This window comes from Salmo salar, chromosome 02 (genome assembly GCF_965601325.2).
Source record: "Salmo salar chromosome 02, fSalSal1, whole genome shotgun sequence".
In the NCBI taxonomy this organism is placed as follows: Eukaryota; Metazoa; Chordata; class Actinopteri; order Salmoniformes; family Salmonidae; genus Salmo; species Salmo salar.
In genome coordinates this window covers 73323776-73467408 of record NC_138292.1, presented here as the reverse complement: position 1 = coordinate 73467408, position 143633 = coordinate 73323776, and the positions used below count along the sequence as shown (strand labels likewise).

The following is a 143633-nucleotide window of genomic DNA, read 5'->3' as shown; positions in this document are numbered from 1 at the left end:
CAACAGTAACAATGGAGAGAAGTAGAAGGTGCTCAACCAACAGTAACAATGGAGAGAAGTGGAAGGGCCTCAACCAACAGTAACAATGGAGAGAAGTGGAAGGTCCTCATCCAACAGTAACAATGGAGAAAAGTAGAAGGTCCTCAACCAACAGTAACAATGGAGAAAGGTTGAAGGTCCTCAACCAACAGTAACAATGAAGAGAAGTGGAAGGTCCTCAACCAACAGTAGCAATGGAGAGAAGTGGAAGGGCCTCAACCCACAGTAACAATGGAGAGAAGTGGAAGGTCCTCAACCAACAGTGACAATGGAGAGAAGTGGAAGGTCCTCAACCAACAGTAACAATGGAGAGAAGTGGAAGGTCCTCAACCAACAGTAACAATGGAGAGAGGTGGAAGGTCCTCAACCAACAGTAACAATGGAGAGAGATGGAAGGTCCTCAACCAACAGTAACAATGAAGAGAAGTGGAAGGTCCTCAACCAACAGTAACAATGGAGAGAAGTGGAAGGTCCTCAACCAACAGTAACAATGAAGAGAAGTGGAAGGTCCACCACCAACAGTAACAATGGAGAGAAGTGGAAGGGCCTCAACCAACAGTAACAGTGGAGAGAAATGGAAGGTCCTCCACCAACAGTAACAATGGAGAGAAGTGGAAGGTCCTCAACCAACAGTAACAATGGAGAGAAGTGGAAGGTCCTCAACCAACAGTAACAATGGAGAGAAGTGGAAGGTCCTCAACCAACAGTAACAATGGAGAGAAGTGGAAGGTCCTCAACCAACAGTAACAATGGAGAGAAGTGGAAGGGCCTCAACCAACAGTAACAGTGGAGAGAAGTGGAAGGTCCACCACCAACAGTAACAATGGAGAGAAGTGGAAGGGCCTCAACCAACAGTAGCAATGGAGAGAAGTGGAAGGGCCTTAACCCACAGTAACAATGGAGAGAAGTGGAAGGTCCTCCACCAACAGTAACAATGGAGAGAAGTGGAAGGTCCTCCACCAACAGTAACAATGGAGAGAAGTGGAAGGTCCTCAACCAACAGTAACAATGGTGAGAAGTGGAAGGGCCTCAACCAACAGTAGCAATGGAGAGAAGTGGAAGGGCCTCAACCCACAGTAACAATGGAGAGAAGTGGAAGGGCCTCAACCAACAGTGGCAATGGAGAGAAATGGAAGGTCCTCCACCAACAGTAACAATGGAGAGAAGTGGAAGGGCCTCAACCAACAGTAACAGTGGAGAGAAGTGGAAGGTCCACCACCAACAGTAACAATGGAGAGAAGTGGAAGGTCCTCAACCAACAGTGACAATGGAGAGAAGTGGAAGGTCCTCAACCAACAGTAACAATGGAGAGAGGTGGAAGGTCCTCAACCAACAGCAACATTGGAGAGAAGTAGAACGTCCTCAAACAACAGTAACAATGGAGAAAGGTGGAAGGTCCTCAACCAACAGTAACAATGAAGAGAAGTGGAAGGTCCTCAACCAACAGTAACAATGAAGAGAAGTGGAAGGTCCTCAACCAACAGTAGCAATGGAGAGAAGTGGAAGGGCCTCAACACACAGTAACAATGGAGAGAAGTGGAAGGTCCTCTACCATCAGTAACAATGGAGAGAAGTGGAAGGTCCTCAACCAGCAGTAACAATGGAGAGAAGTGGAAGGTCCTCAACCAACAGTAACAATGGAGAGAAGTGGAAGGTCCTCTACCATCAGTAACAATGGAGAGAGGTGGAAGGTCCTCAACCAACAGCAACAATGGAGAGAAGTGGAAGGTCCTCAACCAACAGTAACAATGGAGAGAAGTGGAAGAGCCTCAACCAACAGTAACAATGGAGAGAAGTGAAAGGTCCTCAACCAACAGTAACAATGGAGAGAAGTGGAAGGTCCTCAACCAACAGTAACAATGGAGAGAGGTGGAAGGTCCTCAACCAACAGCAACAATGGAGAGAAGTGGAAGGTCCTCAACCAACAGTAACAATGGAGAGAAGTGGAAGTTCCTCATCCAACAGTAACAATGGAGAGAAGTGGAAGGTCCTCAAACAACAGTAACAATGGAGAGAAGTAGAAGGTCCTCAAACAACAGTAACAATGGAGAAAGGTGGAAGGTCCTCAACCAACAGTAACAATGAAGAGAAGTGGAAGGTCCTCAACCAACAGTAACAATGAAGAGAAGTGGAAGGTCCTCAACCAACAGTATCAATGGAGAGAAGTGGAAGAGCCTCAACCCACAGTAACAATGGAGAGAAGTGGAAGGTCCTCAACCAACAGTAACAATGGAGAGAAGTGGAAGGTCCTCTACCATCAGTAACAATGGAGAGAGGTGGAAGGTCCTCAACCAACAGCAACAATGGAGAGAAGTGGAAGGTCCTCAACCAACAGTAACAATGGAGAGAGGTGGAAGGTCCTCAACCAACAGCAACAATGGAGAGAAGTGGAAGGTCCTCAACCAACAGTAACAGTGGAGAGAAGTGGAAGGTCCTCCACCAACAGTAACAATGGAGAGAAGTGGAAGGTCCTCAACCAACAGTAACAATGGAGAGAAGTGGAAGGTCCTCAAACAACAGTAACAATGGAGAGAAGTGGAAGGGCCTCAACCAACAGTAACAGTGGAGAGAAGTGGAAGGTCCTCCACCAACAGTAACAATGGAGAGAAGTGGAAGGTCCTCTACCAACAGTAACAATGGAGAGAGGTGGAAGGTCCTCAACCAACAGTAACAATGGAGAGAAGTGGAAGGTCCTCAACCAACAGTAACAATGGAGAGAGGTGGAAGGTCCTCAACCAACAGTAACAATGGAGAGAGGTGGAAGGTCCTCAACCAACAGTAACAATGGAGAGAAGTGGAAGGTCCTCAACCAACAGTAACAATGGAGCGAGAGTGGAAGGTCCTCAACCAACAGTAACAATGAAGAGAAGTGGAAGGTCCTCAACCAACAGTAACAATGGAGAGAAGTGGAAGGTCCTCAACCAACAGTAACAATGAAGAGAAGTGGAAGGTCCTCAACCAACAGTAACAATGGAGAGAAGTGGAAGTGCCTCAACCAACAGTAACAGTGGAGAGAGGTGGAAGGTCCTCAACCAGCAGTAACAATGGAGAGAAGTGGAAGGTCCTCAACCAACAGTAACAATGGAGAGAAGTGGAAGGTCCTCAACCAACAGTAACAATGGAGAGAAGTGGAAGGTCCTCAACCAACAGTAACAATGGAGAGAGGTGGAAGGTCCTCAACCAACAGTAACAATGAAAAGAAGTGGAAGGTCCTCAACCAACAGTAACAATGGAGAGAAGTGGAAGGTCCTCAACCAACAGTAACAATGGAGAGAGATGGAAGGTCCTCAAACAACAGTAACAATGGAGAGAAGTGGAAGGGCCTCAACCAACAGTAACAATGGAGAGAAGTGGAAGGTCCTCAACCAACAGTAACAATGGAGAGAAGTGGAAGGTCCTCAACCAACAGTAACAATGGAGAGAGGTGGAAGGTCCTCAACCAACAGCAACAATGGAGAGAAGTGGAAGGTCCTCAACCAACAGTAACAGTGGAGAGAAGTGGAATTCCTCCACCAACAGTAACAATGGAGAGAAGTGGAAGGGACTCAACCAACATTAACAATGGAGAGAAGTGGAAGGTGCTCAACCAACAGTTACAATGGAGAGAAGTGGAAGGTACACAACCAACAGTAACAATGGAGAGAAGTGGAAGGTGCTCAACCAACAGTTACAATGGAGAGAAGTGGAAGGTACACAACCAACAGTAACAATGGAGAGAAGTGGAAGGGCCTCAACCAACAGTAACAATGGAGAGAGGTGGAAGGTCCTCAACCAACAGTGACAATGGAGAGATGTGGAAGGGCCTCAACCAACAGTAACAGTGGAGAGAAGTGGAAGGTCCTCAACCAACAGTAACAATGGAGAGAGATGGAAGGTCCTCAACCAACAGTAACAATGAAGAGAAGTGGAAGGTCCTCAACCAACAGTAACAATGGAGAGAAGTGGAAGGTCCTCAACCAACAGTAACAATGAAGAGAAGTGGAAGGTCCTCAACCAACAGTAACAATGGAGAGAAGTGGAAGTGCCTCAACCAACAGTAACAGTGGAGAGAGGTGGAAGGTCCTCAACCAGCAGTAACAATGGTGAGAAGTGGAAGGTCCTCAACCAACAGTAACAATGGAGAGAAGTGGAAGGTCCTCAACCAACAGTAACAATGGAGAGAGGTGGAAGGTCCTCAACCAACAGTAACAATGGAGAGAGGTGGAAGGTCCTCAACCAACAGTAACAATGGCGAGAGGTGGAAGGTCCTCAACCAGCAGTAACAATGGAGAGAAGTGGAAGGTCCTCAACCAACAGTAACAATGGAGAGAAGTGGAAGGTCCTCAACCAACAGTAACAATGGAGAGAAGTGGAAGGTCCTCAACCAACAGTAACAATGGAGAGAGGTGGAAGGTCCTCAACCAACAGTAACAATGAAAACAAGTGGAAGGTCCTCAACCAACAGTAACAATGGAGAGAGGTGGAAGGTCCTCAACCAGCAGTAACAATGGAGAGAAGTGGAAGGTCCTCAACCAACAGTAACAATGGAGAGAAGTGGAAGGTCCTCAACCAACAGTAACAATGGAGAGAAGTGGAAGGTCCTCAACCAACAGTAACAATGGAGAGAAGTGGAAGGTCCTCAACCAACAGCAACAATGGAGAGAAGTGGAAGGTCCTCAACCAACAGTAACAGTGGAGAGAAGTGGAATTCCTCCACCAACAGTAACAATGGAGAGAAGTAGAAGGGCCTCAACCAACAGAAACAATGGAGAGAAGTGGAAGGGCCTCAACCAACAGTAACAGTGGAGAGAAGTGGAAGGTCCTCCACCAACAGTAACAATGGAGAGAAGTGGAAGGGACTCAACCAACATTAACAATGGAGAGAAGTGGAAGGTCCTCAACCAACAGTAACAATAGAGAGAAGTGGAAGGTCCTCAAACAACAGTAACAATGGAGAGAAGTGGAAGGTCCTCAACCAACAGTAGCAATGGAGAGAAGTGGAAGGGCCTCAACCCACAGTAACAATGGAGAGAAGTGGAAGGTCCTCAACCAACAGTAACAATAGAGAGAAGTGGAAGGTCCTCAAACAACAGTAACAATGGAGAGAAGTGGAAGGTCCTCAACCAACAGTAACAATGGAGAGAGGTGGAAGGTCCTCAACCAACAGCAACAAAGGAGAGAGGTGGAAGGTCCTCAACCAACAGTAACAATGGAGAGAGGTGGAAGGTCCTCAACCAACAGTAACAATGGAGAGAGGTGGAAGGTCCTCAACCAACAGTAACAATGGCGAGAGGTGGAAGGTCCTCAACCAGCAGTAACAATGGAGAGAAGTGGAAGGTCCTCAACCAACAGTAACAATGGAGAGAAGTGGAAGGTCCTCAACCAACAGTAACAATGGAGAGAAGTGGAAGGTCCTCAACCAACAGTAACAATGGAGAGAGGTGGAAGGTCCTCAACCAACAGTAACAATGAAAACAAGTGGAAGGTCCTCAAACAACAGTAACAATGGAGAGAGGTGGAAGGTCCTCAACCAGCAGTAACAATGGAGAGAAGTGGAAGGTCCTCAACCAACAGTAACAATGGAGAGAAGTGGAAGGTCCTCAACCAACAGTAACAATGGAGAGAAGTGGAAGGTCCTCAACCAACAGTAACAGTGGAGAGAAGTGGAATTCCTCCACCAACAGTAACAATGGAGAGAAGTAGAAGGGCCTCAACCAACAGAAACAATGGAGAGAAGTGGAAGGGCCTCAACCAACAGTAACAATGGAGAGAAGTGGAAGGTCCTCCACCAACAGTAACAATGGAGAAAGGTTGAAGGTCCTCAACCAACAGTAACAATAGAGAGAAGTGGAAGGTCCTCAAACAACAGTAACAATGGAGAGAAGTGGAAGGTCCTCAACCAACAGTAGCAATGGAGAGAAGTGGAAGGGCCTCAACCCACAGTAACAATGGAGAGATGTGGAAGGTCCTCAACCAACAGTAACAATAGAGAGAAGTGGAAGGTCCTCAAACAACAGTAACAATGGAGAGAAGTGGAAGGTCCTCAACCAACAGTAACAATGGAGAGAGGTGGAAGGTCCTCAACCAACAGCAACAAAGGAGAGAGGTGGAAGGTCCTCAACCAACAGTAACAATGGAGAGAGGTGGAAGGTCCTCAACCAACAGTAACAATGGAGAGAGGTGGAAGGTCCTCAACCAACAGCAACAAAGGAGAGAGGTGGAAGGTCCTCAACCAACAGTAACAATGGAGAGAGGTGGAAGGTCCTCAACCAACAGTAACAATGGAGAGAGGTGGAAGGTCCTCAACCAACAGCAACAAAGGAGAGAGGTGGAAGGTCCTCAACCAACAGTAACAATGGAGAGAGGTGGAAGGTCCTCAACCAACAGTAACAAAGGAGAGAGGTGGAAGGTCCTCAACCAACAGTAACAAAGGAGAGAGGTGGAAGGTCCTCAACCAACAGCAACAATGGAGAGAAGTGGATGGTCCTCAACCAACAGTAACAATGGAGAGAAGTGGAAGGTCCTCAACCAACAGTAACAATGGAGAGAAGTGGAAGGTCCTCAACCAACAGCAACAATGGAGAGAAGTGGATGGTCCTCAACCAACAGTAACAATGGAGAGAAGTGGAAGGTCCTCAACCAACAGTAACAATGGAGAGAAGTGGAAGGTCCTCAACCAACAGTAACAGTGGAGAGAAGTGGAAGGTCCTCAACCCTCAACCAACAGTAACAATGGAGAGAAGTGGAAGGTCCTCAACCAACAGTGACAATGGAGAGGTGGAAGGTCCTCAACCAACAGTAACAATGGAGAGAAGTGGAAGGTCCTCAACCAACAGTGACAATGGAGAGAAGTGGAAGGTCCTCAACCAACAGTAACAATGGAGAGAAGTGGAAGGTCCTCAACCAACAGTAACAGTGGAGAGAAGTGGAAGGTCCTCAACCCTCAACCAACAGTAACAATGGAGAGAAGTGGAAGGTCCTCCACCAACAGTAACAGTGGAGAGAAGTGGAAGGTCCTCAACCAACAGTAACAGTGGAGAGAAGTGGAAGGTCCTCCACCAACAGTAACAATGGATAGAAGTGGAAGGGACTCAACCAACATTAACAATGGAGAGAAGTGGAAGGTCCTCAACCAACAGTAACAATGGAGAGAAGTGGAAGGTCCTCAACCAACAGTAACAATGGAGAGAAGTGGAAGGTCCTCAACCAACAGTAACAATGGAGAAAGATGGAAGGTCCTCAACCAACAGTAACAATGAAGAGAAGTGGAAGGGCCTCAACCTACACTAACAGTGGAGAGAGGTGGAAGGTCCTCAACCAACAGTAACAATGGAGAGAAGTGGAAGGTCCTCAACCAGCAGTAACAATGGAGAGAAGTGGAAGGTCCTCCACCAACAGTAACAATGGAGAGAAGTGGAAGGTCCTCAACCAACAGTGACAATGTAGAGAAGTGGAAGGGCCTCAACCAACAGTAACAGTGGAGAGAAGTGGAAGGTCCTCAACCAACAGTAACAATGAAGAGAAGTGGAAGGTCCTCAACCAACAGTAACAATGGAGAGAAGTGGAAGGTCCTCAACCAACAGTAACAATGGAGAGAAGTGGAAGGTCCTCAACCAACAGTAACAATGGAGAGAAGTGGAAGGTCCTCAACCAACAGCAACAATGGAGAGAAGTGGAAGGTCCTCAACCAACAGTAACAATGGAGAGAGGTGGAAGGTCCTCAACCAACAGTAATAATGGAGGGAAGTGGAAGGTCCTCAACCAACAGTAACATTGGAGAGAAGTGGAAGGTCCTCAACCAACAGTAATAATGGAGAGAAGTGGAAGGTCCTCAACCAACAGTAACAATGGAGAGAAGTGGAAGGTCCTCAACCAACAGTAACACTGGAGAGAAGTGGAAGGTCCTCAACCAACAGTAATAATGGAGAGAAGTAGAAGGTCCTCAACCAACAGTAGCAATGGAGAGAAGTGGAAGGTCCTCAACCAACAGTAACAATGGAGAGAAGTGGAAGGTCCTCAACCAACAGTGACAATGGAGAGAAGTGGAAGGTCCTCAACCAACAGTGACAATGGAGAGAAGTGGAAGGTCCTCAACCAACAGTAACAATGGAGAGAAGTGGAAGGTCCTCAACCAACAGTAACAATGGAGAAGTGGAAGGTCCTCAACCAACAGTAACAATGGAGAAGTGGAAGGTCCTCAACCAATAGTAACAATGGAGAGAAGTGGAAGGTCCTCTACCAACAGTAACAATGAAGAGAAGTGGAAGGTCCTCAACCAACAGTGACAATGGAGAGAAGTGGAAGGTCCTCAACCAACAGTAACAATGGAGAGGTGGAAGGTCCTCAACCAACAGTAACAATGGAGAGAAGTGGAAGGTCCTCAACCAACAGTAACAATGGAGAGAAGTGGAAGGTCCTCAACCAACAGTAACAATGAAGAGAAGTGGAAGGTCCTCAACCAACAGTAACAATGAAGAGAAGTGGAAGGTCCTCAACCAACAGTAACAATGGAGATGTGGAAGGTCCTCAACCAACAGTAACAATGGAGAGAAGTGGAAGGTCCTCAACCAACAGTAACAATGGAGAGAAGTGGAAGGTCCTCAACCAACAGTAACAATTGAGACAGGTGGAAGGTCCTCAACCAACAGTAACAATGGAGAGAAGTGGAAGGTCCTCAACCAACAGTAACAATGGAGAGAAGTGGAAGGTCCTCAACCAACAGTAACAATTGAGAGAGGTGGAAGGTCCTCAACCAACAGTAACAATGGAGAGAAGTGGAAGGTCCTCAACCAACAGTAACAATGGAGGGAAGTGGAAGGTCCTCAACCAACAGTAACATTGGAGAGAAGTGGAAGGTCCTCAACCAACAGTAACAATGGAGAGAAGTGGAAGGTCCTCAACCAACAGTAACAATGGAGAGAAGTGGAAGGTCCTCAACCAACAGTAACAATGGAGAAGTGGAAGGTCCTCAACCAACAGTAACAATGGAGAAGTGGAAGGTCCTCAACCAATAGTAACAATGGAGAGAAGTGGAAGGTCCTCTACCAACAGTAACAATGAAGAGAAGTGGAAGGTCCTCAACCAACAGTGACAATGAAGAGAAGTGGAAGGTCCTCAACCAACAGTGACAATGGAGAGAAGTGGAAGGTCCTCAACCAACAGTGACAATGGAGAGAAGTGGAAGGTCCTCTACCAACAGTAACAATGGAGAGAAGTGGAAGGTCCTCAACCAACAGTAACAATGGAGATGTGGAAGGTCCTCAACCAACAGTAACAATGGAGAGAAGTGGAAGGTCCTCAACCAACAGTAACAATGGTGAGAAGTGGAAGATCCTCAACCAACAGTAACAATGGAGAGAAGTGGAAGGTCCTCAACCAAAATGTGTGTGTATGAAAGTGTGTAGATATATGTGAATGCATTCCTTAGTGCCCCCACCCCTCTCCCCCCGCACAGTTGTGAGCTATAATTTTAATAAAGCTTATTTTAAACACAACAAACTCATGTCGGGAAAAGAAAAAAGGTGAAACTAATCTATGCCTGTTCTGATAAAAACCTTAGGGCATTTAGCCTCGGGGGATGCCTTGCTTGACCACACCCTCCTTCCTTGCTCCTGGCCTGCCCTGCCTCTTCCACCAATCCATATGTTTTTATGGACAGAAAAGAGCAGAAGCTCTGAGCTGTCCGATCAGGTCCATTGTCTATTGTCGGCTCTGACACACTGGCTTCTGTGACAGCATAGGCAACACCATTAAGGGCCATCTCCATTTTACTTCTATGAGTTAGTAATTAAACTGAAAGTGTGCCTACCTTCATGTTCAACTCCAACCAAAAGTGCACATGGTCGTCCATACGGGAGAGAAACATTGGAAATGCACAAAGTGAGAAAGGCTCTAGTGGGTCTTTTTTTGCACTTCATTTCCAAATCATCCTAAAGGATATAAAAATGTATTGTGTAGCTCAATGAAGTTACTTATATGTGAACTGGACATGAAGTGTGAAAATGCTTAGGTACCATTGACGTGCATTGGATGTGCGCCGTAAATCTTAAAAAGTTAGATTTGCAAACATTGGCCAGGTAAACAAAACCAAAGCATCTGTTGCTGTAATAGCTTGTCCATAGTCCATGGTCTAAAGAGGAAGAGAATTGTTGGTTTTTTATCCTAGGACTAGCTAGGTTGAATCTGTGTCCAGGAAGACATCCCTCACTGTTGTGAATCAAACCCCTCCACAGTGTCAGTGTTGAGTCTGGTCCTGATTGGTAACACTGGCCAGGGTCGGGGTGCAGCAGGAAACGCCATCCTGGTCAGAGAGGCGTTCTGAGGCGTTCTTCTCTCTGGTTGCCGTGACCACAGAGTGCCAGTGTTGGACCGGGCCAGCTGCTGCTACCACTACCGGACCGACCGGAACCGACCCCCCCCGCCGCTGCCGTCATGTCCCCGTCATCGACACACCGGGCAGAGTGTGTTGTTCACGCCGCCCCGGGCCCCCACGCGTTCCTGCTGGTGATCAGGTTGGGTGTGAGGTTCACAGAGGAGGAAGAGGGATACGCCGTCGTGAGGTGGATCCAGGAGAACTTTAGAGAAGAGTCTTTAATGTTCACCATGGTGCTGTTCACTGGGGGAGACCAGCTAGAGGGGAAACCAGTGGAGGACCTACTGAAGGACAACAGTCAACTGCTACAACTAATCAGTACCTGCAGGGACAGATATCATGTCTTCAACAACAAGGAGAAAGATGACCACACTCAGGTCACTGAGCTGCTGGAGAAGATAGAGGAGATGGTGGAGAGCAATGGTGGAAACCACTTCAATGTCAACACACACCCAGTAAGGGAGAAAGAAGGGTCTGGTGTGGTGGTCACCCTGGTGATGTTAGTGGCAGTTGGAGCTGTGTTCAAATTGATGGTTGATGACTTACTGTATGGAGCAAAATACAAGATGGTGGGAACTTGGAGAGAAACAGACAATGAAAGGTTGACTACTGAGAAAATGATTATCAATGTATTGTTATTAAATTACAGAGCTTTGATCTCAGCTTTGGTAAGACTCATTCCTGTAATTTATGTGAGTGTGAACGATAGTCATATATCATTCAAGGTGAAAATATTAAGCAATACTGTATCATGCATTGTTTTATCTAACACATTTGTATGCTGATAGAAAATTACGTAAAAAATAATTACATGAAATGTTGGAGAAAAAACGAAATACATTCTTTTAAATAAACGAAATAGAATTAGCGTATCATTTTATGACCAAATAAAATGATTTAACAAATGAATGAAAAGCATATCTATACTCTCTTCAAACAGTAGATAAGTGTTTTACCATGTGGTTATGTTTATAGTTTTACGAACAGATAATTAATTCACTGACAGTACCCATACAGAATAATATGGGAAACTCATAAGAATTAGGGGGTAGGTCTATAAGAAACTTTATCTCTTATAGAACATACTTGGAATTGGGACGAAATGTCTGATTCATCCGATCCGCTAGGTGGCAGCACTGAGAATGTGGACGTCGAAACAAAATCAGCAGAACCAGTCAGTACTTCCCTTGCTCTGTGGCTGCATGTGCGTTATTGTTTATCTTTGAATGCAAACGTGTTTATTGCAAACGGGGATTGCAATTATGTCATGATATAACTGTACTGGCTTCTCAGTAAATTGATTCTGAACACCCATACCGCCTCAGATTGTTGCCTTCGTCTCTGCAGGTAGGCTATTTGATGTCTCTTGCAGTAGTAACTAGCTAGCTGATGGTTAGCTAGCTCTGGTCCAGTACGTGTTATTCTATTTAGGAGCAACTCGTTGTTTTCGCGCGATTAGACCAGAGCAAGCTGACCTAGCGTCATAAATCAGCCAATCAACTGAATAACTACAGGAGCTATAGCGTTCCACAATACAAGCTATCAGATAAACTTCGCTGCAAGTATCTAACTGTCGACTTAATTGCCTATGTAATCAATGCATTATTTATCCAAAAGTAACTTAGGTACTGCTTCGTTTTGCACCAACAATACATTTGGTATACTTTTTTTTTTTTTTTTTTATCCTTAAAAAAAGAGACCTCTCTTTGCAGCAACATGTAGTGTTGAATTTCACAATGAAGATCTATTGTGGCTCAGTTGGTAGAGCATGGTGTTTGCAACGCCAGGGCTGTGGGTTCGATTCCCACGGGGGACCAGTACGGAGAAAAAAATGTATGAAATGTATGCATTCACTACTGTAAGTCGCTCTGGATAAGAGCGTCTGCTAAATGACTAAAATGTAAATGTTTTTATCCTATAATGATTTCATGGATTTTTAGGTTAGGGATGTGAAAGGTTTAAAAACCAGTCAGGGGGGTCTTTCTCACCAATAATAGTTTATTTAATATATCTACTTTGGAGAGAGAGAGTGCTGTTGGTTTCTTTATTCTTCTTTGGTCCATTTGATTCTAATTTAGATTCTTCAATCTTACGTCGTACGCTTAATTTTCTCATTTCTAATATTCTTATTTATTTAATCTCCATTGAATCTGTTTCTTACAGATGATGACCAGCTCTTTCTTTAAAGGAGAGGACAAGACATCCCCCACAGGGTTCCAGCCTAGAGCTACAAGACCCTGAGACATTAGTTTAACAGAACAAGTTTCTCTGCCCAGATTGAGACTAGGGGCAATGTTCCCCTGCTCAGACGTTGCATTCATCAACCAATGGTTGCCTGCCACGCCATCAACTGTGTCATCGACTGACAGATTGCTATAACATGATCTGGTTAGTTGAAACTTAAAATACATATCCAGGCGCTGTGAGATCAGGTCAGACGTCAGCAACTTCTGAGCAGAGGAACGCGCCTTACATTAACTCAAAGTGGAGGGAGGAGATTCACTGCATAGCGTTAACCTGAATCAAATCAAAATGGCTGCTGTCGTTTCTTTACCTATCGTGAGACTCCACAGACTAACGAAGGATCAACTGTCTCTCGCTGCTCAGAAGAACAATAACAAACCAGGGAGAAAACCAACAAATAAGAAAAACTTCACCACCACCAGAGGAAAGAAACAATCCACAGGAAAAGGAAACGACTCTGCTGACAGCAAAAGTGTTTCTAGCCAGGAATCGCCGGCCCCTAAGTGGTGGGGTCGCCCCAAGGGAAGCAAAAACAAACCCAAAATAACTCTCAAACTTTCCAATGCCATCTTAAGGCCTGATGAGATAAAACAAGAGGTAGGTTTAAACTTGTGGCTTTTAAATGAACATTTAATTGAGATCTTGTATAGCATTTGTATCTGTCTGTGTGAATGTTACAGCTATATGTTTACTAGATATATCTGTGGGAATGTTGCAGCTATATGTTTACTAGACAGCTGTCTGTGTGAATGTTGCAGCTATATGTTTACTAGATATCTGTCTGTGTGAATGTTACAGCTATGTTTACTTGATATCTGTCTGTGTGAACGTTAGTTATATGTTAACTAGATATCTGTCTGTGTGAATGTTACAGCTATGTTTACTAGATATCTGTCTGTGTGAATGTTACAGCTATGTTGACTAGATATCTGTGTGTGTGAATGTTACAGCTATACACTACTAGTTAAAAGCTTTAGAACACCTACTCATTCAAGGTTTTTCTTTATTTTTACTATTTTCTACATTGTAGAATAATAGTGAAGACATCAAAACTATGAAATAACACATATGGGAATCAAGAAGTAACCAAAAGTGTTAAACAAATCAAAATATATTTGAGATTCTTCAAATAGCCACCCTTTGCCTTGATGACAGCTTTGCACACTCTTGGCATTCTCTCAGCTTCATGAAGTAGTCACCTGGAGTGCATTTTAATTAACAGGTGTGCCCTGTTAAGTTAATTTGTGGAATTTCTTTCCTCAATGTGTTTGAGCCAATCAGTTTAGTTGTGAGAAGGGGGGGGGGGTATACAGAAGATAGCCCTATTTGGTAAAAGACCAAGTCCATATTATGGCAAGAACAGCTCAAATAAGCAAAGAGAAACGACAGTCCATCATTACTTGAAGACATGATGGTCAGTCAACACAGAAAATTAAGAACTTTGAAAGTTTCTTCAAGTGCAGTCGCAAAACCTATCTAGCGCTATGATGAAACTGGCTCTCATGAGGACCGCCACAGGAATGCAAGACCCAGAGTTACCTCTGCTGCAGCGGATAAGTTCATAAGAGTTACCAGCCTCAAATTGCAGCCCAAATAAATGCTTCAGAGTTCAAGTAACAGACACATCTCAACATCAACTGTTCAGAGGAGACTGTGTGAATCAGGCCTTCATCGTCGAATTGTTGCAAAGAAACCACTACTAAAGGACACCAACAAGAAGAAGAGATTTGCTTGGACCAAGAAACACGAGCAATGGACATTAGACCGGTGGAAATGTGTCCTTTGGTCTGGAGTCCAAATTGGAGATTTTTGGTTCTAACCTCTGTGTCTTTGTGAGATGCGGTGTGGGTGAACAGATCTCCGCATGTGTATTTCCCACCGTAAAGCATGGAGAAGAAGGTGTTATGGTGTGGGGGTGCTTTGCTGGTGACACTGTCTGTGATTTATGTAGAATTCAAGGCACACTTGACCAACATGGCTACCACAGCATTCTGCAGCGATACGCCATCACATCTGGTTTGCACTTAGTCCCACTATCATTTGTTTTTGAACAGGACAATGACCCAACACACCTCCAGGCTGTGTAAGGGCTATTTTACCAAGAAGGAGAGCGATGGAGTGCTGCATCAGATGACCTGGCCTCCACAATCCCCCGACCTCAACCAAATTGAGATGGTTTGGGATGAGTCGGACCGCATAGTGAGGGAAAAGCAGCCAACAAGTTCCCAGCATATGTGGGAACTCCTTCTAGACTGTTGGAAAAGCATTCCAGGTGAAGCTGGTTGAGTGAATGCCAATAGTGTGCAAAGCTGTCAAGGCAAAGGGTGGCTATTTGAAGAATCTCAAATATTTGGAATTGTTTAAAACTTTTTTACTACATGATTCCATATGTGTCATTTCATAGTTTTGATGTCTTCTACAATGTAGAAAATAGTAAAAAATAAAGAAAAACCCTTCAATGAGCAGGTGTTCTAAAGCTTTTGACCGGCGGTGTATGTTTACTATATATCTGTGTGTGTGTGTGAATGCTGCTGGTATATGTTTTACTAGATATCTTGACGTATCATACAACCAGCACTGAAGTCTCCTCTTGGAAAATAAAGCTATTCTATTCTAAACCAGGTGAAACAAGAGATGGACGAGCTGCCTATCGAAATGAGAAGTGATGAACACTGGTTGAACGCTGTGAAGCCAGAGAGCTACGACCCAGAGATGGGTAACACCAGGGGACCTACAGAGAGCGACCCCAGGACAGATGCACATCACTTGGGTATCAAGACGGAGGATGCCCCCCTGTACCACCAGGATGGAGGGAGGCAGCTGCGGTCGTCTACCGTTCAGCTGTTCAATCTGGCTGCGTTGCGGTCCGAGCCGGAATGGTGGCCTCGCAACCAGAAGGTCCGCCGGTTCCCGTGTCCAGATTGCGGCCAGAAGTTCTTCTCCAAAACCACACTGGAGTTACATTCCCGGATCCACACCCAGTACCAGCCGTACTCCTGTGAGGTGTGCCATAAAACGTTCTCCCGGAAAGGCGGTCTGGTCGAGCACCGACCAATCCATGCAGCGGAACGCCCCTTTGCCTGCCTCCAATGCGGCAGGACCTTCACGTTCAAATCTAACCTGACCCGGCACATGCGGTTCCACAGTGATGCACGGCCCTACGTCTGCCCACAGTGCGGCCAAGGCTTCAAGATCTCCGCCCAACTCAAGAGCCACATGATTTCCCACAGCGGGTATAAACCGTACGTGTGCCCGGAGTGCGGCCAGAGTTTCGTCCGTTACATGAGTCTGAAGTATCATCGGCTGAGCCACACCGGCGAGCGCCCGCTGTCCTGCCCAGAGTGTCCCATGACCTTTGCCCGGCCGCACACCCTTATGATCCACCGGCGACAGCACACCGGGGAGACACCATTTTCTTGCCAGGACTGTGGGAAGAGGTTCAAACAGGGGTGCCAACTGAAAGACCACGTTAGAAGGAAACACACAGGGGAGAAACCATACAAATGCTCCGAGTGTGACAAGTGCTTTGTCACTTCGGCGTCCCGTAAAGTGCACATGGTTGTCCACACAGGAGAGAAGCCTTACAAATGCACAGAGTGCTGTAGGAGCTACAGTCAGAGTGGGGGCCTGAAGAGGCACAGGTGTGAGCAGCAAACCAGGTGAGAGGAACCTTGGGGTATGCCCCAAATGGCACCCTATTCTCTAAGTAGTGCACTAGGGACCATAGGGCTCTGGTCAAAAGTAGTGCACTATATAGGGTTCTGGTCAAAAGTAGTGCACTGTATAGGGAATAGGGTGCCATTTGGGACATAGACCCAGTGTTCTGAGTGTAGAAACTGGAGAGTGGATCCTTGAAGCAGCACAGGTGTAAGCAGCCACGTAGGTGACAGAAGCCAGGTGAGCGGATTCTCAGGTGTCCTGAGTTGGGAAACTGGCCTTTGTTTATACCGGATTTAAAGGAGCAATCTGGGATTGGTACATCCATTTTTTAAAACTTTGATTCTTGAGGAATATAACTTAGAAATGCCTCTTGAATTTAGTTATTGTTTTACCCCATCAGAACTCTAAATACACTGCTCAAAAAAATAAAGGGAACACTTAAACAACACATCCTAGATCTGAATGAAAGAAATAATCTTATTAAATACTTTTTTCTTTACATAGTTGAATGTGCTGACAACAAAATCACACACAAATAATCAATGGAAATCCAATTTATCAACCCATGGAGGTCTGGATTTGGAGTCACACTGAAAATTAAAGTGGAAAACCACACTACAGGCTGATCCAACTGATGTAATGTTCTTAAAACAAGTCAAAATGAGGCTCAGTAGTGTGTGTGGCCTCCACGTGCATGTATGACCTCCCTACAACGCCTGGGCATGCTCCTGATGAGGTGGCGGATGGTCTCCTGAGGGACCTCCTCCCAGACCTGGACTAAAGCATCCGCCAACTCCTGGACAGTCTGTGGTGCAACATGGCGTTGGTGGATGGAGCGAGACATGATGTCCCAGATGTGCTCAATTGGATTCAGGTCTGGGGAACGGGCGGGCCAGTCCATAGCATCAATGCCTTCCTCTTGCAGGAACTGCTGACACACTCCAGCCACATGAGGTCTAGTATTGTCTTGCATTAGGAGGAACCCAGGGCCAACCGCACCAGCATATGGTCTCACAAGGGGTCTGAGGATCTCATCTCGGTACCTAATGGCAGTCAGGCTACCTCTGGCGAGCACATGGAGGGCTGTGCGACCCCCCCCCCCCCCCCCCCCCCAAAGAAATGCCACCCCACACCATGACTGACCCACCGCCAAACCGGTCATGCTGGAGGATGTTGCAGGCAGCAGAACATTCTCCTCGGCGTCTCCAGACTCTGTCACGTCTGTCACGTGCTCAGTGTGAACCTGTTTTCATCTGTGAAGAGCACAGGGTGCCAGTGGCGAATTTGCCAATCTTGGTGTTCTCTGGCAAATGCCAAACATCCTGCACGGTGTTGGGCTGTAAGCACAACCCCCACCTGTGGACGTCGGGCCTTCATACCACCCTCATGGAGTCTGTTTCTGACCGTTTGAGCAGACACATGCACATTTGTGGCCTGCTGGAGGTCATTTTGCAGGGCTCTGGCAGTGCTCCTTTTGCTCCTCCTTGCACAAAGGCGGAGGTAGCGGTCCTGCTGCTGGGTTGTTGCCCACCTACGGCCTCCTCCACGTCTCCTGATGTACTGGCCTGTCTCCTGGTAGCGCCTCCATGCTCTGGACACTACGCTGACAGACACAGCAAATCTTCTTGCCACAGCTCGCATTGATGTGCCATCCTGGATGAGCTGCACTACCTGAGCCACTTGTGTGGGTTGTAGACTCCGTCTCATGCTACCACTAGAGTGAAAGCACCACCAGCATTCAAAAGTGACCAAAACATCAGCCAGGAAGCATAGGAACTGAGAAGTGGTCTGTGGTCTCCACCTGCAGAACCACTCCTTTATTGGGGGTGTCTTGCTTATAATTTCCACCTGTTGTCTATTCCATTTGCACAACAGCATGTGAAATTTATTGTCAATCAGTGTTGCTTCCTAAGTGGACAGTTTGATTTCACAGAAGTGTGATTGACTTGGAGTTACATTGTGTTGTTTAAGTGTTCCCTTTATTTTTTTGAGCAGTGTATATGATCGCCTCACCAGGGAAAACAATAGGCTGTTCCATTGACTGTTATATCAGTTATTGAACCCTCAATAAAATGATCTGTTTTCATTGTGATGCAGTCCCACTCTCACCTGATGTGTGATGTGAACGTACAGGGCCGGTTTCCCCAGACGCAGATTACGCCAAATCCTGGAATTAAAAGCAGGAGAATCTCCAGTGAAATAGGTTTTTATCCTAGCACTAGGCTTAATCTGTGTCCAGGAAACCGGCCCGCGATGTTGTAAAACAGTCTTTGTTTAGAAAACAATCATCTACTATTAATGGCATGGTTAGTAGAGACTGAAAGCCTTTTGTTGGAGAGGATTATTAGGATGTCTAGAACAGGTATGTACCATGGTGATGGGTGGAACGGAGCAAATGGAATGGCTTCAAACACATGGGAACCATATGTTTGATGTATTTGATGCCGATCCAGTTATTCACCACAAGCCCGTCCTCCCCAATTAAGGTGCCACCAACCTCCTGTGGTGCCATGCTTGTCATTTTTGCCCAACTGATTAATCGAACTGATCAATAACCGTGTGTGTGTGTGTGTATGAGAGAGATGAGGGTTAGTCAGAAAGAGAAGAGCGTAAAAGTGATGGTTTAAACAACACTGACAGGTTCAGGGACGCTCACTAAGGAATGATGGAGAAGATTACAATATAACTGAAGATTCACACTGCTTAAAGGTGAGATCCCTTTCGGCTACTAAACCAGAGCCATGTCTTATGTATCCAGCAGGTTAGCGTGATTAACAGGGTTGGCTGTAGGAATGATCTATGTGACATTTTGGTTTGACCTTTGACCTTGTAGCCTAACGGGGCAGTTGAAGGGCACTACGAAACACGCCAGCACTGCATGAACTTGAAACTTGATAGTTGACTAAAAGTAGATGTATGAATCTGCTATATTCTGAGCTAACTAAATGGACATATAGTTTTTACTTATACGGATTGAGGTATATTAACGACTTAAACATTTTAAAATAATCTGAAATGTAACAGGAATCAAATTCAAATTGCTGCAATATTGCTTTGCAATAAGTTACATTGGGACAAGATGTCCCATAACATCTGTTCAGTCATTTGGTGACGTGTTTTTCTTGAAGCGACTTTTAGTTTTTTTTAATTAACTGTCTCAGTAGACAACGTATCAAAGGAAACCACACCTGTTTGATTAAGGTCATTCCATGGCACTTCCTGTAACCCCCTACTGCTCCAGGGACAGCGTTGATAAAGGCTGACCTTGGCTTTGACCTCAGTTCTTCAGGCTGTCTCAGGGATATACAAGCATTTGCAATTCACACAAGTACACACTTGTACAAGTGTGAAATAGGACAAATATAAGCACCTGCGTACCATACTGTCGAGGTAAATGTTATTCAATGTTTTCTTAAGTCAGGGGGGAAGGAATTACCGGGAAGATAAACATAAAACTAAGTAATGCTGTAACACCTGGGCTGTCAGGAGGATTAATAGTTGATTACCAGAATTTTGTCAAATATTCAGACTTAAAAAAAAAAAATGCTATGAATCAATATATATAGTAGTGTTAGATTGTATTTCTAATGTTTTGATTTCACATCTGTTACACTAAACAATAAAGAAGACCACCACAGCTGTGACAGTATGGCTGAGGTAATTAGAGGAGAACAGACTGTGACTCAGGCAAGAAGCCCCTCAGAATGAGCTTTTCATTTTGTTTTTGGTGTCTTGACTTTTACTGGTTTCAGGTTCTGGAATGTAGTAATTTATAGGACTCATTTCGATTGTATCTGATTTTCTCTAGGCAGAAAGCCACTGGCGTTATCATCAAGAGTCTTATCGCTGTGGTCCCGTGTGCACTTACATGTCAGTATCTCAGAGAGAGCCTTACTCACACTCATTTTTACTGTGTTTTGCATTTGATGTGATTCATGCTTTTCACTCTGTTGTTAATGCAGATAAATTATGATTTAAACTAATGTGAAATCAACCAAATATTTCACCCTGTCATTGAATTTAAGTTAAAAGTTGGAAGGCAATTCCCTTAAGTTGATGACTTTTGGCAAATCCAATCAGTTTTCCACGTTGATTCAACATCACATTGAATATTTTGGTTTAAATGATGTGGAAACAACATTGATTCAACCAATTTTTTTTGCCCAGTGGGACTGTGAGCTTAGAATAGTTCTGCTGGGTATGCCTGTAGGAGGAAAGAGTGCAACAGGAAACACCAAACTGGGGAGAAATGTCTTCACAGTAGAGGCTTCCTCTGTGTCTGTGACCAGTGTCAGTCAGAATATAGAGTTCTGGATGGGACCAACATCACCGTCATGGAAACCCCAGGAGTATTCAGTGAGATGAAGGTTAGGACAGTGAAATGCCTGGATCTCTCTCGTCCTCATGTTCTACTGCTGGGGAGATTCACCGACGAGGAGAAGGAACGCTGTTAAGTGAATCCAGGAGAGCTTTGGATCACGGGCCCCCAAAGTTCACCAGTGTGCTGTTCACACATAAAGACCAGTTGAAGGGTAAAGCTATAATGACCTTTCTGAAGAGCAGTCAAGACCTTCAGGTGCTCAATGCTAACTGGTGGTGGATCCAATGTCTTCAACATTGAAGTCAAAGGCAACATTGGAGAAGTTAAATGACAGCTTGAAAATATTGATACAGTATTATACCAGAACTGGGGATACTACTACATGGAAGAGGCAGAAAGAAAGAGCAACGGAAGAGGCTGAGAAACATAGGTGAAGAGCAAAGAAAGACAGTATTTTACAACATCCATTTTCTGCCTTCCAGGAGGCAAAACATTTGACATAAAATATCTAGCACAACTAGCTACATGAATTTGTCACTTCAAACAGTAGCGGGGTGATTATGCAGCTACGGGCACTTCCATGTCCTCGGGTCAATTTTGGGGATTTTATCAAAAATGAAACAAATACACATATTTGTATGTTAAGTTCACACTGGAATCACCCCATCATTTTTTAAACGCCTCTATCAAGTATTTTAGCTACTTTTCAGATGCATTTTATACCTCAATTTCACTATTTTGCCCTTGTCCCTGACCCAGACTTTTAAGCTTCTACTATGTTTTTCTATGAGAAAACAATAATTACACATTATATAATGTTATGTACTACAGAAAGAGTCAATTAAATCAAATCTATAACAATATTGTGAGTATGCCCTTTATATTGTTTATTACACAAAATATATGTCCTTTGGGAGTGGTGTCATTTCCACCACTGAGGACAAATTCCTCATTAACGTTTTTTCAAGAGAATGTTAATTTAGTTACCATGGAAACATTGTGACACTGAAGCACATGGCTGCAGTGGACAGTTGTTCCAGATGTGCTGTCCAGAAGTTGAAGAAAAATCGAGGTAAATATTGCTTGTGTAGAGAATATTTTATTTCCAAACAGGCTCTAATTTCTTTATGTATTTAGTGTAAACGATATGCTAGCTGTAATACTAATCAAAGCATGCTAAGATGTCTGTCAATTTTCTCCAGAAACTGTAGAAATGTAATTTCCATCACAGTCATTTCCATCACAAACTTAAGTGTGGTGGAAATGACACAAAAAATCCATTATCTTATTTGTTTTTACTTTACTTTTTTTATACTTTAGGCTTATTAACCATTTTTAAATTAATTGAATCTAGAAAATGCTCAAAGGTGTGCACAAGTTGAAAACTAAGTAGCATTTGACTTTATTTTTAGAAGACGCCACATAAAACAGCACAGAGGTCACAGACATATAGAAACAAAATTTTAAAAATTATCCTATACGATACCAGGAACATCTGCAAAAAGACAGGGAGAGATACTGGAAGAAAAAAGAGAAGGGAGAAGTGAAATCTATCTCTGAGCTTACAAAGCGAGAACAAAGAAATTAGATGGCAATGAAAATGTAACCAACGGAATAGAAGACAGACTTTAAAGAGAACAGTTGCAATGGAGACCTACCTATCAGGCAACACACCACCTCAGTCACCAGATGACTTGCAGCCAGAACACGAGGCTAACATACCTGCCCCTAACTTACCTGCCCCTGATTCACACCCTGATACCCCTTCCTCATCGTCAGCAACATGAATGAGAAGTCGAATACTTGCTGGAAAGAAAAAGGTTGGAAGAGGTCACTCAAAAGCATACAAAGATCTTAGTATGACAAATGTCAAACTTAATAAGGCTTTACGGAAAGCTGAGAAATACAAAAAAAGGTATGATCGACTGATGAACAAAATGAAGAGACAAGATTCCCCAAAGACAAAACAGCAAATGAAGGGAACTCCGAAGAACTTGAGAAGGATTTTATTGTTTCAAAATGCCATCAATGTAGAGGCAACATCCTGAGAAAGTATGGCCTGGTCAAACCGAGAATTTGGATTTTCAGCAAAAGCAATAAGGGCAAATGAAAACAGGCCATCAAGTCTTCAATACTCCAGGAAAAATCAGTGTAACAGAATTAGCACTGCCACAGAAGAGAAAAATCACTATATTCTATGAATGTGATGACAAGAGCAGAGCAACAACAGGGAAAAAGGACACACTTTTTTATTTATTTATTTATTTTACCTTTATTTAACCAGGTAGGCTAGTTGAGAACAAGTTCTCATTTGCAACTGCGACCTGGCCAAGATAAAGCATAGCAATTCGACACATACAACAACACAGAGTTACACATGGAATAAACAAAACATTGTCAATAATACAGTAGGAAAAAATTAAACAAAAAGTCTATACAGTGAGTGCAGATGAGGTAAGATAAGGGAGTTAAGGCAATAAATAGGCCATGTTGGCGAAGTAATTACAATATGGCAATTAAACACGAATGGTAGATGTGCAGAAGATGAATGTGCAAGTAGATCTACTGGGGTGCAAAGGAGCAAGATAAATAAATAAATACAGTATGGGGATGAGGTAGATAGATGGGCGGTTAACAGATGGGCTATGTACAGGTGCAGTGATCTGTGAGCTGCTCTGACAGCTGGTGCTTAAAGCTAGTGAGGGAGATATGAGTCTCCAGCTTCAGTGATTTTTGCAGTTCGTTCCAGTCATTGGCAGCAGAGAACTGGAAGGAAAGGCGACCAAAGGAGGAATTGGCTTTGGGAGTGACCAGTGAGATATACCTGCTGGAGCGCGTGCTACGAGTGGGTGCTGCTATGGTGACCAGTGAGCTGAGATAAGGCAGGGCTTTACCTAGCAGAGACTTGTAGATAACCTGTAGCCAGTGGGTTTGGTGACGAGTATGAAGCGAGGGCCAACCAACGAGAGCATACAGGTCGCAGTGGTGGGTAGTATATGGGGCTTTGGTGACAAAACAGATGGCACTGTGATAAACTGCATCCAATTTGTTGAGTAGAATGTTGGAGGCTATTTTATAGATGACATCGCCGAAGTCGAGGATCGGTAAGATGGTCAGTTTTACGAGGGTATGTTTGGCAGCATGAGTGAAGGATGCTTTGTTGCGATATAGGAAGCCGATTCTAGATTTAATTTTGGATTGGAGATGCTTAATGTGAGTCTGGAAGGAGAGTTTACAGTCTAACCAGACACCCAGGTATTTGTAGTTGTGCACATATTCTAAGTCAGAACCGTCCAGAGTAGTGATGCTGGACGGGCGGGCAGGAGCGGGCAGCGATCGATTGAAGAGCATGCATTTAGTTTTACTTGCATTTAAGAGCAGTTGGAGGCCACGGAAGGAGAGTTGTATGGCATTGAAGCTCGTTTGGAGGTTAGTTAACACAGTGTCCAAAGAGTGGCCAGAAGTATACAGAATGGTGTCGTCTGCGTAGAGGTGGATCAGAGAATCACCAGCAGCAAGAGCGACATCATTGATGTATACAGAGAAGAGAGTCGGCCCGAGAATTGAACCCTGTGGCACCCCCATAGAGACTGCCAGAGGTCCGGACAACAGGCCCTCCGATTTGACACACTGAACTGTATCAGAGAAGTAGTTGGTAAACCAGGCGAAACAATCATTTAAGAAACCAAGGCTGTTGAGTCTGCCAATAAGAATGTGGTGATTGACAGAGTCGAAAGCCTTGGCCAGGTCAGTGAATATGGCTGCACAGTAATGTCTCTTATCGATGGCGGTTATGATATCGTTTAGGACCTTGAGCGTGGCTGAGGTGCACCCATGACCAGCTCTGAAACCAGATTGCATAGCGGAGAAGGTAAGTTGGGATTCGAAATGGTCGGTGATCTGTTTGTTAACTTGGCTTTCGAAGACCTTAGAAAGACAGGGTAGGATAGATATAGGTCTGTAGCAGTTTGGGTCTAGTGTCACCCCCTTTGAAGAGGGGGATGACCGCGGCAGCTTTCCAATCTTTGGGAATCTCAGACGATACAAAAGAGGTTGAACAGGCTAGTAATAGCGGTTGCAACAATTTCGGCAGATAATTTTAGAGAGGGTCCAGATTGTCTAGCCCGGATGATTTGTAGGGGTCCAGATTTTGCATCTCTTTCAGAACATCAGCTATCTGGATTTGGGTGATGGAGAAATGGTGGGGGCTTGGGCGGGTTGCTGTGGAGGGTGCCGGACAGTTGACCGGGGTAAAGGTAGCCAGGTGGAAAGCATGGCCAGCCGTATAGGAATGCTTTTTGAAATTCTCAATTATAGTGGATTTATCGGTGGTAACAGTGTTTCCTAGCCTCAGAGCAGTGGGCAGCTGGGATGAGGTGCTCTTATTCTCCATGGACTTTACAGTGTCCCAGAACTTTTTTGAGTTTGTACTACAGGATGCAAATTTTTGTTTGAAAAAGCTAGCCTTAGCTTTCCTAACTGCCTGTGTATATTTGTTCCTAACTTCCCTGAAAAGTTGCATATCACAGGGGCTATTTGATGCTAATGCAGAACGCCATAGGATGTTTTTGTGTTGGTCAAGGGCAGACAGGTCTGGAGTGAACCATGGACTATATCTATTCCTAGTTCTACATTTTTTGAATGGGGCATGCTTATTTAAGATGGTGAGGAAGGCACTTTTAAAGAATAACCAGGCATCCTCTACTGACGGGATGAGGTCTATGTCATTCCAGGATACCCCGGCCAGGTCGATTAGAAAGGCCTGCTCGCAGAAGTGTTTTAGGGAGCGTTTGACAGTGATGAGGGGTGGTTGTTTGATCGCAGACCCATTACGGATGCAGGCAATGAGGCAGTGATCGCTGAGATCTTGATTGAAAACAGCAGAGGTGTATTTAGAGTGCAGGTTGGTCAGGATGATATCTATGAGGGTGCCCGTGTTTACGGATTTGGGGTTGTTGTACGTGGTAGGTTCATTGATAATTTGTGTGACTAACCAGGACAGTAATGGATGAGGCATATTGATATTAGAGAGAAGCATGCATAGCCAAGTGATCATATGGGTCCAGTGAGTGTTTGGGCTGGCTGGGGACATGGCGATTCAGACAGTTAGCAGTCCGGGGCTAATAAGCAACCATTAGTAGGCCGGGGCTAACAAGCTAGCAGTTAGCAGACTGGTGCTAGCAAGCTAGCAGTTAGCAGACCGGGGTTAGCAAGCAAGCTAGCAGTTAGCAGACCGGGGTTAGCAAGCAAGCTAGCAGTTAGCAGATCGGGGCTAGCAAGCTAGCAGTTAGCAGACCGGGTCTAACAAGTTAGCAGAAGGGCCTTTGGGGGACGTCGCGATGGAGGTAAGTCTGTTTTTGCCTCTTCGTGCGGTGACGTCGATAGACCAGTCGTGGATTTGTAGGGTTCCAAGTAGCTCTAGGTAGCTAGCAGGCCGCGGTGCAGAATGGGCCTTCAGCGGACGTCACGCCTGAGGGGCCTGTTGGAATCCTTGGGCAGATTATGTCGGTATTCCAGTCGTAGAGGATCGGCGGGGTTCCGTGCCCCGTACCGGCAGTAGAAGGGGTCCGGATATTGTAGTCCAGGAGTGGGCTTCGGTGGTAGCCCAGGAGCCCTAGCCGGGCTAGCTTCAGGCTAATTGGTGCTTGCTCCGGGATGGTAACGCTAGCCAGGAGTAGTCACCCGGGATTGCGGTTAGTTAGTTGCGAAGATCCAGATGAAAATGTTCAGAGTTTGTGGTAGGAATCCGGGGATATGAACAGATTTTTTTTTTGAAAAATAGGTCCGTTATGCTCTGGTTTGAGTCACGTTGTACGAACTGGTGAGAGCTTTCCAAGCTGAAGGTTAGCTGATGACCGCTAGCAGTGGTTTGCTGACTGATAGCTGGTAGGTAGTTAGCTGGCTAGCTTCAGTTGAGGGATTCCAGATCTGAAGTAAATAGAAATACTTTACAAAAAAACAGATCCACGCCACATTGAGTGAGGCGGGTTGCAAGAGAGTATTTAGAAGTTGAGGTTTAGGAAAATATTTTAAAAGTTATGCGAAGAGAAATATATACAAGGGACACGACAGGACAAAGACGTCTGACTGCTACGCCATCTTGGATAACGAGGAACAAGAAGAAAAAGCAGAAGCACTTCTTGAATGGCACAATTCAGAACCTTTATCAGAAGTTTAAGAGGGAATATTCAGAAATTCAAATTTCCTACTGTGAATTCTGCATAAGATGTCCTTTTTGGGTTGTCAAGCCAACAGTCCAGGATAGGGACACATGTCTCTACAAAACCCACGCCAACCTCCAGTTTATGGTGGACAAACTACAGCATCACAAAGTGATCAGCTGCAGCAACATTGAGAACGTTTTTGAGTCTTTGTGCTGTGAGAACCTGGAGAAAGAGTGCATGTATAGAGAGTGCTCCCTTCGCCAAGCAAAAGAGCTTAAAACATCTGACTTTGATGCTGGTGAGCAGACATGGTGGTTTGAGTGGAAAAACAAAGCTGAAGAGAGAGAGAAGAAAAACAAAGAGGGAAACATGGAGAAGTTCACTGTACATTTGACAGTAAAAGAAAAGGTATGTGGCACACTGCAGATTCTATTGGAGAAGTTCTCCAAAGGATTGAAAGAGAAGTTGGGGAAACATGTGTACAACATTCAACACCAATACTCAACTGAGAGAATTAAGAGAATCTGGGGAAAGAGGAGATCATCGTGCATATTGACTTTGCAGAGAACTACCTGTGTAAATACACCAGTGAAATCCAGGCAGTTCACTTTGGTGATTCTCACAAGCAGGTGACCCTCCACACCTGTGTTGGATATACCACAAACGATACGGTTTCACTTTGCTCACTGAGCTCTTCTATGCAGCATACCCCTCTGCTATCTGGGCCCATCTCTCAAAACACTGGCCTACTTCCTTGAGCTCTGCCCATCGGCTACTGCTGTACACTTTGTGAGTGATGGGCCTACAAACCAGTATAGGTCTGAAATGTTTAACAATGGTTGTTGTTCAAAATGTTTGCAATAAAATAGTTTTCATACGTTTTTTTGTTTGTTTTTTTTTACATGTAATTTCCATCACAACCCATATTTTGAGGTAAATGAGTATATTATGTATAGTTTACTTACATTTATTTGTTTTAAATATGGAATTCATATGGTTGTTATCATAATCTGACAAAAAGGTTGGGTGGAAATATGTTATTTTTCATGATAAATAAATGTTTTCAGCTGTCACCAAGGTAAGTTTATACATTCAGTCGTCGTGTTGAATTATTAATATTAGGAAAACCTTAAAAATCACTTTAAATAATATTCAATACAAATGTATAAGAAATCCGTTATAAATCAATTGTATGATATTTCATTTTCAACTAAAATGTATGTTTAATGACGTGATGGAAATGACATTTGTCAATGGCTGTCTGGGAAAAATGACAAAAATATATAAATTCCTGAATAGTACGATCGCAGCCATTATCAGATATAGTTTCTAGACAAATCAAAGACAAGTACAATACTGGTAAAATGGTGTTTGAATAAGTTTTCATTTCTGAAAGTTTGCACGGCCAAAGTGCCCGAAGTTGCATAATCACCCAGCAACGTGTATTACTATGTGGTTATGTTTATGGTGCAGATAATTCATTTACAGACAGTACACGCACAGATCAAAATTGAATATCTTTATCTCTTACAGAACACGTAGTATGGAAATGGAACGAAATGTCTTCATCCGCTCTGCTAGGTGGCAGCACTGAGAACGTGGAGGTCTTGGAACAAAATCAGCAACAGTAGTCACTACTTCCCTTGCGCTGTGGATACATGTGGTATTATTTATCTTGGAATGCAACAGTGTTTCTTGCAAACGGGGATTGCAATTATTTCTCTGAAATGAAATGTACTGGCTTCTCAGTAAACCGACTCGTACCAGCCATGACCGCTGCAGATTGTTGTCTCCGTCCCTACAGGTAGGCCATTAGATGTCTCTTGCAGTAGTAGACCAGAGCTAGCTGACCAAGCATCGACTAGCTAGCTACTGAATAACTACAGTAGCTATCGCTTTCCACAATGCAAGCTATCAAATAAACTTCGCTGCAAATATCCAACGGTGGAGTTGATTATCAATATATAATCAATACGGTATTCATCCAAAAGTAACTTTAGATACGGATTCGTTTTGCACCAACAGAATGCATTTGGCAGACTGTTTTATCCTTTAAAAAAACTCTTACGGCAACATGTAATTAGTGTTGTATTTCGCCATGAAGTTCTATTTAACCTAGAGTTATCTTGTGGATTTTAAGATTTTTAGACCCCAATAATTGTTTATTTAAAGCTGCAATATGTAACTTTCAGGGCTATCGGACCAAATTCACATAGAAATGTAAGTTATAGATCTGTCATTCTCATTGAAAGCAAGTCTCAGAAGCGGTAGATCTGTTCTATGTGTACTATTTCTATGCTTCCCGTTCATAAGATTTGTTTTATGCTTCTTTTACTTTCAGTTTTGTACACCAGCTTCAAACAGCTGAAAATACTATCTTGGTTATGGAAAAGATACTTCACAGCGGTTTAGGGTACAATGATTCTCAACACTATGCATGCATGTTTTGTCACAAACTGAAAGTAGGTGAACTATTTGAATTTTATCAACCAGGAAATGGCGGAGGGATTTCTGCGTAGGGCATCTTTACTATATTAATATATCTACTTTGGAGAGATGATACTATTCGTTTCCCTTATTCTTATTTTGGTCAATTCTATTTTTTTCTAGTTGATATGCTTCTTTTCTTACTTTGTAGGCTTAATTTTCTCAATTCTTATTTACTTTCTCTCCATTGTTTCTTACAGATGATGACCAGCTCTGTCTTTAAAGGAGAGGACAAGGCATCCCCCACAGGGTTCCAGCCTAGAGCTACAAGACCCTGAGACATTAGTTTAACAGAACAAGTTTCTCTGCCCAGATTGAGACTAGGGGTAATGTTCCCCTGCTCAGACGTTGCATTCATTAACCAGTGGTTGCGTGCCACACCTTCGACTGTGTCATCGACTGACAGATTGCTGTAACATGATTTGGTTAGTTAATACAATGCCTGGATAGGTATATTAAGTAAGATCTGTCAGGCGTCAGCAACTTTTGAGCAGAGAAACTCGCCTTACATCACCTCAAAATGGAGGGAGATAAACTCATTTCTTTACCTATCGTGAGACTCCACAGACTAACGAAGGATCAACTGTCTCTCGCTGCTCAGAAGAACAATAACAAACCAGGGAGAAAACCAACAAATAAGAAAAACTTCACCACCACCAGAGGAAAGAAACAATCCACAGGAAAAGGAAACGACTCTGCTGACAGCAAAAGTGTTTCTAGCCAGGAATCGCCGGCCCCTAAGTGGTGGGGTCGCCCCAAGGGAAGCAAAAACAAACCCAAAATAACTCTCAAACTTTCCAATGCCATCTTAAGGCCTGATGAGATAAAACAAGAGGTAGGTTTAAACTTGTGGCTTTTAAATGAACATTTAATTGAGATCGTGTATAGCATTTGTAACACTTTGTGAATGTTACAGCTATATGTTTACTAGATATCTTGACTGGTTGTAAGTTTCCTCAGATAAAAATAAAGGTATTCTAATTTAAACCAGGTAAAACAAGAGATGGACGAGCTGCCTATCGAAATGAGAAGTGATGAACACTGGTTGAACGCTGTGAAGCCAGAAAGCTACGACCCAGAGATGGGTAACACCAAGGGACCTCCTACAGAGAGCGACCCCAGGACAGATGCACATCACCTGGGTATCAAGACAGAGGATGCCCCCCTGTACCACCAGGATGGAGGGAGACGTCTACGGTCGGCTACCAGCCAGCCGTTCAATCTGACTGCATTCCGGTCCGACCCAGAATGGCGGCCTCGCAACCAGAAGGTCCGCCGGTTTCCGTGCCCAGATTGTGGACGGAAGTTCTTCTCCAAAACCACACTGGAGTTACATTCCCGGATCCACACCCAGTACCGGCCGTACTCCTGTGAGGTGTGCCATAAAACGTTCTCCCGGAAAGCCGGCTTGGACGAGCACCGGCCAATCCACGATGCGGAACGTCCTTTCACCTGCCTCCAATGCGGCAGGACCTTCACGTTCAAATCCAACCTGACCCGGCACATGCGGTTCCACAGCGATGCACGGCCCTACGTCTGCCCCCAGTGCGGCCAAAGCTTCAAGATCTCCGCCCACCTGAAGCGCCACATGACGGCCCACAGCGGGTATAAACCGTACGTGTGCCCGGAGTGCGGCCAGAGTTACATGAGTTACATGAGTCTGAAGTATCACCGACTGAGCCACACCGGCGAGCGCCCGCTGTCCTGCCCAGAGTGTCCCATGACCTTTGCCCGACCGCACATCCTTATGATCCACCGGCGACAGCACACCGGGGAGACGCCTTTCTCTTGCCAGTACTGTGGGAACCAGTTCAAACAGCGGTGCAAGCTGAAAGAACACATTAGAAGGAAACACACAGGGGAGAAACCTTATAAATGCTCCGATTGCGACAAGTGCTTTGTCACTTCTACTTTGCGTAAAGTGCACATGGTTGTTCACACAGGGGAGAAGCCGTACAAATGCATGGAGTGCTGTAGGAGCTACAGTCAGAGTGGGTCCCTGAAGAGGCCCAGGTGTAAGAAGAAACCCAGGTGAGAGGGACCTCCGGGGTACATCCCAAATGCCACCCTATTCCCTAGAAAGTGCACTAGGGCCCACAGGGCTCTGGTCAAAAGTAGTGCACTATATGGAATAGGATGCCATTTGGGACACAGTCCCGGTGTTCTCAGTGTCGGAACTGGAGCGCAATGGAGTCGATCCTTAAAAAGTAGCACAGGTGAAAGGAACCAGGTTATAGGGTTCTCCGGTGTTCTGAGTAGGGAAACTGGACTTTGTTTATACAGGACTTAAAAAGGGACAATCTGTGATCCATTTTTGGACATATAGCCATTGATTCTTGAAAAATATAATGTATAACTGCCTCATGAACTTACTGCAGTTAAACTGTCTTACCCCAGTAGAACTCAAAATATAAGATCACCTGCCCATGGAAATCTCTAGGCCTATTCACTATCAATTATTGAACCCTCAATGAAATCAACCACTTTCACTGTGATGCAGTTTAACTTACCTGATGTGTATTGTAAATGTTCAGGGAAGGTTTCCCAGACACAGATGAAGCCAAATCCTGGACTAAAAAGCAAGAGAATCTCCATTGAAATAAGTTTTCATCCTGGGACTAGGCCCTCCTTGTAAACATTGTTTTTTTAAAAGTTGTATTGAAACGGCCCTGCACAACTGGTTAACTGATGAATTGAACAGATCAATAAACGGACTTGTTTTACTGTATCGTGTGTATGTGTCTCCATAGTGGCAGCGTTGAGGCAACACTGGGCAGGGTCAGAGTTCAGCAGGAAACACCATCATTGGCAGAGAGGCCTTCTGAGTGGACTTCTCTATGGTTGCCATGACCACAGATTGTGAGAGTTGGACCAGGCCAGCTGCTACTACCGCTAGAGGGTCAACCGGACGGGCCTCCCGCTGCTCCCGCCACGTGGTCGACACCCTGGGCCTTTCCGCCGCACCAGGACCCCACGCGTTCCTGCTGGTGATCAGGGGGTGAGGTTCACAGAGGAGGAAAGGGATACCCTCATGAGGTGGATCCAGGAGAACTTTAGAGAAGAGTCTTTAATGTACACCATGGTGCTGTTCACTGGGGGAGACCAGCTAGAGGGGAAACCAGTGGAGGACCTACTGAAGGACAACAGTCAACTGCTACAACTAATCAGTACCTGCAGGGACAGATATCATGTCTTCAACAACAAGGAGAAAGGTGACCACACTCAGGTCACTGAGCTGCTGGAGAAGATAGAGGAGATGGTGGAGAGCAATGGTGGAAACCACTTCAATGTCAACACACACCCAGTAAGGGAGAAAGAAGCGTCTGGTGTGGTGGTCACCATGCTGATGTTAGTGGCAGTTGGAGCTGTGTTCAAATTGATGGTTGATGACTTACTGTATGGAGCAAAATACAAGATGGTGGGAACTTGGAGAGAAAAGAAAGTGAAAATGAAAGGTTGACTCCTGAAAAATTGTGAAAATCAATGTATTCTTATGACTACATTGAATTACAGAGCTTTGATCTAAGTTTTGGTTAGACTCATTGTTGACATTTATTTACTCCCATTTTATGAGTGTGAATGATGGTCATATGTCATTAAGGAGAGATATAATTGTCAAAACATATTGTATCTCTATCATACATTGTTGTCCAACACAATTTGTATGCTGAAATCAAAATCAGTAACAAATCATGAAATAAATTGAGATTTTTATGAAAACAAATTATTTAACAAATGAATGAAAAGATCTACACTGAGTGTACAAAACATTAACAACACCTACTCTTTCCATGACAGACTGACCAGGTGAATCCAGGTGAAAGATATGATCCCTTATTGATGTCACTTGTTAAATCCACTTCAATCAGTGTAGATGAGACAGGTTAAATATATATATATTTTTTTAAGCTTTGCGACAATTGAGACATGGATTGTGTATGTGTGCCATTCAGAGGGTGAATGCGCAAGACAACATATTTAAGTGGTTTGAACGGGGTATGGTAGTAGGTGCCAGGCACACCGGTTTGTGTCAAGAACTGCAACACTGCTGGGTTTTTCCACATTCAACAGTTTCCCGTGTGTATCAAGAATGTTCCACCACCCAAAGGACATCCAGCCAACTTGACACAACAGTAGGAAGCATTGGAGTCAACATGGACCAGCGTCCCTGTGGATTCCGTGCCCAGATGAATTGTGGCTGTTCTGAGGGCAAAAGTGGTGGGTGGCTCAACTCAATATTAGGAAGGTGTCCTTGATGTACACTCAGTTTATACTGTCTCTTTAAACAGTAAGTGTATTACTATGTTATTTTTATGGTTTAGGTAGAGGTCATGATTGTAGATAGTACACGCATAGATGAATAGGGGAAACCCATAAGAATCTATCTAGTGGTATTATACATGCATGGAAATGGAAGGAAATGTCTAATTTCTCCACTCCGCTAGGTGGCAGAAATGATCATGTGGACGTCTTGAACAAGAGCAGCAGAAGCAGTCACAACTTCCTTTGATCTGTCTGTGCAGGGTTGCCATGTTTACAGTTTTGACATTTGGGCAACTTTGAAAACGATGTCACGGGTGAAAATGTATTGGTTGCGGGTTTTTGGGCTACTTCTAAGTTGCACTGCGGTCACCATGGCATTTCTCTTAAATAATAAACACTGGCTGTTGACAAACATTCAGTTGATATACATATTATTCATATTTTATCCAATGATTGAAATTAAGACCGATCCTCAGTAGCCCATCCCAGCAGGTTATTGGGAAACAAGCACTTCTTACCTCAAATCACCAAACTATTCATGTAGAATAAATGAGTCTGTTAATTTGAACTAAGCAATACACTAAATCGTTCAGTTTACATTTTGCCTAGTCTACTGTAGACTATCTGAAATTAGATGTAGGCCTATAGGCTACCTGCATCTATCTAAGCAAAGCATGGCAAAGTTGAATTACAATCATAATCCCAGATTTTAGTCTGTAGCCTATGCCTATTAAAATGACAAGGCAATCTCGCAAATGGTCAATTTATAACGGTTTGTCATCTTAACATCTGGCTTCATAATAACAGCACAATTGCCAGAAAATAGTGTTTCTTCCTCAGAGATTTGTAGATCCTCCGTCCCTGCACATTGTCCAACATTCATCACTCAAACTGTGGATTTATCTATAGTTATGCACAAAAGTGATTTATTTACAATTATAAACCAAGTTCAGGCCCTGAATGCTGATTGGCTGAAAGCTGTGGTATATCAGACCATATGACATATGGGTATGAGAAAAACTTTTACATTGGTAACCAGTTTATAATTGCAATAAGGCACCCTGGAGGTTTGTGGTATATGGCCAATAAGGCTTTATCCAGGCACTCTACGTTGCGTCATGCGTAAGAACATATTTAGCATGTAGTTACGTCTATGTTCCTTGTTAATAGGCTAATAACGTTATGGGGAAATGGTTTATCCTATAAACGTGGCAACTCAACTCTTGATGTGAAGAAAAAAAAATTGGCCTCGTTTTCAGGCCTTTTGTGTTGTTTTTCGGTCTTGGGCTAGACATTTCCATGACCTGGCAACCCTGTGTATGGCTAACAGTGTTCATTACAAACAGGGAGATCTCAGAGATAAATGTACTAGCTTGTAGGACCAACTCGGATCACTCATAACCGCTGAAGATTGTTGCCTCCGTCTCTGCAGGTAGGCTGGCCGTTTCTAGACTTGACAGTTAATGCAGTTGTTGTCTATCCAGGCTGTATCACATCCGGCCGTGGTTGGGAGTCCCATAGGGCGGCGTACAATTTACCCAGCTTCGTCCGGGTTTAGCCGGGGTAGGCCGTCATTGTAAATAAGAATTTGTTCTTAACTGACTTGCCTAGTTAGAAGAATGTAATATTTTAGGGCTTCCCTCGTGCCCCTTTTCACATAACGTTAGCAGCTAGCTCCTGTAGCTAGCTTCCGACCGGAACATAACCAAACCACGACCAACAACACAAACACATAGACTATACAGATACAAGTAGCGAGTGGAGTTACAAATGAACTATACTAAACAAGTTAAATGTATTGCCTGTGATCAAATATTTTTCCACACACATAGCTCCGTGTAGCCTACTGTACTTGGACACCTGCTCCCTACATTTCCCACTCCAATGGCGAATAGACTGAAGCCACACAGGCTTTATTTCCTTATTTGCGATCCCCAGGTCGGGATTTTTTATCTGGTTATATGTACATTGAACATGTTTTGTTATTTCTATAAAAGCGACAACTAAGATGGCTGTTTTACGATGGTGGTGAATGGGAAAGAATGATTGTTTTCCACAATTTATGGGCGTGGTCGATGGTAATTTCTTATTATTACTTGAATATAGACTCGGACAGTTCTGCTCATACACACAAAAATATAAACGCAACAAACTGTTGGGACCATGTTTCATTAGCTGAACTATTGTTTACATCACTGTTAGTGAGCATTTCTCCTTAGCCAATATAATCCATCCATTGGACAGGTGTGGCATATCAACAAGCTTATTATGATCATTACACAGGTGCACCTTGTGCTGGGGACAATAAAAGGCCACTCGAAAACATGCACTTCTGTCACAACACCACAGATGTCTCAAGTTTTGAGGGTACGTGCAATTGGCATGCTGACTGCAGGAATGTCCACCAGAGCTGTTGCCAGAGAAGTTAATGTTCATTTATCTACCGTAAGCCACCTCCAACTTCATTTTAGAGAATTTGGCAGTGGGTCCAACCGGCCTCACTACCACAGACCACATGTATGGCGTTTGAGTGGGCGAGCGGTTTGCTGACGTCAAAGTGGTGAACAGTGCCCCATGGTGGTGTTGGGGTTATGGTATGGGCAGGCATAAACTACGGACAACAAAATCAAATCAAATTTTATTTGTCACATACACATGGTTAGCAGATGGTAATGCGAGTGTAGCGAAATGCTTGTGCTTCTAGTTCCGACCATGCAGTAATATCTAGCAATATCTTACAAGTAATATAACCTAACAATTTCACAACAACTACCTTATACACACAAGTGTAAAGGAATGAATATGAATATGTACATAAAAATATATGAATGTGTGATGGCCGAACGCCATAGGCAAGATGCACTAGATGGTATAGAGTACAGTATATACATATGAGATGAGTAATGTAGGGTATGTAAACATTATATAAAGTGCCATTGTTTAAAGTGGCTAGTGATACGAACAAATTGTATTTTATCGATGGCGATTTGATTGCACAAAAATACTGTGAGAGACCCTGAGGCCCATTGTCATGCCCATTTTTTTTTTTTTAAGGTAATGTTACCAACAGATGCATATCTGCTTTCCCAGTCATGTGAAATCCATAGATTAGGGCCTAATGAAATTATTTCAACTGACTGATTTCCTCATATTAACTGTAATTCTGTATTTGGTTGTGAGTGGAAACACCAAGCAGGTGCTTCACATTTATACATCCACTGAAATATCTGTCTCATTGTTCTTTCTGTGATATGAGTCATAAAACCCGGAAATGGTTCCAATTGTTTTTTCACAATTCATTTCTCCATCTGGGATTTTAGAACTACTTCATATAAGGTCTGTGTTTCGTGTAGACTTACCCTGGCGTGACATTGTGATAACAACTGTCTCTCGGACAAGATAACTTTTATCAATAATTAGCATAGCATATTTTGGGGAGTAAATTGAGGTGAATATATTGATAAAACTCCCCTTGTCCAAGAGAGAATTACAAGGCTATCAAAATGTAAGGCCAAGGTAAGCGTACACCAAACACACAATTCATTTGAATGTGAGAAATTAATGGCGGAAAAACCATTGGAACCATTTCTGTGTTTTTATGGCTATTATGACACATCCACTGTGGAGGACTATTCCGAACACATCATGTGTGGAGTCGCAGTGCGTGGGTAAAATCACTGGGGAAGCCAAGCCCAACAAAAACATATTACAACCTATGTGTTGTGATGATTGCATTGTTTGCTCTAGAACCTGTTAGTTCATATGCCTTGCCTCTGTGGTCTTAAGGCCAAGACAATAAGAAGACAGTGGCAGAATATTCAACCACGCCTTTGTTTCATCACAAAACCAGAAAGCAAGTCCACAAAGCATATTGATTCTAACAAACCCTTACTTGACCTACAGCATGGTCAAGCAAATTAATGTTTCCCACATTTTCAAACTACTAAACAACTACTGTTTTAGAACCACAGAGAGTTACCGCAAGTCGCAAAGAAAACAGGAGCTGCCTCCACTATTCCAGCACCATGTCAACATCATCAAATCACCTGTGCTTAGTCTAAGACGGTGACAATAAAAGGTATTGGGGAAAATATTTAGTCCAATCAACGTAAGCTAAATATGATGTGGCAGTCCATGGTTCTGCTTTGTGTGTGCGTTCATGCAAGTAGAAAAAAACACGTTGACTCTCCCTACTTCTAGAGAACAATGCCTTCCTCTTCTTTTTCCATGTTGATGCAATGGTCTATGACTGTCATACAGTAAACACTTATATTTTTGTTGCCCTGTGCTACCTGGCTAAAATGCTTGCTCGTTAGCCTAACTTCCTTTCATGGGCAATGTTAGCTAGTTAACATTAGTCTTCTACATCTAGCTACATATTGAACTTCCATCCTCTCAGTCCAGGGGCACAATGTATGAATTTATGGTTGAATCAGAATCGTCATTATAATCATTGGCCAGTATGGAGCATTAAGTAAAACCACAAGTCCAAATCCCTATCTCCATCCATGTCTAATTTAGTAAAGGGCCAATTTTATCTAGATACCGGAGGACAACAACACAATGAGATGCAACATTTCATGTTGTTTCTGTCAATGACGTATTTCTCTTGATGTGATAGGAGTGAAGCCAAATCAAAACTGGCTTCACTTGACCCTTTTTTTTTGGTGTGCCAGGACCATTCACAGCTGAACTCACTCAGTTTAGCTCAATGCTGATTGGCTACTATTTTATACTTTTTTTTTATCACGGGAGGCCAAATGCTTGCTGGCTTCCCTTGCATTCAGCGACAGCTAGCAACAATGTCATAGTCTTTCTGACCAGACAGCATCAGATAGATGGCCTACACATACAGAGACAGAGGGGCGCTGTTTCGCTTGCTCGGATGCTTTCTCGGGTGCGATACATTCAGCCTCTTGCAAATTGAAGGAGAATTCTGAAAAGACAAAAGCTAAATCATTTTTAAAAGTTTTTCTTGGTCAATTTTTTTAGGCTGGCTTCCCTTGGCATCCAGAATACACACCACTGCATGTGTCTATAGTTAGATTTAAATGTGTCCACATTGTGTCCAGATTTTCTTTTCCCAAGTTGTATTCAAATGCCAGCATGCATTCTGCAAACAGTGGACTTGGCAAAATATGATAATTACACAACAACAAAACATGTTGGCAGTAGCTAAATACTATAGCTAACCTCTGGCGCTAACCATCAAGCTAGCAAGTGTAACCGATGTAAAATGGCTAGTTGGGGCGAGGAGAGAAACGGAAGCTATACTGTTACATTGGTGCCGTGACCCGGATCACTAGTTGCAGCGGAAGGAGGAGGTCAAAAGGCGGGTGAGTGTAACCGATGTGAAATGGCTAGTTAGTTAGCGGTGGTGCGCGCTAATAGCGTTTCAATCGGGTGACGTCACTCGCTCTGAGACCTGAAGTAGTTGTTCCCCTTGCTCTGCAAGGCCGTGGCTTTTGTGGCGCGATGGGTAACGATGCTTCGTGGGGTGTCAGTTGTTGATGTGTGCAGAGGGTCCCTGGTTCAAGCCCAGGTTGGGGCGAGGAGAGGGACGGAAGCTATACTGTTACACAAGCAAAGCTAAAGCGTTTGCAAATGGTTACCATAACTGTAGCCAAACATTTTTCATTTTAAGTATTAGCTAGCTGGCTAGCATTTGGCAAGCAAACATTTCTCATACACTAGGAATGTATTCCACAGATAAATAAGAAGAGGCGGGGGTGACAAAAGTAGCTAGCTAGCCAGTGTCAATTCACCCCCCCCCCCTGTTGGGCAATCTTTTCCCGCAGTTCTGTTAACGACGGTGAAGGCTAGTGTTAGCGAAGGATAATGTAGAGTGTTCAACCATTATTTCATTCAATCTTTATGACAAAATGTTCAATAGAGAATTGCATCAGAAAAACGATAGTCCAAATTCTATGTCTCTACCATATACAGTGCCTTCGGAAAGTATTCAGACCCCTTGACTTTTTACAAATGTTGTTAGGTTTCAGCCTTGTTCTAAAATTGATTCAATCATTTTCAAATCTACACACAATACCCCATTAATGACTAAGCAAAAACCGTTTTTTAGAAATGTATGTTAGTTTATAAAAAATTAAACAAATATCACATTTACATAAGTATTCAGACCCTTTACTCAGTACTTTGTTGAAGAACCTTTGGCAGCAATTACAGCCTCGAGTCTTCTTGGGTATGATGCTACAAGCTTGGCACACCTGTATTTGGGGAGTTTCTCCCATTCTTCCCTGCAGAACCTCTTAAGCTCTGAAAGGTTGGATGGGGAGTGTTGCTTCATAGCTATTTTCAGGTCTCTCCAGAGATGTTTCATTGGGTTCAAGTCCGGGCTCTGGATGGGCCACTCAAGGTCATTCAGAAACTTGTCCTGAAGCCACTCCTGTGTTGTCTTGGCTGTGTGCTTAGGGTGATTGTCCTGTTGGAAGGTTAACCTTCACCCCAGTCTGAGGTCCTGAATGCTCTGGAGCAGGTTTTCATCAAGGATCTCTCTGTACTTTGCTCTGTTAATCTTTGCCTCGATCCTGACTTGTCTCCCAGTCCCTGCCGCTGAAAAACATCCCCACAGCATGATGCTTCCACCACCATGGTTCACAGTAGGGATGGTGCCAGGTTTCCTCCAGGTGTGACGCTTGGCATTCAGGCCAAATAGTTGAATCTTGGTTTCATCAGACCAGAGAATCTTGTTTCTCATGGTCCGTGAGTCCTTTAGGTGCTTTTTGGCAAACTCCAAGCAGGCTGTCATGTGCCTTTTACTGAGGAGTGGCTTCCATCTGGCCACTCTACCATAAAGGCCTTATTGGTGGAGTGCTGCAGAGATGGTTGTCCTTCTGGAAGGTTCTCCCATCTCCACAGAGGAACTCTAAAGCTCTGTCAGAGTGACCATCCCTGACCAAGGCCCTTCTCCCCCGATTGCTCAGTTTGGCCGGGCGGCCAGCTCTAGGAAGAACCTTGGCAGTTCCAAACTTGTTCCATTTTAAAAATGATGGAGGCCACTGTGTTCTTGGGGACCTTCAATGCTGCAAAAATGTTTTGGTACCCTTCCCCAGATCTGTGCCTCGACACAATCCTGTCTCGGAGCTCTAAGGACAATTCATTCAACCTCAGGGCTTGGTTTTTGCTCTGACATGCACTGTCAACTGTGGGACCTTATATAGACAGGGGTGTGTGTGCCTTTACAAATCATGTCCAATCAATTGAATTTACCACAGGTGGACTCCAATCAAGTTGTAGAAACATCAAGGATCATCAATGGAAACAGGATGCACCTGAGCTCAATTTCGAGTCTCATAGCAAAGGGACTGAATACTTATGTAAATAAGGTATTGCTGTTTTTTTATTTTTTTATTTGCAAACATTTCTAAAAACCTGTTTTTGTTTTGTCATTATTGGGTATTGTGTGTAGATGGCTGAGGATTTTCGTATTTTATTTTATTTTTCATTTTAGAATAAGGCTTTAACGTAACAAAAGGTGGACAGTTCAAGGGGTCTGAACACTTTCTTAAGGCACTGTATGTACAGCAATAGTTGAATAAGATGTACTTGACTAGAATATACTGTACTTATGAAATGGGTAAAACAGTATGTAAACATTATTGAAGTGACCAGTGTTCCATGTCTATGTACTTAGGGCAGCAGCCTCTAAGGTGCAGGGATGAGTAATTGGGTGATAGTCAGCTAGTGACAGTGACTTAAGTTCAGGGCAGGATACTGGATAGAGGCCTGCTAGAGATGGCTATTTAACAGTCTGATGGCCATGAGATAGAAGCTGTTTTTCAATCTTTCGGTCCCAGCTTTGATGCACCTGTATGGACCTCACCTTCTGGATAATAGTGGGGTGAACAAGCCGTGGATTCCCTTATTCTGATCTGGTCAATTTGTCTAGTTGATATTCTTCTTTATTCTTACATGTCTCTCCATTACTTCTTACAGATGATGACCAGCTCTGTCTTATAAGAAGACAAGCCATCACAATCACCCACATGGCACCAGCCTAGAGCTGTCTTATAAGGAGAAGACAAGCAACACAATCACCCACATGGCACCAGCCTAGAGCTATAAGACCCTGGAAGTTTGAAACATTTACTGATATGAAGGCCGTTAGTTTAACAGAACAAGTTTCTCTGCCCAGGTTAAAACTACATCACCTCAAAATGGTGGAAGGCGATTCTCTGCATAGCGTTAACCTGAATCAATTCAAAATGGAGGAAGGAGATTCTCTACACAGCGTTAACCTGAATCAACTCAAGATGGAGGAAGGAGATTCTCTGCACAGCGTTAACCTGAATCAACTCAAAATGGAGGAAGGAGATTCTCTGCATAGCGTTAACCTGAATCAACTCAAAATGGAGGAAGGAGATTCTCTGCATAGCGTTAACCTGAATCAACTCAAAATGGAGGAAGGCGCTTCTCTGCATAGCGTTAACCTGAATCAACTCAAAATGGAGGAAGGAGATTCTCTGCATAGCGTTAACCTGAATCAACTCAAGATGGAGGAAGGAGATTCTCTGCATAGTGTTAACCTGAATCAACTCAAAATGGAGGAAGGCGATTCTCTGCATAGCGTTAACTTGAATCAACTCAAAATGTCCGCTGCTGTTTCTTTACCCATCTTGAGACTCTACAGACTGACAAAGGATCAACTGTCTCTTTGTGATCCTAGACTTGACCAGAACAACCAGAAGAACAACAACAAACCAGGCAGAAAACCAACGAAGAAGAAAAACACCACCACCAGCAGAGGAAAGAAAAAATCCACAAGAAATGGACACAACTCCGCTGACAACAAAAACATTTTTAGCCAGGTATCACTAGTGTCTAGACATCAGCACTGCCCGAAGGGAAGCAAAAATAAACCCAGGATAATTCTCAAACTCTCCCGCTCCATCTTGAGGCCTGACGCAGCAAAAAAAGAGGTAGGTTTAAACTTGTGGCTTTTAAATGAAAATGTAATTGAGATCTTTTATAGCATTTGTATCTGTCTGTGTGAATGTTGCAGCTACAGTTCATTCGGAAAGTATTCAGACCCCTTGACTTTTTCCACATTTTGTGACGTTACAGCCTCATTCTAAAGTGTATTAAATAAAAAAAATTCATCAATCTACACACAATACCCCATAATGACAAAGCAAAACTGGTTTTTAGAAATGTTTACAAAATTATTCAGAACCTTTGCTACGAGACTCAAAATTGTGCTCAGTTCCATTCTGTTTCCATTGATCATCCTTGATATGTTTACTACAACTTGATTGGTGTCCACCTATGGTAAATTCAATTGATTGGACATGATTTGGAAAGGCACACACCTGTCTATATAATGTCCCACAATTGACATTGCATGTCAGAGATAAAACCAAGCCATGAGGTCAAAGGAATTGTCCGTAGAGCTCCGAGAGGATTGTGTCGAGGCACAGATCTGAGGAAAGGTACCAAAGAATGTCTGCAGCATTGAAGGTCCCCAAGAACACAGTTGCCTCCATCATTTTAAAATGAAAGAAGTTTAGAACCACTAAGAGTCCTGACCAAGAACCCGATGGTCACTCTGACAGAGCTCCAGAGTTCCTCTGTGGAGATGGAAGAACCTTCCAGATGGACAACCGTCTCTGCAGCACTCCACCAACCAGGCCTTTATGGTAGAGTGGTCAGATGGAAGCCACTCCTCAGTAAAAGGCACATGACAGGCCGCTTGGAGTTTGCCAAAAGGCACCTAAAGGACTCTGACCATGAGAAACAAGATTCTCTGGTCTGATGAAACCAAGATTCAACTATTTTGGCCTGAATGCCAAGCGTCACACCTGGATGAAACCTGGCACCATCCCTACTGTGAAGCATGGTGGTGGCAGCATCATACTGTGGGGATGTTTTTCAACGGCAGGGACTGGGAGACTAGATTAACAGAGCAAAGTACAGAGAGATCCTTGATGAAAACCTGCTCCAGAGCACTCAGGACCTCAGACTGGGGTGAAGGTTAACCTTCCAACAGGACAACAACCCCTGAACACACAGCCAAGACAACACAGGAGTGGCTTCGGGACAAGTTTCTGAATGACCTTGAGTGGCCCATCCAGAGCCCAGACTTGAACCCGATTGAACATCTCTGGAGAGACCTGGAAATAACTGTGAAGCAACACTCCCCATCCAACCTGACAGAGCTCAAGAGGTTCTGCAGAGAAGAATGGGAGAAACTCCCCAAATACAGGTGTGCCAAGCTTGTAGCATCATACCCAAGAAGACTCAAGGCTTTAATCACTGCCAAAGGTTCCAAAGGTGCTTCAATAAAGTACTGAGTAAAGAATCTGAATACTTACGTAAATGTGATATTTCAGTTTATTTTTTAATACATTTGCAAACATTTAAAAATGTCATTATGGGGTATTGTGTGTAGATTGAGGGGTGAAAAAATCTATTTAATCAATTTTAGAATAAGGCTAATGTAACTGTGGAAAAAGTCTGGGGGTCTGAATATGTCCGAGTGCACTGTATATATTTACTAGATATCTTGACGTATCTTACTATCGCATAAGTTTCCTCTGGAAAAATAAAGCTCTTATTCTAAACCAGGTGAAACAAGAGATGGATGAGCTGCCTATCGGTACAAGAAGTGATGAACACTGGTTGAACTCTGTGAAGCCAGAGAGCTACGACCCAGAGATGGGTAACACCAGCGGACCTACAGAGAGCAACCCCAGGACAGATGCACATCACTTTGGTATCAAGACGAAGGATGCCCCCCTGTACCGCCAGGATGATGGGAGGCAGCTGCAGTCTACCATTCAGCCATTCAATCCGGCTGCGTTGCGGTCTGACCTGGAATGTTGGCCTCATAACCAGAAGGTCCCCAGGTTCCCGTGTCCGGACTGCGGCCAGAAGTTCTTCTCCAAAATTCAGTTTAAGTTTCATTCCCGGAGCCACACACAGTACCGGCCGTACTCCTGTGAGGTGTGCCATAAAACGTTCTCCCGGAAAGGCAGTCTAGACGAGCACCGACCAATCCACGAGTTGGAGCGCCCCTTCGCCTGCCTCCAATGCGGCAGGACCTTCACGTTCAAATCTAACCTGACCCGGCACATGCGGTTCCACAGCGATGCACGGCCCTACATCTGCCCCCAGTGCGGCCAAAGCTTCAAGATCTCCGACCACCTGAAGAGCCACATGACGGCCCACAGCGGGAATAAACCGTACGTGTGCCCAGAGTGCGGCCAGAGTTTTGTCCGTTACATTAGTCTGAAGTATCATCGACTGAGCCACACCGGCGAGCGCCCGCTGTCCTGCCCAGAGTGTCCCATGACCTTTGCCCGGCCGCACACCCTTATGATCCACCGGCGACAACACAGCAGGAAAACACTGTTCTCTTGCCAGGACTGTGGGAAGCAGTTCAAACAGGGGTACCAATTGAAAGACCACGTTACAATGAAACACACAGGGGAGAAACCATACAAATGCTCCGAGTGTGACAAGTGCTTCATCACTTCGGCGTCTCGTAAAGTGCACATGGTTGTCCACACAGGAGAGAAGCCTTACAAATGCACAGAGTGCTGTAGGAGATACAGTCAGAGTGGGCATCTAGCGCAGCACATGAGGAGACACACTGGGGAGAAACCTTATAAATGCTCCGAGTGTGACAAGTGCTTCATCACTTCGGCGTCCCGTAAAGTGCACATGGTTGTCCACACAGGAGAGAAGCCGTACAAATGCACGGAGTGCTGTAGGAGCTACAGTCAGAGTGGGTCCCTGAAGAGGCACAGGTGTGAGCAGCAAACCAAGTGAGAGGAACCTCGGGGCTACGCCCCAAATGGCACCCTTTTCTCTAAATTGTGCACTAGGGCCCATAGGATTCTGGTCAAAAGTAGAGCACTGAATAGGGTGCCATTTGGCACACAGCCCCAGTGTTCTGAGTGTAGGAACTGGAGAGAACTGGAGAGTGGGTCCTTAAAGCAGTACAGCTGTAAGCAGCCACGTAGGTGAGAGGGTTCTCAGGTGTTTTGACTAGGGGAACTGGACTATACAGACACTGAGCTGCGTTCCCTATTCCCTAATATAGTGCACTACTTTATGACCAAATAAACCTACAGCTCTGATCAAAAGTAGTGTCGCTTCCCCCTCTCCGTGTTACTGTTTCCCTTCCTCTCCGTGTTACTGTTTCCCTTCCTCTCTTTGCAGAACAAAAATGTAGTGCACTACAGGAAATAGGATGCCATTTCAAAACACACCCCTCTGTTTTGTAAAAGCTACCAAGCATTCATTGTTCCTCTGAAGTGTTTCTAAAAGAGAATCAACTTGTCCCTTATTTGTAACACTTCCACTTGATATTGTTGTGTTGTGACGAAAAGCCCACTAGTCTTAGAGCCTGCCTTCTGCGAGTCTCCCTATAAATTAGAGGACGTACTAAACATAAATGAGATCAAGTTCTACAAGGCGAGGCCACGCCCGTTGGACGAATGATCTAATCTCCTTGGAAACCAAAAGACCGATCAAGGAAGCCTTATCCTACTCAGACAGAAGAGTTTCCAGAGAGGACCCTGCGGAGCGCGCTGTTGCTCATTCAAGACCACGGACTGAGTTCGCAATACATCCTGCGGGGTCAGAGAAATAATTACATTAACTCTAATAGACTTTAGGCCTACTTCCCTGGACTGATAATACACTGAACAAAAATATAAATGCAACATGTAATGTTTCATGAGCTGAAATAAAAGATCCCAATTTTTCATATGCGCAGAAAGCTTATTTCTCTCAAATGTTGTGCACAGATTTGTTACATCCCTGTTAGTGAGCATTTCTCCTTTGCCAAGATAATCCATGCACCTGACAGATGTGGCCTATCAAGAAGCTGATGAAACAGCATGATCATTACACAGGTGCACCTTATGCTGGGGACAATAAAAGGCCACTCTAAAATGTGCACTTTTGTCCCACAACACAGATGTCTCAAGTTTTGAGGGCTTGTGCAATCGACATGCTGACTGCAGGAATGTCCATCAGAGCTGTTGCCAGATAATTGAATGTTAAATTCTCTACCATAAGCCGCCTCCAACGTCGTTTTAGAGAATTTTACAGTACGCGCAACCAGCCTCACAACCGCAGACCACGTGTATGGCATCATGTGGGTGAGCGGTTTGCTGATGTCAACGTTGTGAACAGAGTGACCTGTGGTGGCGGTAGGGTTATGATAAGGGCAGGCAAGCTATGGACAACGAACACACTTGCATTTATCTTAATGCACAGATATACCGTGATGAGATCCTGATGCCCATTGTCATTCCATTCATCTGTCACCATCACCTCCTGTTTTAGCATGTTAATGCACAGCCTTATGTCGCAAGGATCTGTACACAATTCCTCGAAGCTGAACATTTCCCAGTTCTTCCATAGCCTGCATACTCACCAGACATGTCACCCATTGAGCATGTTTGGGATGCTCTGGATCGATGTGTCCGACAGCATGTTTCAGTTTCCGCCAATATCAAGCAACTTCGCAGAGCCATTGAAGAGTAGTGGGACAACATTCCACAGGCCACAATCAACAACCTGATGAACTCTATGTGAAGGAGATGTGTCACGCTGCAGGAGGCAAATGGTGGTCACACCAGATACTGTTTCTCATCCATCCAGGCCCCTACCTTTTTTTTAAAGGTATCTCTATTCCCAGTCATGTGAAATCCATAGATTAGGGCCCAATTAATTTATTTCAATGGACTGATTTCCTTATATGAACTGTAACTCAGTAAAATATTTGAAATTGTTGCATGTTGCGTTTTATATTTTTGTTCAGTAAAAGAACCAAGAGAGGAAGACGTGGGTATCACTCCTTTGGCTGTGAGCTATTTCCGGCCCCCTGGCCTCAGCTCTACGAGAGGGAGAGAGAGACCACCATCCTCCAAGCACTTATCCCATCCTGACGGAATCCCACTGAGAGGCAACATCGACATACAATGAATTTCCCTGTTGCATTATAACTATTCTATGAAAGTGGCGTTGTGTGTGTGTAAGACGGCAGGTCTAATTTACCAACCCATGATCCATACCGTCTCTGCATTGTCCACATTAGCCTGGTAGCCTGGGCCCACTGCCGATTTCTGGGTGACAAAACTATCATTTCACGGTTGTGAAAGCATGTGTTGGTGGAGCCTCTCATATTTCCCTCTCAATTGATAATACTCATCTCGTCCTCAAAGGTCTTGTGAATGTATGTACTGTTGTATTTGCTGAGTTGGGTACGGAAGTTAATTTATATTGACCTGTGGAGATTCTCCCCTAGACAACTGTGCTGTATCTTGTACACTCTGCCTCTATATTGTATCTGTTAATTACTGAATTTTCCAACTTATTTAGTCTAGTAAATAAAACCTTGAATTAATTATTTGTGGCATTGAGTTAATTTGCAAGACATTGGGTTCTTGGAAGTTTCAGAGCTCGACAACCGTTCAGAATGAGAACATAGTCAATTGACTGTTGATTAACACTATTGTTGATAGAGGATTAGATGGTATACCGGTTAATGATAACTACTGATCGAGTTAATTCAGTCTCTATATTAAAACCCTTAAATTGTGCCCCTCTTAGATTAATTTGGATAGGACTACCTAATTAAATAAATTAGATCAAATAATATTGAATATCTATAGCCAGAAGTCACAACAGTTGCAATATGTACACATGGAAAAGTGATTTATTGAAGCTAAGTATTCCAATCCAATGCATTAACCAAAACATTAGTTTCACTTATTTTACCTCTCCTTTCTCCACCTCCCTTACTCAGAGAGCAGACATGAATTAGCTGTTGGCAGCACTGTCAACTGGGTGGCACACTTATTACTGCATGTAATAATAAATTGCAACAATGTTGTCGAGGTTGGAGGGGCAGACAGCAAGATGTATGCAAACCCCCACTGTTGCAAACCAAATGCTGGGCTAGAAGCAATGGGAAATAATGTCTAGGTGCTTTTTCCCCAAGTGGAGATAAAGTTCATGAATTGCCTGGCTGGACTGATGGGAGGGGACAGTGGATACATGTGTTCCATACTCTTATCACCTTTGAACACTTAATCAATAGTCTTGTTGTGATGATAAGGACCAATGAATAACAAATGGTTCATCTGCACTTATGACACCTGAAGGAGCGTCCGTATATTATTCGATTGGAGAGATTCTACATTAAATCGAAGAAACCCTCAGATAAAAGGTCAGAAAATAGCTTGAAACTAAACAGGAAGTTACCAACGTATACTATGCCACAGGAGGTTGGTGGCACCTTAATTGGGGAGGACGGGCTCGTGGTAATGGCTGGAGCTGAATCAATGGAATGGTATCCAATACATAAAACACATGGTTTGATGCCGTTCCATTTACTCCGTTCCAGACATAATGAGCCATCCTCCCCTCAGCAGCCTCCACTGTGCTCTGTGTATTGATTGACAGGGTTACATGTAATACAAATCAAATTTTATGCACCCGTGTTGAGGGCCACCGTGGCAGATGTGTTGTTGCCTACCCTCACCACCTGGGGACATCCCATCAGGAAGTCCAGTTGTTGAGGGAGGTTTTCAGTCCCAGGGTCCTTAGCTTAGTGATGAGCTTGGAGGGCACTATGGTGTTGAACGCTGAGCTGTGGACAATGAACAACATTCTCATGTAGGTGTTCCTTTTGTCCAAGTGGAAAGGACAGTGTGGCGTGCAGTAGAGATTGAGTCATTTGTGGATCTGTTGAGGTCCTACACCCAAACAAATGTTGTTCTCATGCATGGTTCAGTGTTGCTTGCCTTGAAGTGAGCATAGAAGGCATTTTGCTCGTCTGGTCGTCACTGGGCAGCTCGCGGCTGGGTTTCCCTTTATAATGTGACAGTGATAGTTTGCAAGCCCTGCCACATCCGACGAGCATCAAAGCTGGTGTAGCAGGATTCGATCTTAATCCTGCATTGACGTATGTCTGTTTGATGGTTTGTCGGAGGACATAGCAGATTTTCTTATAATCGTCTGGGTTAGTGTCCCACTTCTTGAAAGCGGGAGCTCTGGTTTTTAGCTCAGGGCTTCTGGTTGAAATATGTACCCGTATGGTCACTGTGAGGACAACGTTGTCGATTCACTTGTTAATGAAGTCGGTGACTGATGTGGTTATCTCCTCAATGCCATCGGATGAGACCCGGAACATATTCCAGTCTGTGCTAGTGAAACAGTCCTGTAGCTTATCATCTGCTTGATCGGACCACTTCCGTATTGAGCGCATCACTGGTACTTCCTGTTTGAGTTTTTGCCTGTAAGCAGGATTCAGGAGGATAGAGTTATGGTCATATTTGCCAAATGGAGGGCGAGGGAGAGCTTGTATGCGTCTCTGTGTGTGGAGTAAAGGTGGTCTAGAGTTTTTTTCGCTTCTATTTGAACACGTGACATGCTGTTAGAAATTAGGTAAACTAATTTCAGTTTTCCTGCATTAATAACAAAGTAATATGACTTGTTTGACTTGAGGTACTGGGCCTAGCCTGACAAGACACCTTGAGACCCTCCCACATATGTAGTTAGGGGTGAGAATGGTACGGCTGTATGAAAGTAATGGATTACATCAGAATGGTACGGCTGTATGAAAGTAATGGATTACATCAGAATGGTACGGCTGTATGAAAGTAGTGGATTACATCAGAATGGTATGGCTGTATGAAAGTAGTGGATTACATCAGAATGGTACGGCTGCATGAGAGTAGTGGATTACATCAGGAAGTATGATTTTGTTGACTTTGTTGCATCAATCCCTAGTGTTGTGGAAAATTACAGAATTAGTCAATCTATCCCATGTTTTACTGCGTCTCGTTATATGCTAGTGTTTTTCTAACCTGATACAAACTTGTCTTTGTGTGACTTAGGCATAAGACTGGGTGTCTTCCCTGTGGCTCAGTTGGTAGAGCATGGTGTTTGCAACGCCAGCATAGTGTGTGCAACGCCAGGGTTGTGGGTTCGATTCCCACGGGGGGCCAGTACAAATAATTTTTTTATGAAATGTATGCATTCACTACTGTAAGTCGCTCTGGATAAGAGCGTCTGCTAAATGACTAAAATGTAATGTAAAAATGTATAGCTAAGATCTGTTAGGTGCGACCGCAGCATGTGAGACATCCCGTGAGTTTACTATCTGCAGGAAGTCAGCTGTGTGGAACCTTGCAAGAAGGAGGAGCACATTATAGTGTGAACTGTGACAAAACACAGTTATACAGTTGAGCCCTCGGGCTATCTTAATATGCACAGACAAACCAATCGCCTTTTACACTATGTTCCGCCCCTGTTTCCACACATCTGCTAAGTTGCCACGTAGACAAGAGGTTGTACTTTTCTATAAAAAAAAAAAAAAGACCCGACTATGTTTGTTAAGCTTTCAACTCTAAACCGTTCTTGGTAATGGTTGGTTGCTTCATTTGTAAAACCAAAGTTGCAATAGTGTAAGTATCTCCCCAGTCTATGAATATTTGATACGTCATATACCAGATAGAGCCCTAACGCCTATGTAAATCAAATCAAAACATTAGATAGGTATTAGACATACAGTAATACCTCTTTGGACAGGCTAAGTGCTATTTCCTCCATATTGCTTACACCTATCCACACACACTGACTCAGGTGACTAGGGTTTCCCAATCCTGGTCCAGGGGACCCAAGGCGGTACACATGTTTTGTTTTTAGCTTAATTCAACTTATCAAGCATTTGGTTGAATCAGGTTTGTGAGTGCAAAAACAAAAACGTGCCCCCTTAGGGTCCGCAGGACCAGGATTGGGACACACTGGGGTAGGGGCCTGGAAAGGATTTGGAATTTTGATTTGGAACACAAACAGGAAGTTAAGTGCTGAGGGGGTGGGGCTTCTTTCCTTACATTACTTCCTGAGAAGTGATTTCCCCTCCTCCAGTTCCTCTGTGTACGTTGGCTCTGAAGGGGTTAACACACAGAGCAAACGTGTTAAAATAGACCCAGGATAAAGGTAGTGTGTGTGTGTGTGTGTTCTAGCTGTTCCTGTAAACTTCCAGTCATTGTGCTAACGCTAGTTAGCAATGGGCTAGAAACTACCTTCAACTAACTTCAAACTGCACACAGAGACATTCAAATGTCCATTAGTGAAAGAAACCCCAAAACCTACTCTAGACTTGATCAGTGTCTACAGATAACTTCAACAACATAAAAGTCATTATAAAAGCTACAAGATGAAACCGATCACACAGCAGCATCTTTAAAGTGGAAAAGCATAAGAGATTGGTTCTCATACTTGGTTAAAAAAAAGGGGGTTGACAACCTGTCAACTGCTTGACAGCCAATCAATGGGTGAGGGGGAGGGACATTCATGGCCACCGCTGTACCCTGATTGGTCCAGATCCATACCAATCATTCTGATTTCAGTGTCAGGGTCCGTTGATTCAGTGTCAGGGTCCGTTGACTCGAGTGTAATTGGTGCACTCAGCAGGGATTGGTTCAGGACAGCATAAAAAAAAAATATCACTGTTCTAGTCCGTGATTTGTTGGTTGTGGTGTCAGTCACTGAGCGTTACCCGATAGGATGGTTAGTGCCGCCTCCACACTGGCGGTGTGTCTAAGATCCGGCAGATCTGCTGCCAACAGGACCTCCAAGACCGAATACTGAGAGAGAGAGTGAAGAGAAGAGAGAGAGAGAGAGAGAGAGAGAAGAGACAGAGAAGAGAAGAGAGAGACAGATGCAATCAGTCTGATTATACTTCATCATTGGTAGTCAACCAATGTACCTGCAGGCCAGAACACACCCAGTCAGTCAGTCAGTACCTGCAGGCCAGAACACACCCAGTCAGTCAGTCAGTACCTGCAGGCCAGAACACACCCAGTCAGTCAGTCAGTACCTGCAGGCCAGAACACACCCAGTCAGTCAGTCAATACCTGCAGGCCAGAACACACCCAGTCAGTCAGTCAGTACCTGCAGGCCAGAACACACCCAGTCAGTCAGTCAGTACCTGCAGGCCAGAACACACCCAGTCAGTCAGTCAGTACCTGCAGGCCAGAACACACCCAGTCAGTCAGTCAGTACCTGCAGGCCAGAACACACCCAGTCAGTCAGTCAATACCTGCAGGCCAGAACACACCCAGTCAGTCAGTCAATACCTGCAGGCCAGAACACACCCAGTCAGTCAGTACCTGCAGGCCAGAACACACCCAGTCAGTCAGTCAATACCTGCAGGCCAGAACACACCCAGTCAGTCAGTACCTGCAGGCCAGAACACACCCAGTCAGTCAGTCAATACCTGCAGGCCAGAACACACCCAGTCAGTCAATACCTGCAGGCCAGAACACACCCAGTCAGTCAGTCAGTCAATACCTGCAGGCCAGAACACACCCAGTCAGTCAGTCAGTCAGTCCCTACAGGCCAGAACACAGTCAGTCAGTCAGTCCCTGCAGGCCAGAACACACCCAGTCAGTCAGTCAGTCAGTCAGTACCTGCAGGCCAGAACACAGTCAGTCAGTACCTGCAGGCCAGAACACACCCAGTCAGTCAGTCAGTCCCTGCAGGCCAGAACACACCCAGTCAGTCAGTCAGTACCTGCAGGCCAGAACACACCCAGTCAGTCAGTCAGTCCCTGCAGGCCAGAACACACCCAGTCAGTCAGTCAGTACCTGCAGGCCAGAACACACCCAGTCAGTCAGTCAATACCTGCAGGCCAGAACACACCCAGTCAGTCAGTCAGTACCTGCAGGCCAGAACACACCCAGTCAGTCAGTCAGTCAGTCAGTCAGTCAGTCAGTCAGTCCCTGCAGGCCAGAACACAGTCAGTCAGTCAGTCAGTCAGTCAGTACCTGCAGGCCAGAACACAGTCAGTCAGTACCTGCAGGCCAGAACACACCCAGTCAGTCAGTCAGTACCTGCAGGCCAGAACACACCCAGTCAGTCAGTCAGTACCTGCAGGCCAGAACACACCCAGTCAGTCAGTCAGTACCTGCAGGCCAGAACACACCCAGTCAGTCAGTCAGTACCTGCAGGCCAGAACACACCCAGTCAGTCAGTCAATACCTGCAGGCCAGAACACACCCAGTCAGTCAGTCAATACCTGCAGGCCAGAACACACCCAGTCAGTCAGTACCTGCAGGCCAGAACACACCCAGTCAGTCAGTCAATACCTGCAGGCCAGAACACACCCAGTCAGTCAATACCTGCAGGCCAGAACACACCCAGTCAGTCAGTCAGTCAATACCTGCAGGCCAGAACACACCCAGTCAGTCAGTCAGTCAGTCCCTGCAGGCCAGAACACAGTCAGTCAGTCAGTCCCTGCAGGCCAGAACACAGTCAGTCAGTCAGTCAGTCAGTCAGTACCTGCAGGTCAGAACACAGTCAGTCAGTCAGTACCTGCAGGCCAGAACACACCCAGTCAGTCAGTCAATACCTGCAGGCCAGAACACACCCAGTCAGTCAGTCAATACCTGCAGGCCAGAACACACCCAGTCAGTCAGTACCTGCAGGCCAGAACACACCCAGTCAGTCAGTCAATACCTGCAGGCCAGAACACACCCAGTCAGTCAGTACCTGCAGGCCAGAACACACCCAGTCAGTCAGTCAATACCTGCAGGCCAGAACACACCCAGTCAGTCAATACCTGCAGGCCAGAACACACCCAGTCAGTCAGTCAGTCAATACCTGCAGGCCAGAACACACCCAGTCAGTCAGTCAGTCAGTCCCTGCAGGCCAGAACACAGTCAGTCAGTCAGTCCCTGCAGGCCAGAACACAGTCAGTCAGTCAGTCAGTCAGTCAGTACCTGCAGGTCAGAACACAGTCAGTCAGTCAGTACCTGCAGGCCAGAACACACCCAGTCAGTCAGTCAGTCCCTGCAGGCCAGAACACAGTCAGTCAGTCAGTCAGTACCTGCAGGCCAGAACACAGTCAGTCAGTCAGTCAGTCAGTCCCTGCAGGCCAGAACACACCCAGTCAGTCAGTCAGTCCCTGCAGGCCAGAACACACCCAGTCAGTCAGTCAGTCAGTCAGTCAGTACCTGCAGGTCAGAACACAGTCAGTCAGTCAGTACCTGCAGGCCAGAACACACCCAGTCAGTCAGTCAGTCCCTGCAGGCCAGAACACAGTCAGTCAGTCAGTCAGTCAGTACCTGCAGGCCAGAACACACCCAGTCAGTACCTGCAGGCCAGAGGTCAGTCAGTCAGTCAGTCAGTACCTGCAGGCCAGAACACACCCAGTCAGTCAGTCAGTCAGTCAGTACCTGCAGGCCAGAACACAGTCAGTCAGTCAGTACCTGCAGGCCAGAACACACCCAGTCAGTCAGTCAGTCAGTACCTGCAGGCCAGAACACACCCAGTCAGTCAGTCAGTACCTGCAGGCCAGAACACACCCAGTCAGTCAGTCAATACCTGCAGGCCAGAACACACCCAGTCAGTCAGTCAGTACCTGCAGGCCAGAACACACCCAGTCAGTCAGTCAGTACCTGCAGGCCAGAACACAGTCAGTCAGTCAGTCAGTACCTGCAGGCCAGAACACACCCAGTCAGTCAGTCAGTCAGTACCTGCAGGCCAGAACACAGTCAGTCAGTCAGTACCTGCAGGCCAGAACACACCCAGTCAGTCAGTCAGTCAGTCAGTACCTGCAGGCCAGAACACAGTCAGTCAGTCAGTACCTGCAGGCCAGAACACAGTCAGTCAGTCAGTCAGTCAGTCCCTGCAGGCCAGAACACAGTCAGTCAGTCAGTCAGTCCCTGCAGGCCAGAACACACCCAGTCAGTCAGTAAGTCCCTGCAGGCCAGAACACACCCAGTCAGTCAGTAAGTCCCTGCAGGCCAGAACACACCCAGTCAGTCAGTAAGTCCCTGCAGGCCAGAACACACCCAGTCAGTCAGTAAGTCCCTGCAGGCCAGAACACACCCAGTCAGTCAGTAAGTCCCTGCAGGCCAGAACACACCCAGTCAGTCAGTCAGTACCTGCAGGCCAGAACACACCCAGTCAGTCAGTAAGTCCCTGTAGGCCAGAACACACCCAGTCAGTCAGTAAGTCCCTGTAGGCCAGAACACACCCAGTCAGTCAGTAAGTCCCTGCAGGCCAGAACACACCCAGTCAGTCAGTCAGTACCTGCAGGCCAGAACACACCCAGTCAGTCAGTAAGTCCCTGCAGGCCAGAACACACCCAGTCAGTCAGTACCTGCAGGCCAGAGAAGATGAGTCCAACCCCTCGTAGTTTGAACTGTCGTAGCAGGTCCCTGAGCTCGTTGACAACTGTATAGTCTACAGTATTGACATGATGACAGTCCAGGACCACTGACCTAGGAGGAGAGGCTGAGGGGGGAGAGGAGAGAATTGGGGGGGGGGAGGCAAGCACAAGAGGAGGACAGATTAGTTTCCCTAGGCAGACGGATTGCCTCCCACATTAACAATGTTCCAGCATACACACTCTCTTACCCTGTAGTGCCTGAGTGTATAGGACAGTGTTGAGGTACTCTGTCGAGGGGAAACTGAGTCCACTATCTAACTCCATCACCAGAACACCATGATCACACAGAGAGAACACACACCTGTTACACACACACACACGAAGAGAACACACACCTGCCTGTTACACACACACAGACCTGTTACACCTGCTACACACACACAGACCTGTTACACACACACTGAGAAACTGAGTCCACTATCTAACTCCATCACCAGAACACCATGATCACACACCTGTACACACACACCTGTACACACACACACACACACACACACACTTTATGCTGGGCCTGGCTACATTGTAGAGCAGCATGAGTCCAGAAACAACTACACCTCCCACAATGCCGTACTGCACCTCCCAGAAACTCAACAGGAAGGTGGTCAGGAACGGCACCAGGTCAAGCTCAGAGACACACACACAGATTTGAAAACACACACATAGATTTGAAACACACACCAACACACAAATATGTAAAAACTGTGAGACAAACACATACACACAGATTTAAAACACACACATACACACTACTTACTGCGTATCCTCCAGAACTGTATGACGACACGGTAGTCGACCATGGGAGCCACAGCACAGATGATGACTGCTGCCAGAGAGGCTTTAGGGATGTAGTAGAATGCTGGCATCAGAAAGGCCAGGGACAACAGCACTACCACACCTCAACACCAGACAGATACCACACATTAATTACAATATACTAACGACTACACAATACACTACCACAACACCAGACAGGGTATCATCAAACACTGCGAGATGAGTCATTTATATAGTGTCAAGAGACACACAGGTGTTTGTAATCATGGCCAAGTATGGCCTAATATCATTGGTTAACTCAAATATTTTAAAAAATGGCATACAAAGAACATACAAAAAGACAAACAAATGGATAGCATACGATCATAGCATTTGTAGTCTAAAATGTATCTAACAAACAATTACAATGGCAAAATCACAATTATCACAAGAATGGCTTCAGATCAAAGTCTATGTTGAGACCGAAGGGAGCAAGGGTCTTTAAATTAAAGATCCAGGCAGCCTCTCGTTTTAACAATAAATTATCAAGGTCACCCCCTCTCCTCGGGAGGGTGACATGTTCGATACCAATATAACGCAGAGACGAAATCGGATGGTTTGCTTCCAAAAAGTGGGCCGCTTAAAATCAAGAAATTCAACCAAGACAAAAAAGATAAGGCCGAGGATAAAGTCTACTTTTGGAGAAACCCTGACAAAGGAGGTCCTGCTCCTCTCCATGGCAGACGCAGGAGGGATGACACTTACTTTGATCCAAATTTGATGCAAATATTTGCATCTGAGCTGTTAGAGTGTGCGGCTTTCCTTTATTTTCTAGTGTTTCAAACATTAAGACTGTTTCAAGAGCTTCAGTCCGCTTCATGTTGTGTTTCCTTACTTCCTAGTATCGCCATACTGGTGTCATGGCAACACTAATGCACACACACCTTCCGAAGCTTCCTGTGACCGGATAGGCTGAGACGAAGGATCCCATGATGTTGGTTAGACCAATAGCAAACAGTTCCTGGTTGGCATCGATCCTATAGTCATTCTGACTGGCTGGGGATTCAAATCAAATCAAACTTTATTCAAAGTGCATTTAAACTCACTTAACAGCAAAGAAGATAGAGAAACAGAATAATTATGCAAGATTTTTGAGATATTCCATCCTCAATGTGACTTCTTTGGTCAAATAAATAACAAATAAACATTTAACAACACAAGTTGGTACAGAAAGAGCACACCAGTAACATGGCAGAAAGACACACACACACACACACACACACACACACACACACACACACACACACACACACACAGAAGGCTCTCACCAAAGGCTTTAGCGATGGCAATAGTCTCCAGTACTTCCATGAAGGGGATGACAGCCAGCCCTCCTCCAAAATCCTGCCACGAGATTGGTCAGAAGGGGTTTTCTATCACTCATATCTGAGATGTGATTGGACAACAGGGTTCTAATGACTAATTACTGTTCCCTGATTGGCTTAGCATACTGACCAAGAGCAACTGGGGACCTTTGCTGTAATAGCTACCTGTTACTTTTCACTGTAACCTAATTGGAAAACCCAATACTGTGACAACTCAACACTAACAACTCAATACTGTAATATCATGGGTTCAGCTCACTCTCCCCAACGGTAATAACTAAATTCCGTAATATAATTGGTTGACACCCACTCTCCAGTGTCAACTCTGTATCCAAATTGGTCCATCCCCCTGTCACTCCCCCACTCTGTATCCCTAGTGGTCTGTCCCTGTCACTCCCCCACTCTGTATCCCTAGTGGTCTGTCCCTGTCACTCCCCCACTCTGTATCCCTATTGGTCTGTCCCTGTCACTCCCCCCACTCTGTATCCCTATTGGTCTGTCTCCCCCGTCACTCACCTCTACGATCTCTCCGAAGCTGATGCTGGTACCGTTGGGCGTGGTCTCGGAGAGGGGAGGGGCTCTGAATGGCGGCAGGCCCTGGGACGTTTTCCCGGTAATGGTGAAGACCGGTGAGCCAAACGGAGGACGCCGCCACTACGACCAACGCATTACGCACTGAGGTGGTGAGACACACACATTATACTCTCTCTCACCCCCCCAGGTACTGACCGGTAGCGATGCCCCAGACCAGACTGTGAGCACCCCTGGTGAGGGGGGTGTCTTGTTCTGACGGGGGTTCTAGGGTACTCTTCATCCACTGCAACATCACCAGCAGATACAGACACAGCAGACCTAGAACCACATCTCCTATCCTACACACACACACACACACTACGATATCACACACACTCTACAACGATATTACACACACCTACGTTACAACGCTGTTACACACACACACGTTACAACGATGTTACACAAACACACGTTACAACGATATTACACACATCTACGTTACAACGCTGTTACACACACACACGTTACAACGATGTTACACAAACACACGTTACAACGCTGTTACACACATCTACGTTACAACGCTGTTACACACACACACATTACAACGATGTTACACAAACACACCGTTACAACATTACACACACACACACACACACACACACACACACACACACACACACACACACACACACTACAACAATATTACACACACACACACGTTACAACGATGTTACACAAACAGACAACTGTACAACATTACACACACACGTTACAACAATATTACACACACACAAAAGTGTAGCCTACTGTAGGCCTACTCTACCTGGTCTCCGGTTTCCTGTAGAAGGTGTAGACCAGTCCTCTACTCTACCTGGTCTCAGGTTTCCTGTAGAAGGTGTAGACCAGTCCTCTACTCTACCTGGTCTCAGGTTTCCTGTAGAAGGTGTAGACCTGTCCTCTACTCTACCTGGTCTCAGGTTTCCTGTAGAAGGTGTAGACCAGTCCTCTACTCTACCTGGTCTCAGGTTTCCTGTAGAAGGTGTAGACCTGTCCTCTACTCTACCTGGTCTCAGGTTTCCTGTAGAAGGTGTAGACCAGTCCTCTACTCTACCTGGTCTCAGGTTTCCTGTAGAAGGTGTAGACCTGTCCTCTACTCTACCTGGTCTCAGGTTTCCTGTAGAAGGTGTAGACCTGTCCTCTACTCTACCTGGTCTCAGGTTTCCTGTAGAAGGTGTAGACCTGTCCTCTACTCTACCTGGTCTCAGGTATCCTGTAGAAGGTGTAGACCTGTCCTCTACTCTACCTGGTCTCAGGTTGATCTAGAACCAGAACTATGAGGGTGATCTAGAACCAGAACTATGAGGGTGATCTAGAACCAGAACTATGAGGGTGATCTAGAAGCAGAAGTGATCTAGAACCAGAACTATGAAGACATTCTCCCCTACCCAGACGCAGTAGAGCCATGGCGGTCTGTATGGTTCCACAGAGCAGGGTGAGGAGGACGGCTCGGACCGGGTCTCCCCCCACGTAGGAGGCACACAGCAGGGACATGATGGCAGTAGGACCCAGGGTTACATCCTTGGAGGTCCCCAGAAACGTATAGCTGAACCCACCCATGAAGGCTGAGTACCAAGCCATACTGTAGAGAGGGGGATAATTTGACTTAAAGGAAGTAGAGAGAGTGAGCACTTCCTAACCTCCTGCCAAATGTATAACCATATGAGAGACACATATTTCCTTCAGATTACACAGACCCACAAAGAATGTGAAAACAAATCCAATTTTGATTAACTCCCATATCTATTGGGTGAAATACCACAGTGGGCCATCACAGCAGCAAGATTTGATTCTTTGATTCCACAAGAAAAGGGCAACCAGTGAAGAACAAACATCATTGTAAATACAACCCATATTTATTTATTTTCGATTTTGTACTTGAACTATTTGCACATCGCTTCAACACTGAAAATAGACATAACATGACATTTGAAATGTCTTTATTATTTTGGAAAATGTGTGAGTGTAATGTTTACTGTTAGTTTTTAGTGTTTATTTCACGTATGTTTATCCATTTCACTTGCTTCGGCAATGTAAACATATGATTCCCATGCCAATAAAACCAATTGAATTGAGGACAGAGAGACAGAGAGAGTGAGAGACAGAGAGAGACAGAGGGAGACAGAGAGAGAGCTGGGTAGGAAACAAAAAGAAAGAGTAGAGGAGAAGTGAGGGGGATTGTAGGAGAAAATGGAGGGAGAAGAGTGCCATGTCAGGTAACAGGTAAAAGAATCCCCAAGGTAAAGCTGTTCTGTGCTAAAACATGAGAGGACTTGATGACTATGGTCTATAGACACTCAGGCCTATGAACTATGTCCCAACTGTGTCCCTATTCATTCCCCCATAGGGCTCCGGTCAAAAGTAGTGCACTATATAGGGAATAGGGTGCCATTTGGGATGCAAACTGAGGTCTATAAAGCTATATGATCCAATAACATGTTCAACATTACACTCAACTATGCTTACAGTGAGGGGTTGGAAAATGTAACAACACAGGTGTGCCAAACGTTTAGCAATACAACACTAGAAACAGCATGTGATCCTTCTGGCGTGAGAGGCCTTGTCCCAGAGATATAGCAAGTACTTCTACTACCACTCACCAGTACAGGTAGGCCTAACTATTTAACCCTGGCTCCTCCCTCTCACCTGTACAGATAAACCCTGCCCCTGGCTCCTCCCTCTCACCTGTACAGATAAACCCTGCCCCCAGCCCCTCCCTCTCACCTGTACAGATAAACCCTGCCCCCAGCCCCTCCCTCTCACCTGTACAGATAAACCCTGCCCCCAGCCCCTCCCTCTCACCTGTACAGATAAACCCTGCCCCCAGCCCCTCCCTCTCAACTGTACAGATAAACCCTGCCCCCAGCCCCTCCCTCTCACCTGTACAGATAAACCCTGCCACCAGCCCCTCCCTCTCAACTGTACAGATAAATCCCGCCCCTGGCCCCTCCCTCTCAAATGTACAGATAAACCCCGCCCCTGGCCCCTCCCTCTCAACTGTATAGACTATGGTCTATAGACACTCAGGCCTATGAACTGTGATTTATCGGATCTCTCACCTGTACAGGTAGGCCGGCCACCTCAGCATAAGCCAGGGCCTGTGGTACGGTGGTTACACCCACGGTGAGACCTGCTATCAGGTCCATCTGGAGCCAGCTCAGCCTGTACCTGGAAGTGGAGAAAACACAGAAAGACTTGTGTTAGCATCCCAAGGATTTAGATTGAAAGAGAGAGAGAGACAGAGACCAAGACATATTTGAAAGTAAATAACGTTCGGAGAACATGCTTCAATAAGACTTTTAATAACCCTGCTAGCTTAGTTTGGGTTAACTGTTCTGAACTCCCAGCACAGATAAGCATATGAATTTCCATGTGTCCTAAGTATCAATTATGCAAATACATTTATTTTTTATGGTGGCAAGGCGTCAGTGAGATTCAAATCTATGATCTTCTGTTCTCTATCCATGGAATTAGTCCACTGCACCACCAGGATGCAGCTAGCATGCCATGTTTTATTAACCCTTACAAAGCTGTTCATTTAGACCCCATATCAAAGTAATCAACCACTCATTAAGATCAGGTTTGGCCAATTAGTGGGCGTGGCCAACAACTGAACATACGTAAAAAGATAAAGGAGAGAGTTTTGTTGACGCTGAGAACGGAATGTATATGTTTTTAAAAAACATTCTTAAAAGGTTCTTGGAACTTTACTAATGTTTTCTTGTGGTTTTTATGGAAGGTTTTCTTAATGTTCTGAGAACATGACTTTAAATAGAACCATGAGGAAACCTGTAGAAAACGTAATGCTGAAGTACTGACGTTTCCACCTAAGAAACACATGGTTCTCAGAACATTATGTGCTAGCTGGGCAGCCTTTGTCTCTCATCGCCAGAGAAAGAGATGAGGGTGGGACACCTACTTGGGTAACCAGGTGAGGATGGGGAGCCAGGCCTGGAGGGTTCTGTAGGAGCAGCAGGAAGCCATTCTCTCCCCCAGAGAGGACCTTCCAATCTGAGGCCCGGGCCGGTCCACCAGGGGCTCCATCATGTTGCCTGGAACCAGAACGGAACAGGACAGAGGAGGGTCTGTAGTTGGTGAAGCGGCGAACATGAGATGGAGAGGAGGCGGAGAGATGTTAATGCAGACAGAGAGCAGAGTCACAGACAGGCAGACACACACAAAGTGCTGACAAGCAGACTTTGAGACTACAGTACACACACACACACACACACACACACACACACACACACACACCACACACACACACGAAAACCAATCCAATGTCACCATTCCATAGACACACAAACAGGCAAAACCAGGAAGGTACTGTAGGTGGCAGCAGTAGGCCAGGTAGGTTGTGTTTGCTTACCTCAGTCCTCAGGGTGGGTGAGGTTCAAACTAGACTATAATATGACATCCACGTCTTCACACTCCAACTAGGCAGGTAAAAGACAAAACACCAAGAGAGCAGAGAATCACCAACGTTCCCAGAACCGTCAGATCTCAAATCATTCTAGGATCCAGAAAGGCAAGATCCTCCCAGTGTGTCTTCCATTCCATTTTTGGAATTACTGGTGTACTCACTGTGATTAAAGAACAGAAAGAAAGTAGAAAAGTGGTCAATTAAATCCAGCAATAAAAGCCCATAAAGAACGAAGACAAAGATGGTAAAATAGAGGACATACTGTAGACTTTAATCTCCTGACAGACTTAAAGGAAAATGGTTTTGCTTGTCAGCAATCGAGTTTTCAAGATAAGCAACTTTCAAAATACAGAAATCATCCCCATATGACGTATTCGGCATCATATGGTGATGTCTGTATTTTGAAAGTTGCTTATCTTAAAAATTGGATTGCTGACTAGCAAAACATGTTGGGACTACGTCAACAATGGACTAATGAAACAAATACTGTGCCAAAGGGTAGTTTTTGGGTGGAGTTTTCCTTTAACTATTAAAATCCTACCCACAAGTGTGAGATTTATATCAGGGCGCCAACCAAGATGAACTAGACTGTAGGCTACGTGCATTTATCAGTCAGTATACTGTACTCTACTTTCATGAGTTCTACTGTACTGCCAACAGAGCATGAGCAAAATATTTTTGGCTCACTTATTTATTGAATATATAGTTTCTAAATTCAGTGGAGGCAAAAGAACATACACAGCCTAACATACGCAGATTGATTTAACTATCACCATGCCAACCAACTCCATTTAAAATCTATGGCTATGGTATCACCAACCCACCCCATCCCATTTAGAATATATGGCTATGGTATCACCATGCCAACCCACCCCATCCCATTTAGAATATATGGCTATGCCAACCCACCCCATCCCATTTAGAATATATGGCTATGGTATCACCATGCCAACCCACCCCATCCCATTTAGAATATATGGTTATGGTATCACCATGCCAACCCACCCCATCCCATTTATAATATATGGTTATGGTATCACCATGCCAACCCACCCCATCCCATTTAGAATATATGGCTATGGTATCACCATGCCAACCCACCCCATTTAGAATATATGGCTATGGTATCACCATGCCAACCCACCCCATTTAGAATATATGGTTATGTTATCACCATGCCAGCCCACCACATCCCATTTAGAATGTATGGCTATGGCGCTGGCTGGCAAATTTAACTTGACACTGGCTAGCCACAATCACATGACAATTTGGTTGATCTACTTTACAATTTGCATTCTGGTTTCATACAGTTTAAAATTTTTCACTGGGTCCACAGTCATTTTCATAGCTGCTCAGGCCTCAGGCACACACACACACACACACACACACACACACACACACACACACACACACACACAAAATGGTATGTACGGCCTGCACCAGGAAGTCCATCACTTCAACTCGTTTGACAGAGTACAAAGCCTACCTCTACTGCTGGGCCAAGCTAACATACGCACAGGTAGGTAACACACATTCACCCTTCACACTCATCATCATATGCACACACACATACCCTTAGCATTGCCAAGACCTTACACACACACACACACACACACACACACACACACACACACACACACACACACACACACACACACACACACACACACACACACACACACACACACACACACACACACAGACTGGACAGGCAAATACTGACTGGCAATAAAATTATCCAGTGGAATGGACACAGAATGAATGAGCAAGAAAAAAAAGCGACTTCTGTTGCGTCCACTCTTCTCCGGCAAAACTTAAACACTCCGCCTCATGTGACCACGATCATGTGACCAAAGTGGGCGGGGTTTGAAAAGCTGTGTTCCGGGAGAAAATCAAATTGATTTTCATACTGCAGTTTCTTTGATCAAGAGAAAACAAAATATAGATTTTTGCGAGAGTAATCAGTATGTAGAGGATAGGCTTACTTCAATGTAGAATATGTCAATAATGTCAAACAAACACTTTGACAGGAGTGTGAGATAAGCTTTATAGAGCTGATGCTATATTTTCTTAAAAAGTGGACTGCAATTTACTGCAACTGAAAAGATTGTGTTTATGATTTGGAACTTTATGAGACGGATATGGCCGTTGGTCATAAGGTGTTAGTTTTGTTACTGACGGTAATATGCTGTGTTGGAGAGTGCAAGAAGAGAAATGTTCTTCTTATTATCGGTAAGTCTCTTTATGCTTTGGGTTATATTAACTGCAGTTGCTTTCATCAAATATCCGTGTTGTCACTGCGTGTCACTTATCAATGAGTTCGATCAGATATATTTGTGAGTTTTTGACTTCAGTTGATCTACTTAGCTACTAGGTCTACACACTTCATCTCTCCCCCCTTCACTCTCTCTCCACTCCCCCACTCCCTTCCTCCCTCGCTCTCTCAGCGGACGACGCAGGCTTCGAGACGTCGGTCTATAACAACACCGTGGTCCGTACGCCTCACCTAGCCGCCCTGGGTCGACGTAGCCTGGTGTTCCAGAATGCCTTCACCTCCGTTAGTAGCTGTTCTCCCAGCCGATCCACCATACTGACAGGCCTGCCGCAGGTAGGTGTGTGTGTGTTTCCTGTGTGTGTATAGAGAGAGAACGCAAGAGCGAGAGTGGTGTGTGTTCACCTCCTCCTTATGGGTCCTGGTCAAAAGTAGTGTACTAAATAACAGGGTGCCCTTTGGTACACACTCCTATTGTAATTTTTCTTCATGATGCATACAGCAACATAAAGTGCGTACATCCCAGATGGAACACTATACCCTATACAGTGCACTACTTTTGACCAGAGCCATATAGGGAATAGGTTGCCTTCCAGGGCAGGTCTAATATTCATCCATTTTGTTTTCCCGTGTTCCTCTGTCCTCAGCATCAGAATGGTATGTACGGCCTGCACCAGGGAGTCCATCACTTCAACTCGTTTGACGGAGTACAAAGCCTACCTCTACTGCTGGGCCAAGCTAACATACGCACAGGTAGGTAACACACATTCACCCGTCACACTCATCATCACACGAACACACACATACCCTTAGCATTGTCAAGACCTTACACACACACACACACACACACACACACAGGTAGATAACACATACTCATCATCACACGTACGCACACACACGCATGACACGTGCGTGCGTACATGTGTGTTTTGATGGAGTGTACCAGAGTAGCAGTTTCTCTATTCCTCCTCCATACAGGGATAATTGGGAAGAAACACGTAGGCCCTGGCCCTGTCTATCCCTTTGACTTCGCCTACACAGAGGAAAACAACTCTGTACTTCAGGTAGAATTATTAAAGCATTATTTTATATATTGTTTGTTTAGCGTTATTATGCTATTTTAGGATCTTATTATTTTATGACAATCTATGATTGTAAATTGGTGTATAATTAATAAACAGTTAATCAGCTAAAACAAATTGTACTACTGCTACTTCTACTACTACTGCTGCTACTACTACTACTATTACTACTACTAATACTGCTACTACTGCTGCTACTACTACTATTACTACTACTGCTACTACTACTACTACTGCTGCTACTACTACTACTATTACTACTACTAATACTTCTACTACTACTGCTGCTACTACTACTACTATTACTACTACTAATACTTCTACTACTACTGCTGCTACTACTACTACTATTACTACTACTAATACTGCTACTACTGCTGCTACTACTACTATTACTACTACTGCTACTACTACTACTACTGCTGCTACTACTACTACTATTACTACTACTGCTACTTCTACTACTACTGCTGCTACTACTACTACTATTACTACTACTAATACTGCTACTACTGCTGCTACTACTACTATTACTACTACTGCTACTACTACTACTACTGCTGCTACTACTACTATTACTACTACTAATACTGCTACTACTACTATTACTACTACTGCTACTTCTACTACTACTGCTGCTACTACTACTACTATTACTACTACTAATACTGCTACTACTACTATTACTACTACTGCTACTTCTACTACTACTGCTGCTACTACTACTACTACTACTACTACTACTACTGCTGCTACTACTACTACTACTACTACTACTGCTACTTCTACTACTACTGCTGCTACTACTACTACTACTACTGCTACTTCTACTACTACTGCTGCTACTACTACTACTACTACTACTACTGCTACTTCTACTACTACTGCTGCTACTACTACTACTACTACTACTACTGCTACTTCTACTACTACTGCTGCTACTACTACTACTACTACTACTACTACTGCTACTTCTACTACTACTGCTGCTACTACTACTACTACTACTACTACTACTGCTACTTCTACTACTACTGCTGCTACTACTACTATTACTACTAATAATACTGCTACTACTGCTGCTGCTACTACTACTACTATTACTACTACTAATACTGCTACTACTGCTGCTGCTACTACTACTACTATTACTACTACTAATACTGCTACTACTGCTGCTGCTACTACTACTACTATTACTACTACTAATACTGCTACTACTGCTGCTGCTACTACTACTACTATTACTACTGCTACTTCTACTACTACTGCTGCTACTACTACTATTACTACTACTAATACTGCTACTACTACTGCTGCTACTACTACTATTACTACTACTAATACTGCTACTACTGCTGCTGCTACTACTACTATTACTACTACTGCTACTGCTGCTACTACTACTACTATTACTACTACTAATACTGCTACTACTGCTGCTGCTACTACTACTACTATTACTACTACTAATACTGCTACTACTGCTGCTGCTACTACTACTACTATTACTACTGCTACTTCTACTACTACTGCTGCTACTACTACTACTATTACTACTACTAATACTGCTACTACTGCTGCTGCTACTACTACTACTATTACTACTACTAATACTGCTACTACTGCTGCTGCTACTACTACTACTATTACTACTGCTACTTCTACTACTACTGCTGCTACTACTACTACTATTACTACTACTAATACTGCTACTACTGCTGCTGCTACTACTACTACTATTACTACTACTAATACTGCTACTACTGCTGCTGCTACTACTACTACTATTACTACTGCTACTTCTACTACTACTGCTGCTACTACTACTACTATTACTACTACTAATACTGCTACTACTGCTGCTGCTACTACTACTACTATTACTACTACTAATACTGCTACTACTGCTGCTGCTACTACTACTACTATTACTACTACTAATACTGCTACTACTGCTGCTGCTACTACTACTACTATTACTACTACTAATACTGCTACTACTGCTGCTGCTACTACTACTATTACTACTACTGCTACTACTACTACTACTACTACTACTATTACTACTACTGCTGCTACTACTACTACTACTACTGCTGATACTACTACTACTACTACTAGGTGGGTCGGAATATCACCCGGATCAAACTACTGGTCAGGAAGTTCTTCCAGACCCAGAGAAAGGAAGAGGAAGAGAGACCGTTCTTCTTGTATGTAGCGTTCCATGACACCCACCGCTGTGGACATTCCCAACCGCAGTACGGATCATTCTGTGAGAAGTTTGGGAACGGCCAGAGTGGAATGGGGAGGATTCCAGATTGGAAGCCAGAATACTACACCCCAGACCAAGTCAAGGTAAGGATTTGGTGCTGGTTCTGTTGTACTCTGTTCTACTCAAATCTATTCTAAGACAGTATATCACTTTCCACCTGCTATTTGAGAGTACTATCATTAATTATTTCATTGAATATAATATCATATGTAATATAACACTTACCCAGGTGCCCCACTTCATCCCAGACACCCCTGTAGCGAGAGCTGATTTGGCTGCCCAGTACACTACAGTTAGCAGACTGGACCAGGGTAAGAGGAGGAAGAACACACACACCGACATGAATAGAGAGAGGAACACACACACACACACACACACCGATATGAATAGAGAGAGGAACACACACCGACATGAATAGAGAGAGGAACACACACACACACACACACACACACACACACACACACACACACCCGATATGAATAGAGAGAGGAACACACACACACACACACACCGACATGAATAGAGAGAGGAACACACACACACACACACACACACACACCGATATGAATAGAGAGAGGAACACACACACACACACACACCGATATGAATAGAGAGATGAACACACACACACACACACACACACACACACACACCGATATGAATAGAGAGAGGAACACACACACACACACACACACACACCGATATGAATAGAGAGAGGAACACACACACACACACACACACCGATATGAATAGAGAGAGGAACACACACCGACACACACATGCATGCAAGAACACACACACACACCGACATGAATAGAGAGGAACAAACACACACACCGACATGAATAGAGAGAGGAACACACACATGCATGCTAGAACACACACAGACGTATATTAGATATCTATTTATTACATAGCTAATACATGACAAGTAAACTTCTCCGCTGTAGGTATTAGTCTGGTTCTACACCATTAATCCATCCATGGCTATGTCCGAATACCCACACTAGCGTACTACATACTTAAACTGCATACTCATTTCGGCGTTTGATCTAGTAGAATTCACTCGTCTTTTCCCGACTCACGTGTTTGACAACAGCTGATAATCAGATAAATTGACACACTGTACCAAAATGATCTAATGGCGGGAGTCAACGCAATCGCTCATCACATGACCCATTCAGAGTTCTGTTTTCTACATTTCACAAACTATACTGAACAAATGATATAAACGCAACATGCAACAATTTCAACGATTTTGTCTGAGTTACAGTTCATATAAGGAAACCAGTCGGTTGATATAAATTCATGAGGCCCTAATCTATGGAATACACATGACTGGGAATACAGATATGCATCTGTTGGTCACATTACCTTAAAAAAATGGGCCTCACAATGGGCCTCAGGATCTTGTCACAGTATCTCTGTGCATTCAAATTGCCATCGATAAAATACAATTGTGTTCGCTGTCCGTAGCTTATCCCTGCCCATACCATAACCCCACCGCCACCATGGGGCACTCTGTTCACCACATATCCTCTACTGTCTTCCATAGGTATTGGTCTGGTGCTGGCTGAGTTGAGGGAGGCTGGTTATGAGAACGACACCTTGGTGATCTACAGCTCTGATAACGGTATCCCTTTCCCCAACGGACGCACCAACCTGTACGGATCAGGCACCGCAGAACCCATGTTGGTGTCATCACCTGAACACAGGGAGAGATGGGGAGGGACCAGCCAGGCCTACGTCAGTCTACTGGGTGAGAGGGAGGGAGAGAGGGGGAGCAAGAGGGAGGGACCAGCCAGGCCTACGTCAGTCTACTGGGTGAGAGGGAGGGAGAGAGAATGATGGTTGGAGGGAGGAAGGGAGAGAGAATGATGGTTGGAGGGAGGGAGAGAGAGAGAATGATGGTTGGAGGGAGGGAGAGAGAGAATGATGGTTGGAGGGAGGGAGAGAGAGAATGATGGTTGGAGGGAGGGAGAGAGAGAGAATGATGGTTGGAGGGAGAGAGAGAGAATGATGGTTGGGAGGGAGGGAGAGAGAGAATGATGGTTGGAGGGAGGGAGAGAGAGAATGATGGTTGGAGGGAGGGAGAGAGAGAATGATGGTTGGAGGGAGGGAGAGAGAGAGAATGATGGTTGGAGGGAGGGAGAGAGAGAGAATGATGGTTGGAGGGAGGGAGAGAGAGAATGATGGTTGGAGGGAGGGAGAGAGAGAGAGAATGATGGTTGGAGGGAGGGAGAGAGAGAATGATGGTTGGAGGGAGGGAGAGAGAGAATGATGGTTGGAGGGAGGGAGAGAGAGAATGATGGTTGGAGGGAGGGAGAGAGAGAATGATGGTTGGAGGGAGGGAGAGAGAAGAAAAGGGAGGAGGGAAGGAGGTATTGGTGGATTGACTGATAATAGCTGGGGAGAATGAATTAATGGATGTGTGGATGTATTTCTTGATGCATGTGTGTAATTCCACTATGTTACCATTAAGGGGAGACATAACTACCCTTCTACAGTATATGTTAGGGAGTCACCAAGGAAAGGAGGAAGGAAGGATTTTAAAAGTAATTTAACCACTATGTTTAAATCTCAATTTGCCTTTCCACGATTCCTCACATCCTCTCTCTCCTCGCCTCTTTCTCAAAGCCCATTGGTGGAGAAGGTCAGAGGGGGAAAATCTTGGATGTTCTCCTCCAATGTGCTTTAAGGAGGCAAGGATATTGGATATGAGGAGTTACAGGAAGACAAATTGTGATAGAACCTAACCATCGCTCTCCCTCCCTCCCTCCAGACATCACCCCCACCTTACTGGACTGGTTCTCCATACCGTACCCCTCATACTGCCTCCCGGGCACCCCTACCACCCCTGTCAGCCTCACAGGCCGCTCCCTCCTCCCTGCCCTCATCGCTGAACCCTCACCCGCCGCCTGGCACACCGTCTACGCCAGGTAAAACCCACCCCCTCCGCCAAGCACACCGTCTACGCCAGGTACAAAGGAAGGAAGGCACGGTGTGTTAGATGTTGGTGTTATAACCAGTAAACCACTGAGACTATATATTGGGTGGTTTCCCAGACACTGTGATTATACCTACTGTTGTCCTGGACTGAACAGCATGTTCCATGCAGATTCTCCATTGAGAATGATTTTTAGTTCAGGACTAGTTAGAATCTGTGTCTGGGAAACTGGCCCATAGTGTGACTTTCTTTATTTGTGTGTATTAGGTAACACTTTACATTACAGGGTCCTTATTACTGTTTAATTATTATTTCAGTCTAACAAGTATTGTAATTACTCATTACTACACTGTACTTTGGATTATTGCTTTATTTATGTCTTCTTTGTTCTTCCACACTGTCTACGGCAGCCAGTCCCTCCATGAGGTGACCATGTACTACCCTATCCGCTCCATCCACCAGGGAGCGTACCGCCTGCTCCACAACCTCCACTACCGCATGCCCTTCCCCATAGACCAGGACTTCTATGTCTCTCCCACCTTCCAGGACCTGCTGAATAACACCCTGGCCGGACGGCCCACAGGCTGGTTCAAGACCCTGCAACAATACTACTACAGGTACTGTTATAATACACTATTATATACTATATTATACACTATTATATTATACACTATTATACGCTATTATATTATACACTATTATACGCTATTATATTATACACTATTACACGCTATATTATACACTATTACACACTATTATATTATACACTATTATACGCTATTATATTATACACTATTACGCACTATTATATTATACGCTATTATATTATACACTATTATACGCTATTATATTATACACTATTACACACTATTATATTATACACTATTACACACTATTATATTATACACTATTATACGCTATTATATTATACACTATTATATTATACACTATACGCTATTATATTATACACTATTACACACTATTATACGCTATTATATTATACACTATTACACACTATTATATTATACACTATTATACGCTATTATATTATACACTATTACACACTATTATATTATACACTATTACACACTATTATATTATACACTATTATACGCTATTATATTATACACTATTATACGCTATTATATTATACACTATTATACTATACACTATTATATTATACACTATTATATTATATTTTACACTATTATATTATACACTATTATACTATATTTTACACTAGTATATATCTGATTAACACCCTGGCCGGGCGGCCCTCACGCTGGTTTAAGGCTCTGCGACAATACTACTACAGGTACTGTTATAATACTATTATATACACTATTATACACTACTACACACTTATATTATACACTATTATACACTATTACACACTTATATTACACACTAGTATACTATATTATATTATACACTTATATTACACTATATTATACACTATTATATTATACACTATTATACTATATTATTCACTATTACATTAAACACTATTATACTATATTATACACTATTTTACTATATTACACACTTGTTTTTTTATTATTTTTAACCTTTATTTAACTAGGCAAGTCAGTTAATAACAAATTCTTATTTACAATGACGGCCTACCAAAAGGCTTCCTGCGGGGACGGGTGCCTGTGATTACAAGAGAGACAACACTACTACATAAAGAGAGACCTAAGACAACAACATAACAAGGCAGCAACTCATGACAACACAGCATGATAGTTATATTATACATTAGTATATATCTGAATAACACCCTGGCCAGGCGGCCCACAGGCTGGTTCAAGACCCTGCAACAATACTACTACAGGTACTGTTATAATATTATTATATACACTATTATACTATATATCTGAATAACACCCTGGCCAGGCGGCCCACAGGCTGGTTCAAGACCCTGCAACAATACTACTACAGGTACTTTTTGAAGGAGATCCCTTTATGTATCTGAGTTGAGAGGACAGATGTAATTACAGATAGGGAGATAGACATAGAGAGGTGTGTAGAAACCCCAGAGAACCCCCGTCGCTGAGGTGGCGTGTGTGGTTCGGAGTCAGGAGCTTAGACCGATACAACGAACACTATAATACTAGACTAGAAACCAGGAACTTTGGGTCCTGGATGCTGATTGGCTGAAACAACATTTCAGCCGTATGTAGTGCATTTGGAAAGTATTCAGATCCCTTGACTTTTTCCACATTTTGTTACGTTACAGCCTTATTCTAACATTTATGAAATTGTTGTTTTTTTCTCATCAATCTACACACAATATCATAATGATAAAGCAAAAACAGGTTTTTAGAAATGTTTGTGAATAAAAAAAACTGAAATATTACATATATAGAAGTATTCAGACCTTTTACTCATAAAGGCCTGATTGGTGGAGTGCTGCAGAGATGGTTGTCCTTCTGGAAGTTTCTCCCATCTCCACAGAGGAACTCTGAAGCTCTGTCAGAGTGACCATTGGGTTCTTGGTCACCTCCCTAACTTAGCTCTAGGAAGAGTCTTGGTGGTTCCAAACTTCTTCCATTTAAGAATGATGGATGCCACTGTTCTTGGGGACCATCAATGCTGAAAAAATGTTTTGGTACCCTTCCCCAGATCTGTGCCCTGACACAATCCTGTCTTGAAACTCTACGGACAATTCCTTCAACCTCATGGCTTGGTTTTTGCTATGACATGCACTGTCAACTGTTGGACCTTATATAGACAGGGGTGTGTGTGCCTTTCCAAATCATGTCCAATCAATTTAATTTACCACAGGTGGACACCAATCAAGTTGTAGAAACATCTCAAGGATGATCAATGGAAACAGAATGGACTGGAGCTCAATTTTGAGTCTCATAGCAAAGGTTCTGAATAATTATGTAAGTAAGGTGTCTGTTTTTTATTTGTAATAAATTTGCAAACATTTCTAAAAACCTGTTTTTGCTTTGTCATTACGGGTATTGTGTGTAGATTGATGATTTTTATTTATGCGTCGTGCATAAGAACAGCCGTTAGCCGTGGTATATTGGCCATATACCACACCTCCTCGTGCCTTATTGCTTAAATATACCACGGTTGGGCAAAAATACTTGTTTACTTTTCTATTTATGTTGGTAACCAGTTTATAATAGCAATAAGGCACCTCAAGGGGGTTGTGGGATATGTCAATAGACAACACACCTTTGGGCCTTTTATAGTATTTGCTTAATTATTCTCTTATGTAGCGGTACTACTGTTGTTATACTATCTTCATTACCATAGAAATTAAACTATACAATATAAAAACTATACAATATAAAGCATCGGAGTCTATAAACAATATAAAAGCTATACAATATAAAATAAAGGGTTCTATATCTATGATACTACCATAGATATATAATTGATAGAATAGGCTTGGAACCTCTAACCCTGGGAAAACATCTTTCTATGACTACTACAGGGACCGCTGGGAGCTTTTTGACTTGCGGTCGGACCCAGAGGAGACTGTGAACCTGGCTGGGGACCCGGCTCTCGCCCCGGTCCTGGAGAGCCTCAGACACAGGTTAGTATTACTGTTCTTTATATTATGGATCGATTATTGTATATCGATATGGATATTATGCAGGGTTGCAAAATTCCGGTAACTTTCCCAAAATTCCCAGGTTTTCCAGAAATCGGGGTTGGAAGATTCCCAAAATCAGGATGGAATAAGCAAGAAATATGGAATCCTTCAAACATTTCAGGAAAACCTGGGAATTTCGAGAAAGCCAAACCATTTTCCCCTTGGGGGAATTTCTTATGTTATATCTTATGTTATTTGTTATCTTATTTATTTCCTAATGTTATGTTGGCAGGCTGCTGAAGTGGCAGTGGGAAACTGGGGATCCTTGGGTCTGTGGACCAGACGCTGTGCTGGAGGACAAACTGGAACCACACTGTCGACCACTCTACAACGGAGTCTGACCGCAACTAGACCACAACTGGACCATGATTGATCCACAATCAATCATATTTATTTTATAAAGCCCTTTTAACATCAGCAGTAGTCACAATGTGCTTCACAGTTAGCTGGCCTGAACCTCCACAGAGCAATCAATGCAGAAGAAGAATCACAGTGTCCAGGAACATCTCCCTAGAAAGAAGGAATCTAGGAAGTAAGATGGAGAGGAATCCGGCTCCTGCGATGGCCCATCCTTTTGTGGCTGTAACAGGTAGAGGTTAAGAGTACATGTGGCCATTAAGAGTACATGTGGCCATTAAAGAGGTACTTGGGGATTTTGTGTAGCCACAACTGTCTTTATTTTAATGTGAGTTATAACCCATGAGTTATGACTATAGGGCCAGGAGTTTTGACCAGAAACCACCTCGTGACCTGAACAGGAAGAACTATGGGTTATGATTATGATGACCATTTATGGCTGAAAAACAAAAAACAAATGTGGTATAGCTTCAGTGCAAATGTACTGGGTTTCATACAATGTATGTTTTGTATGATTTCAGTTTGACAACATCTAGATGTTGAGATTTTATGTATTTTGTAAAATAAAGTATTTTCTTGCTTCTCCTGTTTATAATTTTTTTCATAATAATGTCATCAGTATTTAAGTTCTTAAAAGCTGATATAGTTATATGAACTAGTTGGAGCATCACAGTTTAAAGTCTATTTCTCTTTGGTGTCAAACTTATATTTGGGGATGGGATGAACGGAAATGTAAGAAGGAAACAGAAATGTTCTGTTTTATTTACAGACCTTTTTATTCCAAGCAGCTGGCTTGCTAGGATTGTTTCTAGACTATATTATATCAGCCTGTTGCATGTAGAGCACACAACAAGTCGACTACCATCAGATCTGGCTGAATCACAAGAACCACAGACAATTTGATTCATCGATTCGTTTTAAATCATAGACTACTCAGTTCCATTAGCGTTATATAGTCAGATTATTGATGATCTGCTCTCCGATATTGGAGATGGCCTTTGATCAGCACTTTTAAGTTAACTTTTTTTATCTAGGTTAATGGAGCCTATGCGTAATTATTATTTTCCCATTTGGTCATGTATGGGCGGGCGACAAGGTGATATTTGGTATTTTATTAGGATCCCCATTAGCTGTTGCGATAGCTTCAGCTACTCTTCCTGGGGTCCACACAGAACATGAAACATGACATAATACAGAACAGTAATAGACAAGAACAGAACTACATCAATTAAAAAGAAAATGGCACATGTAGCCTACATATCAATACATACACCCAAACTATCAAATAGGGGAGAGGCGTTGTGCCTTGTGTTGCTTTATCTGGTTTTTGAAACCAGGTTTACTGTTCATTTAAGCAATAAGAGATGGGAGTTCCATTCAATAATGGCTCTATATAATACTGAACGCTTTCTTGAATTTGTTCTGGATTTGGGGACTGTAAAACCAAAGACCCCTGGTGACATGTCTAGTGGGTTAAGTGTGTGTGTAAATTGAGGCCCCCTGATTACAATGAAGAGCAAGACCTGCCGCTCTGTTCTGGGCCAGCTGCAGCTTGACCACAGGACTGGGCAATAATCAAGACTAAACTAGAGCCTACACTTGCTTTTTGAGTGAGGTGTCATAAAAGCAGAGCATTCTTTATTACGGCCAGACCTCTCCCCATCTTTACAACCATTGAATCTATATGTTTTGACCATGACAGTTTAGAATCAAAGGTAACACCAAGTCATTTAGTCTCCTCAACTTGTTCAGCAGCCACACCATTCATTGGTTATATAGGCTGTTATCTAAACATGGGGATCTTATTTACACTGTTGTGGAGGTATGGAGTTCTACCGAAGGATAAACTAACAAGCTAACTGAAAACGTGTGCTTTTTAGGATAGCCTATAATTTACGAGCATTTGAACACATTCACTAATCCACTCAGTGGACTGTCTCTCTCTTTCTCTCCCAGTTCTGTAAAGTTAAAGCATCTGAAGTTGGACCATTTATGACGAAATTCCAGCCATATGCCAATAAACGTAATTTACTTTGTAGTTTTCTCAAGAAACAGATTATGAGGATCGGTGTGATGTCACTATGTCAACCTCCCCCTACCTCACCAAACACAGGGGGAAAGAGAAAACGCATAAATCCGGATTGGATTGTTCATCTGCGTGCGTAAAGATGAATCATTCAATCTTTCTGATCCAGTCGACAGGTCACGATCGTGCCGCGCGCCTATATAAACGGCCACAACATTCGAGAACACACAACCAACGGAAGAACCTGCCAACAAGAACGTCAGTTGATATTGGTAACCTAGGCTACAGCTCACCAGAGAAGAAGACAAGAACAGAAGAACCAAAAACATCCCGACGAAAACCGAACCACAACCAACCGTCAAACCAACATTCCATCCAGCTGCGTAAAAAAGCGTCCCGAGATGGATAGGTCTGTTAGATTCGCCGTGGTGTGCGTCGGTATCTCCATGCTTATCTCGTGCCATCCTATCGAGGCGTGGTACAAGCAGTCCACCGGACCGAGCTACCACTCGGTCGGCCGAGCCTCGGGTCTGCTGTCCGGGATCCGGAGGTCCCCGTACATCCGGAGGTCTGAGTCAGAAGAAACGGTGATGGACAGCGGGGAGAACACCGGCACCGAGAACAACTTGGTGACTGACGGTAACCGACAGACCCCCGTGCTCAAAAACATGGTAAGTGTGATTTGGGAGGTAAAATCGTTGAATTAAAAAGTCTAAGGTAGATGGTACCCAAAGAGAATATGTTAGGCCCATATATGGTAAAATACAGTACATTTCTTCCTAGATTCTACCTGCACGCAAATTAATGAAGTGAATTGATTGCCATTGTCAAATTTTGCCATTGTTATAATGTATATATTTTTTTTGGGGGGGGGGGAGTGCCGTAGTCACATTTAAAAGTTTAAACATCTTTTAAAAGTGAGATTATATAAATTGGAATCGACTAGGAAGTAGCGCGCCAGATAGACTACTGCGTAAAAGGCGCTGTCCTTTTAGCATCAAAGAGACGCGCAACTTGCCTACTGTCACAAAGAAATTAAAACGTTTTAGCAGTATTTATGCACGATAAAAATACATTGTAGACTATAGGCTAGACCTACTTGAATAATAGCCTATAAATAGCAACCTGGATGTGACAAAAACAAAACTGAACTAAAACCAACCTTTGACAAGACAACATGTCTCAGTAGTCGGTCTATATTTCAATGTGACAATAAGCATAAATTATTTTCATTTCTTGAAAATTTGTATCCATTTTTCTACATTTCAGCACATTTCCCCCAAACAGGCCTACTTTAATTTGCCACAATTAATGACTGAACATCATTTAACTCGCCGTTTCTCTCGCTCTCAGGCCATCTGTGTGACAGACATCTCTCCCAACCTGAAGAGCTGCGAGCTGCTGCGGGACGGGACGAGTACGTTCCAGTGCAAGGCTGACGTGTTCCTCTCGCTCGACTCGCTGGACTGCCTGGCCGCGTGAGACCAACAAATCTCCCGCCGGCGCCAACAACAACAGTTGACTTTCCGCGAGGCAGATGGGCAAGGACGCAGGCAGCGTGAGCGAAAAAGAAGGACCGTTGATTGATGATGACATTGAATGTTTTCTCATCATTTATATATATACAAAAACGGATATGAATAATGTTTGTTTAATACTAGCGGTGTAAAACAAAACAAAAAAGACAAAACGAAAAACCCAAAGTGCAATGTGTGTTTGTGTGTGAGAGAAAGTTGTTACTAGGCTACAAAGCTATCTTTTGTCAACCCCCCCACACTCCCCTATATTCCTATGCCAACCCTCACCCTTGTAGGTTACCTGCGTTGCCTAATGTAGGCCATTATTAAATGTTCATAAATCGTTGCCTGCTGAGCAGAACCTGTCAAAGTACTTTTATTTATTTTATTAAAATGAACAAATATTGCTAATTTGATTGGTGTACATTTGTATTTATGCTTGACTGATAGTAGCCTAGGCTACATATTCATTGTGGAAACAAATGAAGATGTTCTTTTGTGCAGTAGCACCTAGCCTATTTCGATGCCTCAGCAACAGAAATCACTTATATTTAAGTATTTTCATCCTGACAGTGTTTTTCATTGAAGCTAATTTTTCTGGTCAGTTGCACTATATAGCCTATTCTAAACTGGGTAGTTAGAGCCCTGAATGCTGATTGGCTGAAAGCCATGGTATATCAGACCATATACCATGAGTATGACAAAAAGTACAATTCTAATTGCGTTGGTAACCAGTTTATAATAGCAATAAGGCACCTCAGGGGTTTGTGGCCAATATACTATGTCTAAGGGCTGTATCAAGACACTCCGCAGTGCGTCGTGATTAAGAACAGCCCTTAGCCGTGGTATATTGCACATATACCACACCGCCCTCTGGCCTTATTGGTCCCGTGTGGCTCAGTTGGTAGAGCATGGTGTTTGCAACGCCAGGTTTGTGGGTTCGATTCCCACGGGGGACCAGTACGAAATTATGAAAACGTATGCATTCACTACTGTAAGTCGCTCTGGATAAGAGCGTCTGCTAAATGACTACAGTGAAAATGTTATTGCTTAAATCTGATTTATTTTCTTTCTAAAAATGAAAACACGGCCAGTAAACAAACGACTCCGAAACATTCAAATAATTATTCAATTGGCATAGACAACTGATCTGAAGACACCAAGGTCAAGTTATTTCACAAGATGGACTGAATTATAATCCAATTCTGTGTCCAAATCTCAACCCAAAAACTCAAGATTAAAATGTTAATAGATGACAGAAATCATATAAAACAGAATTTAAATACTACATAGGTCTACATAAAAAGGCATCCCCCCCCCCCCAAGACCCCCATAAATGGGCACAATTAGGAATGATTCTTATAAATACATAATGGTAAGAAGATTTTATTTCTCATAAATGCTTAGAAAATAGTTTGATAGCAATAGTCAGATACTTGTCTGTTGGGCAACTTAGACAAAAATCCCCAAACATGTAAATTAAGAAAAAGAGGAGAGAGAAAGGAAGAGGTGTTTGAGAGAGGAAGAGAGAGCAAGAGGGAGGAAAAGAGAGAGAGCAGGACACAAAAGAGTGATGAGATTTACTGCAGTTAAATAAAGCCAGTTGTTTTCTGTGATCTCTGTCCCATTAAGGAGTGATCGGCATTGATGAATGGGAGGAAAACACACACAGTCTATATGCATAACACACACACACACAGTCTGTATGCATGAGTTAACCCCTTAACACACACACAATTTGGATGAGTGAACCCCTTACCTCACACACACACACACAGTCTGTATGGATGAGTGACCCATAACTCCACACCTCAACACGCAGTACCACACTGCCCGCGCATCTAACGGACAAACGGTAAATCCTCACGCCTGCCTGCCCACACACACACTAAGACATGCACTAAGCTGAGTGAGCATTTAGCCGGATGACTGTAACCGAGCAACCAAAGCTGAGAGGAAGCCTATCATTACCATCTACAGGGTGCCTCCAATGAGCTGCTGAGGCAGCTCTGGTATGAATAAGAAATATAACAAGTATGTTAAGAATTAAAATGTTGTTGTATTATTCATATTCTGATTAGGGTTGCATAACAACAACACAAATAAATATTACCATAGTCCATGATTGTTCACAAAAACAAGGAGAGGGAAGTGAAATGTTCTCCAATGGACCTTCTCCTCGTTCCAAAAAGTTACGTACAGAGGGGTCTTTCACTATGAAGTCCACTTAAAAATGCTTTTCTTCCGGAACCGGAAAACAGAGTAGGGTGACGTAGCCCCTAGTCACTGATCTTGGGTCGGTTTTCCATTTCCCTCGCTAACGGTTAAAGCGGCAATCAGCAGTTGAAACAATACCAAAGCACACTCCCCGCCCGTTTTGGTTAAAAGCTGAGGGACGGGGCTGGAGAATTGTAACCTCTCTCAAATGCATAGCAAGAGCTATGGATGCAAAGACTGTCAATCCATGATATCAACATTCTAGTTAACCATGTTGAGGCTATTTGTTTACATTTACGTTGTTTACAAGCGTTGGAGTAAAACAAGCTTATATTTTGAATTAAACTCACGAGGCATTTATAAGTTACATTCTTCAAGAATCAATGGGCCAGTTGTTAATTCCAAAAATGGACGTAGCAACTGCTGATTGACCCTTTAAGGTTATGATTTGGTGATGGGGAGCTGAGCCTAGCTCTGTACCGAGGGAAACTTCACCCCAGAGTCCAGAAGCCAACCAGCACCATCGGAACTGTTAGAACTCATAGGAACTCTTAGAACCAATCACAGCAGAGAGACGGCCTCTAGGTTCTCTTTGATGATGGTGTCCATGACGACCTGGAAGACAATCTGTACGTTGGAGGTGTCCGTTGCCGTGGTGAAGTGGTGGTAGATGAGTTTACTGGGCGTGGCGTTGAGAGAGACAAACATTCCGGCGATGTATCGGGCCGCAGCGTCCACGTCACAGTCTGCACCTGAGGAGGGAGACAGACAGACAGACAGACAGACAGAGACAGAGACGAGGGGGAGACGGAAAGAAAGGGAGATGGAAAGAAAGAGAGGGTGTAAGGCAATACCGTTTTCAGAGTTAGTTACATTTCATGATAATACACCATTTTATCAAAATGGCTTCATCCGATCTCAAGCCTGTATATTGTTATTTTATCAATGACAACATTAAAGGCCATTTCATGTCATACACCAATGGCTTGCAATAGCATTATCAGTCTGGTCACATATGTTTTACCTATTGCGTGTGGTGCACGTGTCGTGTGTATATTAGGGTGTGGTCAGCGTGACTGACCTTTGAACTGCGGCACATACAGCCGTAGATGCCGCCCCGAATGTAAAATCTTCTCTTGAAAAAGATCGATCTTGTTCATAAATAAGATCTGCAATAAATAAACAAATAAATCAAAAATATCCGACATCCCTGGTCGGCAATTATACGCAAATAAAGTAGTAAACAAATATACAGATGAACAATAGGGGGGATGTTCAATCAATATTCAAATCAATATTCAAACAGAAATAGTATTGTGGTTACTGGTGACAAACCATTTACTGTAAATACCACTTCCATGTGATACGGATATAACTGCAGAATTATACTTTTCATCAATCAACTGTGAATGCCAGTTGATGAATGGTCAAATCTGTACATGTGATTGGGAGAGCGATCACTGGCGAATTCAGATCAATTACCTAGTGAAGCCTTGGCTACAGGAGGATTGATTGATCTAGCTGTCGCAAGTATTATGGTGTGAGTCAACACGCACACTGTCCCTGACTGACTGTCCCTTTCACAGTACACAACACTCTGACTCAGTGGCTTGCATCTCAAATGGCGTGCTATTCCCTATATAGTGCACTACTTTTGACCAGAGCCCATATGAAGGGACATAAAGAGAACAGGGTGACATTTGGGACACAACTTGGTTCACTGTAGTGGTTCACTAGTTGACCAATTAAAAGTCTATGAGGAGTTCTCATTCTACCTGGCTTTGGTTCATTTGGTTAAAAGAACAACAACTGGCTAGATAATGATGGATGAACTGATTCGAATGAAGAGAATAATGAGAGTGTGTGTGTGAGGTGTGTAATTAACACAGGGGAACAGTGGGTGGAGGGTTATAGGTTAGCAGACTCAGGACACGCCCTGATAGATGAATTACTCGGTCTCACACGCGTACGCATGCACACACCAAGTGACGTGAAAAACATACTAAAGGAGGTCCCATTAAACAAGCTCGTAACACTGTCTTTCATTTGATGAGGGCGGGTGTGTGTGTTGGTGTGTGTGTTGGTGTGTGTGTGTGGGCTGGAAGCAAGCAGAATGAACACCTAAATTACTGTTCGCTGTTTAATTACAAGTGACAAGGGACCTATTAGAACGACGGCTGTGGTCGGTCGTGTGTGTGTGTGTGTGTGTGTGTGTGTGTGTGTGTGTGTGTGTGTGTGTGTGTGTGTGTACGCATGTGTGTAGGCGTGTGGTGACAAAGACATTGCAGAGGCATGTCCACTCAGAAGCCACGAGTGACATAAATGACAAGTGAGAAAGAGGGAGAACGAGATGGAGAAAGACTTCCTCCATGTTTGCTTCACTCATCCGTTCCCACTCTGTCCTCCCCATGGACTCTCTATGCGTAACAGTGAGTGTGTAGTGTGTGTAGCGTGTGTGTGTGTAGCGTCTTCTCCATCCTGTCCATTAGCAAAAGGACAACCATGTCAACCAAACTCTATTTAGACTTGGCCAAGTAGCTGTAACTATCAATGGAAGAGTTTCTGTACAGATGGGACCTTTCTAGCCACAATAATAAAAATAAAAAAATCATGTCAAAATCTGTGCACTGCAATATTAGAAAAAATATATATTAACAAAAAAAAATTAAATAAAAAAAAATTGCATGCTGGGCTAGTTTGGCATATTTTCTTCTAGCCCAGTCTGGGCTTAATTCTCATTGCTGGTTACATTATCTCTTACCAAATACCAGACTTTTGATGTCGTTGACGATCGCAGCCCATCTGTTCTCTCTCATTCACTTCTGTGCATTCTAATTCCAGCGTGTACACTGTTGTTTACAAGCGTAAAAAAATAGCTTTTCGTTTGAATTGGGCTTTAGACTAGGGCCTTACCACTAAGGTACCCCGGTATAGAGACTGTCTCTTACCATTGAGGCCCTACAGTATCTAGACTGTCTCTTACCATTGAGGCCCTACAGTATCTAGACTGTCTCTTACCATTGAGGTCACACAGTATCTAGACTGTCTCTTACCATTGAGGTACTCTTGAAGAAGATGTTGTTGCAGATGGAAGAGAAGAGTTTCAGACTCTCCTGTAGGCGGTTCTGAAAGAGGGGAAATCATTAGATATAACAGTAACATTAGTAATATAGTAATAGTGTTCTGTTCATCAGGAAAATGACATGTACAGATGTAGGGTTAACAATAGAGTGTCTCACCATACATGGATCCTCTACTAGAGTCATGTCGTATCCACTGAGAGAAACAACAAATACCACGGCCCTGACGTCCTCGAAACAACCAATCCACTTCCTCCTCTCTGTCCTCTGACCCCCCACATCATACATCCTGGAGAGGGGGAAGGGGGAGAGAATGAGTTTTTAAAGAGGGAGAAATCTGTACATTAGATGGAACACAGAGTCATTGATTTTGTGGAGTAGAGAAAATGGGCAGCGGGTGAAACAGGTTATTAGTGTGGTCGTGGTTTGGCCAATGTGTTTAGAGTGTTTTAGATCCATGTGATAATGACAGCTGTCAGCAGGGTCACAGCATAGGTTCAAATAGGACACCTGCTACTATTTTGATTGTGTGTGTGTGTGTGTCTGTTTATCAATTAGCTAAAAGACAATTAGTAAGTTAATTAATTTACTCAGATTGAGGGAACCGTCTGTTGGGTCCTTCAGGAACACCTGGGTCCTCCGTGAAGCCCCTCGAGGTCCACAGAGAGCTTGCGTCCCAATTGGCACACTATTCCCGATTTAGAGCAGTCTTTTTGATCAGGGCCCACGGGGCTCTGGTTGAAGTAGTGCACTACATGGGGAATAGAGTGTCATTTGGGACACGACTAGAGGGCTTAGAATAAGCCAGAGATGATGGAAACCTCTGTAGTATTTTAGCGTAAGCCAACGTCATTAAAACAAAAAGGGATCTCATTTGGGATTTAGTGATGCCAGTCTCTTTTCTTCTCCCCTCCTAAAAAGGCCCAGGGGCTAACAGTTGAACACCGTCACACTCAACTGCAATGAAAACGGTTAAAATATCATTTTTTACTCACAATAAACCGTAACAATTATTAATTTGCAATTAAGTTGATATGCTACAGTCCATGTTGAGTATTAGAGAGTTTGTCTCTGCTCTCTGAAGATTCTACACTAAACCCCCAACACCTTGGAGGTCTGGTGCTGGCTAATATGGTGTGAAATCAGCTGATAAATCAGATAAATTGACACGCTGTACCAAAATGAGCGAATGGCAGGGGTTAACGCAATGGCGCACTAGATGATGCATTCAGAGTACAATTTACAAAATGTCACATACTAAAACTTTTGTTTTTCGGCATACTATTTATTTGGGGGTATTATTCGTGCACAACCTTGCCTATCAACTTGCTCCATCTGTTCAGCTAGTGTTATCACAGCTAACTGGACTTAATAGTTTATTTCTCTTGATGTGTTTTGAGGGTTTTATCTGAAGTAAATAAGTCCAAGGCAATAGACCGATACAGTGAGATGCATTCTGCATCCCAAATGACACCCCCATTTCCTATACAGTGCACTACGTTTGACCAGGGCCAATAGGGCCCCGTGTATGGGATGCCAACAGGGCCCCGTGTATGGAATGCCAACAGGGCCCAGTGTATGGAATGCCAACAGGGCCCCGTGTATGGAATGCCAACAGGGCCCCGTGTATGGAATGCCAACAGGGCCCCGTGTATGGAATGCCAACAGGGCCCCGTGTATGGAATGCCAACAGGGCCCCGTGTATGGAATGCCAACAGGGCCCCGTGTATGGAATGCCAACAGGGCCCCGTGTATGGAATGCCAACAGGGCCCCGTGTATGGAATGCCAACAGGGCCCCGTGTATGGAATGCCAACAGGGCCCCGTGTATGGCAGTGATCTGAAAGGTAAGATATATCATACAGTCCTGTCCCTATTATATTGGATTCTTTATTTATGTCCTTCCTGTCATTTGTTCTTTCGCTCGTTCTTTTAGTTCTTTCATTCCCTGTTTTGATCTTTAAATTCAAAATTACAAAATGTCCCTTTTTTTCTTACAAATTTCAACCACATCTCAAAATCACAATCACAAAATGAACTAATGACGGTAGCCGATACCCTCTTTTCTCTTTCCCCTCTCCCCCCACCCTCTTTTCTCTTTTCCCTCTCCCCCCACCCTCTTTTCTCTTTCCCCCCCACCCTCTTTCCCCTCTCCCCCCACCCTCTTTTCTCTTTCCCCCCCACCCTCTTTCCCCTCTCCCCCCACCCTCTTTTCTCTTTTCCCTCTCCCCCCACCCTCTTTTCTCTTTCCCCTCTCCCCCCACCCTCTTTTCTCTTTCCCCTTTCCCCCCCACCCTCTTTCCCCTCTCCCCCCACCCTCTTTTCTCTTTTCCCCTCTCCCCCCACCCTCTTTCCCCCCCACCCTCTTTTCCCTCTCCCCCCACTCTCTTTCCCCTTTCCCCCCCCACCCTCTTTTCCCTCTCCCCCCCACCCTCTTTTCCCTCTCCCCCCCACCCTCTTTTCCCTCTCCCCCCACCCTCTTTCCCCTTTCCCCCCCACCCTCTTTTCCCTCTCCCCCCACCCTCTTTTCTCTTTTCCCTCTCCCCCCACCCTCTTTTCTCTTTCCCCTTTCCCCCCACCCTCTTTTCCCTCTCCCCCCACCCTCTTTCCCCTTTCCCCCCCACCCTCTTTTCCCTCTCCCCCCCACCCTCTTTTCCCTCTCCCCCCCACCCTCTTTTCCCTCTCCCCCCACCCTCTTTTCCCTCTCCCCCCACCCTCTTTCCCCCCCACCCTCTTTTCTCTTTCCCCTCTCCCCCCCCACCCTATTTTCTTTCCCCTCTCCCCCCCACTTAACTTGTAAATTCCTTGTTCATTCATCAGTATTGGTTAATTATCTGATGCTCTGATGAAGACGAGGTGAAATGGAGAGGCCGCGTCCCCATAGCGCCCTATTCCCTATATAGTACACTACTTTTCACCAAAGCCCTATGGGACCTGAATAGGGTGCCACTTGGGATGGTGTCTCATCTCTCTAGAGGCGGAATGAGGGGGTCACAGGTCAATGGGAAGCAGGCTGTGTGTGTGTGTGTGTGTGTGTGTGTGTGCACATGCACTAAACTGGCCCGTGACATCTGGGTGGCGAGGGCTGGTAGACGGAGACGATGTGATTGGAGGATTAAACGAGTGTTCCATTCGGTCTTTCATTACATAGTTAATTAGGGGTTAGCTAACGAACTGCGACCTACGTTGACCTTGACTGAGGAAGTGTGTGTGTGTGTGTGTGTGTGAGGTTCAGGAATAAATCTCTCCATCCCTATCTTTCTCTGGGTCCCTCACCACATACTTTAGGGAGAATGAAAGAGAGAATAGAGAATGACAGATATTATAATGAAGCCTCCCTCTCCTCCTTTTACCTAATCAGGTACTACAGCTCCGCCCACAACGCAAACACCCCGTCAACAACTATGGGTCATAAAAAGCCTGTGATAAACTGTTGTCTTTTCGATAGAGAGGCAGACAATGGGTGACAACAAAGGCCTTACACACCCATTCATCCACTGGTCCTTTTAGTGCTCTACCATTTAACCTACCCCCTCAGTGCACACAAACACACGATGGCTGTGGGATTTAGCAGTAGTCAACGTGACAGAAAAACAACAAAAGCAAACCATGTGTGTAAGAAGAGAAGAGGAGTGGAGGAGGAGAGACCAGAAAGGAGGAAAACGAGAGCTCAAGAAAGAGACTGACCCTCCGACCAAACAGAAGCCACTTCCTGTCATCCAGCAATCATTCAAAAGACTTTTTATTTGACATCTAGATGACGCACACACACCTATGGGGCTGACACGTAGACTACTACAGAGACTAGTATGTACCGAGACGTCTAAAGACTGTGGAACATTACAAAGCACACTATATAAAGATCAGGATGAGCCTCTGCCCAGAGACGAGGTGCAACATCCCTGGTCCAATGTTTACGTTTCAATTATTCAAATAATGAACATTTGGCGTGATTCATAATTTAGTGTGTTTGAAAACATAAATCGAAGTGAAATTGGGTGTGAAACACACACAAGAAAAGTCTCATCTCATGAACGTTACAAGATATTCCAGAGAACTGTTTATGTTTTTTCTGCCATTCTCTCTCCCCTCTCTCAGTAAGTGTATAACAGATACCGCCACTTCAGTATCTATCTTGTTTAGAAAAGGTGAAACGGACAAAAAAAATCATTTTCTTTGGAGAGATTTGACCTTTTCCCCCGTCTGTCCGTCCTGCCGTGTTGTGTTGTGCTGAGGGCTATTGTCTTTGAGGAAATTGAAAACGGGGGACTCGGTCCCCATACCCCCATCCACAGAGATTTACGACTAGAGTGGGGTGCGTGTGTGTGTGAGAGAGAGAGTGTGTGTTTTATGTGATGGGTAATTTTTGTCAATAAAAGCATCTATAGTGCAGTTTGATTGACAGCTTTCAATTTCATGTGTCCATGACCCTACATGCTGATTGTATGTGCGTGTGTGTGGTCTGGTGTTGATTCTGGTAACCCAAATCAACTATTGTATTGCTCCTAGACAAAGGCCATCACACAGATATTCTGCCAATTTGTGAAGCACACACACACACACACACACACACACACACACACACACAGAGGTAAAAGGGTCTGTCTTTGTCATATTGACATGCAGTTCCCACAACGCAGTGTGACAATGTTTAGATGCAAAACAGAGGCACCTTATGAAAAGCCTCTCGCCACAGCCCAGGTAATATGGTTTATCATTTTAATTCATTTTAAATACAGAGGTAATATTGTTACGTTTTCATAATTCATATGAAATGCAGAGGTAATATTGTTAGTTATTATAATTCATAGAAAGTGAATTTTACAGAGCAGGTGTAGAATACTAGAGTGTGGGTTACATCCCAAATGACGCCCTATTCCCTATAGGGTATACTACTCTGGTCTAAAGTAGTGTACTACTAGAGTCCCATTTGGGATGCAGATTGTGTTTGGAACAGTTGTTTAGAGAGAGAGGGGAGCTCCATTGGAACAGTTGTTTAGAGAGAGAGAGGGGAGCTCCATTGGAACAGTTGTTTAGAGAGAGAGAGAGAGGGGAGCTCCATTGGAACAGTTGTTTAGAGAGAGGGGAGCTCCATTGGAACAGTTGTTTAGAGAGAGAGAGAGAGGGGAGCTCCATTGGAACAGTTGTTTAGAGAGAGAGAGGGGAGCTCCATTGGAACAGTTGTTTAGAGAGAGAGAGGGGAGCTCCATTGGAACAGTTGTTTAGAGAGAGAGGGGAGCTCCATTGGAACAGTTGTTTAGAGAGAGAGAGAGAGGGGAGCTCCATTGGAACAGTTGTTTAGAGAGAGGGGAGCTCCATTGGAACAGTTGTTTAGAGCAGGTAAGGGTGCTCTCAAGCGGCTAGATGTTCTTTACCATTTGGCCATCAGATTTGCCACCAATGCTCCTTATAGGATACATCACTGCACTCTATACTCCTCTGTAAACTGGCCGTATCTGTATACCCGTCGCAAGACCCACTGGTTGATGCTTATTTATAAAACCCTCTTAGGCCTCACTCCCCCCTATCTGAGATATCTACTGCAGCCCGCATCCTCCCCATACAACACCCATCCTGCCAGTCACATTCTGTTAAAGGTCTCCAAAGCACACACATCCCTGGGTCGCTCGTCTTTTCAGTTCGCTGCAGCTAGCAACTGGAATGAGCTGCAACTATCTCTCAAACTGGACAGTTTTATCTCAATCTCTTACTTCAAAGACTCAATCATGGACACTCTTACTGACAGTTGTGGCTGCTTCGCATGATGTGTTGTTGTCGTCTCTACCTTCTTGCTGTTATCTGTGCCCAATAAATGTTTGTACCATGTTTTGTGCTGCTGCCATGTTGTATTGCTGCCATGTTGTTATGTGGTGTTGCTACCATAATGTGTTGTCGTGTTGCTGCCATGCAGGTCTCTCTTTATGTAGCGTTGTCTCTTGTCATGATGTGTGTTTTGTCCTATATTTTTAATCCCAGTCCCCAGGAGGCATTTTGTCTTTTGGTAGGCTGTCATTGTAAATAAGAAGTTGTTCTTCACTGACTAGTTAAATAAAGGTTAAATCAAATACAAATGTATTGAGAGAGAGAGGAGCTCCATTGGAAGAGTTGTTCAGAGAGAGAGAGAGAGAGGAGCTCCATTGGAAGAGTTGTTCAGAGAGAGAGAGAGAGAGAGGAGCTCCATTGGAAGAGTTGTTCAGAGAGAGAGGAGCTCCATTGGAAGAGTTGTTCAGAGAGAGAGGAGCTCCATTGGAAGAGTTGTTCAGAGAGACAGGAGCTCCATTGGAAGAGTTGTTCAGAGAGAGAGGAGCTCCATTGGAAGAGTTGTTCAGAGAGAGAGGAGCTCCATTGGAAGAGTTGTTTATTTTGACCTTTATTTAACCAGGTAAGACCCATTGAGGTTAGAAACCTCTTTTGCGAGGGCGACCTGGCTAGAAGGCAAAACAGGGAAATAGCAGCGTGTACATAGAAAGGTACAAAAAACAATACACACAAAAGACAGTGTCACAAGTTCCAAACACATCTGATGATTAAAAACAACTGCAGCTCTCAAAAACATTGTTGTCAATCAGTCTTAAAAACCAGCAAGGACACCAACTCCCCTAACTTTAAGATCTTCTGAAGCATGTTCCAGGATGAAGGGGCATTATGGGAAAATATTGTTTCCCCATCTTAGTTCTGGCCTTAGGAACAGACAAGGACAGCCGCGACTGAACGAAGACTGTATTGAGTGACTGATCTGGTCAGTAAGGAACAGAGATACAAAGGGAGTTGGCCTATCAAACACAAAAGGTGTCCCAGTGCTTTAGCCTCCTGATGGAGAGGTCCATTGCACCATGACATATAAATAACAGTGATGGAGGAGTGATCTAGCATTGGTGATTAACCCTAAAGCACCATGATACACTGTGTCCAGAACTAAGGTACTTGTATATGGACAATATCACCATAAACAGCACAGAACTAAGGTACTTGTATATAGACAATATCACCATAAACAGCACAGAACTAAGGTACTTGTATATAGGCAATATCACCATAAACAGCACAGAACTAAGGTACTTGTATATAGACAATATCACCATAAACAGCACAGAACTAAGGTACTTGTATATAGGCAATATCACCATAAACAGCACAGAACTAAGGTACTTGTATATAGACAATATCACCATAAACAGCACAGAACTAAGGTACTTGTATATAGGCAATATCACCATAAACAGCACAGAACTAAGGTACTTGTATATGGACAATATCACCATAAACAGCACAGAACTAAGGTACTTGTATATAGGCAATATCACCATAAACAGCACAGAACTAAGGTACTTGTATATGGACAATATCACCATAAACAGCACAGAACTAAGGTACTTGTATATGGACAATATCACCATAAACAGCACAGAACTAAGGTACTTGTATATGGACAATATCACCATAAACAGCACAGAACTAAGGTACTTGTATATGGACAATATCACCATAAACAGCACAGAACTAAGGTACTTGTATATAGACAATATCACCATAAACAGCACAGAACTAAGGTACTTGTATATAGACAATATCACCATAAACAGCACAGAACTAAGGTACTTGTATATAGACAATATCACCATAAACAGCACAGAACTAAGGTACTTGTATATAGACAATATCACCATAAACAGCACAGAACTAAGGTACTTGTATGTAGACAATATCACCATAAACAGCACAGAACTAAGGTACTTGTATATAGACAATATCACCATAAACAGCACAAATTTAAAAAGTGCTTTGAACAAGATCCTTTGAGTGATATTGAAAAACATTTTGTTCCTAAAATAAAAGCCCAACCTCAACATCAGTTTCTTGGTCAAGTTATCAATGTGCCGTTTTAAATTCTGATTTTCATCTAACCAAATCCCAAAATAAATATAGGAGGTAACTAGGGCTGTTGCGGTGACCTTATTACCACCACACCCGGTGGTCACGAGTCATGAAGACAGTCAAATTCCACCTGACCGTTTAGTCACGGTAACTGGGCTTCTCCAAGCTCTGATGCTGCTGATGGTCATTAGTAACCTACCAAACTTGCTAACTGCCTGGTACTCAGCACTCTATTGTCCCTCTAAATACTCTGACATCAATGTAAATGTGATCGAAAATCTAATCAAACACTTCATGAGAGCCCATGAGCTCTAGTTGCGCGACATTTCTATAGGCTATGCAACTGCGTGAGAAATCAGTGATGGCCTCTACTAAAAAGAGGATCCCATCAGCTTTCTATAGGCTAGGCTTACTATATTTATTTGTCAACTTTTCTAATATTAAGCACATTGCTTATATTTACAACAGGAGTATATCCTACATGGCTGGCATAATAAACCACGGGGAAAAGCGTCCTCCATTCGCTATTTCAGTGCATAGATGACATGTATGTATTTTTTCCCACTGTCCGTTTCAATACAGGTGCATGATAATGGTCCATTCTAAATAAATAAAAAATGTCACACATATATTATTTAGTATATGTAAAGACAAGATGAAATCAAGAATAGTCTGATGGGTGACAATATTAGCATATCACTTGTGAATGATGCCCAGCACAAGAAATAATTACTTTTTTAAAACTCGAATCATAGTTGCACACCTCATGTAGCCTCGCCCATGGCCCTATATGTTTTGATAAGGTTTGTATCACAACTAAAGTGGCCAAATATCTTCTTAAAACAAAGCACATTAATCAGGTGTAGAGCCTAACTGGCATACATAAGCAGCGCGTGAGTTTCAAGTTTGGGGAAGATCATTTTCACCATAAAAATGCACCTTTATAATAAAAGCATTAAATGCATAATTGCATTTGCGGTCACTTTTGATAATGGTGTTTTCCACTAATGGAACATTTGCGCTTATAGCCTACTACCATGTGCACATTGCTGCACTTATCATTGGAAGAAATAGCCTAATAGTTTATCAACATTTTAAGCTAAACGTTCTGATCTGTTGCGTCAGCCTCATTGCGTAAAAAAGTGTTTTTTTGATGCTAACGGTTGTATTCATTTGGGATCTATCGCATCCCACAACTATGTTTGGAATATTTATTTCTTGCACAGGATAGATCAACTTTTGTACTATGGGAGGTAGTAGATTAATGTAGGCTAATGCTTTTGCTGTTCGTTAGGCCTACTCATCTTGTCTGCTGCCGAAAATAAATGTGGACAGTTCTTCCAATATCTTCAATATGTACCTTTGAATTGGATAAGGACGCACGCAGTTGCGTCCACGATGTGTCTGTCTTCACTTTTTTATAGGGAGCATTCCGGCCAAACGAAGGGGATGCGGCTGTGAAATTGTAGGCATTATCGAGTGCTTGTCAACTTGTGACTGAATGACTGATGTAGTGTGTACAGCCTGGGGAAAACACTAAGCAGAACTCAGACCGTTCAAGATACTTTTTACAATCATCATTAGAGTCGCATCAACGCATTCGAATGTATTAAACATCTAAACATACAGCCCAACGTTTGTAGAGCAACTAAAGTTACATGAATAACTCTAAATTAAGCATATAGGAGTATACCCATTTCTTTGTTAACTGCTCAACACAGAATAGCCGCATGTGCGCACTCCCTCAAATCATTTGGAGAAAATATCCTTTCTATTTTATTCAGCTTTGTTCAATTGTATTCTTCACACAATAAAATAATGCCACGGAATTGTAAGCAAATGTTGTCTGCTAAATGAACTAGTGTCGCCCACAGCTATATGACATAGTCAGATCAGGACCTGCTAAATGAACTAGTGTAGCCCACAGCCATTTGACATAGATCAGGGCCTGCTAAATGAACTAGTGTAGCCCACAGCCATTTGACATAGTCAGATCAGGGCCTGCTAAATGAACTAGTGTAGCCCACAGCCATTTGACATAGTCAGATCAGGGCCTGCTAAATGAACTAGTGTAGCCCACAGCTATATGACATAGTCAGATCAGGGCCTGCTAAATGAACTAGTGTAGCCCACAGCTATATGACATAGTCAGATCAGGGCCTAACATAAGGACAAATCAGAGTAGCTATTCTGTTCTTCTGAAATAGACTACATTTTCTTCACCTGTCTAAAATAAATAGATTTATTGTGAAGGTGTAGGCTATATTACATGGATTTATTAGACTTTTTAAAAATGTAGATTTTCCAAAGATCAGCATCAGTGGCTTGTGTGGAAGCCAAGAGATGCTAACTGTGTTTATGTTAATTAACGGTCAATTACCGTGAGATGAACAGTTATCTGGTTGACAATCACCGGCTGATGAAATTTCGTGACCGCCACAGCCCTAGAGGTGACCCTATAGATTTCCTGTCTTTTTAGAGTTCAAATCTGGAAGTGTCTCCATCTGTCTACTTTCAGAAAAGAGAAAACCGACTCAGAAATCCGAGTCGACGTGCTAGGAGTCGAGTAATCAATTATTTTTGGAGTCGACTCTCCACCACTTCGTCGTTTCAGTTAACAGTTGGAAAAATGGCAGAGAAAGGCAAGCGACAGCAGTGAAGTCCTGTATCTCTAAACTTTGAGAAGTGAAATGCACATTTAGTAAAGTGGGATTGAGGTACAGTAATGGTAGTACCGCTGCACTACCATCTGAAAGGGACGCACCATGAGACCCAACCTGCTGCTGGCAGCAGTGCAGCTGCATTGTGAATTCACATGGAATTTTATAAATTGTTCTTATTGTTTTAATGGAAGCCGATAAAAAAAAGTGGCAGTTTAAACGTTAAGATTTTTTTTCTCCATTTGTCACATCCCTACTATGTTTGTTTGTGTGTGTGTGTGTGTCCGTCCGTATGTATACGCGTGCCCGGCTATCAGACTCTAGTCCACTGTGTGTTGATAAGGCCTGTTAGGGTATTGACATATTGACTTCCTGCTGACTCAATCACAGACCAATCAGATATAAGTTTGTCTGATTGGCACTAGCCAAATTGGCGGTTAGAGATAAGTCTCTATGACAAAATGAGTGTGTGTGTGTGTGATAACGTGACATGGTCCCAAAGATGAAAAGATACAAGCACCTGTCATAGGTATTTTTGATCACTTTTAAGTTAAAACCTCGTACTTAAAGTTCACCTGAAAACTATAGTCGGCGGGGCTCTAAAGACCAATTTGGTTGCATATGCGACTAAATATTTTGCTGCGTGACCACAAGTTTTATTTTGGGAGCATTGTGTCGTGGGCCGTTCTAAAACTACTTGTGCGTCGTTAACCACTTGTTTACACTTTGTTAAGTCATGTTACCTCATTGGCTAGCTAGCTAACAACCTGGTAACTTGACCAGTATTATCCAACAGTGGAGGCTGGTGGGAGGAACTATAGGAGAACAGGCTCGTTGTAATGGAATAAATGGAACGGTATCAAACACATCAAGCATATGGAAACCACGTTTGACTCTGTTCCATTCCAGCCATTGCAATGAGCCCATCCTCCTATAGCGCCTCCCACCAGCCTCCACTGATATCCACCGTTGGGGGCGCAAAAAGAAAGGAAAAGGGATAGCTTCAATAACCATAGCAATTAATTAATGAATAAATGACAGATCTCTTGCATGTGGTCAACGCACAACATTTTTAAAGAGACAGTGTACAATTTTCAATGTAATATATCTCAATAGGACAATGGAGCTTTTACACAATGTAAAAACCTAATATTACACTAATGACTCTATAATTTCAATGACAGGTATTCATATTAACATTTTAGCTTTTATAATAAACGCATGTCTTTGAAGTGTTACATGTTAGTTTCTAGGGCACAACATGTGCTTCAAACGAAACTAGAATTCATACAGGCCCAATATAGGCTGAATCAATTGAAAAACATTTTCTGGTGCACCTAAATTTAATGTGGTGCTCTTAACATTTTTAAGTTGGGAGCACCAGTGCTACCAATTCATTTCTTTAACATTTAGAGCCCTGATAGTAGGCCTTCGTGTTTTGGGAAAGTTATATTTTCAACAACAACAAGAGAAGACACACAAGAGTATTATTTACCTGAAGAGCAGGTGTTTGACTTTGAACTGTGTCTCTATGACCCCGGTGGTCCTCAGTCTGACCCTCAGGACATCCGTTTCCGTGGGAACAAGGTCTGGAGAGATGATACGACCCATGTTCTCAAAGAAACTACAGGAGGAGGATGAGAAAGACAAAGATGAGATTATTTGATCTAAACATTGTATATCTGAAAAGGTCATTTCAAAAGTTCGAGAAAGAGAGAGAGAGAGACACAGACAGAGAGACATACAGTATGCCTGTCAGGCTGTGCTTCATTTAAGGGCACCTCTCTTTGGACTGTTTGATTCCGGTACCTCTCGAAGCATGAAAAATAATTATTTAAAAATGATAATAAAAGCGATCAAAGTTCATTCGAGTTGCCTCTTCGTTAATTCTCCTACCCCCACAAAAAAACGTAATGTGAAAAAGTAGATTTTCAGCCCGGGCCTAATATTTCTAAGAGTTGATTCGGGCCGGCCCGGGTTTATGGTTTGTGCAACATTGTAACCCATGTTTGAGACCAACGCGTGGCCGTGGCTGTGTGAGAAGCGCGTATGTTCTCTCTCCCTCGCTCTGCTCTGATAGACATGAGCCTGCAACTCATCTCTCCAGCGTTGCACGTCATCACTTATTTCCTTATAGAATCATAAGGTTCTGGAAGGGCTGCAGCACCCTTGATAAATGTAAATGACATTTGCCAAAATTACAGAATTACTGCTGTCTGTTCAGAAAGAAATGAAACCATTCAGAATGTCCTACTACACCATGAGAAGGCCTATCATTTAGCCACAGAGGATCAATAGCTTCTTTTAAAAACTGCCTGGCTGTGGATTGTAGCCCAATAACAAGACCTACAGTCAGGAATGTTCTGCAAATCTGTCAGTGAACGACAGCATGCAGACAAAACAGGCCTTTCACAATATTTCAAATACAAATCGCAGGAAAACACAGGTAGGAAAGCAAATGTCTCCTGCAGAAAACAGAAGACTCTAATCTGTCTGCTGTAGGCTGACAAAATATTTCATCAACTTCCAAATACTGTTTTACAAAAGAGAGAGAGAGAGAGGCTTTTGGCACAAGCGCAAGGTGAGTCAGTGAAGCTGGAAAGCAGTTTTAGGACTATAATTTCCTCCTCACATTGTGTCTCCACACACCTAGGCCTGGACTATTGATGGATTCAAGACAAGGTACATTTTTATTGATTTTTGATTCTCAGTTTGTCAGTGTCAAAGTAGCCTGCCATTTCAATTATTTGCGTGGTGTTAAAAAAATTATAATAAAAATATTCTACCAGTCTACAGTCATGTAAAATGACGTATAATTGCATGAAATGCGTTTATAAAAAGCAAAACTTTTCCAGGACCCTAGGCTGCTAAACATGTTTCCAGTGTGTGCAACTTCTGTTAAGTGCCTCTACTCTACTGCTCTATGCAAATATGATGATATGCATGCAAGGATTTATTGTAAAAGGGCCTTTCTTCCTCATGCGTTCTGGTACCTAAGAACTCCCCAGCTCACCCCCCTCTCACGCTCACTTTTTGTTCCGTCACCTCCCAATTTACAAATGAAGCACTGCTGTCAGGTGTGGAATGCAGTGATAAGCTAACCCCCAGGAGATGCTACAATACTAATCTCCATACTGAATATTCATACTAGTGGATTAATGGGTTTTAGATCGAGTTATAGCTTTACATAATACTGGTACTCTGAGGCTATGGTTTATGTAACAGATGGATTATACTGGTGTGTGTGTGTGTGTGTGTGTGTGTGTGTGTGTGTGTGTGTGTGTCTGTCAGATGGTTGCAGGGTGTGTTACAGCCCAAGTAGCTGATAGGGAATGACTGGGCTAGAATGTCACCATCACTTTGATGCGGCAAAGCCTCCATTCTGTGTGTGTGTGCGTTTCTGTGTCTGCAAGCATTTGTGTATGTGTGTCTGCGTGACTTTGTGCGAGGTGTATTTCCCAGGCTGTGGTGTCCGGCTGGTGCTCAGTGGGTCTCCAGGGGACCTGTCGCTGTAGATAAAGCCAGAGCAGAGGCCTCATGCTGGGGGAGAGGAGGAGAGATGACAGCCTCCTGCTGGGCTGGTTGGTTCAGCCTTCTCTCTGTTCATTTTCCCTCTTTCTCCCTCTATACTTCAGACTCACCTCCGTCACATAGATTTGTCCATAATGACCACCTCTTCTCTCTCTTAATAGGTCTTTTCTCCTTTGTCTCGCTCTGAGGGTGATCATGGTTGATTCTTTGTGACAGTGTGTGTGTGTGTGTGTGTGTGTGGGGATTGTCAGTGACACACACCACAAGGCTAATCACAGGACAGCAGGCCTCCACACTCAGATAATTAGACCCCTGGATCTCTCTTTAACATATGCTGATTCAACCACAGTCAAGTGTGTGAGAATAGGAGAGAGACAGAGAGAAAGATTGAAAATATAGGCGAGTTGTACAGGTGTACAGTGCAGGTGTTTTAACAGGTGAGACGTGGGTCAGGTCAGTATTCACCCTGACAGTATGTTTTAACAGGTAAGACGTGGGTCAGGTCAGTATTCACCCTGACAGTGTGTTTTAACAGGTAAGACGTGGGTCAGGTCAGTATTCACCCTGGCAGTGTGTTTTAACAGGTAAGACGTGGGTCAGGTCAGTATTCACCCTGACAGTGTGTTTTAACAGGTAAGACGTGGGTCAGGTCAGTATTCACCCTGACAGTGTGTTTTAACAGGTAAGACGTGGGTCAGGTCAGTATTCACCCTAGCAGTGTGTTTTAACAGGTAAGACGTGGGTCAGGTCAGTATTCACCCTGACAGTGTGTTTTAACAGGTAAGACGTGGGTCAGGTCAGTATTCACCCTAGCAGTGTGTTTTAACAGGTAAGACGTGGGTCAGGTCAGTATTCACCCTGACAGTATGTTTTAACTGGTGAGACGTGGGTCAGGTCAGTATTCACCCTGACAGTATGTTTTAACTGGTGAGACGTGGGTCAGGTCAGTATTCACCCTGACAGTATGTTTTAACTGGTGAGACGTGGGTCAGGTCAGTATTCACCCTGACAGTATGTTTTAACTGGTGAGACGTGGGTCAGGTCAGTATTCACCCTGACAGTATGTTTTAACTGGTGAGACGTGGGTCAGGTCAGTATTCACCCTGACAGTATGTTTTAACTGGTGAGACGTGGGTCAGGTCAGTATTCACCCTGACAGTATGTTTTAACTGGTGAGACGTGGGTCAGGTCAGTATTCACCCTGACAGTATGTTTTAACTGGTGAGACGTGGGTCAGGTCAGTATTCACCCTGACAGTATGTTTTAACTGGTGAGACGTGGGTCAGGTCAGTATTCACCCTGGCAGTGTGTTTTAACAGGTAAGACGTGTTATTAGTTTACTCACTACAGGGCAGAGTCGTTGAGTTCAAACTCGTAACCCCTGGCTGCGGCCTCTCGGACCCCCTGGTCAGCCCACAGACAGGAAAGGGCGTGGCCAATGAAAGGAAACAGCACCTGATCCTCATCAAAACACCTCCCACAGGACAACACAGAGTGGGCGTGCACCTGGGGGGGGGGGGGGGGGGGGTGAGAACAAAGATGGTATCATGTACATACAGCTTACATGACACAGTACTGAGTGGACATGAAGCTACACACACTGCAGACGCCAAACTCTCTCCCACAGCACGAATAACGAGGAAAGGTTAGCAGTAGAAACGAGTGACCTCGGCCATAAAAGCAGAATTCATCACAGTTTCACAGCTCTAGTTATGAGCCGTCAGACTCAGTGTGGGTGGTGATGCTTTGAGCTCTGTTACCTTTGGCAATAAAGTTTTTCAAATTGAATGGAACCTGACAATAACACCTCCCACCCAATCTCTCACGCACGCACGCACACACCTTCTCCCGATCAGACCCCTGTACCATGTCATTACAAAGCAATTACACTACAACTCATCCACTTAACTGGTTATTATTGATGCCTATTTGAACTATGACATTCTAACATAAAATAAAACTAGAGAGAGTGCGTTTGTGCATGTGTATCTGCGTCCGTATCTCCGTGTGTGTGTGTGTGTGTGTGTGTGTGTGTGTGTGTCTGTGCAAGTATCTGTGTCTGTGTCTGTGCAAGCATCTCTGTGTGTGTGTGTGTGTGTGTGTGTGCGCGCACGCGGGGAATGTCCTGAGCTGCCAGCAGACTAATGGGTCAGGGCTGAGTAAACATGGAGAGCAGCAGCAGCCAATCAGACCACCGAGACCCACCAGCCTCCTCTGTGTGTGACAGACACTGCTGTAGGCATGCTGCCCTCTAGTGTCCGTCTGGACAAATCACACACACAGACACACTAAAGCCATCAAGTGAAGTAGTGTTCCTATGAGGTGGAGGCAAAGAGAGCAAGAGAGAGAAACAGACAGAGAAAGTAAGTCATATGGACAGACGGACACAGACAGACAGATACAGTGAGAGAGTCAGTGAGCGCAATAGACAAGAGAGAGACGGACAGACAGACAGACAGAGACACTCCATCTCCCTCTCTAACCTTGTTCTTGCTGTTAGTCAGGTTGATCCGGAGAATGCCCATCCCGTGGAGGACAAACTTCATAGAGGTCAGAAGATTGTCCAGCACCGCCGGCTGTACGGGGTCAACCGGGCAGGGGTCAGAGGTAAAAAAAGAAGAAAAGAAAAAAACAGTTACCATGGCAACGGTGTTCACATCACACAGGAAAAGTACATATAGAATGCATCTGAAAACCCTGTGTATGAAACTACTTTAGTCAAATTAGTGCACTATGGGTAACGGTGCCATTTCAGACAACTCTAGCCTTTATAACCAAAAAGATCAGACATGAATTACATGGCAACAGTGACAACACCATACAGACAGCCTTTATATAACCTCTTCAAATAAAAAATGGTGTTCATTGACATCAGACTTCAGGTTAAAGAGGAGATCTCAGACCTGTGTGAAGACTGATGTCTGAAGATGACGAACACAAAAGTCATAGAAGTCAACACAAAACCAAAAACTCAACTGTATCCAAGGTTGGGGTCAATTCCATTTAAAATTCCAGTCAATTCAGGAAGTACACTGACATTCTAATTCCAATTCTCCTCAATGCTTTTTAATGAGGAACATTTGGAATTTGGTTTACTTTCTGAATGAACTGGAATTGAAATGGAATTGACCCCAACCCTGACAGTAACTAAACTCAAAACTCAACTGTTTGAATCTCTGAGTGACTCTATGGGATTAGGGGGATCTATGTTAGTCTCCAACCCCCCTCCCTCTCTTCCTCCCCTTCTCTTCTCTTTTTCCCCCTCTCCCTCCCTCCCTCCCTCTCCCCTGCCAGAAAGAGATAAGCATTCCATTCCGATTTTATCAGTCTAGACCTCCTTTCTTCCTCTGTCGTTCTGTCTGTATCTTTTCTGAAGTTTATTGGAGGTGTTTGACTTTCTCCGTGGGGCGTACCTACAGTGTGATAAGAGATACTGTAACTAACTATGAGAGTGACACATAACTTCAGTATCAGTAATGTGTTAAGCCGGGCCGGGCTGAGGACAGTCAGCTGTCAGGGAGTAATGATTCTTTATTAACACATTCTCCAATATTAATCTTTGCTGACACCTGCATATTGATTTGTGTCAGAAAAATAAGCAGCTCAGAGAGACTCTCATCCCTTCTCTCCTACCCATCTCACTCTCTTCTTCGCCCCCACGAGGATGTAAGGGAAGACAGAAAGAAAATAAGGGAGGGAGGGATAAAATATGTTTTTCTAAAGTATGAGAAGAGGCTCCAAATCAGACTTTAAATCTCCTCAGTACCTTTCCCTGGTCCTAACATGCAGCATGTGGCTAGGCTTAGTGACCTCTAACCCCAGTCTGCTGCTGTCCCACTGGCACCCTGCTCTAAATTCTCACCTCAAAGAAAGGGCATCTACACATTACTCACTGTCTCTGTTTGTCAAGACCTCCCCCCTGTACCCTCACTGTCTGTGTTGGTCAAGACCTGCCCCCTGTACCCTCACTGTCTGTGTTGGTCAAGACCTGCCCCCTGTACCCTCACTGTCTGTGTTGGTCAAGACCTGCCCCCTGTACCCTCACTGTCTGTGTTGGTCAAGACCTCCCCCCTGTACCCTCACTGTCTGTGTTGGTCAAGACCTGCCCCCTGTACCCTCACTGTCTGTGTTGGTCAAGACCTCCCCCCTGTACCCTCACTGTCTGTGTTGGTCAAGACCTGCCCCCTGTACCCTCACTGTCTGTGTTGGTCAAAACCTCCCCCCCGTACCCTCACTGTCTGTGTTGGTCAAGACCTCCCCCCCCTGTACCCTCACTGTCTGTGTTGGTCAAGACCTCCCCACTGTACCCTCACTGTCTGTGTTGGTCAAGACCTCCCCCCCTGTACCCTCACTGTCTGTGTTGGTCAAGACCTCCCCCCTGTACCCGCACTGTCTGTGTTGGTCAAAACCTCCCCCCTTCAAAAGTGTCACAGTGTGCAGGCCAAAAAAGGCCCCTTTACACAGTGTTGAGATCTGTCCTGTTGTATTCAGATTATAAACACCCACAACCCACCTGATGGTCAGATGCTTCCTCTACCCTCCCGTCTCCCCGTTCAAAACAAAACACATTCCTGGCCTTGTTTCCCGGCCGCTTTATTTGAAGTGTGTGATGTCAGATCAGACGTACCAGAGCTTCCCAGAAAAGTTGTATTAAAAAATGGCTTTTCTCCATCCCACTTCCTCTCTCCCCCTCTCAATTTTTCTGCCCTGCACCCTCCAAATCAAAATCAAATCAAATTTATTTACCCTCCCTCTTCAAAGAAAAATTCTCCATTGACTGGAAACTTTAACAGAGGAGTCTATTAACAGAGGAGGCTAATGGACACAGACTCTCTCTCCCCCCCTCCTCCCCAGGTGTTTATAAAGTAATCTGATCTCAATATCTGAGGGCTACGTCACCCCTTTATATAGTCTATGTGTGTGTAGGAAGGGGGATACAATTCCAGATACCCCCATTCACCTCTGCAGCTATTGTCTGCTATGCTGTCAGCATAGCTAATGTTCCAGTCACTACTCACCCCGAGGCGAGATACGGGAACACACACACACACACACACACACACACACACTACAGAGAGAAACAGAAGGAGAGGGAAGAGGGGAAAGGGAGGTAGAGAAACAGAAGGAGAGGGAAGAGGGGAAAGGGAGGTAGAGAAACAGAAGGAGAGAGGGAAGAGGGGAAAGGGAGGTAGAGAAACAGAAGGAGAGGGAAGAGGGGAAAGGGAGGTAGAGAAACAGAAGGAGAGAGGGAAGAGGGGAAAGGGAGGTAGAGAAACAGAAGGAGAGAGGGAAGAGGGGAAAGGGAGGTAGAGAAACAGAAGGAGAGAGGGAAGAGGGGAAAGGGAGGTAGAGAAACAGAAGGAGAGAGGGAAGAGGGGAAAGGGAGGTAGAGAAACAGAAGGAGAGAGGGAAGAGGGGAAAGGGAGGTAGAGAAACAGAAGGAGAGAGGGAAGAGGGGAAAGGGAGGTAGAGAAACAGAAGGAGAGAGGGAAGAGGGGAAAGGGAGGTAGAGAAACAGAAGGAGAGGGAAGAGGGGAAAGGGAGGTAGAGAAACAGAAGGAGAGAGGGAAGAGGGGAAAGGGAGGTAGAGAAACAGAAGGAGAGAGGGAAGAGGGGAAAGGGAGGTAGAGAAACAGAAGGAGAGGGAAGAGGGGAAAGGGAGGTAGAGAAACAGAAGGAGAGGGAAGAGGGGAAAGGGAGGTAGAGAAACAGAAGGAGAGGGAAGAGGGGAAAGGGAGGTAGAGAAACAGAAGGAGAGGGAAGAGGGGAAAGGGAGGTAGAGAAACAGAAGGAGAGGGAAGAGGGGAAAGGGAGGTAGAGAAACAGAAGGAGAGGGAAGAGGGGAAAGGGAGGTAGAGAAACAGAAGGAGAGGGAAGAGGGGAAAGGGAGGTAGAGAAACAGAAGGAGAGGGAAGAGGGGAAAGGGAGGTAGAGAAACAGAAGGAGAGGGAAGAGGGGAAAGGGAGGTAGAGAAACAGAAGGAGAGGGAAGAGGGGAAAGGGAGGTAGAGAAACAGAAGGAGAGAGGGAAAAGTGAGAGAATAATGAAGACTGAAGAGGGGAAAAAAAGCAACACCTCCGAAAAGACTGAGGGCCTCAGTTTGCATCCCAAATGGCACCCTACTCCCTATATAGTCCACTATTTCTGACCAGGGCCCATAGTGCACTATAGAGGGAATAGGGAGCCATTGGGACACAGCCTCAGTCTTCACTACTCCTAACTCCTACAGCAGCCTCAGGTCTAGACAGGTTTTAAGGACTAATCCCAAGGTAGTGTGTGTGTGTGTGAGAGATTTTCCACCAAACCCCTCATTCAACCACACCTTACTGAGCAGGTCAATAGGACGCATGTATGGCAGTTGTGTGTACAATGTTTATTGGGGCGGTATGCGCACGTCCATGAAAGAAAACGTACCCCGGGCGTTATCAGACAGGATCAAGTAGAACTAAAAGTGAATCGGTACACTGGTATAATAATGGTCCCAAAGGACGACGTCTGGACCACAAACGGGATGTTGTTCAGCGGTACATTCATATTGTATGGATGAGCAGGTTCAAACTGCCACTAAAACAACCCTACCCTGTGATCACGAAGGACACAGACATGCAAAACCACCTACTAACCTGCCGAGGGACTTGGAGGGGTGTCATAATGGTTGTCCAACTTCCTTCCTTTTTAGGGCTGGGGGTATGTTTTGTATTGTTGTGGTAGCTAGAGGTTACTATGTACTGCCTGGAAGTGAGGTTTCAACATTCAACTATTGTTCTATCCAACATACACCTTTCTATCATCCTCAAACACAAAAGAAGAACAAAAATGTTTCACGCTCTTAGTATTTCTGGACCATGTTACAAAAACAATATGTGGAATGTAGCTGAACTGGCTGAGATCTGGCGTTCAATCATTAACTACTGCAGTGTTGTGTTAAAGCTGAGAGCTTTTCTGCTCAACGGAATTCTCTACACTGTTCTGGAATTGGACCCAGTTCAAGAATCTTCAGTGTTCTAGAATCGTCAACACGGTTCTAGAATTTTCAACACTGTTCACAATCTTCAGTGTTCTAGAATTTTCAACACTGTTCTAGAATCCTCATACAATAAAATGACACCCCCAGAGTTCTGAGTGCCCCCCTCCTTGTTGACATAGCTGGAGGAATGAGAGAAAAATCTCTCTGCTGAATAAAACCACTACACAGCCCCAGGACTGGGATCTGAGGCAAATAAAGGAGGGATGAGACAGAGGAAGGGCCTTCTTTGTGTCTCTCTAGCTCAAATTAAATAACATTTTATTGGTTGCGTTCACATATTTTGCAGATGTTAATGCAGGTGCAGCAAAAAGGTTATTTTTCTAGCTCCAACAGTGCAGTAATACCTAACAATACAAAACTATACACACTAATCCAACAAATGAAAATAAAGGAATTAAGAAATATCAGAACGAGCAATGTCAGAGTCCGGAATATAAAAATACACTGAGTGTACAAAACATTAGGAACACCTTCCTAATATTGAGTTGCACCTCCTTTTGCCCTGAGAACAGCCTCGTTGGGGAATGGACTATAAGGTGTTGAAAGCGTTCCACAGGGATGCTGGTCCATGTTGACTCCAATGCTTCCCACAGTTGTGTCAAGTTGGCTGGATGTTCTTTGAGTGGTGACCATTCTTGATACACACGGGAAACTTGAGTGTGAAAAACCCAGCAGCGTTGCAATCCTTGACACAAACCGGTGTGCCTGGCACCTACTACCATACCCTGTTCAAACCACTTAAATATGTTGTCTTGTCCATTCACTCTCTGAATGACACAAATACACAATCCATGTCTCAATTGTCTCAAGACTTAGAAATCCTTCTATAACCTGTCTCCTCCCCTTCATCTACACGGATTTAAGTGGATTTAACAGGTGACATCAATAAGGGATCATAGCTTTCATCGGGATTCACCTGGTCAGTCTGTCATGGAAAGAGTGGGTGTTCCTAATGTTTTGTACACTCAGTGTATATGATAGAAAAGGTGTGTACAGCAGTAGTTATATATAGATGAGCCTTGACTAGAGTACAGTATATACAGGACGTAAACATTATTAAAGTGACCAGTGTTCAATGACTATGTACATAGGGCGGCAGTCTCTAAGGTGCAGGGTAGAGTAACCGGGTGGTAGCCGGGTAGTAACAGTGACTAAGTTCAGGGCAGGGTACTGGGCGGACGTCGGTTAGTGGTGACTATTTAACAGTCTGATGGCCTGGAGATAGAAGCTGTTTATCAGCCTCTTGGACCCAGCTTTGATGCACCTGTACTGATCGTGTGGCTGAGGTCCTTGACGATCTTCTTGGCCTTCCTGTGACACGGGGTGCTGTAGACCAGGGTCTCACAAACTGGGTCCCCACCCCTCCCCCTGGGTGCATGTTTTAGTTTTTGCCCTAGCACTACACAGCTGATTCAAATAACCATCTCACCATCAAGCTTTGATTATTTGAATCAGCTGTGTAGCACTAGGGCAAAAACTAAAATATGCACTCAGGGGGGGCCCCCAGGACCAAGTTTGGGAAACCCTGCTGTAGATGTCCTTGAGGGCAGGCAGTGTGCCCCCGGTGATGCGTTGACCACACCACCCTCTGGAGAGCCCTGCGGTTGCAGACGGTGCAATTGTCGTACCAGGCGATGATACAGCCCGACAGAATGCTCTCAATGGTGCATCTGGGTCTTAGGGGCCAAGCTGAATTTCTTCAGCCTCACTGTTGCACCTTCTTCATCACACTATCTGTGTGGATGGACCATTTCAGGTTGTCAGTGATGTGCACGCTGAGGGAACTTGGAAGATGTTCATCTCCACTGGAGTTCAAGATGGCACCAACAGACATGGTCGCCCTGTTCCTAGCTCCTAGCCAACTTTGCAGTATTGTTTTTTTGTGTGGTATTTCTTACATTATTTCCACAGAACGTTTCTTGTATTGTTCCCTACAGGACTCAGGAGGCGTGCATTACCACCCACCACTTCCGAGTATATTACTCACTAATGTTCAGTCCCTGGACAATAAAGTAGACAAGCTCAGGGCGAGGATCTCATTCGAGACATCAAAGACTATAACTTACTCTGTTTCGCGGAATTATGGCTCTCTCCGGGTATACTGTCCCCGTCCATACAGCCAGCGGGGTTCTCCGTACATCACGGACAGAAAGAAAGAACTCTTCGGCAAAAAGTAAGGGGGAGGTGTATGTTTCATGATTAACTACTCATGGTGTGATTAAGGTAACGTACAGGAAATCAAGTCCTTTTGTTCTCCCGATTTGGAATACCTCTCCATCAAATGCCAGCCGCATTACCTCCCGAGAGAATTCTCTTCGGTCATCGTCACGGCCGTGTAGATTCCCCCTCAAGCAGACACTGCGACGGCTTTCAAGAAAATACACTGGACTTTGTGTAAACTGGAAACCGCATATCCTGAGGCCACATTTATTTACGGAAGTTTAATCAACATCTCCTGCGCTACTCGCTCACTGAGAACTCTTGACCATTGCTACTCCCCCTTCCGGGACAGCTACAAGGCCCTCGGCAAATCAGAACATTCTGTTCCTCCCCTCCTATAGGCAGAAACTTAAATAGGAAGAACCCGTGATAAGGACTGTTTAACATTGGTCTGACCAATCAGAATCTATGCTTCAAGATTGTTTTGGTCATGTGGACAGCGATATGTTCCGGGTTGCCTCTGAGAATAGCAGCGACGTATACACTAACTCAGTGACCGAGTTCATCAGGGAAGTGCATAGATGATGTTCCCACTGTGACGATTAGAGTTTATCCAAACCACAAACCGTGGATAGATGGCAGCATCCACACAAAACTGAAAGCGCCAACCACCACATTTAGTGGTGCCAGGGAAATAACCTCTCCCTCAATGTCAACAAAACGAAGCAGCTGATCGTGGACTCCAGGAGACAGCAGAGAGAGCACGCCCCCATCCACATCGCTCTATCTTGTTACAGTGCTACAACACAAGCCAACGGTGGGACAAAGAAAGGAGTGCGTCCCAAATGGCACCCTATTTCCTATATAGCCCTATGGGATCTGGTATAAAGTATGCACTATATAGGGAATAGGGTGCCCTGTGGGATCTGGTCTAAAGTTGTGCACTATGTAGGGAATAGGGTGCCATTTGGGATGCTTCCTGCTACAGAATGTATGTGGTTCATCAAAGAGTCTCTACCAGTCTGCAGCAGGCCTAGAGCAGAGATCAGCTGTACAGGGCATGGTCAGGACAGGACAGGACAGGGGAAGGCGGGGTGTGTGTGTGTGTGCATAAGAGAGAAAGCAGGGTGTGTCTCTGTTTTTGATGATTCAGGGAAGGGAAAGGCATAGATAGGGCAGTGAGGCAGCGTGTGATTTATTCCACTGGAAGAGAGAGTGTTAAAGTTACCATGGTGTTCATGATACCAAATGTGTCTCTTTAGATGAAAGGGGGACTGATGGGGCAGTGATGGTGGAGTGAGTCTTGGATAATCTGACTTTTATGAGAAAGAGGAGGGAAAGGCCATAACCTTCACATATCACCAGCCAGGACCTTCATCTGGCATATCAGAGTCTATCCGGTGTGTGTGTGTGTTCCGGTGTGACATGACAGCAGACAGCTGCCAAGGACCGATTCAGAGCAAGAATACTTCCCAAGTCTAGAAAATAATATTTGCACACACAGAAACGTGTATGACGCACTAATACCTCATACCAAATTTCTCTCATAATTGAACATTCTTGCTGCTGCACACCTGTTAGCAAACTGGTAGCCATCAAAGCGCTCACCCTTTAAAAAACAGGTCTTTCCTCTCAACACTTGTTCATTATGTTGCTACATTATATAGAAGTCAGAGTGAGGGAAGGAGAGGGGGAGGGAGTGAAGGAAGGAGAGGAGAGAGAGGGAAGGAGAGGAGAGAGAGGGAAGGAGAGGAGAGAGAGGGAAGGAGAGGAGAGAGAGGGAAGGAAGGAAAGGAGGAAAGAGGGGGGAGGGGAGAGCGGAAAGGAGAGGAAAGGGAGGGGGAGGGGAGAGAGGGAGGGAAGGAGAGGAGAGGCGAGGGGGGGAGGGAGGGAAGGAGAGGAGAGGAGAGAGGGGGAGGGAGGGAAGGAGAGGAGAGCGAGGAGGAGTGAGAGAGGGAGCAATGAAGAGAGGAGTAAAAACCTAAGTGAGAAGGAGAATAAAGAGGGATGGAAGAAAGGGAAAGTTGGTGGGAAAAGAGGGGGAGAGAGAGAGAGACAGAGAGTAGGTGGTTCACCCAGTCAGTGAGGGAGTGTGTCTCAGTATTGTCCACATTCCTCTATTTAACCCCAGACCTTAGGACAAACACATAGGAAGTGTTTATGCAGATGTTTGTCCCCAGAAGACGACAGGCCCCACATATAGGATGTGTCCCAAATAGCAGCCTATTCCATATTCTCCTTAGAGGAATGGTGAGAATCAAACCACTGCATTCCTGAATGGGTTTACCCCTGAAACACACACTTCATGTCTCCCAGCTCTTCATTTCCCCCCTCTACAACCCATATCACTGAACCCCCTTCTCTCAGTCTCTGTTTCTCTCCGTTGCTTCCTCTTTTAGTGCTATGCCCTCACTCAGCTTATCTCTCCCTCACCCCCCCCCCCCCTCTTTCTGACCCCCCTCTTATTCCACTTCTTATCAGATGAGTGATATGATCATCTATCTATCTATCTATCTCCACCTGGCCAGTTCCATTACAGTGAGGAGCAACCAGCACCTGGTCTGTGTAGATAGGACAATTGAGACGTCCATACAATGACTGGCAAGCAATTTGATCAGGCTTCTACTGTATTTAGATTACCTGTGGGGGGTTCTCTCTCTCTGTGTGTGTGTGTGTGTGTGTGTGTGTGTGTGTGTGGGGGGGGGGGGGGGGCACACACCTTGAAGCTGGTCAACTCTTGCCTGGTAAAGCCATGGCTGTGGATGATCTTCATCTGTTTGACCAGAGTACTCTTCCCACTCTCTGCTGCTCCTGAATCAGATGGAGGGATGGAGAGAGACACATGATAAAATAACACTTGAAATGTCTGTCTTTTTGAAACCTTGAGTGTAATATTTACTGATAAATTCAAATTGTTTTTTGTTCATGTTGTTTTGTGTCTTCTCACTTTGTTTATTTCACTTGCTTTGGCAATGTAAACATGTTTCACATGCCAATAAACCCCTTTGAATTGACTTGAGAAAGAAATAGACTTTCTTACATTGTATTACAACAAGTTCAAGGACAATAGCTTTATCTTGTAGCCTGGGTCCCAGATCAGTTTGTGCTGTGATTGGACAATGACCGTAGATAGGAGAGTTGACAAGACAGCATAAAACATCTTAAGTGTATCCCTTAAGGAATCATTTTCCTATACCTAAGGGAATTGTTTAAGGGTGTTGCATAGTGCCCCTCAGACATTTCCTTAGGTGAGGGCATCATTTAAGGGTTTTACGGTAGTTTGAAGACATGTAAAACAGAAAGACTCTCTGGTTACCATGGAAATTACTTAGTTAAATCTTAGTTAAAGTCTTAGTTAAATAAAAGGTTAAAAAAAAAAGATTCAAAGACATCGCATTTATTTTTGGAGATCTCAAAATAGCTCACATTCAAGACTAGAGAAACAAATGGATTTACTAGATAATAAAACATGTTTCTTTTAGTTACTTTTTACTCAACTTGTTTCTATTCATTTCTAGCACATCAAGCGAAGTACAGAGCAGCGGAGGCTGCAGAGGGGAGGGCGGCTCATAATGGCTGGAACGGAGTGAATGGAATGGCATCAAACACATAGAAACCATGAGTTTTTCTCAGGAGCAAGCAAGGGTCGGAGTACAAGTCCATATCAAAGTATGCGAAACAGAGCACGGAGGGCACTTCTCTAATGCGTACTCCGTTTGTACATATTTTGAAGCATGCGTCGATGCAAGCTTCAACAGAAAGTATGCAAAGAAATATGACTCAATCATGTAAAAAATTACGGAAAATGTATTGAAATCATTGGCGGCCGTTATTTGAGCTGAAGCGAGAGAAGACACACTGAATATGGAATGAAATTTACATTACATTTTAGTCATTTAGCAGACGCTCTTATCGAGAGCGACTTACAGTAGTGAATGCATACATTTCATACATTTTTTTTTCGTACTGTTGCCTATTCATATCTTGTATGTTCCCCGACTACAATATTTGACCTTGATACGTTAATTTTGGCATGTTTATCTGCCTACGTACTGTAGATCGCATGCCCATAATAAGTCAATAGGGCTAACTGGCTAGCTACTAGTAGTTACTTTTTCTCAACAGGTTTCTAGTAGTTACTAGCACATCAAGATAACGTATTACTGTTGACTAGCCACGAAAAATGGACATATACTTTGCATAACATTAGTTGGTCATTTCTGCCTGTTAAACTATCTGGTTAGCTACATTATTACGAGTCACATATAGCTAGCTTATAGTTATGAAGTAAAACGTTTGCTTTGTGTATATCTTGTTTCATCTCTATTGTCATTGTCCTGGCTGGTAGAAGGTTCAGTGAATGGGTAAGTCCATAGTCAAGTCAATAGCTAGCTAGCTATCCATGAATAATGTTAGCTAGCTGCCCACTAAACATTTACATCTACCTTGCATATCATTAGTTTTAGGCCATTTTTGCCTGTTTAACTAGCTGGCTAGCTAGATTACTATGGCTCACATATATCTAGCTGATAATTATGAAGTAAAACATTTGCTTTGTGGTGCAGTGTGAGATAAGCATTACTCGCACTCCCCCTACTGTGTTAAATGTTATGTTTTATGATTTCTCCACACACTCGTCCCCACAAGAATGTACTCAAGAGAACGTCCTCGGAGAATGCACTCAGAGCATGAGTGTGGAGCACGGTAGTATGCATATAACACCACGTGTTTGATACCATTCCACTTATTCCGCTTCAGCCATTACCACGAGCACGTCCTCCCGAATTAATGTGCCACCAACCTCCTGTGGTACAGAGTATGTAGCCAGCTAGCTGTGTAGGACATGGATTGTGCACCTTCCCTTGTTCAGCTACCTAGCTAGCTGGTGGAAGTTTTTCTTTTGAAACCAGGGCAGAGGAAAGCAACATTCACTTCCACAAGTGCTGTTTACATTGATATCCATACTGAATGCTATTTACATTGATATCCATACTGAATGAAGCACTTAAGGAACCTCAAGGGCAACTAACTTTTTTCACTTACTTTAAGGGGGAAATTTGCCTTAAAATGTTTTGTGCAAATAAAAATGAAGGGAAAAGATAAGGGGAAAAGCTACTTAAAATGTTTTATGCAACCGGGCTCAGGGTATTTATCTAGTTCTGGTTAATCTCAACACAAACCACATTGGCCTCTATCTGCACTGTGATTCATTCACTGTGACTGACCAGGAAGAATGTTAGACCATTGTGTGGAAACGCCTGCCCTGCACCCTTTGAACTCCTCACTGTGTTTCTGTTAAACCAATCATTTGATCTAGTATGGGTCTTTTTAGCTCTTTGCTGTTGTTCCAATAGCCTCGTTTGAGCTAGAAGTGTGTGGGGCTTTTTAGTTCATTAATGAACATAGGCTAAACTTGCAAAGGTGTTGTGCAGGCCTAGTGTCTTAACTTGGGGTCAGGAGTTTGACCAGTTGATCTGACCAGAGAACACTCAGCTGCACAATACAGAACATCAAAATACTCTTCTGCCGGAGGGGAAATATTGTCCACTAACTATTATTATTACTACCACCACAGAGAGAGAGTAGAGAGTGACATTTGAAATGTGTCTATTCCATTGAAACATGCGACTGTAATGTTTACTGTTCATTTTCGATTGATTATTTTCGCTTTGGCAATGTAAACATATGCTTCCCATGCCAATAAATCCCTTTGAATTGAATGTAATTAAGAGAAAGAGAGACATACCGAGCATTAGTATTTTAACCACGTTCATCTCCCTCTTGGCGTATTCATACAGGTCCCTGTCTATCTTGGCGCTCTGAAGCTTCGCCTTCTTCCCCTCCTCCGTTAGGTCTTGTTCTGAACTGAGACACTGTCCCATCTCGCCTTGCTCATCTCCTCGTTCACCGGACACGCACGAGCTACAATAATACCGGGGAAGGGGGACCAGTCACCGTGGGTTGACGGTGATAGTTGACTCGAACATGTTTATCCAATTGGGTTTTGATTATTGCGTTTTCCTCTTGATGTGTCACATTTTGGGTTGGTTTTCTATGCCAAATGTCTGGGAAAATATAGCCAAATGTTCTGTCCTATTCCTTTTTATGACAAAATTCAGATAATGAAGGAAAAAAAGTCATTGAATAGGTTAGAAGTTATTCCTTCGGTTCGCATAGGAAGCGCATGTCCATCCGTTGTTACGTGATGCGGAATCGCCCGCAAATATATCTAATCGAAAAAGGTGAAAACGTTTAGCTACTCCGTAGCCAAAAAAAGTGGCTCGTTACCCAACCTTCCCAAACAACCACCAAATCAGCAAGGCTATTGTGAATACTTTCTTGTTGTCTTAGACTCGAGAGACAAACATTTTCAAAAAATAGAATACCTTCAAATGGCCAATGAGACTGTGAGCGCTGCTATAGTAGCCTACAGAATCCTTACTCCCAGAAAGTTTCCCCACCTAGTTGATTTGGGACGGGAGATCCCTCCCAAGCAGCTTGGTCTCGTAGACTCCCACGGTATTGCAGAATTGGAAAAGTTTCAGATATCCCGTGGAAGTGACGTTTCGGGAGGAGAAATGAACGCCTGAGTGAGTGCTGCCATGTCCACTGTATCCACAAGGTGCGTTAGTATGAAACTAACAAACATAATAATCACTGTTTTGAATGTCAGCGCTTTCACGCTCACCAACGCCTCAAATCCTGCCAAGCGCGTGGGTCAAGGATTAGTTTCCCTTTGTGTTCCTAATGAGGTGAACTTTTTACCGGCTTTTCATTCAAGAGACTCGAGCCGTGTCCTCATTTCGACAGCTCAGCGTAATCTGTGACCACACAGCCGCAACCACCGGTCCAGTTTACCGGTTTTCCGCGCGACATGCTGACCTAAACGGTTGTTAATCAGTTGGGTTTGGGGTGGTGTGATTTGAGTGGATGTAGACATGTAGTTGACCCCGTCAGAGCTTTCTTTTTCAAAAACTTTCTCTAAATAGTTTCGTTTAAAGCCCCCATGTAGTCGTTTAACGTGTATTTTAAAATCATCACTTGTATGGCCAATAAATCCCTTTTATTTTTTATGAAAATCCAATATCTCTTAATCATTTATTTCCGAGCCTCCTTTTGCCATTGGAATGCTCTCTGGTCATGAGGGGGTTGTCTGGCGGCAGGGGTCCAGGTGGGTCACCCGATGACTTTCTTTGTGCATTGCAACAATTTCTTTATTTCTAAACTCCAGGGCAGGGCTCTCCAACCCTGTTCCTGGAGAGATACAGTCCTGTAGGTTTTCACTCCAACCCTATTCCTGGAGAGATACAGTCCTGTAGGTTTTCACTCCAACCCTGTTCCTGGAGAGATACAGTCCTGTAGGTTTTCACTCCAACCCTGTTCCTGGAGAGCTACAGTCCTGTAGGTTTTCACTCCAACCCTATTCCTGGAGAGCTACAGTCCTGTAGGTTTTCACTCCAACCCTGTTCCTGGAGAGCTACAGTCCTGTAGGTTTTCACTCCAACCCTGTTCCTGGAGAGCTACAGTCCTGTAGGTTTTCACTCCAACCCTGTTCCTGGAGAGCTACAGTCCTGTAGGTTTTCACTCCAACCCTGTTCCTGGAGAGCTACAGTCCTGTAGGTTTTCACTCCAACCCTAATCTAGCGAACCTGAATCTAATAATTAGCTGTTGAGTCACTAAATCATGTTGGTTACAACTGATGTTGGAGTTAAAACCTGCAGGAGGGTAGGTCTCCAGGAACAAGTTTGGAGAGCTCTGTTCTCGAGCTTTCCACCTCAAAGGAGGAGGATACATATGCAAATAAAAGATGACTGGTCATTGATCAGAATAATTAGATCAGATTGTGATGTCATGCTTTTTTCCCCCTTCGTTTATTTTAGTAAATATTTTAACACTTATTTTTCTTAACTGCATTGTTGGTTAAGGGCTTGTAAGCATTTCACTGTAAGATCTACTCCTGTTGTATTCGGCACATGTGACAAATAAAATGTGATTTGCTGTAGGCCAAAAACTCCATCCCACCTGAACAGGCTGACATTTCCATCACTTTTTCACTAAAAAGGGCATTATCATAATTTCAGTGTCATTTCAACCTCAGTGTGGAAATATACGTTTGTAAGATGGGTGAAGACCATTATAGGAAAAATGACTCTTCTGAAACTATCATTACAGACATTAGTGGTAAGCAAATGTGTGCTTACACAATTTTACTAATCGGACAATTTTTTCCAGCTTAGTAGGTAAATAATGTTAACCTTTTCAGGTTTCCACTTCATGTCAGATATATTACGGACTATTGAACAACTACAAAGAGGCTCAACCTCATAATGGGTACAGTATTTTGTATTTTCTTATCACCGGACAATTAATTGACAGATATACAGAGCAACTTTATAGAGGGGTAGAGCCATACAATATACATGCCCATTTGTTTTATTTTTCATTTGCACACACTCCCTTTAAAACAGTCTCTCTCACACATACACACACTTGACTCCCCCATTCATTGTCCATACCTCTCTAAGAAATGTTTTAAATTAATTATCCACATACCAACACATTAAAAACAAGAAAAGAAAACGTTGACAGAGTCCTGAATCATCATGTTACATACAAGACAGAGGGGTGCATCTGAAATGGCACCCTATTCCCTGTACAGTACACTGTTTTTATTTATTGATGAGATAGTGGGCTGGATTTAAACCCATAGTGATGTAAAGGAGGTCATGCTTAAAGAGCACCACCTTCCTCCTGAGTCGGCTCCTAGCGAGGCGCGAACCCAAGACCTCTGCCTCAAACCCGTGTGACCGGTCACGCCACAGAACAGCCAGTTATTCCATGGCGCAAGTGGGGACACTTCAGGCTAAGCAGCTACGTCCACTCTGGCATGTATGTGTGCTAGGGCCAGCGGCTGTAACCGCAGGGCTGGGGCCAGCGGCTGTAACCGCAGGGCTGGGGCCAGCGGCTGTAACCGCAGGGCTGGGGTCAGCTGCCTTTTGACCAGGGTCCATAGGGAATAGTGTGCCATTTGGTAGATCAGACTAGAAGGCACTACTAAATATACAGTACACACACAACTACATAGACTTTTCTCTCTTCTTCACAAGTCTCTCAATGTTCTCTTTTTCTTCACAGTCACACTTTGGATTCTTTTCTCGATCTTCCTTTCCTCTCTCTCTCTTTTCCTCTCCTCCTTTCTTTCTGCCTGGAAGAGTGATCAGATTTAACACACTCCATTCCAGATATTCCACTCCAGACATTATTATTTTACATTTACATTTTAGTCATTTAGCAGACGCTCTTATCCAGAGCGACTTACAAATTGGTGCATTCACCTATAATATCCAGTGGAACAACCACTTTACAATAGTGCATCTAAATCTTTTAAGGGGGGGGGTTAGAAGGATTACTTTATCCTATCCCAGGTATTCCTTGAAGAGGTGGGGTTTCAGGTGTCTCCGGAAGGTGGTGATTGACTCCGCTGTCCTGGCGTCGTGAGGGAGCTTGTTCCACCATTGGGGTGCCAGAGCAGCGAACAGTTTTGACTGGGCTGAGCGGGAACTGTGCTTCCTCAGAGGTAGGGAGGCGAGCAGGCCAGAGGTGGATGAACGGAGTGCCCTTGTTTGGGTGTAGGGCCTGATCAGAGCCTGAAGGTACGGAGGTGCCGTTCCCCTCACAGCTCCGTAGGCAAGCACCATGGTCTTGTAGCGGATGCGAGCTTCGACTGGAAGCCAGTGGAGAGAGCGGAGGAGCGGGGTGACGTGAGAGAACTTGGGAAGGTTGAACACCAGACGGGCTGCGGCGTTCTGGATGAGTTGTAGGGGTTTAATGGCACAGGCAGGGAGCCCAGCCAACAGCGAGTTGCAGTAATCCAGACGGGAGATGACAAGTGCCTGGATTATGGGCCATCCTCCCCTCAGCAGCCTCCACTGACAGGGGGAGAGGGTGATTTTTGTGTTCTCCTTAGCTGGTGAAGGAGAGGAGGCGTCTTGGTTTGAGTCTTGGTTAAAGTCTGGTTCTGCAGTTTGATCTGGTCTGATCCGGTTTGGGTGAGGTGGAAACTCATTCTATGGAGGGCCTAGTGTCTGCTGGTTTTTCCTTTCAGTTAAGATCTAGACAACCAGGTGAGGGGAGTTCCTTACTAATTACTGACCTTAATTCATCAATCAAGTACAAGGGAGTGAAAACCCGCAGCCACTCGGCCGTCGGTGGAATGAGTTTGGCCCGTTGTGGACTGGGGGGGGTAAAGCAGGTCTAGGACGGGCTAGCAGGCAATGCTTCACTAAAGGATGTGCATACAGTATAAGTAGTAGGACTAGACTGGTTTGGGCTGGCTCGGTTCAGTCTGACCCTGTTTGGGTCGTGTTTGAACCATTTTGAACAGGGGTTCCCAAACTTTTTTGTTCCGCGACCCCATTTTGTTATTTTAAAAAATGGTGATGAAATCAACAGCCAATGTTTGGTTCTTAAACTGGGACTATGACCGTCTATTACAAATCAGTCGACAGTACATTTGACAGTGTTCCAATATGAAGGATTGTTTGAAGTGACAAATGCATCAGAAAGGTATTGGGAAGTTCAGAAGATCATCAGGCAATCATTTAGTTTGATCTTCTGTGTAGAAAATAACACCATTGATTGTTATTTTTCCTCCAGTCTGATTTTAGTGCCTGGTCTTGTCCACTCTGTTCTGAGGCTTCTGGGTATTGTAGAGGGAAACAGTAGATTAAACCATTCAAAAGATAGGAAGGAAGAAAACCAAAACTGCTCTCATTATTACAACGCCATCTAGCAGCTACCGGAGGTTACTGACATAACCCCAGTTCTATGAACCAAACGCAATTAAAAAAAAAAGTTATTTCAGAGTTTCTCTAGTTTGGGAAACGCTGGGTTAGGATCAGTTTTGGGACAGCTGGGTCTGGTTTGAACTAGTTTGATCTGGTTACTGGGCTGCTTGGGCCGTGTCCCCGGCCCTCTCTCCCTCTGCCTGGCGTTTCATCGCCTCAAACACCGCAATCTCCTTGGCCTCCTTCTTCTGGTTCCTTGCCTCAAACTGCAGCCTGGAGAGAGAATCAAACAAACTTCATTTGTATAGTGCATTTTGTACAAGGAAACAATACAATAACATCAAATAAGGAGGGAGAGAGGTGGGGAGAGAGGTGTGGAGGACGTTGGGAGAGAGGGATGGAAAAATAACCAAATGAGTGAGAAAAAGATGAGGGACAAGGGGAGACAGAAGGTAGACGGTGATAGATGGGTGAGAGACACTTCAAGGCTACTGTGTGAGAGAGGCCCTTACCGGTTCTTGATGATTCTCTGTACGATGTCATCGGTGGTCAAACCGTTACCACTGTCTACTGTACGGAAGATACCTCTCTTCTTAGGCTCCTGGGACACACACACACACACACACACAATAACATGTAATCACACAAAAAGACAGATAATCACACACGAATACTGCAAAACAGACAAACACACACAGACACACACACAGTCAGTACTCACAGCATAAGGGTCTGCAGTGTCCCTGTCAGGAAACACCTCTGTCTTCCCATGACACACCAGGTCCACCTACAACAAGTGACATCATAATAGGATCAATAATATAACCTACATGATTGATCATACATATCTATGGTATAACAGGAAGTGACATGGGTCAATTAAAATATGATCAATAAAGGGCCTCCCGGGTGGCGCAGTGGTCTAAGGCAGTGCATCGCAGTGCTAGCTGTGCCACCAGAGACTCTGGGTTCGAGTCCAGGCTCTGTCGCAGCCGGCCACGACCGGGAGGTCTATGGGGCAGCGCACAATTGGCCTAGCATCGTCCGGGTTAGGGAGGGTTTGGCCGGCAGGGATATCCTTGTCTCATCGCGCACTAGCGACTCCTGTGGCGGGCCGGACGCAGTGCACGCTGACCAGGTCGCCAGGTGTACGGTGTTTCCTCCGACACATGGGTGCGGCCAACCATCCGGGTTGGATGGGCATTGTGTTTCGGAGGACGCATGGCTCTCGACTCGGGAGAGGCGAGTTGCAGCGATGAGACAAGATCGTAACTATTACCAATTGGATGCCACGAAATTGGGGACAAAAAAAGGGGGTACATTTTTTTTTTTAAAATAAAATATGATCAATAATATCTATGGTATAACAGGAAGTGACATGGGTCATTTAAAATATGATCAATAATATCTATGGTATAACCTAATCATACATATCTATAGTATAACCTAATCATACATATCTATAGTATAACCTAATCATACATATCTATAGTATAACCTAATCATACATATCTATAGTATAACCTAATCATACATATCTATAGTATAATATCTACGGTATAACAGATCAATAATATCTATGGTATAACAGATCAGCAGAGAGCGCGAGAAGGGGAGAAAAAGAGCGCGAGAGGGGGGAGGGGGAGAGATCTAGAGGGGGAGAGATCTAGAGAGAGAGCTAGAGAGAGAGCTAGAGGGGGAGAGATCTAGAGAGACAGCTAGAGAGAGAGCTAGAGGGGGAGAGATCTAGAGAGACAGCTAGAGAGAGAGAGATCTAGAGAGAGAGCTAGAGGGGGAGAGATCTAGAGAGACAGCTAGAGGGGGAGAGATCTAGAGAGACAGCTAGAGGGGGAGAGATCTAGAGAGACAGCTAGAGGGGGAGAGATCTAGAGAGAGAGCTAGAGGGGGAGAGATCTAGAGAGAGAGCTAGAGGGGGAGAGATCTAGAGAGAGAGCTAGAGGGGGAGAGATCTAGAGAGAGAGCTAGAGGGGGAGAGATCTAGAGAGACAGCTAGAGGGGGAGAGATCTAGAGAGAGAGCTAGAGGGGGAGAGATCTAGAGAGAGAGCTAGAGGGGGAGAGATCTAGAGAGACAGCTAGAGGGGGAGAGATCTAGAGAGAGAGCTAGAGGGGGAGAGATCTAGAGAGACAGCTAGAGGGGGAGAGATCTAGAGAGACAGCTAGAGGGGGAGAGATCTAGAGAGAGAGCTAGAGGGGGAGAGATCTAGAGAGACAGCTAGAGGGGGAGAGATCTAGAGAGACAGCTAGAGGGGGAGAGATCTAGAGAGACAGCTAGAGGGGGAGAGATCTAGAGAGACAGCTAGAGGGGGAGAGATCTAGAGAGAGAGCTAGAGGGGGAGAGAGACAGCTAGAGGGGGAGAGATCTAGAGAGAGAGCTAGAGGGGGAGAGATCTAGAGAGACAGCTAGAGGGGGAGAGATCTAGAGGGGGAGAGATCTAGAGAGAGAGCTAGAGGGGGAGAGATCTAGAGAGACAGCTAGAGGGGGAGAGATCTAGAGAGACAGCTAGAGGGGGAGAGAGGGACATCTGTAGTATGTCTGCTATACAGTAACAGCTTGACATTACTACAGCACCCCCAGTCTGGAACAATGCCCAGTCCCATACACACAGGAGAAAGGTCCGTTTACACACACACACACACACACACACACACACACACACACACACACACACACACACACACACACACACACACACACACACACACACACACACACACACACACACACACACACACACACACTAGGTCATTGTACATGTTTCTCCCTAAGAGAGGCTATGCATGTTAGGAAAGACGTCTCTTCTCCCAGTCAAACAATCCCACTGTTTCAATCCCACCGTCTTTGTGTTTGTCTCTCTGTGTGTGTGTGTGTGTGTGTGTGTGTGTGTGTGTGTGTGTCTCACCTTGAAGTGGTCCAGCAGATCTTTACCCACAGCATAGGGAGCCCCAATCACCACCTCTGATACATACTGGGAGGGAGGGAGGGAATAAATAATTAATAAAAAATAAGAGTGAGTTGTGAGTGTTGTGTAATGTTGTGTAATGGTTGAATTTAGGTCAACAGACATTGAGTAATAGCTCTGTCACAGGACAGGGAGACAGTTTCAGGCTTTGTGTTAACGCTGAATGGTTATGGAATTGCGTAATCCGGTGTGTGTGTGTGTATAGATACCCTTTGTGTGGTTTGAGTAATCGAGTGCCGTTTAGGATTCGGATAATGACTTCATAAAACACATTCAAGACAAGTCAACACACATTAAAAGATGCAAGATACACAAAGAAATGGTTTGATGTGAACACACACACCAGGAGGACAGAGGATCATTGTTCTGTAGCTGGTCTGATAAGAGCTGAATGGAGGAGAGAGCCTACCGTCCTTCAGTGTGTGTGTGTGTGTGTAAGGAGAACATTTCTGTCTAGGCAGAGCAGACAGCTTTAACTGTCTGTGACTATTGGGCCCAAGGGGTTACAAAGAACAGTTGTTGGTCTGTGTGTGTCTTGGTGTTGGTGTGTGTGTTGGTGTTGGTTGGTGTTGGTGGGTGTGTGTGCGGTCGGTTTGTGTGTGTACGTTGGTGTGTACATTGGTGTGTGTGTGTGTCAGTGTGTGTGCGTGCACCGGTTGTGTGTCTGTGTCGGGGAGTGTGTGTGTCTGTCTGTGTCGGGGAGTGTGTGTGTGTCTGTCTGTGTCGGGGAGTGTGTGTGTGTCTGTCTGTCTGTGTCGGGGAGTGTGTGTGTGTCTGTCTGTCTGTGTCGGGGAGTGTGTGTGTGTCTGTCTGTCTGTGTCGGGGAGTGTGTGTGTGTCTGTCTGTGTCGGGGAGTGTGTGTGTCTGTCTGTGTCGGGGAGTGTGTGTGTGTCTGTCTGTGTCGGGGAGTGTGTGTGTGTCTGTCTGTGTCGGGGAGTGTGTGTCCGGGAGTGTCGGTGGGCGCCTGTGTGTTGGTGTGTGTGTGTGTGTTTAATGTGTGTATGTTCTCACCCTGCAGGCCAGGACACTCAGGGTTCTCTCGTGGATGTTCATGATTGGGTAGTTCTTCCCTTTGTAGCGATTCACTTCCTGGTTGACAGAAAAACACAACCAATGACAGGATATTTACTAGCTTTCGACCAATGTCAGGATATTTTACTAGCTCTCGACCAATGGCATGAGGCTTTATTGCAATGTGAAACAGGGGTATTTGTCTAATTAATTGGCTGATCCCTCCTGATGTCCTGGATGGAACAATGTGAGCCCAGTTGACTACTTCGAAATGGTGAAAGTCCTCAATGCCCATGCTTTTGGCCACTACTGTTGTCTATCTAAGTCTATGGGAGGTTACAAAGAGAAGTAGTTTAATGTTGTCTCTAGACACTGATCTTAGGTCAGTTTTGTCATCCCCACTAATGGTGAAGGTTAAGATTTGGCCCTTTTAAAATGTATTTTTTAAATCCGTTTTTGGTTCCAACCACTGACTTCTTTCCCCCCCATGAAGATCGGGTTGAGAAAAGTCTCCTCCTGCTAGCATTGATCCTTCAGCATTCCATCACAACTGACCTTAGAACAGCGTCTAAAAGGAATAGGACGACCCACACAGTCGAGGACCAATGACAGAGTATTTATACTGGCTCTCGACCAATAGCAGCATGTTTCATTGGAATGTGAAACAGATTTGGGGAACACGAGCAGCGAGGCCCTCTGAAGCTTTATTAGACATGTACATCAATCCTTCATATAATGTGGTCAACTAGATCCACATGTTTCTCTTTAACAGTGTGTGTGTTTGTGCGTACCACGGGCCTGTGTGTGTGTGAGAGGGCCAGTGAAACAGTCTGCCCCCCCCATCATGTCTACAGGGTTATAAAACCACATTCTCAGAGAATCTGATGGGGTCAGCGTATCAAATCAAAGTTTATTTGTCATGTGCGCCGATTACAACAGGTGTAGACCTTACAGTGAAATGTTTACTTACAGGCCCCTAACCAACAGTTCAACTTTTAAGTAAAAATAGGTATTAGGTGAACAATAGATAGGTAAGGAAATAAAAAATAAAAAACAACAGTAAAAAGACAGTGAATAATAACAGTAGCAGGCTATATACAGTAGCGAGGCTATATACAGTAGCGAGGCTATATACAGTAGCGAGGCTATATACAGGCACTGGTTAGTCGGGCTAATTGAGGTAATATGTACATGAATGTATAGTTAAAGTGACTATGCATATATGATAAACAGAGTAGCAGCAGTGTAAAAGAGGGGTTGGGGGGACGGGGACGGGGGGGCACAATGCAGATCGTCCGGGTAGCCATTTGATTACCTGTTCAGGAGTCTTATTGCTTGGGGATAAAAACTGCCTTTTGGTCCTAGACTTGCCATGCGGTAGTAGAGAGAACAGTCTATGACTGGGGTGGCTGGGGTCTTTGACAATTTTTAGGGCCTTACTCTGACACCGCCTGGTGTAGAGGTCCTGGATGGCAGGCAGCTTAGCCCCAGTGACGTACTGGGCCATACGCACTACCCTCTATAGTGCCTTGCGGTCAGAGGCCGAGCAGTTGCCGTACCAGGCAGTGATGCAACCGGTCAGGATGCTCTCGATGTTGCAGCTGTAGAATCATTTGAGGATCTCAGGACCCATGCCAAATCTTTTTAGTTTCCTGAGGGGGAATAGGCTTTGTCGTGCCCTCTTCACAACTTTCTTGGTGTGTTTGGACCATTCTAGTTTGTTGGTGATGTGGACACCAAGGAACTTGAAGCTCTCAACCTGCTCCACTACAGCCCCGTTGATGAGAATGGGGGCGTGCTCAGTCCTCCTTTTCCTGTAGTCCACAATAATCTCCTTTGTCTTGATCACGTTGAGGGATAGGTTGTTATTCTGGCACCACCCGGTCAGGCCGTCTTGTCGTTGTCTGTGATCAGGCCTACCACTGTTGTGTCGTCTGCAAACTTAATGATGGTGTTGGAGTCGTACCTGGCCACGCAGTTGTGAGTGAACAGGGAGTACAGGAGGGGACTGAGCACGCACCCCTGAGGGGCTCCAGTGTTGAAGATCAGCGTGGCAGATGTGTTGCTACCTACCCTCACCACCTGGGGTGCAGCCCATCAGGAAGTCCAGGATCCAGTTGCAGAGGGAGGTGTTCAGTCCCATGGTCTTTAGCTTAGTGATGAGCTTAGAGGGAACTATGGTGTTGAACGCTAAAGCTGTAGTCAATGAACAGCATTCTCACATGTGTTCCTCTTGTCCAAGTGAAAAAGGGCAGTGTGGAGTGCAATAGAGATTGCATCATCTGTGGATCTGTTTGAGCGGTATGGAAATTAGTGGCTCTAGGGTTTCTGGGATAATGGTGTTGATGTGAGCCATTACCAGCCTTTCAAAGCACTTCATGGCTACGGACGTGAGTGCTACGGGTCTGTAGTCATTTAGGCAGGTTGCCTTAGTGTTCTTGGGCACAGGGACTATGGTGGTCTGCTTGAAACATGTTGGTATTATAGACTCAATCAGGGACATGTTGAAAATGTCTTTGAAGACACCTGCCAGTTGGTCAGCACATGCCCGGAGCACACGTCCTGGTAATCCGTCTGGCCCCGTGGCCTTGTGTATGTTGACCTGTTTAAAGGTCTTACTCACGTCGGCTACGGAGAGCGTGATCACACAGTCATCCGGAACAGCTGATGCTCTCATGCATGCCTCAGTGTTGCTTGCCTCGAAGCGAGCATAGAAGTGATTTAGCTCGTCTGGTAGGCTCGTATCACTGGGCAGCTCGCCGCTGTGCTTCCCTTTGTAGTCTGTAATATTTTGCAAGCCCTGCCACATAAGACGAGCGTCGGAGCCGGTGATTCAGTCTTAGCCCTGTATTGGCGCTTGGCCTGTTTGATGGTTCGTCGGAGGGCATAGCAGGATTTCTTATAAGCTTCCGGGTTAGAGTCCCGCAACTTGAAAGCGGCAGCTCTACCCTTTAGCTCAGTGCAAATGTTGCCTGTGCAAATGTTGCCTGAATCTGATGGGGTCAGCGTTTTCTGAACATGTGTGTGTGTTTGTTTAATTGTGTGTACATACCTGGTCAAAGTGCAGTCCCACAATGACGTAAGGCCTCTCAGCCTGTTTGTAGACCGTCTCCAGGAAGTCAACATGACCAATGTCTGATGGGGAGGAGTGGTCAAGGTAATCACACACAGACACACACAGAGAGAGACAACCACCCTTTGTCTCGGTCTCTCTCACAGACACACAACCACCATTTGTCTCGGTCTCTCTCACAGACACACAACCACCATTTGTCTCGGTCTCTCTCACAGACACACAACCACCATTTGTCTCGGTCTCTCTCACAGACACACAACCACCCTTTGTCTCGGTCTCTCTCACAGACACACAACCACCCATTGTCTCGGTCTCTCTCACAGACACACAACCACCCTTTGTCTCGGTCTCTCTCACAGACACACAACCACCCATTGTCTCGGTCTCTCTCACAGACACACAACCACCCTTTGTCTCGGTCTCTCTCACAGACACACAACCACCCATTGTCTCGGTCTCTCTCACAGACACACAACCACCCTTTGTCTCGGTCTCTCTCACAGACACACAACCACCCATTGTCTCGGTCTCTCTCACAGACACACAACCACCCTTTGTCTCGGTCTCTCTCACAGACACACAACCACCCTTTGTCTCGGTCTCTCCACAGACACACAACCACCCTTTGTCTCGGTCTCTCCACAGACACACAACCACCCTTTGTCTCGGTCTCTCCACAGACACACAACCACCCTTTGTCTCGGTCTCTCTCACAGACACAGCGGTACATAAGGATACGGAAGAGGTCGAAGGCCCCGGCTACGTAGATGATGGTGTCCCCAGGTTGGGCCTCCTGTCCTGAGGCAAACTGGATGATCTTCTGGGAAGTCTGGAGGAACTGGGACACTCCTGTCCATGGACTGTGGCCCTTAGGACCCTGGGGAGACAAAACACTATTATAGTCATAACCCCTAATCCTAATCCAAACCTAACCTAATATAAACCTATCCCAACTCCTGTCCATGGACTGTGGCCCTTAGGACCCTGGGGAGAACATGGAGGGGAGGAGAGAGAGGGGAAGGGCCCGTTCTAAACCCTAGCCTCAGAAACCCAGCCATCTCATAGTAGTTGGAAAGCCTGGGGAAGTAACTCCTCAGAAAGCAGGCTCACGTGGGTGTTCCAAAGAGACCTTTTGTTAAACAAATACAAAATAACTTATCTTTCTGATCATTACATTTGAATACACTATGGTACTATTTTCACTGAGATGTACAGCACACCATGGTTGTACTGAGCAGTGGAATTGCACCCCCTTGTGTTCAGAATAATCTACAACAACAGAATGTTGTCATCTCCACTTCCTCTTCAGAATATATTTGAATAGTAATATTTACCTTCCCAAAGTTGTCCGTGTGCTGTTGGTAGTCTGAGTTGTCCTGTAAACCGACAGACGAAGAGAGAGGTTTGCTTGAGGTCAGTCCTGTGTGATTTCTGCGATTATAACAGTGTAAGCCACAGGAGGTTGGTGGCACCTTATTTGGGGAGGATGGGCTGGAGCAGAATCAATGGAATGTGTTTAATACCATTCCCTCCGTTCCAACCTTTACTATGAGCCGTCCTGTAAGCACACACACTACGGTACTGTAGGAACAGTGTGCTCTCTGTGTGTGCTACTCACAATGTTACTGTGGTGGGTTTTAGTCATGAGCAGCATGCGGCCCACCAGGTCTGTGGTGGAGACCCCCTGGGTCCGTCTACACTCCCGGTACCGGCCCTCTCTCTTCACCTCCGCATACGTGTCCTTACCGTCCACCGTCAGAGTGATGTCATCTAAGGTACACAAGGACAACGTTGTTGCCTGGGATGTACATTCAACTGTCTAAATAAACACAGAAATATGGGAGGAGGATGAGTCCCTGTTCTCCTTTAAAAAAGTAACAAATCGGTCTCAGTCAGGCCCCCCCACCCCTTGCTCCCCTTACCTCCCGCCCCCCCTTCTCCCCCGCTCCCCCTACCACCCGCTTCCCTCCCGCTCCCTCTACCAGCCACCCACTCCCCCTACCACCCGCCCCCCCGCTCCCTCTACCAGCCGCTCCCCCCCAGTCCCTCTACCAGCCGCTCCCCCCCAGTCCCTCTACCAGCCGCTCCCCCCCCCCGCTCCCTCTACCACCCGCCCCCCCCCCGCTCCCTCTACCAGCCGCCCCCCCCCCCACTCCCCCTACCACCCGACCCCCCCCCCCGCTCCCTCTACCAGCCGCTCCCCCTACCAGCCGCTCCCTCTACCAGCCGCTCCCTCTACCAGCCGCCCCCCCCCCCCCCCCCACTCCCCCTACCACCCGACCCCCCCCCCCGCTCCCTCTACCAGCCGCTCCCCCTACCAGCCGCTCCCCCCCTCTACCAGCCGCTCCCCCCCTCTACCAGCCGCTCCCCGCCGCTCCCCCCCCCCCCCACTCCCCCTACCCCCCGCTCCCCTTACCTCCGTGGACGCAGAAGTCACTGTTGTATTTGTCCAGTGTGTCCAGTGTGGTGACATAGGGGGCACCCTCTACGATCTCATCCACCCACTTGATAGCCTGCACCATCTTATACCTACAACACCATTCCACAACTTTATTGTCCATTTACATACCATACCAAAACTTTATTGTCCATTTACATACCATACCAAAACTTTATTGTCCATTTACATACCATACCAAAACTTTATTGTCCATTTACATGAAAATGAAATGCAGTGATTTTCTTACCTCTCTGCCTGGGTGAAGACAGGAGGACCCTTGTGCTTCGAGATCTCTTCTGGAGGGAGAGAGAGAAGGGAAGTGACTGTATATTACTGTACTGTTGTCGAGAGGGGAACAGAGAGACAAGTGAAGAAACAGAGCAGAGAATGAGATACTTATGATTAATACGCGTGTGTCCGTCCGTGTGTCTCCGTGTGTGCCTGTGTGTGCCCGTGTGTGTGTGTCCGTGTGTGTGTCTCCGTGTGTGCCTGTGTGTGCCCGTGTGTGTGTGTCCGTGTGTGTGTCTCCGTGTCCGTGTGTGTACCATCTGTATGTACTCCAACGATGAGGTAATCTCCCATGGCCTTAGCCTGTCTCAGCTGGTTGGAGTGGCCGTAGTGCACCATGTCATAACTACAGGACAGGGAGAGAGAGCCTGATGTCATTAACATGGGACAGACAGTGTGTATAACAGCTGGTCTCAGGGAGGGGATAGTGACTACAGGACAGGGAGAGAGAGCAGACCTGCCTGCCTGCCTGCCGACACCTCTAATGGAATAGATATGGAGGAAGCTCTCCCCTTCCACACAGCAGACCCATCACCCCACACAACCCTACAGCCTGCTCCGTCCTCCTCCTGTCCTACCGTCACATGATTACCAGCCATGGTAGGATTTACACTAAACCCAACAAGTTACGTTTCTCAAGTTAGGATTCAGCCTGAGGAAAGTACAATGTGTGGATCTCGCAGTATGTGTGTCATCCTCTCTCTGTAATGTGTGTACCACAGGCCTGTGTGTGTGTGTGTGTGTGTGTGTGTGTGTGTACCACAGGCCTGTGTGTGTGTGTGTGTGTGTGTGTGTGTGTGTGTGTGTGTGTGTGTGTGTGTGTGTGTGTGTGTGTGTGTGTGTGTACCACGGGCCTGTGTGTGTGTGTGTGTGTGTGTGTGTGTGTGTGTGTGTGTGTGTGTGTGTGTGTGTGTGTGTGTGTGTGTGTGTGTACCACGGGCCTGTGTGTGTGTGTGTGTGTGTACCACAGGCCTGTGTGTGTGTGTGTGTGTACCACGGGCCTGTGTGTGTGTGTACCACGGGCCTGTGTGTGTGTGTACCACGGGCCTGTGTGTGTGTGTGTGTGTGTGTGTGTGTACCACAGGCCTGTGTGTGTACCACGGGCCTGTGTGTGTGTACCACGGGCCTGTGTGTGTGTGTGTGTGTGTGTGTACCACGGGCCTGTGTGTGTGTGTGTGTGTGTGTGTGTGTGTGTGTGTGTGTGTACCACGGGCCTGTGTGTGTGTGTGTGTGTGTGTGTGTGTGTGTGTGTGTGTACCGCGGGCCTGTGTGTGTGTGTGTGTGTGTGTGTACCACGGGCCTGTGTGTGTGTGTGTGTGTGTGTGTGTGTGTGTGTGTGTGTGTGTGTACCACGGGCCTGTGTGTGTGTGTGTGTGTGTGTGTGTGTGTGTGTGTGTGTGTGTGTGTACCACGGGCCTGTGTGTGTGTGTGTGTGTGTGTGTGTGTGTGTGTGTGTGTGCCACGGGCCTGTGTGTGTGTGTGTGTGTGTGTGTGTACCACAGGCCTGTGTGTGTACCACGGGCCTGTGTGTGTGTACCACGGGCCTGTGTGTGTGTGTGTGTGTGTGTGTGTGTGTGTACCACGGGCCTGTGTGTGTGTGTGTGTGTGTGTGTGTGTGTGTGTGTACCACGGGCCTGTGTGTGTGTGTGTGTGTGTACCACGGGCCTGTGTGTGTGTGTGTGTGTGTGTGTGTGTGTACCGCGGGCCTGTGTGTGTGTGTGTGTGTGTGTGTGTGTACCACGGGCCTGTGTGTGTGTGTGTGTGTGTACCACGGGCCTGTGTGTGTGTGTGTGTGTGTGTGTGTGTGTGTGTGTGTGTGTGTGTGTGTGTGTGTGTGTGTGTGTGTGTACCACGGGCCTGTGTGTGTGTGTGTGTGTGTGTGTGTGTGTGTGTGTGTGTGTACCACGGGCCTGTGTGTGTGCCACGGGCCTGTGTGTGTGTGTGTGTGTGTGTGTGTGTGTGTGTGTGTGTGTGTGTGTGTGTGTGTGTGTGTGTGTACCACGGGCCTGTGTGTGTGTGTGCCACGGGCCTGTGTGTGTGTGTGTGTGTGTGTGTGTGTGTGTGTGTGTGTGTGTGTGTGTGTGTGTGTGTGTGTGTGTGTGTGTGTGTGTGTGTAAGTACTGATTCCTCTCTGTAATTAACCCCAGGATTATCATGGGAATTATCCCTGAGGTGTAACCAAGACGACAGACAGTATCTCTAGGCTAAGACCAGGAGACAGGCAGATCAACTGGAGACTCCCAACAACTGTCCTTTATACTGCCACTATAGTACAGAGAGCCTGCGTCTGATAGGCCACTATAGTACAGAGAGCCTGCCTCTGATAGGTCAGTATAGTATAGTACAGAGAGCCTGCGTCTGATAGGCCACTATAGTACAGAGAGCCTGCCTCTGATAGGCCACTATAGTACAGAGAGCCTGCCTCTGATAGGTCAGTATAGTATAGTACAGAGAGCCTGCGTCTGATAGGCCAGTATAGTAGAGCGAGCCTGCCTCTGATAGGCCAGTATAGTAGAGCGAGCCTGCCTCTGATAGGCCAGTATAGTAGAGCGAGCCTGCCTCTGATAGGCCAGTATAGTAGAGCGAGCCTGCCTCTGATAGGCCAGTATAGTAGAGCGAGCCTGCCTCTGATAGGCCAGTATAGTAGAGCGAGCCTGCCTCTGATAGGCCACTATAGTAGAGCGAGCCTGCCTCTGATAGGCCACTATAGTAGAGCGAGCCTGCCTCTGATAGGCCAGTATAGTAGAGCGAGCCTGCCTCTGATAGGCCAGTATAGTAGAGCGAGCCTGCCTCTGATAGGTCTGTCCTGTCCACATAACTTGCTGGGTTTTGGCCAAACAGCCACTCTCTCTAATTCATTCCACTATGTAAAGAAATCATTCTGAGTGCACGCTGTAGGAAATAGGGTGCCATTTGGGACATAGTACGCTGTAACAAATTACACTGAGTGCTTCTGTTTTATTTTGATGTACTCTATCACACATCTCTCGCTCTCTCCCACTTTCTTTCCCTCTCCCCCTCTCTCTGCTCCCCTAAAAGACCCCTCTGCTACCCCCTAAAAGACCCCCCTGCTACCCCCTAAAAGACCCCAACAAGACCCCTCTGCTACCCCCTAAAAGACCCCCCTGCTACCCCCTAAAAGACCCCCCTGCTACCCCCTAAAAGACCCCAACAAGACCCCTCTGCCACCCCCATGCTGTACCTGTCACTGGACGACATGTTCACTATGTCGGTTAGCTATTTATACCTAATCTCTATGTACACAGACAGACAGTTGGTTAGTTATTTATACCCACTATTCTGGACTGCCATGTCAAAACAAGCTATCACAAACTAGCCGTCTGCCTGGGTACTATGAGGGCAGAGTATCTGTGTCTGTGTGAGAGCAGTGTTTATAGCTATGCCACCACCAGTCACAAGGTGAGAACGGGGAGGTGGGAGTCAGCCGGCTCTCGCCTCAAGTAAACTCAGCAAGACCATGTCAGCATCCCAAATGGTACTCTGTACCCTACATGGTGCACTACATTTTACCAGAGCCTTATGGGTCCTGGGCAAAAGTAGTGCACGATAAAGGGAATAGGGTTCCGTTTGGGACACTGCCCATATAAGGCTATATAGTATTACAGTAAGTTCACTATAGGGCTCTGATCAAAAGAGGTGCCCCTTGGTCAAAAGAAGTGCACAATATAGGCTGCCATTTTGGACACATCCCATGATGAGCACAATGCAGGCTGTAGCTACTAGGTGGTGTGGATGGGCGGGAGTGAGAGACGAGCCCTGTTTGAGTACTCTCAGAATGCATCTTTCCTTCCTCCTCCCCCTTCTTCTTCTTCTTCTTCTTCTTTGAAAGAGCCTAATCACTGATCTGGTGTCTGTTAATAGGTGAAAGCTAAGCAGTAGAATCCTTTACTTTACCCTATCCAGCCGTGTTGAATCAGTGATAGTAAGCCAGGGTGGTATTTCCTATTGATTTAGTGCACACCGTAGCGGTTTGCAACAAAGCAAGCGCATTTCTTTATGGGACAAGTTGAGTTAATGAATATAGCCCAGGTAAAGTATGAACCAAGCCAGAGCAAGGGCATCAGAGCGTGTTATTGGCCTTGGCTAATGACTTACTCTCCTGACTCCTCTCTAATCCACAGCGAGACAAAGGTTACTGCAGGTCATTCTCCACCTGGCAGACAGCAGCATCGATCACAGAGCTTCTACCTCATCCTTATCAAGGGAGGAAGGAAGAAGGTGCCCCTAGAGTAGACGTTGATCTTGGGTCATTTTGACATTTCCCCCATTAATGGTTAAGGTTAGGATTGGGGAGATGATCCTACATGTGTAGCGAGGGGAAACATCACCCAGGAAGTAGCCTTATCAGGTATTAATGTATTCTACAAACTTGAATAAAGGCCTATTAGCTACTAATCAAATCAAATGTTATTTATCACATGCACCGAATAAAACAGGTGTTGACTTTACCTAATACCAAGCTACTGCTGAAAGTAAACAACGGTTTTTGTTTGGGAAACAAACACCAATGTGATAAGATCGTCTGCTAAATGACCAAAATGTTAACAAACATGTCGCACACTAGGAGATGTGACGCTATGGTCAGCTGATAAGGGTGGACTTTGTACTTTCTTGCCAACTGGGTTGGGTGGCTAGCTATGTCACTCTGCACATTGTCAGAGGACAACAAAACAAGCGTTGCAACATACAGTAGTGCTGCCATACATAGCCTTGGCACCACTGGACTCATCATCATGTTTACAGTTAGTAAAATACAGTTGGGTAATAACAGTCAAATAATAACAGTAAAATACAGTTGGGTAATAACAGTAAAATACCGTTATTATTATTATAATAATAATAATAATAATAATAATAATAATAATAATAATAATAATAATAATAAGAGGTATTAGTTAGGGCTAGTCTGTATACCTTTCTATAGCATGGAATTGATATCAAGTAGCTAAAATAGTGACTTTCAGATCAATCAACAAATGAATGACCGTTCTTCTGGCCTACCAACCGTTGCCAGCCAACTACTGTACAGGCCAACTGTATATGAGAAAGGCTATAGCCGTACACATAGCTAGAACTGATATTGTCTATGGCCGTAGAAAACTAGACTGGTGCCAGTCTGTTTCTGCTCCATTGCCAACTCCTCAAGGAATTGTCATGTTTAGCTTGACAATAGCAATGCAATTCCTCAGGCAAAAGCACAAACCGATTTGGGACCAGGCTAATTGTTAGCTAGCAGCAAGTCAGCAACTGCACTTTACCAAGCTATTTCCAATATTTTAAAAAATGTTAGTTTTTTCCGTAAGCTTTATTTAACTAGGCAAGTCAGTTAAGAACAAATTCTTATTTACAATGACGGCCTTTTTATTTAATTGTTTTATTTCACAAGGTAGGCTAGTTGAGAACAAGCAGTTCGACACAAACAACAACAGAGTTACACATGGAGTAAACAAACATACAGTCAATAATACAGTAGAAAAATAAGTCTATATACAATGTGAGCAAATGAGGTAAGATAAGGGAGGTAAGGCAATAAATAGGCCATAGTGGCGAAGTAATTACAATACAGCAATTAAACACTGGAGTGATAGATGAGCAGAAGATGAATGTGTCGAGTAGAGATACTGGGGTGCAAAGGAGAACCGGGGAACAGTGGGTTAATAACCTTGTTCAGAGGCAGAACGACAGATGTTTACCTTGTCAGCTCAGGGATTTTTGATCCAACAACCTTACCACTAGGCTACCTGCCGCCCCAATATCCATACATCACAGTGACAGTTAAGGTTACGTAACATCCTACCTAAACCACATATAGCAAACCATGTGCACAGAAACCTAAGTCTAGCTGAGATCATTCCGTTCCTACTGGCTGTTGGTCGACACTGGCAGGCTGTGATCACATTCACAGCCCCTCTCTCAGAAAGGTAGCCACTGAAACAGTATAGCTAGCTAGTAGGTACTGTAGTTATCTGACTTTAGGGGTATTTGAAATCACAAAATAATCACATTAGTAGCCACTTTTGTTTGGCCAGGCAGCAACACTCAAGTTCATGTTTACAAAGTAGCAAAAATACCTAGTTAGCCAGTTTGTGTGAAGCTGAATGTAACGATGTGCCGTTATATCTAGCTTAGTGGTTATAATCAACAGTTGATCAACCAAAACGTTACATTGTTGGTAGAGCTACGCTAACAGTTAGTTACTAGCCTAACTAACGTTACTTAGCTACTTAAATTACCGAGGTAACTATGCACACAACAGACCACCAAAAATGATATAAACCCTTTACGCAGCTAGGAAACGTTGTACATGTAGCTAATGTAACTAGCTAGCTGGATAGTAGGCGAAGCTACACGACTTACCACCCATCACACCACACCCGGACAGAGCGCTTCCTCTTCTCTGGGCTGCAAGCCAAGTCTCCCTGCTTAGCACCGCTCTCTATCCCCTGCTCATTCGATGTGTGGTGACCGTTCTTGATCATGTTGATAAAATAATATTACAACTCTGAGCTAAAAACCCCACAAGAATGAAAGAATGCCGTCAAAGTAAAGTTAAAAGGACGGGTTGTGCGATCTCATTCCCCGGTTTAATGAAAGAATGAACCCGGCGGTAGGACAACGCCTCCTTTGGCGTGGATATCGCGTCATGGTCGAACCATGACTACTCTTAGGTGGCGGCCATGGTGGTTGCGTGAAAACTCATATCACGTGATTACGGAAATCCGCACAACGTAGATTTTTGGTGTGTTCGTGAATTCAATCTCGAGCGCCGGGGTGCGCTTAGGGCGTTCTTAAACACAGAGCGTTTCGCGGAGTAGGGTTGATCCGAGCGTTTTGACTCCACAACGGCAGTCAAGCGCCCAAGCTAACTGGCTAGCTACTTCCAGACACAAATGAGAGAACCTCACTCTGACCATTTTACTCGCCCTAGCAGAGCTGGTTAGGCTTATTTCATTTAACCAGATGGTTGGTGATTGTAACTGTGCTGCTGGCAACAATTGAATTACCCATTTTTTGCCGAGGTTTACTGACACCGGTCATATTCAACGGGTGTTGATCTTTAGTAAATTCATCAGTTCTTCTGCGCTCTGGCACACTCAGACGAGAGTGCTCTGAAATCGGAGTAAATAGCCAGAGCGAATTTACGAACGCATCCTATACATTTCCGACAAATCTACGTGATTAGCGTGTAAACAAAGTACCAGAACACTTCCCTGACAACCAATTTGTTTGAGACACAAAAAAATACAGCATGCAAAGTTTCAATAGATTCAATGGAACTTTAAATTATAGTAACAGTACAAAAACAGTCAAGGGGTGGACAATGTATACTTCACAGTAGCCCAAAGGCCTGCAAATGGCGATATTGAGTCGTTTTACTCATATCTAATCAAACGTTTTGGGCCAATACAACATGTGTAGACTACAGTGAAATGCTTATATCTTCGCTATACACTAATATCCCCATGGACCGGTTCGTAGATAAAACATTCTCCATTCAGGCTTCCAAGTTGTAAACTTCCCCTTTATATGGAGGAAATCTATCTAAAATCCCAAACTTCCTAAGTGATTCCATACATTGAAAGTAGTTAGGTGGAATGTGCCTTCTTCCTCTCTCTCCCTGTTGTTGCAGTCGGCCACATGAAATATTAAATAATCGCAATTGTTTTAGGTGGAAAGTACACATTTCCTGACTTAAAACCGATAGTATTTTTGATTAAAATAGCTAATTTGGCCAGACCATTTAAATTAAAAAAGTAATTTGTCTACAATTCACGGTTTTCTTAATTGCTCTTTGACTGACAATGGAGCCGCGCACAAAGACACGTCACATGACTTATTTCAGCAGCTCTCCAGTTCTACACTGTAGGGAGAGAGAGGAAGAGAACTCCACCTAACTAGTTTCAATGTATGGAATCACTTGTGAAATGTGGGATTTTAGGTTAACTTCCCCTTTAACTTGATTTAATGGCGAGAAGGCAGAAGAAACCCACAGGGAAACTGTGTACTTTCTTTCTGAAACACCATTTTCCACCACCATGCTAGAGTAGCCAATGCTAGTCCCGGATGCTGTGTATCACATTCAGTCAATCAGATATTTTATTTAGAAAACTATCAGACTAGAGGGGAAACAAACAGACTGGTGCTGTAGTGGAACAGTGGTGAGGTTTTAATGGGTGTAGGGTTAGTTGGTATAGTGGTGAGGTTTTAATGGGTGTAGGGTTAGTCAGTATAGTGGTAAGGTTTTAATGGGTGTAGGGTTAGTTGGAATAGTGGTGAGGTTTTAATGGGTGTAGGGTTAGTTGGTATAGTGGTGAGGTTTTAATGGGTGTAGGGTTAGTTGGTATAGTGGTGAGGTTTTAATGGGTGTAGGGTTAGTTGGTATAGTGGTGAGGTTTTAATGGGTGTAGGGTTAGTTGGTATAGTGGTGAGGTTTTAATGGGTGTAGGGGTTAGTTGGTATAGTGGTGAGGTTTTAATGGGTGTAGGGTTAGTTGGTATAGTGGTGAGGTTTTAATGGGTGTAGGGTTAGTTGGTATAGTGGTGAGGTTTTAATGGGTGTAGGGTTAGTTGGTATAGTGGTGAGGTTTTAATGGGTGTAGGGTTAGTTGGTATAGTGGTGAGGTTTTAATGGGTGTAGGGGTTAGCTGGTATAGTGGTGAGGTTTTAATGGGTGTAGGGTTAGTTGGTATAGTGGTAAGGTTTTAATGGGTGTAGGGTTAGTTGGAATAGTGGTGAGGTTTTAATGGGTGTAGGGTTAGTTGGTATAGTGGTGAGGTTTTAATGGGTGTAGGGGTTAGTTGGTATAGTGGTGAGGTTTTAATGGGTGTAGGGTTAGTTGGTATAGTGGTGAGGTTTTAATGGGTGTAGGGTTAGTTGGTATAGTGGTGAGGTTTTAATGGGTGTAGGGGTTAGTTGGTATAGTGGTGAGGTTTTAATGGGTGTAGGGTTAGTTGGTATAGTGGTGAGGTTTTAATGGGTGTAGGGTTAGTTGGTATAGTGGTGAGGTTTTAATGGGTGTAGGGTTAGTTGGTATAGTGGTGAGGTTTTAATGGGTGTAGGGTTAGTTGGTATAGTGGTGAGGTTTTAATGGGTGTAGGGTTAGTTGGTATAGTGGTGAGGTTTTAATGGTTGTAGGGGTTAGTTGGTATAGTGGTGAGGTTTTAATGGGTGTAGGGTTAGTTGGTATAGTGGTGAGCTTTTAATGGGTGTAGGGTTAGTTGGTATAGTGTTGAGCTTTTAATGGCTGTAGGGTTAGCTGGTATAGTGGTGAGGTTTTAATGGGTGTAGGGTTAGTCAGTATAGTGGTAAGGTTTTAATGGGTGTAGGGTTAGTTGGAATAGTGGTGAGGTTTTAATGGGTGTAGGGTTAGTTGGTATAGTGGTGAGGTTTTAATGGGTGTAGGGGTTAGTTGGTATAGTGGTGAGGTTTTAATGGGTGTAGGGTTAGTTGGTATAGTGGTGAGGTTTTAATGGGTGTAGGGTTAGTTGGTATAGTGGTGAGGTTTTAATGGGTGTAGGGTTAGTTGGTATAGTGGTGAGGTTTTAATGGGTGTAGGGTTAGTTGGTATAGTGGTGAGGTTTTAATGGTTGTAGGGGTTAGTTGGTATAGTGGTGAGGTTTTAATGGGTGTAGGGTTAGTTGGTATAGTGGTGAGCTTTTAATGGGTGTAGGGTTAGTTGGTATAGTGGTGAGCTTTTAATGGGTGTAGGGTTAGCTGGTATAGTGGTGAGGTTTTAATGGGTGTAGGGTTAGTTGGTATAGTGGTGAGGTTTTAATGGGTGTAGGGTTAGTTGGTATAGTGGTGAGGTTTTAATGGGTGTAGGGTTAGTTGCTAGTGCAATCCCCCCCACCCACCATCTTAAGTCTCTCTTTTTGTATCAATGTGTCAAGGGAGTACAGTAGGTTGTGGTGTATGCACCTCAGTTGGATGCAATCAGCCAATACAATAAAAAAGAACAGACTGCTGCAACCTGATTGGCTAAACGCAATACATAACATCCAGGACTAGCATTTACTACTCTACGATGGTGGAGGAAAGTTTTGTTTCATAAATAAAGTATGCATATTTTCCAAATGTTTTTCCTCCTTCTCGCCATTAAATCCAGTTGAGGAGGAAATTGACACGTTTGCAGCCTGAATGGAGAATGTTTTATGTACGAACCGGTCCACGGGGACACGGCTGCATACATTTCCTTTGGACGGCAAGATAAAACTACTCAATATCGCCATCTGCTGGCCTTTGGGCTGACTTCACAGTAACTCTGAAACAAAAGGGCTATACATATTGCAAAGTGGAGACTTGCCACAAGGCTTCACATTGTAAAACTGCAGCATTCTAATGATGGTAGTAATCATGATCACTCAGTGCTCATCCTTGCCTTCCTAGGTGTAGGGAGAAGTTGCTCCTAAACGCTGATCCCGGGTCATTCACGGCCTCCCTGTGAAGTTATTTTATCTGTAGCCTAATAAACTGCATGGTTTCCCAACGAGTCTTAGTTGGAGGACCACACAACATGTCATCGCGTGACTAAGTTTACTTCCATATGAATGCTATTATATCAATATTTGTGCATAAAAGCGTTTCCACTGACATTTCTTGCGCAATTCATTTTACAGACACAAAAAGATCCCACCTTGTCTAGGTTGGATGGAAACCTGGTTTATGAAAACAAATAACGTTTTTTTTTAAAAAGTGTTTACATAGTGGCGCAGCACCTCTTTTATTTGGGGAGAACACTGATGTCTAGCACCAAGAAAACACAACATTTAACACTGAGATTCCATCCCAAATATACCCTCTTCAGCATGTAGTGCTCTACTTTTGACCAGGACCCAGAGAGAATAGGTTGCCATTTGGGACATACCCTAAATTCACACTTCCATTATTGTAAAACCAAATACCTGACAATAACACCATCCAATGACAGCTACTAATAACATGACTGTACTGTACTGTAATAGGACGGCATCGACGACAGCAAACCTGAGGAAAGTTAGTAAGGTGCTGTGCATGTAACAAACACAAAACACCACTCCTATGAAACTCCTAAAAAGCACCATTCAATTGAAAAACCAAACTCTGTATTAGGTGGGTTAACATCTTTCTAGAAGTTACACAGGATTGACAGAAGGACCTAAATGTTGCATTGTGCCACTTTACCAAGTCTTTATTCATATTAAACATCTGATTAATCTAATTCTCCATGTGTTCTGTATTAAAGGGAACTTTATTAAATATAACAGATTTAAAATTGAATATTGGGGCACAATTTCTACAGAAAAAATATCAAAGGGACACAAAAGGCATTCATTTCGTGGAACAACCCATCTGTTTATGGACCCATATTTGTAAAACCTAGTTATTGAATTGCTTTGTTTCCCAGGGGACAGCCCTAATCGTTGCTCTCTCAGTGGGAGGGGCTTATCATCTGGGAGCCTCAACAACATCATGATGCCTGCAAGACAGAGAAGAGTCTATCCAGATCAGGACATCTCAAGAAACACCAGCAGAGAGGTATAGGGAAGAAACCTCACCGCTGCTGCTCTGACTATGGGAAGAATTTTACTAAACAGAGGAATTCAAACCAGAGAGAAACCCTACCACTGCTCTCAGTGTGGGAAGGGTTTCGCTGCAACTAAAACCTTAAAATCTCATCAGAGAAATCATATAAATGCTTCAAACAATCAGGAGCCCTGACTACACACCTAACGCATACACACAGGAGAGAAGCCTTTTATCTGTGATCAGTGTGGAAAGAGTTTCAGGAAGGCAGGACTCAGGACACCTGATTACACACCAGCACATAAACACAGGAGCGAAGCCGGATACCGGTGATCAGTGTGGGAAGAGTTTTGCTCAAGATTTCACTCTGACTATACACCAGCTTACACACACTGGAGAGAAACCTTACTCCTGTCTATGTGGAAAGAGCTTTGCTCATTCAGGGTCACTGATAAAACACCAGAAAGCACAAACATGTTTTCTTTCATCTCCCTCCTCTCTGGCACTGGTTCCAGATCCCTAAATAAAGTTTAATAGAAAACATCTTGTAAAGAGTCATCTATCTCCCATTCTCTAACAGTTTACTAAGTCTGATTACCATGGTAACCTGTGTAGCATAATATGCAGCTCTGGATCCATATGTATCAAGCGTATTGGAGTAGGAGTGCTGTGTGTGTGTGGTGGGGTGGGGGTGTTCAGAGCTGTATCTTATTTAACTCCTATTATCCATTGAATAATTGTATAATGTAGAATAATGTTTCAACAATACTAGGTGTGTATTGTTAAGTTCTGAACAAACAGAGTAAAAACTCACAGACAACTAGAAAAAGCTCAAATCAACTTTATTCACCCACCGGGTCATACAGCTGCAAAGACAAAGACATGATTATAGAAGCACATATATTTATACCTTCCTACTAGGCCGGGTGTCAACTCCTTGCACATCTAGACAGCCAATAAAACTCTGTTGCTAGGCAGGAACTGAATTGGTTCCTCACTGATGTAGTCATGGCCCTGCCTGATGCTCGAACCTTCATGGGCGTATTAAAATCTATAATAATAAAAAATAAAAAAAATGACAAGGAGCATAGACGTCTTGTATTATTTGTTTGCTCCTAAAAGATTGTTGTGGAAATTCACCAGTAAGGAGTCAAACTCAATGTAACTCAAACACAAGATAGAGGGAGAGGAGATGCCGTGTACAATTCAAGGCTATCTTCAAACATAACATTTTCCGTCAAAAGATGTTCACATATTTATTGTAAATCCCTTGACCAGGTTTTAGTGTAACAAATGGGACATATGGAAGTACAGAAGCCACAGGCCTATTACTGTGGTTAAATGTTGTTGCGATGATTTTAATATGGATATCTTTAAACTTTCCTTATTGTATATTAAGTGTGCTCCAGAAAGATGTTCACACATTTTTATTGTGAAGCAAATGATGTGTTGGTTGTTAGGAAGAGGCATCATGGGGGCAGGAAGCCAGCTCTGTCCATCAGCACTCCTAGGTCATGTCAATCACACACTCTTCTGTTTTCTCACAGCCAGTAAGGTCTCCTACTAAACTTCTCTCTCTTCACTCTGGAAATACACTTTTATTTATTTATTTATCCATTATTTTACCAGGTAAGTTGACTGAGAACACGTTCTCATTTGCAGCAATGACCTGGGGGGATAGTTACAGGGGAGAGGAGGGGCATGAATGAGCCAATTGGAAACTACTTGATAATATCTTATACCTTACCATTCTACTTTTTACGCAGAATGAATGCTTGCATGTAAATGTCATAGTAAAACATACATCTGGAATGTGGTTTCATGTTTTTTTGTTTTACATTGCTGATTGCATATTCATTAAAAAATATATATTTTATGTAGTATTATGTAGAAGAGACCAGGATATGTTGTTGGCCTGGGTCCCAATACTCAGTGTTATAGTCATGGTCCTGAGAATAGAGACCAGGATATGTTGTTGGCCTGGGTCCCAATACTCAGTGTTATAGTCATGGTCCTGAGAATAGAGACCAGGATATGTTGTTGGCCTGGGTCCCAATACTCAGTGTTATAGTCATGGTCCTGAGAATAGAGACCAGGATATGTTGTTGGCCTGGGTCCCAATACTCAGTGTTATAGTCCTGGTCCTGAGAATAGAGACCAGGATATGTTGTTGGCCTGGGTCCCAATACTCAGTGTTATAGTCATGGTCCTGAGAATAGAGACCAGGATATGTTGTTGGCCTGGGTCCCAATACTCAGTGTTATAGTCCTGGTCCTGAGAATAGAGACCAGGATATGTTGTTGGCCTGGGTCCCAATACTCAGTGTTATAGTCATGGTCCTGAGAATAGAGACCAGGATATGTTGTTGGCCTGGGTCCCAATACTCAGATGTTATAGTCCTGGTCCTGAGAATAGAGACCCGGATATGTTGTTGGCCTGGGTCCCAATACTCAGTGTTATAGTCCTGGTCCTGAGATTAGAGACCAGGATATGCTGTTGGCCTGGGTCCCAATACTCAGTGTTATAGTCATGGCCCTGAGAATAAAACAGGTTTAAACAGTCAACTGAGAAACATGTGTCTTACACATCTGTTATAATTCCTGCTTAATTGAAGTATCAGGTGTAGTTATTAGCCAGTTATGAAGTGTGTTTGTTGACTCTCTTTATGTTTCTATGGCTGCAGGGAGGGAGATGAAACAACAGCCTCAGTGGTGGTTCTAGACCATTTCAACTGGGGGGGGCAAGCTGGGGCCAGTTGTACTGTTAGAGGGGCCAGTTACATTAGAAGTTATTGTTGTCATATCGTTTTCTTCACTTTCTTCACATTAGCAGGCAAAAGACCACGTTCATAAGCATCATCGTTGCCACGGTCTAATAATGGATGTAAAAAAAGAATGATAGCAAAAATTAGTTATGTAAAAATTACTTCATTTAGGGGGGCTACAAGGGGTCCAAAATTGCCCCCTGCCCCCAGAACCGCAAGTGAACAGCCTTGAGAACATCAGGACTCAAATGAAACTCGGTTCCAAATTGCTGCCAGGTAAAAGTCGACGATAGCAGAAAAAAGGATTCTTTGTGAAAGGGGTGTTGTTGATCGTTTCTTGACTTTACTCGACTTTTATAGATGGGGTAAAATATTATCCAAGAACTTTCTGAAGTAAGTTTAGCCTACATGAGATGTGAGACGTTATGTTGTCATAAAGTAATTGAGCTTGGATATTTAAATAGATGTTTGATTGCTCTGGTCTATGGGTGCATCAGTTACAACATCGAGACTGGAATTCTCTTCCGGCCGGAAACCCCCCAATCCTTATCTGAACACTGTGACAACATAGTAACCGCGCTGTAGCCTACACATTTATTTTCTTTAGTAAGAAACAATAGCTTCCACGATGAATCCGGTAAGTCTGGTTTCCTTTAAACATTGTAGGTCTGCTGTGTTGTATAAAATGTCTAGGAGTAGTTTTCATCATCTTTGATCCTCCACATTGCTGTGTTCAGTTTAAACGGCTGGACAAAAAACATGACGGTAAAATTTATTGGGATTTTTTTTTATTTGGCAAAGTAGCGTAATACTTTATCATGCGTAGGAATCTACGCATATTACTTAAGCATCTCTCCTTCCTCCCAAAGTGTATGTAACCGATGTGAAATGGCTAGCTAGTTAGCTGTGGTGCGCGCTAATAGCTTTCTATCGGTGACGTCACTCGCTCTGAGACCTGAAGTAGTAGTTCCCCTTGTACGACAAGAGCCGCGGCTTTTGTGGCGCGATGGGTAACGCTGCTTCGTGGGGTGTCAGTTGTTGATGTGTGCAAGGGTCCCTGGTTCGAGCCCGGGTTGGGGCGAAGAGAGGGACGGAACCTACACTGTTACATGTACACTTGTTCACTTCCACTTATTTGAAGGTCAGATTATTCATTATATGAAGAAAAAAAAAAGATACATATTTGCGACTGTATCTAACGATGTTCAACTCAGTATGCTTATCAAACTCAATTCC

At 44.4% G+C, this 143633-nt stretch overlaps 8 protein-coding genes and 1 pseudogene across 13 annotated transcripts in view; 6 read left to right on the top strand and 3 right to left on the bottom strand.

Moving 5' to 3' along the window:
- The first annotated feature begins 11561 nt into the window (after positions 1 to 11561).
- On the top strand, positions 11562 to 21478 carry LOC106564339 (uncharacterized). Its single transcript, XM_014130394.3, has 3 exons — positions 11562 to 11737; positions 12554 to 13231; positions 15257 to 21478. Exons 2-3 carry the CDS (start codon positions 12923 to 12925, stop codon positions 16295 to 16297), a joined length of 1350 nt encoding a protein of 449 aa, XP_013985869.1. The 5' UTR covers positions 11562 to 11737; positions 12554 to 12922; the 3' UTR covers positions 16298 to 21478.
- A 6621-nt stretch (positions 21479 to 28099) lies between these two features.
- On the top strand, positions 28100 to 33881 carry LOC106591824 (uncharacterized). 2 transcript variants are annotated; one of them, XM_082966837.1, is made up of 5 exons: positions 28100 to 28583; positions 29121 to 29192; positions 29467 to 30101; positions 30258 to 31297; positions 32017 to 33881. In XM_082966837.1, the coding sequence occupies exons 3-5, from the start codon at positions 29787 to 29789 to the stop codon at positions 32114 to 32116; spliced, it is 1455 nt and encodes a 484-aa protein (XP_082822963.1). In that variant the 5' UTR covers positions 28100 to 28583; positions 29121 to 29192; positions 29467 to 29786; the 3' UTR covers positions 32117 to 33881. The 2 variants fall into 2 exon arrangements, with proteins under 2 accessions (XP_082822963.1, XP_082822960.1); XM_082966834.1 differs by lacking the exon at positions 29121 to 29192.
- An 863-nt stretch (positions 33882 to 34744) lies between these two features.
- On the top strand, positions 34745 to 47909 carry LOC106591798 (uncharacterized). Of its 2 annotated transcripts, XM_082966790.1 has the most exons (4): positions 34784 to 34961; positions 40765 to 40875; positions 41486 to 42468; positions 44114 to 47909. In XM_082966790.1, exons 3-4 carry the CDS (start codon positions 41644 to 41646, stop codon positions 45317 to 45319), a joined length of 2031 nt encoding a protein of 676 aa, XP_082822916.1. In that variant the 5' UTR covers positions 34784 to 34961; positions 40765 to 40875; positions 41486 to 41643; the 3' UTR covers positions 45320 to 47909. The 2 variants fall into 2 exon arrangements, with proteins under 2 accessions (XP_014038538.3, XP_082822916.1); XM_014183063.3 differs by lacking the exon at positions 40765 to 40875 and having other exon boundaries at positions 34745 to 34961.
- A 294-nt stretch (positions 47910 to 48203) lies between these two features.
- LOC106591705 (sodium-independent sulfate anion transporter-like) lies at positions 48204 to 63111 on the bottom strand (annotated as a pseudogene). Its single transcript, XR_014381964.1, has 11 exons — positions 62832 to 63111; positions 62382 to 62547; positions 61522 to 61630; positions 59661 to 60044; positions 58616 to 58758; positions 58403 to 58561; positions 57833 to 57905; positions 55940 to 57560; positions 55683 to 55816; positions 52074 to 52161; positions 48204 to 51459 (listed from the first exon to the last, which is right to left on the bottom strand). The product of XR_014381964.1 is annotated as a sodium-independent sulfate anion transporter-like (transcript).
- Positions 63112 to 64737: 1626 nt separating this feature from the next.
- On the top strand, positions 64738 to 76017 carry LOC123730896 (N-sulfoglucosamine sulfohydrolase). 2 transcript variants are annotated; one of them, XR_006762328.2, is made up of 11 exons: positions 64738 to 65117; positions 65333 to 65493; positions 65805 to 65910; positions 66136 to 66221; positions 68364 to 68597; positions 68744 to 68825; positions 70070 to 70338; positions 71297 to 71453; positions 71872 to 72078; positions 74916 to 75017; positions 75310 to 76017. XR_006762328.2 is itself a non-coding variant. In XM_045709217.2 (11 exons), exons 1-11 carry the CDS (start codon positions 65027 to 65029, stop codon positions 75416 to 75418), a joined length of 1539 nt encoding a protein of 512 aa, XP_045565173.1. In that variant the 5' UTR covers positions 64739 to 65026; the 3' UTR covers positions 75419 to 76017. The 2 variants fall into 2 exon arrangements, 1 of the variants encoding a protein (XP_045565173.1); XM_045709217.2 differs by having other exon boundaries at positions 64739 to 65117; positions 70070 to 70273.
- A 1241-nt stretch (positions 76018 to 77258) lies between these two features.
- LOC106591890 (neuropeptide B) lies at positions 77259 to 79393 on the top strand. Its single transcript, XM_014183163.3, has 2 exons — positions 77259 to 78131; positions 78814 to 79393. The coding sequence occupies exons 1-2, from the start codon at positions 77862 to 77864 to the stop codon at positions 78940 to 78942; spliced, it is 399 nt and encodes a 132-aa protein (XP_014038638.1). The 5' UTR covers positions 77259 to 77861; the 3' UTR covers positions 78943 to 79393.
- Positions 79394 to 80347: 954 nt separating this feature from the next.
- LOC106591843 (guanine nucleotide-binding protein G(o) subunit alpha) lies at positions 80348 to 114374 on the bottom strand. The gene is made up of 9 exons (XM_082966818.1): positions 113273 to 114374; positions 110246 to 110337; positions 100823 to 100915; positions 99685 to 99845; positions 96304 to 96432; positions 84434 to 84563; positions 84248 to 84319; positions 82276 to 82363; positions 80348 to 81946 (listed from the first exon to the last, which is right to left on the bottom strand). The coding sequence occupies exons 1-9, from the start codon at positions 113406 to 113408 to the stop codon at positions 81756 to 81758; spliced, it is 1092 nt and encodes a 363-aa protein (XP_082822944.1). The 5' UTR covers positions 113409 to 114374; the 3' UTR covers positions 80348 to 81755.
- Positions 114375 to 115852: 1478 nt separating this feature from the next.
- LOC123723798 (ethanolamine-phosphate cytidylyltransferase) lies at positions 115853 to 134792 on the bottom strand. Its single transcript, XM_082966816.1, has 13 exons — positions 134490 to 134792; positions 128369 to 128457; positions 128071 to 128119; positions 127800 to 127912; positions 127002 to 127153; positions 126718 to 126759; positions 126122 to 126260; positions 125360 to 125442; positions 122308 to 122385; positions 121237 to 121302; positions 119036 to 119101; positions 118827 to 118915; positions 115853 to 118587 (listed from the first exon to the last, which is right to left on the bottom strand). The coding sequence occupies exons 1-13, from the start codon at positions 134609 to 134611 to the stop codon at positions 118470 to 118472; spliced, it is 1206 nt and encodes a 401-aa protein (XP_082822942.1). The 5' UTR covers positions 134612 to 134792; the 3' UTR covers positions 115853 to 118469.
- A 4779-nt stretch (positions 134793 to 139571) lies between these two features.
- LOC123730899 (uncharacterized) overlaps positions 139572 to 143633 on the top strand; it is a 14801-nt gene continuing 10739 nt past the window's right edge. Inside the window, exon 1 of one of the 2 annotated variants that reach the window (XM_082966803.1) lies at positions 139572 to 140046. In XM_082966803.1, the coding sequence (XP_082822929.1) occupies positions 139803 to 140046 (244 nt within the window). In that variant the 5' untranslated portion in view covers positions 139572 to 139802. Of the gene's footprint in view, positions 140047 to 142897; positions 143035 to 143633 lie in introns of those variants that run through there. The other variant, XM_045709223.2, reaches the window with a different exon arrangement.

Excerpts from the sequence above, each read along its gene's own strand:
- LOC106564339 (XM_014130394.3), top strand. The coding sequence starts at position 12,923 with ATGGCTGCTGTCGTTTCTTTACCTATCGTGAGACTCCACAGACTAACG. Across the intron at positions 13,232-15,256 it reads CTGATGAGATAAAACAAGAG|GTGAAACAAGAGATGGACGA; the intron begins GTAGGTTTAAAC and ends ATTCTAAACCAG.
- LOC106591824 (XM_082966834.1), top strand. The coding sequence starts at position 29,787 with ATGGAGGGAGATAAACTCATTTCTTTACCTATCGTGAGACTCCACAGA. Across the intron at positions 30,102-30,257 it reads CTGATGAGATAAAACAAGAG|GTAAAACAAGAGATGGACGA; the intron begins GTAGGTTTAAAC and ends AATTTAAACCAG. Across the intron at positions 31,298-32,016 it reads AGGTGTAAGAAGAAACCCAG|TGGCAGCGTTGAGGCAACAC; the intron begins GTGAGAGGGACC and ends GTGTCTCCATAG.
- LOC106591798 (XM_014183063.3), top strand. The coding sequence starts at position 41,644 with ATGAAGGCCGTTAGTTTAACAGAACAAGTTTCTCTGCCCAGGTTAAAA. Across the intron at positions 42,469-44,113 it reads CTGACGCAGCAAAAAAAGAG|GTGAAACAAGAGATGGATGA; the intron begins GTAGGTTTAAAC and ends ATTCTAAACCAG.
- LOC123730896 (XM_045709217.2), top strand. The coding sequence starts at position 65,027 with ATGGCCGTTGGTCATAAGGTGTTAGTTTTGTTACTGACGGTAATATGC. Across the intron at positions 68,598-68,743 it reads ACACCCCAGACCAAGTCAAG|GTGCCCCACTTCATCCCAGA; the intron begins GTAAGGATTTGG and ends ACACTTACCCAG. Across the intron at positions 72,079-74,915 it reads CTGCAACAATACTACTACAG|GGACCGCTGGGAGCTTTTTG; the intron begins GTACTGTTATAA and ends TGACTACTACAG.
- LOC106591890 (XM_014183163.3), top strand. The coding sequence starts at position 77,862 with ATGGATAGGTCTGTTAGATTCGCCGTGGTGTGCGTCGGTATCTCCATG. Across the intron at positions 78,132-78,813 it reads CCCCCGTGCTCAAAAACATG|GCCATCTGTGTGACAGACAT; the intron begins GTAAGTGTGATT and ends TCTCGCTCTCAG.
- LOC106591843 (XM_082966818.1), bottom strand. The coding sequence starts at position 113,408 with ATGGGACAGTGTCTCAGTTCAGAACAAGACCTAACGGAGGAGGGGAAG. Across the intron at positions 96,433-99,684 it reads CTCAACGACTCTGCCCTGTA|TTTCTTTGAGAACATGGGTC; the intron begins GTGAGTAAACTA and ends CTCCTCCTGTAG. Across the intron at positions 84,320-84,433 it reads TAGTAGAGGATCCATGTATG|AACCGCCTACAGGAGAGTCT; the intron begins GTGAGACACTCT and ends CCCCTCTTTCAG.
- LOC123723798 (XM_082966816.1), bottom strand. The coding sequence starts at position 134,611 with ATGATCAAGAACGGTCACCACACATCGAATGAGCAGGGGATAGAGAGC. Across the intron at positions 126,760-127,001 it reads AAACCCACCACAGTAACATT|GACAACTCAGACTACCAACA; the intron begins GTGAGTAGCACA and ends GTCGGTTTACAG. Across the intron at positions 122,386-125,359 it reads TGGGACTGCACTTTGACCAG|GAAGTGAATCGCTACAAAGG; the intron begins GTATGTACACAC and ends TCTGTCAACCAG.